Source organism: Diceros bicornis, chromosome 20 (genome assembly GCF_020826845.1).
Source record: "Diceros bicornis minor isolate mBicDic1 chromosome 20, mDicBic1.mat.cur, whole genome shotgun sequence".
NCBI classification, from domain to species: domain Eukaryota; kingdom Metazoa; phylum Chordata; class Mammalia; order Perissodactyla; family Rhinocerotidae; genus Diceros; species Diceros bicornis.
The window spans coordinates 24,607,566-24,751,744 of NC_080759.1; the positions used below are offsets into that span (position 1 = coordinate 24,607,566).

Genomic DNA, 144,179 nt, shown 5'->3' on the forward strand with positions numbered 1-144,179 from the left:
TACATATATCCACCCTTTTTTGCTCACTTATTTGTGATGCTCCCTTATCCTTGTCTAGACTCTCTGATCCTTCCTTCCTCACAGATCTTTAGACTCAGGGTCCATGCATTACGTGCATTTCCTGTCAATGCAGCCATGTTTATACCTCTATGTATTTTTAAAAAATTTTACACTGATATGTATTATTTTTATACTCTCTTTTAGATTACCTTTCTATATCTCAAGTTTTTGATCTAATATTCCTACCATGTCTATTCACTCGTGTTCGTGGTAGTTTATTTCTGTGATTTCCGTACATGGTGTTAGTTTTTAATTGTCAGTTTATTTTGCTGACGCTTGTGTCCTCCCTTTCTTCTGAGATAATCCTTGTGGCACGGCTTTAAGGAACACCTTTGCGTGAGTTTTGCCAGGTGGCTTAATGGTAATCACTGTTTTGGGAACAATATGATGCATATTGTTAAAATTAGCCATAGGGCTAGCATTTCACTTTATCTGGGCATAAATATTTTTTCACAGAGAACCGAGGCAGAGACAGACAAGCTTCCTTGCTATCTCCCTGGGAGATTGGGCAATTTAAAATTAAATCATCCACCAAATGTGTTGATATTTAAGGGTCCCAGCTCTGATCAGATCTCTCGGTTCCCATTCTCTACCACGCGTAGGCCCTAGGGCAAATCCCCTGCCTCACATGGGAAACACAACTTGAGTCACTAAGGTTCTGGGTGGAAAAGTGCAACACAGGACGGTCTCAAGTTCCACTCACATGCTTACCCTTTGGTTTTCAGTTTCCATTTTATTTCTGGTACCCACAAATTTAACCTCTCTTGTTGAAAACTTAGCTATGCATTCAAAATAAGTTTTGTTACATTCCACCTACCGTCACTAGGTATTTAGAGTGGTAGGATTTCTAGTTATCTTACTCAGCTTTGGGCTAGAAAAGGGAGTTGCATTTACATAATGTGATAGTCAGGAAAAATTACTTGAAAAGAGAATTTATCCTTTTAATGGGAATAACAATTGCTAGGAAGATCATTTCGTAGAATTAGATGCTGTTTTCTATACTGCTGAAGTACAATATTTTAAAACATGGGCACTACATAAAATTTGCCACTACAAATATATGTGGGGGATTTTAATTGGTAGAATTCTTCTTGAATTCAATAAAGAAACAAATAAAAAGCTTCCTCCAAATGTAAAAGATTACTAAGAATGTCACCTCAAGAAAATAGGGAAACAAAACATACTGGAATAATATAGCTTTGTGAAATATTTGGGAAAAATATGAAATGCATTTTCCTCAACATACGGGAGTTAATTCGTACCCTCGCTAAAAATTGAGCTGTAAAGGTAGTTGTATAAAGTATTGCCTGACTGCAACAATGCTGATATAATAATCACATTTCAATTTAGTTTCGCAAGCATTTGCAATGCCTCTAACCTGTGCCAGGCACTGCGCTCAGACCTGGGTTACGCAAACACCGTCATGATTCTCAAGTGTTTTACTGTCTAGTGTGAGAACAGCATGTAAAAAAAATTAAAACCCAGAGTGATGACAGTACTAACAGCATGTACAAGAGACAGAAGTAATACAGGGTAAGATGACTTCGCTGAGGAGACTGCACCCTAGGAAGAGTTTGAAAGATAAATAGGATTTGACTTGCAAACTAACAAGGAAGGATATTTCAGACACCTTCAGGCAGAGCTTAATGGAAATGTTGCTTCTTTGGGATCATCTCTATTGAAGAAGAGTGTATTAATATTGATTCACAGAGTTGGAGCCAGCAGACCTTGGAATATCTGAGTCCCCACACGTTAGTTTGATTCAGTTATTCATCAAGAAGAAACACATTTGAGAACTGAAACAGATTTCCCATATATGAGAAGAGCAGCAAATTAGAAAGTGGAATAAAAGCCCTCGAGTTTGCTAGCATATCCACAGTCAAGTGAGAAATGTCAGTTAACCTGAATGGGCGCTTGTTCGGCACCAATGCGGATGCATGCTGCGTGCCATCGATGGTTGTACAATCAGTACTGTTTTGTTTGTACAATCAGGCTCTCTTTTTGCCTACACATTTGGTATATGATGTGGTGGTTTTGCACAGGAGCAGGAGTCACACTACTTAGGTTCATGCCCCAGCTCTACCACTTGCAAGTACCATGACTTTGGAGAAATTACTTAACCTCTAAATTCCTCAGTTTACTCCTCTGCACAATGGGAATAATGCTAGTAACTACCTCGGGTCCTTGTAAGGCTTAAGTGTGTTAATGTGTGCACAAGTGTTTAGAAAAGTGACTGGAATTTAGTAGATATTAGCTATTTCTATTACTGCTATGTGGATAGTCTGCCCTGGTTTTGTCTGTCATTTCTGTTACAAAACATCCATTCAGAGTTCACTTGGCAAAAAAACCCCACATATCCACAAGTAAATATTATATGTACTGTCAATGGGGTCATGTTCAAAGGGACCTTAATCTTATCTACAATATTTAAAAACTTTTACACAGAAAATAAATGTATCTATTACTTACATGTGATACCAATTTAAAACCATCACTACTCTTTCCTTGTAGGTTTAGTTTAATGCTGGTTGAGATATAAATTTCATCTTACCAAAGATATTTAATTTATCTTTTGAGCTTTTTTCAGATCAACCACAAATATGACTAGTACTTCCCTCCTCCCACCACTGCTGCGTTTAACATTCATTCATTCATCATCCATTCAGTCATTCCTTCATTCTTCAGTTCCTGAGTTCTGACTGCATAGAGTCATTGCTTCTAATTATTTAGATAACAGTTATAGTTTGATCTTTACAATTAGCAGATGGGTGAAGGAAAACAAAAATATGGTGTATTACACTTGAAGCATCTCAGCAGGAAATCAGTATTTTAGGAAAAATTACAAGGCTTGTAAATAAGCCAAAATGATGATTATCATATGTGCATAAAGAATAGGTAAAATGCTGCTGATGGTACCACCTGGGTGATTTTAAATTTAGCTTGCAATGGAGGAGGGGATAATTTTCACATTTCAATATGTAATTTTTTTAAGGAAAACAAACTTAAATACAGCCAAACAAATATGAAGTCCAAATAGGATATTATTTTGGTAATATACAGAAAAAGATAAAAAAAAATTTTCTGCAGATCTGTAGGTGGAATAGATGATCCACAGGTGACTAATCTATGCATAATGCAATGAGAAAGAAGATAAAAGCTATATTAAAGTTTGTTCTTGCATTGTTTACTTTTTCTGTGACCAGGAAATGAAAACTATACTGAGGGTAAACTACATTTTCATAAAATATTGGACTTAACCTGACAAAATGTTCTTTCCTTCTTCCCTTCCTGTCTTCTTGTTTTCCTTCCTTCCCTCCTTTCTCTTTCTAAAAGAAATCTAAACTTCATACTTTTAGAAAGAATCTCCATTTCTCTATTCTGATGGAAAATATGTAAGCTTTCACATTTTGGCCAATTTCGTTTTGAAGTATCTGGATTTTACGGAAGTCTCATGATTTATTTCCACAATGTTAGTTTATTTTTTTGCCTCCCCTGAGTTTGAGAATCTCTATTAATCATACAGGGTGCTTGGCCCCACACTTCCCAATAATCTAGCTGTTTCTCACACTCAATCAACTTGTTTTATCCTTCTGTGTTGCCATTTCAGCTGTGTTCCTGCATTCAGGACAGCTCTGTATTAAGCCTTGTTAAGCACAGTCCCTCCTTCACCCCACCTGATATTGGTTATGACTACTCTGCATCACCTCAGGACTTGTACCATTAATTTAGATAATTTGTACTTACTTGTTCCTCGTATGTAGCGTGTTTGGCTAAAATAACCATAACTAAACTTTTTTTATACTTGCCTTATAAATATATTTTAAACTCTTAAAGAGTAAAAACTATGTCATGTTTATTTTGTGTTTTCTTTTCCATTCCCTGAATCTTTATGTAAGATAAAGGATGAGTATTTTATTTCTTCTCTAAATTCTTCTTCTTTTTTTTTTTTGGTGAGGAAGATTGGCTCTGAGCTAACATCTGTGCCTATCTTCCTCTAATTTGTACATGGGACACTGCCACACATGGCTTGATGAGCAGTGCATAGGTCCGTGACCAGGATTCAAACCTTCAAACCTGCAAACCTGCAAACCCCAGGCCGCTGGAATGGAGCATGTGAACTTAAACACTATGCCACAGGGCCAGCCTCTCTTCTCTAAATTCTAATAGATAGAGTAAGTGTGCAAACCCCAAACAAAATAGAGATTCGGTTAGTATAAGCTCTCCCTATAAAGGCCAATCTTTCTTTAACTCTTACCCTAAAGATGATGACAGATCTTTTAAATGACTGGATTTGCTGAGTCTGCAAGAACAAAGTTTACTTTATTTGCTTAGGTAACTTCTTTTCCTAAGAGAACATGTATTTGTTGTGTATCAAACTGGAAAGGAAACAGAGAAGGTAAAACGAGTTTAATTCATAGTTTGTTTTCAATGTGTACCTTAAAAATAGGCCAAAGTTTAAAGATTTATTTTGTTTTGATTTTTAAATTCTCAAAATAGCCTTCTCTTTCAGTTCTTTCTAACTAGGGTCCTATTTTCTGCTTTCCTTTGCATCCAGTAAAAAAAAAAATAAAAACCACTTTATATGTAAACATTGTCCAAAGGAGTTTGTGAGATACATTTAGCGGTACTATAAGGAAGGTCATTATTGTGAGGAGAGAGAGACATGAAAGAAAAAGTACTTTGAACATAGTAGTAGGTAAATTTCCTTTTTTTGAAATTGTTTAAATCTGTTGCGTGTTCCATGAGATGCTATAATCTATGAGAACAAACTTCTTGTGAGAGTTTTCCCCTTGAAATGTGGGGGGATATCACAAGGCAATGTAAGACAAAAATGAAATGGAACATTTTGGATAGCTTTAAAACTAAGCTGAATTTAAAGATAAAAATAGATAAAACATATCCTTCTAAATTTTTGAAGTCGGCATCTACCTCCTCTTATCTCCATGCCTGTACTGTGTATCTTACTACATACATTTTAATAGATCACACATTTAAAATTTGTCATTTCTTCCTTTAAACATGACTCCACCTATGTCAATTTTCCTTTATTCCTTTATTCCGTGATAACGCTTCATGCCTGGATCAGCACAGAGCATTACTGCTGCCTCCTGACTTCCTAGGTTTCACTCTTCAATGCATCTCATAAACCGTGTTCAAACCTTCTAAAACACGATTTTTATAGTAACAACACCCCTTGCTGAAGAAGCATAATGGTCCCCTACTGTCACTTCACTGGGAAAAGAGCACTGAAGTAGGAAGCAGATGATCACTCCAACATCTGTACAATAGTAAGCATTCTCCGCTATAAAAATGAATAATGAGGGGCCAGCCCAGTGGTGTAGTGGTTAAGTTTGCACTCTCCGCTTTGGTGGCCTGGAGTTCCTGGGTTTGGATCTTGGGTGCAGACCTACACACCGCTCATCAAGCCGTGCTGTGGTGGCGTCCCACATACAAAATAGAGGAAGACTGGCACAGATGTTAGCTCAGGGCTAATCTTCCTCACCAAAAAAAAAACAAAAAAACAATTAATAATGATAATATCTACCTCACAAAGGTGTTAAAATAATTAAAAAAGATAAATATCTCAAAGTAGTTTTAAAACTGTGAAGTGCTGTACAAATAGAATTGTATACTAGCTAAGTTGCAAGCATTCTCATAAACGGACTGCTACATACCTGTCCAACCTTATTTCCCATCACTGTTTTATAGGCATACTCTGCTCCAAGAAAACTAAGCTCTCTGTCCTAACATGCCATATCTATCCCTATCTTTATTCCTGCTTGTTCATTCTCTCTGCTCACTTCTCCCCCTTTAAATCCTACCTTCCTGCTCAGCAAAACTTTTCATCCCACCTTGACCTGCTATGACCTCCTACTGCGTGTATCCTCATGTCATACTGCATGGATTAGATTTACAGCCAGATTTCCAGACCTTAGAAGGCAGTCCCAGCGATCACACAGTAGGTGTGCAGTAACTATTTGTCAGTGGATTGGTCTTTGGTCAACTCTTTCTCTTTCTTCTGAATGCTACGGCATTATTTGTTAGCTTGAGAAACCACAGGAAACTAATTAAAATCATTTGTGGTGATTAATATTAGGTATCAACTTGACTGGGTTAAAGGGTGCCCAGGTATTTGGTGAAACATACTTTTAATGTTCCTCTGAGGGTGTTTTGGATGAGGTGAACATTTGAATCAGTAGATTGAGTAAAGCAGATTGCCCTCTTTAATGTGGAGGGCCTCATCCAATCAGTTGAAGGCTTAATAGAACAAAAAGGCTGAGTAAGAGGGAACTCCTCCTGCCTGACTGCCTTTCAACTGAGATATCAGCTGTTTCCTGCCCTCAGACTTGAACTGAAACACTGACTTTTCCTGGATCTCAAGCCTACTGGCCTATGGACTAGAACTATGCTGTCGGCTCTTCTGGCTCTAACTTGCTTACTCACCTTGCAGATCTTGGGACTTTCCAGTCTCCATAATTGAATGGGCCAATTCCTTGTAATGAATCCATATATAACCCATATAAATCGTATATATATGTAATATATGTTTATATATATAGCATGTATATATATCCTATTGGTTCTGTTTCTCTAGAGAATGATGACTAATACAGTCACTCTTACTACGGGGCCCCTTAGGATGGTTCTTGTCAGTGTCTTTCTTTTTCAGATACAATCTACTCTTATATCTCCATGTCAAAAAACCAAAACAAACAAAAAAACCCCAGCAAACCAAAATCAAACAAACAGAAAAAAAGAATGAAAAAGAAAATCTAATGGTTAAAAGCCCTACAATTAAGCTAAACTCCAGGGAGGACATATATGAGGACTTAAAAAAAAAACCAGAAAGTTAGATAAAAGCATAAATCACAATATTCTATCTCATTCAAATTTGAGAGAAAGAACTATTTTAGGATATTTGCTCACAAAGCCTAAGGAATAAACATTTAGCTATGATGAGTGTATTAAGGTTTGGGTGTATACTGTATATTATTCAACTTTCTCAGAAGATACTTTGGGAGTAGGAGCATAATATATACATTTAAATTAAATTAGAAAATGAAATATCACTCACTAGAAATCTTAAAATATTATAATTTCCATTCCTCTACCTTGTTCAGTTTAATATACATTCCCATCTTGATCTCAAGTGTTGTCTTTCTGGTGGCATTTTTGTACTTTGATGGTAATAAAATTTGAAGCAGTGGCTTGTTTTTTGAGGAGAACAATAGATCATAGTATTATTACTATTATTATTTTACTTCATCTCTCTATGGAACTGAGCCCTTGCTCTCCATAGCTTCCCACATCCTCTGCACTTTAATTCTGCAGTTTCATCTTAGGATGCTGGCCTGAACACAGGCTCCACAAAGTCAGGACACTTCTTGGTTTTGCTGGCCTGACAGCTTCACCACTTGAAATAGCGTCCAGCCTATAGTAAAGGACCAAAAAAAATATGGATGAATAAATTGCAAAATCGTGTGCAAAAAGAAGAACTCAGCAAGGTCAGTTCAGGCCGATTTGCATCAGAAGATAGGATTTGAGTGAAATCTTAATTTGTGAAATTTTGCTATACTACCTAAATGTTACAGGTAATATTAATAATAAGATAAAGAGTTTCTAAATATACCTAAAGCAATATATATACATATTATCAGAAGCAATTTAATGGAATCAGGTACCTCATTAAGTGAAACTATTTTTTATTTTTTTTGGTAACATAGAATGTTATTAAGAACAGAACTACTCCTGTTAGCTTTTAAATATAAAACATCACACTTAACACCAATAATTTAAGAGAATTTTCAACAATTACAATACCAATTATTTTCTAGAGAACTTATGCACATTTGTGGTAAAAACAAAAAAAAAAGTTTTGAAACTGTCTGGTTCCAGAGCAGAGAGGAAGAAACCACCAACTTTTAGAAGTTCCTCATCGCCCATCTTTTGTATAAATTTGCAGGTTTCATAGCATGCATTTTTTACCTGGGTGGAAAAAAGTAAAGATTTTTCCTACTTCAGAATTATCAAACAAGTAAAACATGTTAAAAATGTAAATGACTGAAAAATTCAATTGAAATACAAACAAGAAGTGCAATAATTTAAAAAATTTAAAGTAAAAACTGCCTGAGTGCGTCTGGTGGTTGGATTTTTGAGGTCTGGTATTTCCTACTGATGGTCTTGCTAAATCTTTTTTAACATAGCTCCTGAAGAATAGTGGAAAAATTCTAATTATCTACTTCTTACCTATTTACATATTTTAACCTCTTGATTATCCAACTTCTCAGAATCTTTACCCGCTTTCTTACGTCAGAGAGTACAATTCTCTTGTTTTTGTTTTTTGACTTTCTTCCTTTTTTCTACAGTCTCTCCCTCCTTTTCATTGTCTGTGTCTTGTACAGAGGAAACATAGTTGTAATAATTGTGTTTTTTTTTTTTGTAAGGAAGATCAGCCCTGAGCTAACATCCATGCTAATCCTCCTCTTTTTGCTGAGGACTACCGGCTCTGAGCTAATATCTATTGCCAATCCTCCTCCTTTTTTTTCCCCCAAAGCCCCAGTAGATAGTTGTATGTCATAGTTGCACATCCCTCTAGTTGCTGTATGTGGGACGCGGCCTCAGCATGGCCAGAGAAGCGGTGCGTCCGTGCGCGCCCAGGATCCGACCCCAGGCCACCAGCAGCAGAGCCCACGTACTTAACCGCTTCGCCATGGGGCCGGCCCCAATAATTGTGTATTTTGATTTATACTTTACCTCCTATCTTTGGTAAATTAACTGACTAAAGCCTTCTATGTAGTAATATCTTAGTGTGGTGTTTTTTTATTCAGTTAAAACGATCTCAGTTTCCTCATTTCTAAGGTAAAGGTCCATTTTTTAAATTTTTTTTAATTTTTCCCCCAAAGCCCCTGTAGATAGTTGCATGTCACAGCTGCACATCCTTCTAGTTGCTGTACGTGGGACACGGCCTCAGCATGGCCGGAGAAGCAGTGCGTCAGTGTGCGCCCAGTATCCAAACCCGGGCCGCCAGCAGCAGAGTGCGCACACTTAACCGCTAAGCCACGTGGCGGGCCCAAGGTCCATTTTTTTATGGATCTTTAATCATGGAATACCTCTGCCCTATTCTTCCAACACACCAGCTTTCCTTCTTGTGTTTCTTATTTTAGAGGCATGGCAGCATCACTCACTGAACTGCCTGGGCCCCAATGGAAATTTCAACTTTGGCTTCTTCCCTGCCCCTCCTTATGCTCTACAGTTAAGTAATCCCCCAGTCCTTTATATTTTGTCTCCTAAATAACTCTTGAATAAATCCATTTCTTTCCATCTCCTGTCTTGTTTGTTCCAATCCATTTTCCACACAAAAAATCTGTGCTAACCCTTATTTAAAACTCCTGTATATTTCCCCACCCTTGTATACAAAATATATAAATATAAATGCATATAAATATAAAATATAAACTCTTTAACATGCCCTAGAAGACTTTTTAGACTCTGGCCCACTTTCTTCATTCATCTTGGATTTCTCCAACACTCTCTTCCCCACACCTCAACTCTCCAGTTATTTTGTTTTTGTTTTTTTTTCCCCCCAAAGCCCCAGCAGATAGTTGTATGTCATAGTTGCACATCCTTCTAGTTGCTGTATGTGGGACGCGGCCTCAGCATGGCTGGAGAAGTGGTGCATCAGTGCGCGCCCGGGATCCGAACCTGGGCCTCCAGTAGCGGAGCGTGTGCACTTAACCACTAAGCCACGGGGCCGGCCCTCTCCAGTTATTTTGAATTATTTTTATTTCCTTGAACCTGCTCATTCGCTCGTGTTGTGGATTTCTTTCTTACTTCCTGGTATTTGCACATGATCTTCCCTCTATCTGGAACACTCTTTTTTCAACTCTTCCTGTAACTCCCACTTATCTTTCAAGAGCTAGCTTAGATGTTATTGCCACTGATAAATCTTGACTGACTACCCAAGACAAGTTCTCTGAAGAACCGTGTTCTTGACCCCTTCGTAGTACTCACACATCATTTTATTTTTAAGTAGATAGTCCACCACATTGCCATTTCTTACAAGGGGAAACTTTGTGTTCACTACTTTGTCTCCAATACCTAGCATAGTACCTTACTGTAATAAGCACTAATAGAATTTATTTGAATGGATGAGTTCAGATATTTTCTTTTAGTTTTATTATTTTGACTAGATTGGGCCACTTTCTTTCTTCCTTATTTTTTTCTGTTTCTTCCACTTCCTTCTGTCAAAAATAAACAACATCAGACACTAGTTAAAGTGGTAAGGACAGATTTTAATCAGTAATCTACTATTGCAATACAAAAATGAGTCGAGCGTGAACCGAACACAACTTTGATTTGTACAGAAGTGACTGAGCATTGTAAAAAGAGAATGAGTGAATAGGGAAGGAACTGAGCCAGGACTCAGCGGAGTCAGGGAAGTGAAAAATGACAAAAAGCTGGCAGAGGGGTTGGCACATGTGAAACCCATCTGGGTTTGCTAACTGGCACTTATCGCTTATCGAAGTTAAGTTTCTACCCTCCCACAGAGGCTGAGAGACGGGAGCCCTATCTCAGGTGTTGGCTGGAATAAACAGTAAATTCTCTTGGCAGCTTTGAATTTTCTCAGGCAAGCACTTTAAGGTGGGCCAGGGTCATTCTAGGGATGCGGCCTTGAGCTCTTAGAAACTATGCTACTGTTTCAGTCTTTATAGGCCAAAGTGGAGGCCTAGTCAAGAGAAGGGTTAAGAGGAGCCTGGCTGGGGCCGGCCCCGTGGCTTAGCGGTCGAGTGCGCGCGCTCCGCTGCTGGCGGCCCGGGTTCGGATCCCGGGCGTGCACTGACGCACCGCTTCTCCAGCCATGCTGAGGCCGCGTCCCACATACAGCAACTAGAAGGATGTGCAGCTATGACACACAACTATCTACTGGGGCTTTGGGGGGGAAAAAAAAGGAGGAGGATTGGCAATAGAAGTTAGCTCAGAGCCGGTCTTCCTCAGCAAAAAGAGGAGGATTGGCACGGATGTTAGCTCAGGGCTGATCTTCCTGGAAAAAAAAAAAAAGGAGGAGGCTGGTTAGAGTTTGGTCTAGGAGACAATCTTTGTCGTTTCTTTGAATACTGCTAAAATCTCCTTTGTTATTTTTATTTCGCCTTTGTTAACTCTTCCATCCAATAGAATTAAGATAAATTAAGTATATCAAATAAACCTCAATATATAGTATAAATTCAACACAACTATATCAGCTTACACTGATTGTGCATGTAGAATTTGGAATTGAGGGAGAGTTCGTAGGACTCGGTAAGAAGATATTGATTTCTAATACTGGTGCTGTTGCCCAATAATTGCTGCTTATATGTCAGGTTTACGTATATTCCTGAAAAGTTATTGTTGGACGTTCCTAGAGTGGCTTTCCTAAAGCGCAGAGTCAGGCTCTCCCTTTATTCTGCTCTTGTCTTTCTTACTCTGTGGTGATGATTACAGTCTTCCATCTTACATTTCTGCCATCAGAAGGACATGTCTTTGTTATTTCACTAACTTAGAAAGGGAAGGTAATAAAACTTTCTTTATGGTAAGCATTTTTCCACTCCAAGCTCAAAGAAGGAAGTTTTAGGGAGCATGAAATAAATGATATCAGTCAAACTGAACAGACTTGTTAAGCCAGGAGGTTCATTCCTTCTCTCATATTTATGGTCTTATCCCGATGAAGGACAAAGTAATATATGGATCAATTAAGTACTTCAAGATCATTTTTTGAATATTTGATCTACCCACTAAATCACGTAACTTATTACTCAGTATAGTTCTTCCTCGGTTCTCCTCTCTGACTCCATTTCCTGGTTTATAAATAAAAATCCAGGGTCTTTCAGATAACTAGATTAATTTCTTACAGTTTAATATAGCCCTCTTTATGATATATCTATTTGTTAAAGCAGTATGGTCCAAGATGATATTTTAAAACTCTATAAAAAGAGCTACATTGTAAAGGCACCAAAAATCTCATTTTAGGAAGGCCAGTTAGAGGGGAGGCTATGCATGTGTGGAGGTCAGGGGAGTATATAGGAAATCTCTGTACCTTCCTCTCAATCTTCTTGTGAACCTAAAACAGCCCTAAAAAAATAAAGTCTTTAAAAAAGAAAAAGAAAAATACCAGTTAGGTCTTCGCTGTTTATATTCTGATACTGGGGGAAAAGAGAAAATAGGGAGGTGGGTCATGCAGTTATTGTTTATACGAATTGACAATATCTCTCTCTTCACCATAAAACAACTAAGAATAATCTGTTTTAGAGAGTAGACGGTTGGTTGCCAGGGCTAGGGTGGGGGAAATGGGGAGATGTTGGTCAAAATGTACAAACTTCCAGTTATAAGATGAGTACGTTCTGGGGACCTGATGTACAGCGTGGTGACTATAGTTAACAATACTGTATTATATACTTGCAAGCCGCTAAGAGGGGCCAGCCCAGTGGCATAGTGGTTAAGTTTGTGTGCTTCACTTCCATAGCCTGGGGTTCCCCAGGTTTGGATCCCGGGCATGGACATACACAGCGCTGGTTAAGCTATGTTGTGCTAGTATCCCATATACGAAATAGAGGAAGATGGGCACAGGTGTTAGCTCAGGGCCAATCTACCTCAAGCAAAAAAGAGGAAGATTGGCAACAGATGTTAGCTCGGGGCCAATCTTCCTCACCGGAAAAAAAAAAAAAAGCCACTAAGAGAGTAGATCTTAAATGTTCTCACCACACACACAAAAATGGTAATTATGTGAGGTGTTGGAGATGTTAACCAACCCTATTGTGGTAATCATTTCACAATATATATGTGTATCAAATCACCACGTCTACACCTTAAACTTTCATGAAACTATATGTCAATTATACCTCAATGAAGCTGGAAAAAAAAGCGTAATCTGTTTTATTTCTAAATACAGAGTGAGTGTAAGCATATTGGGAAGGAGTTTGTATTAAAAGGAAGGGAAGAAGGTGACAGATTTGTCAAAGCAAGAAATAGCTTCAAGTAAGTATTTTTATCATTCTTTGATTAAAGTTTTCAATAGCTCATGGAAGCTAACATTCTATCTTTGGAACATCGTTATTTTTGGAGGTAAATGCTTACTTTTTAGGAAGCAAGGAGGCAATATCTTTAATGTAAAAATGTTTTGTTACTTTTAAAGGGCTTAAAATGGGGTGGGATCTCACAGGTAAGGTCAGGGAAAGGAAGAGTTCTTGTTTCTCGACAAAGGGATAGCTTTTGGACAGAGCTGTCTTAGACAAATGAATCCAAGCGGGCATTCAAGAAAAAATTCCTTTTGCAAAACAGTCCCCAAACTATTCCTTACCAAATCCATGAAAAATAGTTGCAAATTGCATGAAATCATACATATATAAGATTACACTTAAAATAATTTGGGCTTAATAGGATCAGGGAACAAAGTGGGTTTTTTATTCAACAACAAGAATTGCGTATAAAATCAAACAAAGTAGTCATATTTGATATTACCACTAGAGGGCAGAAAACAGACGGGAAGGATAAACAATAGTGGGTTTCTAAAATCAGAATTTTCAAGCTTCTGGAACCTTTGAAAACAACTGTAATAATAACAATAGTTAACACTTATGAGGTGGCTACTATGTGCTAGGCCCATTTCTAAGGATTTTATATGTATATTAGCTCATTTAATTTCACAACAACCCTACCACCTAGATACTATCAGTGTCTCCATTTTGTAGATGAGGAAACTGAGGTTAAATGATTAGTGCAAAATCATGTGGTAAGTAAAAGGCAGCACTGGATTCAAATCCAGGCAATTTGACTGCCAAGTCTGTACACGTAATCACTACCTCTGCCTGTGAAGGACAATCTCTTTTATTTGTGTGTACTTTATCACAAAGAAAAGTGTGTACAATCATCCTCTGAACTGTGAGAGAGAGCAAGAAGTTTCTTCTAGCATGATGAATTTCCTAGTTTGCTTCTGTTGCATTACCTGACAAACCAGGAATTTTGTGGGCGGCCTCATCTGTTCAACTTGGGAAACAAAAGTCTAAAAATGTGTTTTATTAATGCTGCAAACTGCCAATGCTAATAAGTTTTCTGGATAATCTGAACTCATCAGCAGGACTTGTGATGGCATCATTCTCAAAGGGAGGCTGACCCCAGAACGATAGAGCAGCTGCATTAACCAAACACAGAGGAGTAATGCCGGACAGTGCTGGCGCACTGCCGGTGGACACTGTGTCAAATTGACTAGAGTGGAGCCATTTTCAAATGGAGTCAGAGCTGCCTTTCCAGAGAAACTGCTTTGCTGCCTTGAATCTTGGACTGGGCCAAACCTTTGGACTGGGCCAAAGCAGCAATTGTTTTATAAGCAGTTGTTTGAGAAGTCAGCAGGAGAACGGACATCCTGATCACAAAGACTGAGGATTGTGGACTCTCTGAAGATAGAATCAAGAGTCAATCAATGTTTGGTCAAGACTAGCTCTCTGCCTCCAACTCCAATTAAAATTCTTTGTAATACCACCTCCCTTATTTACCTTTAAAAACCCCTGATTTTTACTCCCTAGCAGAACACGTTTTGGGTTTCTACCTGAATCTATGTCTCTGGAATTGCAATTCTTTGATGCAATAAGCCCCTCTCTGCCTCTCATTTTGGCTCTTTATTTTTAGGTTAACAACTGAGTGATACCGGGTATAGGAAGACCAGAGACCCCAGCTTGTCCTTCAGCCACATGGCTCTGTGAGGAGAAGAGTACAAATTACATAGAATGGTTGAGGCTTGATTGTTGTTGGGGCGCACGGCGGGCCCCCCCAACATATCCCACCAGACCATATTGATCATTTTGAATGAAAGTTACTGGAGAAGCAAAAAGGGCATTCTCCCGTGTCTGTTCCCCCCGAAAGCAGGAAATAAATCTCCCGGGTGAAAGTTGCTCCCCCTGCATCCTTATCACCAGAGCTAGGAATGCAGGGCCGAGAAGCCACATAAACAAATCTTGCTAGTTTACTACCTCGAGCCTACACCCTGCTTAAATTCCTCACTATTTACATACCCCAAACCTAAATTTCTTTGTCCTGTCAATTCCTCACAAATTTGTGTTTCTTTGTGTAACAGATATATAAAGTGCCTGCTTTGTTCACTCCCTGAGCATTACTTCTTTATGATCTCCAATATGTAGGTATTAAACTGGGTTTTTCTCCTGTTAATCTTGTCTGGTGTCAATTTTATTATTAGTCCAGTCATGAGAACACAAGGAGAGAAAGAGGATTTTCCCTGCCCTGACATTGTTAAGCCACAAGCTCTCTGCACCTTATCCCATTTCTGAACTTACCAGCTGAGCACAAGTTAAGGCCTGAATTTTAACCCCTGCCCCAGCACTTATTACTTGTCAAGGTAGCTGATGCTCTAATACCAGTGCACAGAAAAAATTAGGAGACTGTCATGTCAGTGCTTTAAGAAAGGCAATAAACCAAAACCTAAAATCAGCAGGATTAATGGACCAGATAGAATAAGGCTCTAAAATATGCATGGTCAATATTTTCAAGGAGATGCTGTTACCACACAAAGGGTACAATCTGCCATGAGACAAAAGCCAATCGTCAAGAGGCGAGATGGTGGAAAAGAAAGGGCAATTTGTTACAGCTTGCTAACAAGGGGGAAGATGGCCGACTAACATCTCAAAGAACCATCTTACAGCACAAAGACTACAGGCCAGTTATATAGAGGGCTGGTCTCTGAGTCGGGGAGGCATCTGGTCCCAGGGTGGGGGCATCCATTTGGTCTTAGTTCCTGGCAGTACTTTGTTTTACTTGATATGCATCAAAGACTGGAGCAATACCCTATACTCTGATCTTTCAGTTGTCATTGATGATGGCTATCAGCATAGACTCTCTGCCCCGGGGTCATCACATCACATCCCTAAGGAACTCAAAAGAACAAAGTGATCAACTTACAGCAGCTGGGAGGGGCCATAAAGTCCAGAGTTAGTCAGAGGTCATTCCAAGTCACAACATGGTTTCCCCTCTACAATATGGCTTCCGCTATGTCAACCCTGTATTGAGCCGGTATCAATGCTATCTTATTTTCAATCAAAATTCAATCAGGCATGTTTGGACGAACTTAGCAATTGTATTCAAAAATATATATGGAAGAATAAAGGTCCCTAAATACTCTAGTCATTTTTATTTAAAGAAAAGCAAAGAATGGGAACACATTCTGCTAGACATAAGTCATAGTTCAAAGCCATAATAATAATAATGAAACCAGGGTGATATTCATCACAGATAGAAAGACTACTGAACATAATGGAGAACTCAGGAATATAGATTTACACACACAATTATAAGCACATGTATAAAGTTGTTATATGATAAAGTTGAACTATAAGTGAATGTGAAAAAGATAGTTTGGTAGATGGCACTTAATATAAATCAAAAAAATTAAGTTAGAGCCATACCTTATACCATAAATAAGGTACCCCAGATGTATTAAACATGCTAACAAAAAGTAAAATCATAAAAAGAGAAGAAAAAATTCAGGAGAATATCTGTGTTACCTTGGGGTGGTGGAAAATCATATCGATTAAAACTCTAGAAGGACAAACCATAAAGGAAAGAGAGAGAGAGATTGAGAGAGAGAATATGGATTTGATTACATTAGAGAGCTATTTTATTTATTTATTTTTTTGTGTGTGAGGAAGACCAGCCCTGAGCTAACATCCATGCTAATCCTCCTCTTTTTTTGCTGAGGAAGACCGGCTCTGAGCTAACATCTATTGTCAATCCTCCTCCTTTTTTTCCCCAAAGCCCCAGTAGATAGTTGTATGTCATAGTTGCACATCCTTCTAGTTGCTGTACGTGGGACGTGCCCTCAGCATGGCCAGAGAAGCAGTGTGTAGGTGCGCGCCCAGGATCCAAACCCGGGCTGCCGGTAGTGGAGCATGCACACTTAACCACTAAGCCACGGGGCCAGCCCTAAAGAGCTATTTTAATAAAGAAAAAAATAGAGACAAAGTTAATAAATGGTTGATAAACTAGCACAAGATATTTGCAATGTGTAAAATAAACAAGGGATTGGCATCTAGAATATGCAAGGAATTCCTGAAAATCAAGAATGAAAATGATAGGAAATCCAGTAAAAGAAAAACGAGGGCAAAGGAGAATAACAGACAATTTCCATCCAGAGAAAACTGCAGGGCTAAGAATTCTGTGGAGAGTTGCTCAACTTCCCTTGTAAACAGACAGGCAAATTAAATCAACAGTGAGATATGATTTTACCCCCATTAGTTTGGCAAAACGTTGAGAGCTGGATATCACCAGGTATCGGTAACACAGTGGTAAAGAGAGGGTAAACTTGTGTAGCCATTGTGGAGAGCAAGCTGACCACACAGAGTAGAATTAAAACTGTGTACAATTTATGCACTAGCAATTCCCCTCCTGGGTGTTTCCCAGAGAACCTTCTACAAAGATCCAAAAGGCAACATGTATGAAGATGTGTCCATTACAGGACTAGTTTTATTTTATTTTATTTTATTTTATTTTAATAATTTTATTTATTTTTTCCCCCAAAGCCCCAGCAGATAGTTGTATGTCATAGCTGCACATCCTTCTAGTTGCTGTATGTGGGACACAGCCTCAGCATGGCCAGAGAAGCGATGCGTCAGTGCGCGCCCAGGATCCAAACCCGGGCTGCCAGAAGCGGAGCCTGCGCACTTAACCGCTAAGCCACGGGGCGGCCCTACAGCACTATTTTGAAAGCAAGAAATAAGTTACAACCTTGCTGTTCTTCCCAGTAGAATGAATAAAGAAGATGGTAAAAGTGTACTAGAAATACTAGGGTGGCAGATAGAAGCATTGAGCTAGAGGCATTTTGAAGAGCATGGACAGATTTTTAAAATAATGTTGGGGGCCGGCCCCATGGCTTAGCGGGGAAGTGCTCACGTTCTGCTACTGCAGGCCCGGGGGTTCTGATCCTGGGCGTGCACCGACACTCCACTTGTCCGGCCATGCTGAGGCAGCGTCCCACATACAGCAACTAGAAGGATGTGCAACTATGACAGACAACTATCTACTGGGGCTTTGGACAGAAAAAGGGAAAAAAAGGAGGAGGATTGGCAATAGATGTTAGCTCAGGGCCAGTCTTCCTCAGCAAAAAGAGTTGGATTGGCATGGATATTAGCTCAGGGCTGATCTTCCTCACACACACACACAAAAAAATTTAAATTTAAAATAATGTTGACTGAAAAAAGTGAAAAACAGCCAGACCAATAGAATACAATCCTTTAGTTAAACTCAAAACACCTACACTCCCAAAATACAATACAATGTGCAGAGTATGGGGGAGAAAAGCTGTTTTCCCTTTACCCATTTTAGGTTCATTGTCTGGGGCCCTATAAATTAGACTAACAGAAGGCAGATTAACAAGAGACAGGCCAACAGATGTTTATTACATGTGTATCCTCCATATGTATGGGACTACCCAGTGATGAGTCACTTGGAAGAGGTGTTTAGAACTTGGGTTTAAACAGCATCTTAACAAAAGAAGACTAAATTTTCAGAGAAGTGACAAGACAAAAGAGAAGGACTTGGAGCTTCTAGGGGCATGAATTGTGGAAAGGCAAATAAACGGGGAAACTAATGGTAGATAAGGCCTAGTTATAGCCAGGATTCTTACATAGATTCCTCTGGTGCTGTCTTCAGGCTGATAAGATTTTAGAGTTGTCTCCTGTGATTAACTTCTTTTTTTCCTGGTAAAGAGGGAAGAGAGACACCTTTATAAATTTCTGTCCTGGTTTTGGGCAAAGAGAGGGAAGGCAGAGAGCTCTTCCACCTGCTTCCTCTCAGTTACCTTCAGCTCAAGATAATCCTTATGCCCAAGTGGCGTATTCTGCTGTCCTTCGAGGGATTGTATGTATTTAAGAACAGATGTACAGCAACGTGCTTAGGCAATGAAGTGGGAAAGGTGATGGAGGCAGGTCTCAGAGGCAAAAGGGAAAAGTAAATATAAACCAAGCGAAAAGGTCTTGTATGTGCTGATAATACTTTTGAGGGAAAATTAACTCAATTTTCTGCAACCCAGTGAAACCTGGGGCCAACTTGCTTTAACTATACTCAGTTAGTTGTCTGTTTGCAAAAGTACTTCGATAATGCATTACTGAAACCCAACCTATAGATAACACCTCCGAAGCTTGAGTCACCATGGTAACTGGTGGGGTGTTTAAGTTTTTCAGGAACTGAGAGTTGACTCCTTGTCCAGTTCAGGCTGGTTAAGACCAATGACTCGTCAACTGGGCCTGTGAGGATGAGGATGACCGATAGGTGACCCTTTGACATCAAGGAGCTGAAAACTCCCTACTCAGATAATGATAATGCTGCCATTTTGTGAACAGGCATCCTACGAAGAGCCATGAAGCTTGACTATGCTTGCGCAGATCATCAATTACCTCACTTCTCCTTACCTCCAATCATCTATTCCCTCACTTCAGACCACCTGCCCCTTTATCCCACAAATATCCCTAATTCGCATTTCTCAGGGAGGCAGATTTGAGATTTGTTCTCCCATCTTTGCTTGGCTGCCTTGTGAACCCTTTGCTACAAACTTGTCATCTCAGTGATTGGCATAATTGTGCGGCAGGCAAAATGAACCTGATTTGGTAACTCAAGTTTTAGAAAAATGAGAAAAATAGAATTTGAAAAGAGGGATGTGGAAAGTTCTAGAAGGAGAATTTTGTTTTTCTATGTAATTTAAATTTACATTGCTATGTTGATAAATATATAGAATGTTACTAATTTATTTTGAAAATTACCGTTGAGGAAGTACTCTGAATAGGAAGTTTTCTTGTGTATTTTAATTAAAAAATTTATATTTGAGGTACTGGGCAAAAGGGGCTTGGGTTACGAGCCAAGAGCAAGATGGTTTGTATGATTATGGGAAGACAGAGAGCGTGGCAGACAATGTGGAGATATCCTTTTCTATAGTGCAATTTCTCGGGACCGGCCCCGTGGCTTAGTGGTTGAGTGCGCCTGCTCTGCTGCTGGCGCCCCGGGTTCGGATCCCGGGCGCGCACCGACGCACCGCTTCTCTGGCCATGCTGAGGCTGCGTCCCACATACAGCAACTAGAAGGATGTGCAGCTATGACATACAACTATCTAATGGGGCTTTGGGGGGAAAAAAAAACAAATTATAGTGCAATTTCTAATGACATCTTATCTACAAAAATTAACAAGAGGAAATCAAGGGTAGAAAGTAAGGGAAGGAACTACTTCACAATAAAGTGGAAAACGTTTCAAAATCCTTGCGTTTTAAGAGAATCAGCTGGTATTCTCAATGCATCCATAGGTCGTTGCAAGAGATGCAGGCTCCTTGTGATGCAAACATTGGCTATATACATTGCTCACAGGATGCCAGGTACCTATATGCAAAACCGTAAACATTCCTAAATGATCACCATTTTGTATCCTCAGTTATTTTTATCTGTGAAGTAGAATCAGTCACAATCAAATGATTGGTGACTTCTAAGCCACTGAAAGCAAATGAGAAATGAAATCATATTTTGGTCTATTATCTCATGTGAAATTAATAGACATCACTGCCAGAGAAAATGGAAACCTTTATTTACTCTCCGCCTAGTTTTATAATTCAATAGACACATTCAAGCTGCCCAAGGAAGTACAAAATATTTTCAGTCACGGTGCTGTTTTTATGATTTTATTAAACTATAATTTCTCAAAGATCTGAGATTTTATGAATCTTTTATGGAGGTTGCTTACGTTTTTAAACTTTCCTGTTATCTGATTTTCACAACCTTGAAAGAACACATGCTTATGAAGAGATGGTGTGCTTACTATGCTGTGATACAATGGAATTATGAAATATATACGTAGTCCATTTCACAATTAGCTAGCTCAATTTTCTTTGTTAGAAAATTGTCCCAGCTGTCCGTTAATTCACTGCTTATTCCAACAAACATTTTTTATCACTTTACACATATGTGGATATGTACTGAGCATTGGAAATTAAAAGCACACAGGGACACACGTGCGCACACAATATTTCTTGCTTTTGTAGAGCTTGTAGTCTAGAGAGGTTTTTAGACTTTAAAGAGAACCAAAAATGTACCTTCCTGTGACATTTTAACTGCTGATCCTCTGCAGCAAACCAAACAAACTTATTATCTATTCCACATGAGAGCTCTTCAAAAATCTTAAGAATCACCAGAGCCTTCCTTGTACAGTTATTATGAGTAAATCCTCAGATTACATTCCATTTTCTCCAAGACTCTCTTAAAATGCAACACCCAGAATTGAAGGTAGATATCATCTACCAAATACAGTAAAATTATTAAGTATGAGAAAACAGGTGGTATGCATTCTTTTAAAGTAGCCTGGCATGTTAACAGTGTGTCATTATTGTTTAGGCTTTGTAATGCGTCCATTTGGCTGTGCTGAACTACATTTTCCATAATTCCCTTTCTTGCGTGTTAGTGTGGGTGACAGGGAGATACTTGGGAGATTTGGAGGGCAGAGGGGAAACAACATCTCTTTTGTAGCTCACGCATGTGGCTTCTAATCTGCTGACTCACCTCCTTGGGGTGCAGCAGCAGCTGGGTCTGCAACTGCTCTAGATTGCCTGGGATCTAGGTTCAGCTTCTTTTACACTTTTACTGGGTAAACTGTGGATGTTATTGATACCGGCCCTGATATCAGTTCCCCTACATTAAGCCCAGAATATATGGGGTTAAAACCAAAATCACTCATCCTCTTTCCCTGCTTCTCTAAAGCTGCTAATTACCAGTTCTTGAGGTTTGTTACAGGGAAACTGATATCCAGAGAAGATCAACAAGCTAAAGCTTCTCAGATGTCAACTCCTTGGCTTCCTGGCACCAGAATCCACCATCCACCACGGAGACAGAAAACCAAGGACACCTGCAGATTCTCTTATCTCGCCATTCCGCTCCCTGCCGGCAGCCTCACAAGGCCAAACCCAGGCTGGTGGGAAAGCGCCAACCAGCAAGGCCACAGGCTCCCCCTCCCTACAGGCAGCTACATTCTTCACAACCTTTAAAATCCCTTTGCCTCCCATCTTTAAGGGAGATGGGACGAATTTGAGAGTTCTCATCTCCCAGCTGATGTCACCTGAAATAAAAACTTTTTCCTTGCCATAAGCCTGGTGTTCCAGTTTTATTTGGCCCTTCTTGTGTGGCCGGTAAAGAACCTGGGTATGTATCTGGTAACAATTTGGCGAGCCAGCCAGGAGGCTCTTTGCCCACAGCTCCACAGCCCCAGCTGTCTGGATGTCCTGGGAAGCAGTCCAGCAGCTGCCCAGGTGATTTGCTCTAGGGACTGCCCCCAGTGCTTTCCATCTGCCCTGGCACCACTGACGCTAGGCACATTTTCTTATGGCAAGGAAACAGGCTCTAGAATTGTTTGTTTTTGCTTCTGGTAAGTTGATGGACTCAATCTGGAGTAGGGTAAGTTGCCTCAGGTGCACACCGAGAACTTCCTTCCCCTCCATCTGGGGTCCTGTCTCTTTGAGAGGCAGGGCCATCTGGTTAATAAGGTGCCTTACTGGAGTGGGAATAGTTGTAGGACTTTTACCCAGAACCTGTTGGGTGCACCTGTCTGTTCTGTTTGGGATCCTGCCTGGCTGTCTGTTCTGTATGTTTGTAATTCTGAAATGGGGGGAACTCCATCTGTCCCCAAGAAAAGCCCTCTGGGCCACCTCTTGGCTAAATGGGCTGTATTCGGCTATGAGCCCATGTCTAAGAAGAAGATGGTTTTCTTTTGTAACACCACATGGCCACAATATTATTCAGACTCCAGAGGAAAAAAATGGCCAAACAGTGGATCCTTAAGTTGGAAAAGTTTTAGAGAGCTCTCATCATAAACAACTGTTTTTGTGGTATCTATGAAAAGACCAAATTAAAAGAAAAATGCAATGACTAGTCTTAAGAACTTAGTCAAACTTGGGGTTTCAGCTTCCTTTCATGGCTTTATGGAAGCTAATGAAGGCATTGAGTTAACAGAGGAGTGAAAGGAAGCTGGGAGAAAAAGAAGGGACTCCTCTCAACAAGGTGGAAATTTTTAGAGGAGTTAAAACAGAATAATAAGGTAAATAAGACAGTGGATTAAATCAGACAAATATTAAAGGGGGAAAAACAAAGAAAAGTCAGAAAGGGAGGAGTCGCAGGATTCATCTCAACAGGATGGAAATCTTTAACTAGTTATTAAAGAGGAAAATGGGATGAATAGAACAGACATAAATGAAGTCAAAACAAAGGATTTTAATAAAACACTGCCTAAGGTTGGGTGGGCTAAAAAGACCCCCTACTGGCCCGCAACATTAAAGGACCTCAAACAAATCTGTTCCATTCACCCCAGTTTGAAAACATTTAAAAAATCAGAAGGAAAAAAATCACAATGAGAAACTTGACCAACAAGTGTTTGGGGCAACAGTTAGGCTGCTCAGGTTAATAAGATTACAAAGATTAAAGTGTTTAAGTTAATGTCTTATGAAGAGGTTATGTCAATTTTGCCTGGACTTTTTTTGGAAATGAATGTTATATCTGGCTGGAAATGCTTCTCCTACACAGAATTGTAATTCTGAAACTTGTTAATGGTACCCTAATAAAAGTTGTAATTCAAGGTATAAGAGTTAATAAAATTAAGATAAATTTTTGTAAAACTTGGTATATTTAAATGGGCTTTATGTACAATGATTACATCTCTTCTACCTGATTGTATTATAGATTAGGTTGTGGGGAGAGACATTGTGTCTCACTGGGGAAAGGGAACATTTCCCCTGCCTGATATTGTAAAAGCATATAAATCCACCCTTCGGGCAATGTTAAACACGCCAAAGGAGATCTCACTTTAAAATGGACAAAATGGGGTAATTTCAGCTTACCCAAACTGGTGTTATTACATGTGCAATTGGAAAAAGCCAGCTACAGAGTTAAACAACCAAGGGGAACCGTATTTTAATTTTTTGAGGCTTCTAAATGAAATCAGGAATACTATACTGCCTCTTTAAAAGAAAATAATTAAATAATTAAACATGCCAGCAGCTGAATCGGAATCTACTGCTTCTCTCTCCTCTCCTGCTGAGCCTCCCTACTTCACCTCCTCTGAAATAATTCTCACCCAAAATTAAGGAAGTGAAAACAAGTAAATTTTTGAAATAATTTGGAATTGTAATGGCCATTCTGGAGAACCTGTGTTTCAGATGAGTTCACCTTAGGGGTCACCCTTAAAAGAGAGGATTCAGAACCTCTCATGATGGGATGCAATCTTGAATTAATATACAGAAACTTCTAAAAGACAAAGTTATTTCAAAAACACTTGTAAAAAGGCCCTACAGCAAAAGGAAAGAATCTTTAGTAAATATTTTTGGACACCTGAGTAGATCCACCTGCTAGAAAAATAATTTGAATCTAACTGTTCTTTTGAGTTTTGTACCTGAGACCTGGCTAAAATTTTGAAAATCTCTGTTTGTGTTTATCTGTCTCTATGTGTATTTGTTTGCCTCCGGATGGTACAGTTTCTAAAGGAGTTCTATATAATTGGCTTGGAGTAAACACTTTTATAAGTTATTTCTGAATGTAACAGAGCTAGCCCAGATGTCTTGCAAGTTAACATGATATAAAATGATCTTTGGTAAAGGAAAACTTGTTTAAGTTTGTTGGTTTAATTAAGATAAATATGTTTTCAGAGTTATCAACATTAGATATGATGCAGACATGTTACCTCTGCTACAAAATTTTTCAGCAAAAGTAATAACTTAAAATAATAACATTTTGTTCGATGTCTCATGGGGTTTTTGTAGACGATCTGAATATAATCGTTGAGGATAGGTAAACTAAATAAACGTAAAAAAAATTCTTGGAGGAACTTTTTAACAATCATTATGTTCTATGGTACATATGCTTAAAAAATAACTTTCAAAAACTTTTTGGTAACTTAAAAACTTTGGAGTTTTGCTAAATTAAGTTAAATGATAAAAATTTATTGAATTTCTGGGCCATTTCCATACAAGATAAAACATTAAAAATTGATTGCTACACATAGATTTGTCTGCCTTCGGTTTCTTATCTGAAAGAGACTGAAAGATGCTTGGGTTTATTGATAAACGTGTTTTGTGCATGCTGAGAAATTCTCTATGAAAAAAACAAATACTTCTAAAAAGTCTGTATACAAAAAGTATAAGATGTTTTCAGTAAAGAAGATATGAAAAGAAAATATTTTTGTTTGTTTTTTAAAATAATTTCCTATGTTCAAAAAGACTGAGGTCTCGGGGCCGGCCGGTGGCACAGGCAGTTAAGTGCGCGCGCTCCGCTGCGGCGGCCCGGGTTTGCGGGTTAGGACCCCGGGCGCACACTGACACACCACTTGTCAAGCCGTGCTCTGGCGGCGTCCCATATAAAGTGGAGGAAGATGGGCATGGATGTTAGCCCAGGGCCAGTCTTTCTCAGCAAAAAGAGGAGGATTGGTAGATGTTAGCTCAGGGCCGATCTTCCTCACACACAAAAAAAAAGAAAGAAAAAAGACTGAGGTCTCTATTAAGTTTTTTTAACTACTTCGTTCTCTTTGTTTGCCTCCAAAATCTTTGGTTGTCACCTTGTTTAAATGGATAACTAAACATTGCTTCATGGGAAACTTTGATATTGTGCTGGAAAATGTTATTAATATAGGTGTTTTAAAATTGTATAACATTACTAAAAGTCTGATCTGTCCTGGTTATCTGTCATAATTCTGGTTATTATTTTAAAGTGTTGTATATCACAAAATTAACCAAATTTCTTTGTCAATTGCCATTGTTTACAGACAGCTATTTTACTCTGATGCTTTTGCAAAATATGTTTCATCTTCAGAGAAATTCATGGAAAGGACTCTGATACTCTAGAATACAGTTGTATGATAAACTTTCAGATCATGAAACTGAACTGGGTCACAAATTACAGAATTCTAACTGAGAAATTGATGACTTTGTGCAACTGCTAACAGAGGATTAAGATCAAGAATCAATTGCACAGGACTGAGTGAACTAATGGGGATAATTATAATTTACATAACCTTTTGTTTGAAATGTTGCTGATTTTTTAATGTTTTGTTTTTTCAGGTTTAAAGAAAACTTTTCCTCTTAAGGAACTAAGACTTATAATAATTTGTACACAGGTTGAAACGTTTATCTTTTCCGTCTATCTGATCTCTCCAGAATTTGAAAACTTTTGATGAGTGAGTATCGTTATAGTCATGGCACTATAGTTGTTTGCATAAATTCAATAAGAATCTGTTCTCCCTACAACAGGACACAATTGGAAACATTGGTTATATTACCAAAGCTTTGACTGGAATGTCATATTTGAAAAAAACATATGCAGACTCAGATATGACCAGACAGCTTTTGAGGAATGAAGATTGGAGTTTATGGAATAAAGCCACTTGGAAATATTGGCCTGGTGCCTTGTTTACAGCATTCCCAAATGGCAACCTTACGGATAAGTAAGAAAGGTCACTTATCTGACAGATGCCTAGAATCTCAATATTTTGGGGAACCTCAAAAGAAGAGAGGAATTCACCCAAACCTGTAGGTATTACAGGCAAGTCTGATGACAAAGTCCTTGGCTTGGCTTTCCTGGCCTCAAGAGGCCTTTGAAGTTTAATCTCAAATTCCTTATAAAAAGTTCCAGCAAAGCAAATTTAAAAGAGTCTGTATGATCAACGGCTATTCTTGTTGTACTTATGTAAGTAATTGGGCCAAGTTTATTAAAACTAAACTTATTTTACAAACTGGTTAGTCTTAATTTGACTATCTTTAGTAAAAATGAGGGTAATTTTAGAGAGAAAAATTATGTTTCAATAGAAACTATAATACACATTTGTGGATGTTGGATTTTCGTTCTGTTAATCGTCTTTAAGTTTTCTGTTTTATATCTGTTGACTGGACTGGATCATGAATTCGTCTAGTCTACTGAAATATCTGACTACAAATCTCCAAACTAAGGTTTTCAATTTTTTTCCATCATTTTCATTTGGAATCATTGAAAACTGCAACTGCCCTTTTTCCTGAAGGCCTACGAACTGAAGCTGGACATCTTGATATAAACTTAAGAAATATTCATGTCTGTTACTATGTAAGCCACTCAGAAAGGTACCTAAGTACCCAATGACATCATCAGAGACATTTCAAACTGCAAAAGATGCTTTGACTCTGACATCTAGAAATCTTTTCGACTGGCTGTGCTCTGTCCTCAAAAACTTGTTTATAATTTGCTCCAACCATTAACCTTGTTTTTTCTTTTTGTTTATATAGAAATACCTCTTATTAAACACCTGGTTACTTACTTACACAATATAGGCCTAACTTTGGGAGCCCACCTACATCATCACCTTACTAAGAGACTGGTTCAATGAGATGGAACAACCTACGCCGCTTATCAGCAGGTATCCCCGGAGATGACAAAGGCAAAACTGACTTTCAGGACGGTTTTCTTGGATTCCCCAAGGGATTAAATCTATTTTTCAGGAACTGTTAAAATTTGGGCTGTCTATTCTTCTCGTCCTTCTGGTCAGATACTTAAGGAGCCTTTAGATGTTGTTCCAAAACTGTTAAACAAGGTACAAAAGTTCTAATAATATAAAATGTCAACCTAAATCTAGGAAAAAGAAAATATTTCCAAATGAGTGCTAAACAGTCTCACTCCTCTAACCCAGATCTATGCCCCAATTCAGCGGGAAGTAGCTAGATCGGTCATCACCCTGAATCCCTCAAGATTGAGGAATGAACATAAAATAGGGGGAAATTGATACCGGCCCTGATATCAGTTCCCCTACATTAAGCCCAGAATATATGGGGTTAAAACCAAAAGCACTCATCCTCTTTCCCTGCTTCTCTAAAGCTGCTAATTACCAGTTCTTGAGGTTTGTTACAGGGAAACTGATATCCAGAGAAGATCAACAAGCTAAAGCTTCTCAGATGTCAACTCCTCGGCTTCCTGGCACCAGAATCCACCATCCACCATGGAGACAGACAACCAAAGACACCTGCAGATTCCCTTATCTCGCCATCCCCCTCCCTGCCAGAAACCTCACAAGGCCAAACCCAGGCTGGTGGGAAAGCGCCAACCAGCAAGGCCACAGGCTCCCCCTCCCTACAAGCAGCTACATTCTTCACAACCTTTAAAATCCCTTTGCCTCCCACCTTTCCAGGAGACGGGACAAATTTGAGAGCTGTCATCTCCTGGCTGATGTCACCCAAAATAAAAACTGTTTCCTTGCCGTAAGCCTGGCATTCCAGTTTTATTTGGCCCCACTTGTGTGGTGGGTAAAAAACCGGGGGGTGTATCTGGTAATATCATCACTGTGACAAAAGACCCCAAAAATTCTGAAGGATACCCTTGTCACCAATGTCTGAGGCAAGAAAAATTGACACAGATTTCTGTCCATCTTCTTGGGTTTCTAGCTCATGATTATGGGTTCCAACCTTCCCTTGATCTCCTCCACTTTACATCCATCTTCCCTTCCTGACTGCCTGCCTAGTGGACTTCATGCTCCAGCATTAGAAGCAGAGACAACCACCTTACCAAGACTACTTAACCAGCTCTTACAGTTGCCCAATGTCCTGTAGCAAATTACATATATTTGTCTCCTAGTGGTTCTGCTTCTCTAGTTGAATGGATACAATTACTGTCTATTTAAGTTTTTATTATTTTCAAATTTAATTTTGAAGTAATTCACACAAAGACATGCACTGATATATGTCATTTATGAAGCGAAACATTACTGACCCACTTGATGCTGATGCCCATCACTACTCAACTTGCATTGCTCTACATGCCCCCTCTCTCTGAGGTAACCACTGTTCTAAATTTTATGCTTATCATTCCTTTGCTTTTCTTAAGGTTTTAATGTATATATTATTTAATTTTGCACATATTTTGAACTTTAAATAAATGGCATAATTTTAGACAGCCATATGACAGAGATGACTCGTAAAAATTATTTACTTAAATCTGTATATCTTTTGCTAAAAAGTATTTTCTAGATAAATGTCTTCCATCCCATCCTATATTTTTCCCTTGTTAAATTTGATTACACTGATTTTGGACCATCAGCCTAGACTGTTGACATTAGTTTGGATGTTGGTTCAACTCCCTAGCATATTAGATTTCTCAAGTATGGCTTTACATTCCTCAAGTCTTGCTAAGAATATTTTCTATGTTTTCATTAATGTTAAGAGGAGATCTTCAAAGACAGGCTACAGACACTTGCTACTATTAGCTTCACCTTAGCATGGCCTTCTAGTTCAATTTATGTGTTGCTTTGCTGTGTTACCAAAGTGTTCTCAGCATCATTCGTATCACACTTTGCTGTTACTGTTTATTTACTTATCACTCTCAACAGCTCAACAGTAATATCCTTGGTGAAGGGACAAAGCCTAATTCAATTTTGTATTTTCTGTGCAATCACAATTCTTGGCACTAAATAGGCACTCCATAATTATTTACTGAATGTACAAGCTTCATTTAGAAGGATAAATAGGAATTCAAGAGATGAATAAGGTGGAAGCAATGAAGAGGCAGGGTAAATTGGGCAAAATTAGGGACAAGCTCGGTATTGCTAAATTTCCTTGAAGGAATTTATGCTATAGAAACACAAGTAGGCAAATAGGCCCACCATCAGATTTGGCCTTCAGCTGAAGCATCTCTAGAAGTTTCAATAAAATACTACAGGAAAATAATAGTGGAGACCACTGACTCTTGAAAGAAACATTCTTATTTTAAAAGGCATAAAATGGGGGCCATCTTTTCTGGTCTTACATCTGTTTTTGAAGAGTTTGGCACAGCTTTTAAATGAGCTGGAGAAACAAAGATATCTTTCATTTGAAAAGGAAACTCAGAGCTAAGATATTGCAATATTTGCTCTTGTTTTCTTAAGCAAGAATTTTTTATACTGATTTCTTCTTCTTCCTCTTCATTGTTTCTTTGTTTCTCTCTTCCATCTTGCACCAATGGTTTTTGCCTTTGTAATATGCCTGAAGGGAGAGAGAGGGAGGGAGGGGGACAGGAAAGGTGGGAAAGAGGCAGATGGAGGGAAGAAGGGGGAGAGAAAAGGAGGGAGGAAAAAGGTTTATAAGTTTTCCACCCAAAGATTCTGATTCAGTAGATATGAATTGGACAGTACTATAAAACTGCATTATTAGACATTTCCAGAACTGATGGCCATGTGCAACTAGGTGTGAGAACCATCAACTAAGAGATATGATGATGAGTTCATAAACAAATGAACACACAACCACAAAAAATCATCTATAATATGAGTCTAGTGTAAGCTACTGATCTACTACTAGAATGTTAGTGACACAGTTGGGATGACATCAGCAAATATCTCTCCTAGTTCTGGATCACATTTTACTGCTGTCTCCCTGGATCACCTGTAAATCAAACACCAGTGAATTTTCTGAGTTGATCCGTGTGCCACAAACTGACCATTCCCTAGAAAAGATGTTGGTACCTTAATGTCAGAGTTTCTGCATAGTTTCATTTGTAATTAGAACAATTCTGAGGCATCAAGAGTTTTTCAATTATATACTATTGATCTATTTCTTTCCTGTGTTAATTAGATTGTAGTCTTATAAATTCAATGGCATACATGAGAGAAATATATCAACAAGGGTTGCCTGTAAGAAAAAGCAAACTGTGGAGACTAGATATGGATGATAATGGTAGAAAGGATCTCTCCAAAGGGCTTGAAACTGAAAATTGGAAGCTCATCTTCATTAAGCTCATTCTCACATCAAGAATCACCTGGAATTGTTCCAAATTATTCCATAACAAAACATTTGAGATAGGAAAGCCTAAGAAAAACAACTACACAAAATCTGAAGCCATAAAAAATTTCAAAGTCAATGCTTACTGAATACAATATAGAAGTATTAAAGGAGAACATTGTAAACTCAGAGTCCTGATTTTTAAACCACATTAGCTACAATTGATTGCAATGTTAAAACTGTACTTTGCTGCAATGGTTCTATTTTGAGATATCTTTTTTTTTTTTTTTGTGAGGAAGATCAGCCCTGAGCTAACATCCGTGCTAATCCTCCTCTTTTTGCTGAGGAAGACCGGCTCTGAGCTAACATCTATTGCCAATCCTCCTCCTTTTTGTTTTTCCCCAAAGCCCCAGTAGATAGTTGTGCATCATAGTTGCACATTCTTCTAGTTGCTGTATATGGGACTCGGCCTCAGCATGGCCGGAGAAGCGGTGCGTCGGTGTGCGCCCGGGATCCGAACCCGGGCCGCCAGTAGCGGAGCGCGTGCACTCAACCGCTAAGCCACAGGGCCGGCCCTGAGATATCTTTATTTTCAGTAGTTTGAAATTATTTTCTAGTAAAATATCTTTAAAAGTCAACCAGTGTCAGTGCTTCACTAACGTGTAGTTTTCAAACTACAGTGCATTTTTGTTTTGTCTTTTTTTAGTACACAGTTTGATTTGAGAAAGATAGGGGTTCAAATAAGCCCAGGTTTTGATCTCAGACTGAGAAAGTTAGAGTTTAGATGGAGCAGCCACTGCTATTTGACAGGATTATGTTGCTATTTTAATACCACTAATCATTTGATATACAAAATGCTCTGGTAATTTATAAGTTGTATACATAGCATCATATTTTGAAGGATAATATACATTAAATTTTGCTTTTTCATGGAGGATTTTGACTTTTAGTAGAATATTTCTGACTTGTATAATCACATTTTGTGGAAGATACAGATTTATTAAACTGAAAACGTTGTCATATATATGAATTTGAAAAAATATAATGAACACGTGTATATATATATAGAGAGAGAGATGTAGATATATAGATGTGTATGTGTGTGATTTGAACTGAATTTATGTTTTTTAAGGTCATCTCATATGCTTTGATTCCTTGAGGGCTCTACTGTTTTGTTATTTGAGAGTTTCTGAATATTTTTTTCTACAGACAAAATTGAATTGAGGAAAATACTCTACACAAAATATTTAAAAAGTGTTCATTATAATTCAATGTTAAAAGTGTTAATATATTAGATATTGTAATATATAATTCAAATGATTAATTATAATTCAGACCAATAAAAGTTATTAAATAGACAACTAGAAATAATACTAAAAGCTGATGTCCAATGGTATGAAATTATTATAATATAGTATAATGTTGATGAAATTTCCCATTATATGAGAATATAGAGGAAAATACCATTTTATATCCCAAGTCCATTTACATACATTGCAGAATGTAGCAGAATATATATTGATGAATATATATTGAAAGTTAAATATTACAATTTTGATAAAATGGTTTGCATTTACTCTCCTTAAAATTGGTAGTAGGTATATAAGAAACAGATCATACTTAAGAGAGAATGACCGGTAATTGTATATATTACACACACACTCACAACTATATATATCCAGGATCATCAGACAATATTCGGAATTTTGGGAAATTCAAATTTTAGAGAAAAATTCAGCTATTGCTGTCAAATAAACAATAGCTCCGAGTGCAGAAATGCTTAACCCAGTCAAGCACTGACTCTAATGGAAATGTATATAAAGTTAGCGGAAAAGCTAATGTTGTGGAAGAAAGCAAATTCAACCAAGGAATTTCTTTAGCAACAGATTGGCAGGAGTCCATCTTCTCTTCTGCCTTTCTCTTTCTTATGCATAGAAGATGTTACCCATCTTCCCATCTATAAACTTGAGTTGATTAGAGAAGTGAAACTGAAAGGCAGATCTAGAATTTCCGTTCTTTGAGGCACAATGATATCTGATCTCGAACTACTCCACTGCAGGGATAAATGGCTTTGATGAAATAAGAAACATAGGTAGTGTAAGGCCACTGATGGGTACCATCAGTTATTTGCAAATAATCCAGAAATTGCAAAATACCGTAGCTTTTAAAATCAGATAGGGGCTAATTAAAAAAAATCTTTGCCATATATTTACAGAACAATTTCTGGTAATATTTTAGAATAAAAATGCTTACTTAACTTTAAATATAAATCATTTCCTTTATAGTTTCTAAAGTTTATTATATTATGTACTCTTTATTTTGTAAAGAAGTGATAGTATTTTATAGATAATACATATAATAATCACAAGCAGAACATATATTTTAGTCCTGCCAACCTATGAGGAATTTAAACTAATCTTTCAAAATGCATTCATTTTCAGTTTTGGAGAAAAAGTTAAGTACATGCGTGTGTGTGTGTGTGTGTGTGTCCAATGCATATCCAAAATGTTTGTATTTTTTTAGTACTCACTCCCATATATATGACATGAATCATTATCAGCATATTTACCTCTACCCATGAGCAACTTTTGAGGGTACCTAAATGTTTCTTTAAGATCTTTTGACTCACATCTATTCAGGAAAATAATTAAATATTGGAATATAATATATGTTTATTGTATGTACATTATAATCTTTTAAAGATTAATCTACCAAATAATCTTCATTAATAAATGCTGGATGAAAGAATGCATCACCTCTGAAATCAATACATGTAAACTATCAGTCTTCATCTGTCACTTACGCTGAAAATGGCATAGAAGGGAAGAGAGGGCAACCCTTAGTTTTTTTCCTTTCAGTCCTTCCTTATGCATCAGTGAGCTGAAAGAGTGTTGGTAGAATGTGTATGTATTAAGAAGCAAAAGAAAAACAATTAAGTTAGTTTTGTGCAGCATTTCCACTTAATGGTAAGAATAAAATACATATGTATGTGTAAGCTATGAAATGTGAATTGTGTAATTTCAGTGATTCCACATGAATCAAACACTTTTATATTTGAATCTAATCTGGTATTGCACATTATAAAGATGAATAGTAAAATTCTTTCTAATAATTTAAAAAATTTGGGGGCCCAGCCTAGTGGAGCAGTGGTTAAGTGCATGTGCTGCACTTCAGCGGCCCGGGATTCGAAGTTTCGGATCCCGGGCGTGCACTGACACATTGCTTGTTAAGCCATGCTGTGGCGGCGTCCCACATAAAGTAGAGGAGGATGGGCACAGATGTTAGCTCAGGGCCAGTCTTCCTCAGCAAAAAAAAAAAAAAAAAAAAGAGGAGGATTGGCATCGGGTGTTAGCTCAGGGCTAGTCCTCACAAAATAAAAAAAAAAATTTTCTTTACTTAGAACAACATTACACAGCAAGTAAAAAAGACATGATTAGTCGAGAGAAAGACCACAGAAAAAAGGTAAAAGCTTCATAGTTTAGTACTTGCAATGGAATTTCTTTCTGGTTTTTGAACAAGGGGCCCCACATTTGCATTCTGCACCACGTCCTGCAAATCATGGAGCTCTCTCTGCCCAGTTTATTGAGGCCCTGGTGAGGATACCACAGTGGCATAGAGGTCAGTGACACTGCCTTCCAGGTGCTCACAGTAGATGCTTTGACTGTCTTTCCCGACTCCACCATAGTGGCAAACCTCGCTGATTCTCTTTGCGAGCTGGTTGGGGCCAACTCGGTCAGACTCGCACCACTGCCCTGGCCTGCGCTGTTTACTTGCTTCGCCAACAAAGGGGCCAGCATTTCTAAAAGGTTTTTTCAAAGCATTGCCAAGACAAGAGAGCTCTTTTCTCTTGTCTGATGAGCCCTGCCAAGCCACAAACAGATGGAGAATGTAATTCATCTCCTCCAAGATCTGGAAGACAGTAAGATCCTGTAGCACTTGCTCTGCACCTGGCTCCTCCATGGACCCCATGATCTGCATGAACTTGCTGGTTACTTTTCAGGCTGTCTCTGTGCCAATGACTTTGCTGATGGTTCTATCTGTCCTTTTTATTTCTGGTCCATGTGGAACCTCGTTATAGAAGCCATGAACTGCAATCTGTGGTGTTTGGAACCTATCAAAGGAAGTTGAGAAACTGCAATAGATTTGACTTTATTATTCAGGTTTTTAAGACTAATCCATCTATATATTGCCTCAAATCCACCCTGTCCCACATTCTTTTTCAAGTGGGCTCTTTATCTTTTGTACTGATTCATTGGTGCTCTTTTAATATTAAGGTTATTAACTCTTTGTAGATGGTACACTGCACATATTTTCTCCCAATCTGTATTTTGCCTTTATTTTGTGGTGTCTTTCATCATATATATAAATTTTCTTTTAAATTTTCTGTAGTCCAAAATTTCAGTCTTTTTTGGTATTCTTAAATTTTACACGTACAAAGTCCTTTTCTATCCCCAAAATAATTTTCAAATTCTGTTCCTTTTGAACAATTTTATAGTTTTACCTTTAGAACTCAAATCAATTTGAATTTATTGTTTAGGGCCGGCCCCGTGGCTTAGTGGTTAAGTGCGCATGCTCCGCTGCTGGCAGCCTGGGTTCGGATCCCCGGCGTGCACCGACGCACCGCTTCTCCGGCCATGCTGAGGCCGCGTCCCACATACAGCAACTAGAAGGATGTGCAGCTATGACATACAACTATCTACTGGGGCTTTGGGGGGAAACAATAAACAAATAAAATCTTTGAATTTATTGTTTAATATGATGTGTAAGATAGGAGTCTAAATTTATCTGTCAAAATGGATAACACATTGGCCTCAAATTTGTTTATCTCCTTCACTATTTTGAAATATCATAATTACTGTATATCAAATTCTCATGTTTATGTATCTTCTTTTGTCTCTCTCTATTTTCCTTCATTAGACTGTCTTTTCCTGTTCTAATATCACACTAAGTTATTATAGCTTCATACTATATTGTGCTTTGTAAGGATAAATTCTCCTTCAAAATTTCCTTCATTGTTGTTTGATTTACATTTCACAGATACTTTTGAATCAACTTCTCATGATCTGTTACTTTTAAAAGTAGAATTTAAATAGGGGCCAGCCCAGTGGCGCAAGCGGTTAAGTGCGCGCACTCCCCTGCGGTGGCCCGGGGTTCACCGGCTCGGATCCCGGGCGCGCACCGACGCACTGCTTGGCAAGGCATGCTGTGGCGGCGTCCCATATAAAGTGGAGGAAGATGGGCACAGATGTTAGCCGAGGGCCAGACCTCCTCAGCAAAAAAAAATAAAAACAAGAGGAGGATTGGCAGATGTTAGCACAGGGCTGATCGCTTCACACACACACACACTAAAGGCTGTAAAGTACAATTTAAATAGATATTGTATTAAATTTATAAATTTATTTGAGGAGGTTTGGCATCTTTGCAATGTTGAGTCCACTCTATTTTCTTCTTTCTCCACTTTATTGAGTCTTAGAAAATTTTGACTTTTCCTTCCTATAGGTTTACAAAATGTTAGTTACATATATTCATGAGTATATTACTGTTTTGTTTTTATTTTGTCTTTGCTAAGGGTATTTTAAAGTAAATGTTTGTATTTTGCTATTTTCCTATATTAAAAAAGTATTAACTTACATATATTATCTTATAACTGGCCACTTTACTAAATTCTTCTATTCACTCTAACAATTTTTTTATTGATTTTCCAGGATTTGCTATATAGAAAATCACACAAATTGCAACTAATGGTGATTTTTGCTTCTGCCTTTCCAATATTTATTTCTCTTATTTAATTTCTTATTTTACGACATTTGTTAGGATTTCCATGTAATGATCACAGTACCTAATTTCAAATAACAGAATAAAGCAGACTCTGTTTAATTTGGGCAGGCAAAAAAAAAAAAAACTAGCTCAAGGGAAGACTAGAGAACCATATTTGGAAAACAAATAGGCTAAGCAGCCAGAATCAAATGCAAAATAAATCCATCTAGTGGACACATTAGTGCTGTTGCTCTTGAATAGTGGAACCACAACTTGCCCCACCAGCACCAGGACAGCACTGAACACTGGGTACTTCCACTGGTGCTATTGCCTTCTTGTTCTCTGGGAAGCCAGAGTGGCTTCTCTGTTCTTGCTTCATGCGTTAACTTCTGATTCAAGGTTTTGTTTGAGTGTATTTGATCGGCTAGGCCAATGTCATATGCACATGCCATAGTGGCAAGCAAAATTGGGAAATGTATGTTTCTTAACAGTTCAGAGTTCCTCAGTTAGTGGGAAATTTCAAAATCATAGGATTGGGATTTAGATGGTGGGCAGAAAAAAAAAATGACAAAAAGTACTCATCAAAACATACTGAATAGGGCCGGCCCTGTGGCTTAGTGCTTAAGTGCGCGTGCTCCGCTACTGGCGGCCCGGGTTCGGATCCCAGGTGCACACTGACGCACCGCTTGTCCGGCCATGCTGAGGCTGAGTCCCACATACAGCAACTAGAAGATGTGCAACTATGACATACAACTATCTACTGGGGCTTTGGGGCAAAAAAAAAAAGGAGGCGGATTGGCAATAGATGTTAGCTCAGAGCTGGTCTTCCTCAGCAAAAAGAGGAGGATTAGCACAGATGTTAGCTCAGGGCTAATCTCCCTCACACACACAAAAATAATAATAATTTAAAAAAAAAACTGAATAATAGCATTGACATTGATTTATTTTGTTTCTTACTTTAATTGGAATTCCTACAATCTTCTGCTGCTAAATATGTTTTGTTGCTGATAGATACACATAATTATACAAAGGAAGATTCCTTCTATTCCTAGCTTCTAAAAGTTTTTGTTGTTGTTGTTTTAATAAAAAATGGATGTTGAATTTTTATCAAATAATTTGAGCATATATAGAGATAATTGTATATCTTCTTCATTAATATAAAACAGTAAATTACATGACTAGATTCCCTAATTGTTGAATTATTCTTGTATTTCAAAATATACCTCATTTGATCTTGTGGTTTTATTGCTACATCAATATTCAATTATTCCATAATCAGGGTTATATAAGTATATTTCATAGCTGAGAATTTTAGTGTATCATGAATATTTTTGTTTTCCCTCCCCTTTCTGTTTTTCTCGTGTGTGTGTTTGTGTTTGTGCGTGTGTGTATCCATTGCTATTGCCCCTCCACCACTTCTCAGTAGCCTCTAAGTACAATTTTCAACAAGGTCAATCACATCAGGTAAACTTAGACTTTCAATTTTCCTAGAAACAGCCTCCTGGAGACCCTCCTTTTCCTCTCTGGGCTGTTTACATTCCGTGCTTGAAGCACAATGGTCATTCTAAGACTTCCCTTTTCCTTCATACTTTGAATTCCCTTTGCCTCTCTTCTGACTTGGCTCTATTGCTTATGGTCCCCATCTCCCTCTTACTTGATTTATTGCAGATGTACGGGGATGAGAGCACTCAACAAGTCACACTTCTCCAATCTGAGCTGATTGTACTCTATGCTGGTGCCTGTTTGTCATCCTAGGATCTCCCTTCAACATCATCCTGATGATTCCTCTTCCCCTTTAATTTGATTGACTCTCTTGATTTTGAGGAGGACTAGCTTGCTGAGAAAAGGTAGGCAAGGGAGGTAAATTTTTGAGACAGTTCATACTTTAACATGGTTTTAGTCCATCCTCATATTTAATTGACATTTTAACAGGACCTAGAATTCTAGGTTGGAAATATTTTCCTTCAGAATTTTGGAGGCGTTTCTCTTCTGTTAAGAACATCAAAGCCATTCTATTTTCTGACCAATTCCATATCCCTTCCCCCTTCTATGGAACCTACATGATTTTGTTACTGTCCACAGTGTTCTGAAATTTCACAATGATGTGCCTTGGTGTGGGTCTATTTTCAGTCATTTGACTGGGACCTTAGTGGAACACTCCAGCTTGCATTTCCTTCAGTTTTAGCTAATTTTTGAGTTATTTCATTGTTGTTTTCCTTCCTCTGTCTTCTCTGTTCTGTCTTTCTGTTACTTGGATGTTGGGCCTCCTGGACGAACCATTTAATGTTATCTTTTTTTTCTTCTTACAGCCATCTCTTTGTCCTTCTGCTCTACTTCTGTGAGATTTTTCTCAAGTGTATTTTCTTCTTTCATATAAATAAAACTTCTTTCATATAAATTTCTTTCTTCTTTTAAATAAAACTCCTTTCATTTCTTCTATCATGTTTTAAAATCCTTTATCTTACCTAAATGTTCCTTTTCATAATAGCTTGTTCTTTTTGTCATAGATGCAATACCTTCTCTTAATCTGAGGATTTTTATAATAATTTTCTATTGAAATTTTTTCTCTCTGTATATTTTTTACTTATAAATCATGTTTCTTCTGTTTTGGTTTCTCTTTCCATGTTAAACCTTTTCCTTGGGTGTTTGGCGATCTTTGTTTATTCTTGTTTAAGATTGTGGGGATTAAAAGTTTATTTTAATCACTCTGAGCACGTGTATGGGACTTTTTTGACCTTGAGCTTCACTTGAAGATTACCTTAAATAACATGTTTTTGGGGACCCTTGGCCTGGTCATATACACCTGAGAATATTCTTTCAATCTCCTATCTGGAGAATAAAGGTAACGGCCCTTTATTACATAGGTAAAGGCAAAGGATCCTCAGCATTCGGCATTCAGTATGTGTATGGACACTGATCTTCCTATTGTTGGTAAAGTACCCATGTGGCCAGCTATATGTAGGCAGAACCAACTTGTACAGTCACACTGAGCCCTGAGAAAGGCCCCACACATGGTTTAATTCTCTACCATGAAATTAGTAATTTTTGAACAACTGGCTTGCATTTTAATTTTGCTCTGGGCCTGACAAATTATGTATCCAGTCCAGAGTACCCACATCCTTAAGTCTGCAGATCCAAGACCCTCTACAGTTTTCTCTGAGAGTAGGAGGGGGGCATGGCCCAACAACATATAATTCAGGCGGAGATGGAGGGATCTGTTTCTAAACTGTCCTTCACACAATTCTCTTTGTTCTAGCACCCTCCTTCCCTGTCCGTCAAAAAGCAGCTGTGCCTAAATCTAGCTTTCCATGGGCACCAACCTCACAGAATGCTGGCAGCTGATTTTTTCTACCACTTCTGTATGTTACTGGCCACTCAAATCCAGATGGCCTGTTGGTAAGCAATCTTTTATTCCTCCACCAAAAAGGTTGCTATTTATCAACAGTGGGGTCGGGTCGTTCCCCTGAATGTTAAACCTACATTGTGTGTCCAGTAGAGTACCCTGACCCTAGCATGCCTCTTTCTATGATAAGGTGAGGTATTGGGGGCCTGTGCCTTTCTTTCTGGTGACCACATACCTTATAAATTTTGGCAGTAAAATCTGTTCCTTAATCCATTAGAGTGACTTAATAGTATTCCTTCTGACCTACAGTGCACAAGGCACAACTCCAAATGCATGCAGTTTGCACAAAACTGCCTCAAGAAAAAAAAAAAAACTTTTGTGTAATCTATAACAATAATAAATAATTATAACAACAAAAATCGCTACCACAAACATCCACATATTTTGTTTTATAGTTTGCAATATTGCCAAAACTTTAATTTTCATCTTTGCAACATTGGCAGATATATATCATTTCCCTATTTTATAGGAAAGGGAACTGGAGCTTGGAGTGGTTAAGTGACTTTTCCGAGGTTCACAAAAAGATTAAATAGTAGTGCTGAGTCTCAAAACTGCTGCCGCCAAATATCCTCTTAACCAGTGTGAATATGCAAGGCTGTCTCATCCACAGACGGAGGTTTGTCTTTCTCCCATGACATCTCCATTTTTGCTGATTTTTTTCATTGAGGGAAGCTAATACTTCTGCCTTTCCCTCTTGGTCAAGAGATCTTTAACAAATAATACCTAAGTTTATTAACTAAAGACTTTCCTTAGCAACCATTAATCTTCCAGAATGAACACAAAGCTGCTTTGTATTAGAATCCAAACCAGAGTTACTATTTACTTATTTATTTATATCACATCTTCATTAAGACATTTATAGAGCACCTAAAAGGTTGTTAAAACAAAGATAGAGTATGTTTTGTCTGCAACAGTTTAATGAAATAAAAACTAGGACGTCACTACAAATGGCCAAATATCTAGGTGTAGAGATGAATTAGCTTTATCTACTTTTTAAATCTTCTTTTTTAGAATTTTAATAAAATAATTAAAATGTCATGGGAAATAATATATTGGCTCTGTTTTGAGATAAAACTCTCTGCATAAAGTCAAGTATTTGCATAAAAATTGAGACTTTTAAATCATTTATAGTGGAAAATGTCCTCCCTCGCCAGCCCTCTCCCTCGTCAATGTAAAAGCCGAGATAAAATTGTATGGATCAGATCTTTGATATCCTTGATTTTGCCTTCTGTAAATTGCTTCATTTTTATTTTATTTTATTATTTATTTATTTAATTTTTTTATAATTTTTATTTATTTTTTTCCCCCAAAGCCCCAGTAGATAGTTGTATGTCATAGCTGCACATCCTTCTAGTTGCTGTAAGTGGGACGCGGCCTCAGCATGGCTGGAGAAGCGGTGTGTTGTTGCGCGTCCGGGATCCGAACTCGGGCCACCAGCAGCGGAACGCAGGCACTTAACCGCTAAGCCATGGGGCCGGCCCCTATAAATTGCTTCATTTTTAAAATGTGAACATAAGCTGGATCTCTTGAGATTCAGTTCAGCTATGAAATCTTTACTTCCATCAGGCATATATTCAGATCACTGAGCATATCCAGATTATTTCATTTTCCTTTCTCATGCGTTCGTTTGATTAGCCACTCCTCCCCATAGCTTTAATTATACATTGTCACTTCCTTGAGGTAGCTTGAAATATTAGAAACAGTCTGGAATATCAAACAAATCATAAATCAATAATTCATTTTAATGACTGGATTACTTTATTGCCAAAAATGCAGAAGCAATATGAAATTCTAAAATAAAAGATGGGGTTGAATATGGCAGGAAGATGAGTCACAATTATTAACATAAATTTACAAATGCATCCAAAATGCAAACATAAAAAGAGAAAGCAAAAAACGCTATAAGAAAACATAGGATACCTTTATTTTATTTTATTTTTTTGTGAGGAAGATTGGCCCTGAGCTAACATCTGCCAATCCTCCTCTTTTTTAGCTGAGGAAGATTGGCCCTGGGCAAACATCCATGCCCATCTTCCTCCACTCTATATGGGACGCCACCACAGCATGGCTTGCCAAGCAGTGCGTCCGTGCGGGGCCAGGATCGGAACCGGCGAACCCCAGGCTGCCACAGCGGAGCGCCCGCACTTAACTGCTTGCGCCACCAGGCCGGCCCCACCTTTATTTTTTCTTAAAATAATGAAGCCTTTTCTAGGTATGACAAAAACAGAAGCCATTTTTTTTTTTTTTAATTTTATTTATTTTATTTTCTTCCCCCAAAGCCCCAGTAGATAGTTGTATGTCATAGCTGCACATCCTTCTAGGTGCTGTATGTGGGACACGGCCTCAGCATGGCCGGAGAAGCAGTGTGTCGCTGCGCGCCCAGGATCCAAACCCGGGCTGCCAGCAGCAGAGTGCGCGCACTTAACCACTAAGCCATGGGGCTGGCCCAGAAGCCATTTTTTTTTAAAGACTGGTTAATCTGACTACATAATTTTTAGCGATAATGTCACAAGACAAAAGGCATACTGGGAAAAGTTATTACCAAAAACTAAATAGACAGTGACAAATGACTTAAGCAGGTTTGGTTTCTCCCGAGGACTCTCTCCTTGGCCTGCAGATGGCCGCCTTTTCTCTGTGTCCTCACGTGGCCTTTTCTCTGTGTGCTCGCATCCTTGATGTCTCTTCCTCTTCTTATAAGGATACTGTATTGGGTTAGGTCCAAGCTTAGTCATATTAGATGCTGGGCCCACCCATACATATGACCTCATTTAACCTTAATCACCTCTTTAAAAGCCCAAATCCAAATACAGTCACATTCTAAGGTAGTAGGGGTTAGAGCTTCAACATACGAACTTTGGGGGAAGACAATTCAGTCCAATAACAGCTTTGATCTGCTAAGGGCATCCGTTTCCCTGTCTATCAACTTACTTCTGGTGCCAAGTGACAATACGATATCAGGGTCTGGTCTTTGACTCTTCACCTTTATGTCAGGATGCCCAGGGAGTCGACTCAGTCACAGTGCAGGGTAAGTTACAGAGAGGAAGATATGTACACTTTTAAGCTATTTCTAAACTGGGTGGCTAGCCATAACTTGTCTCTATACTGAAGGGACTGCAAAACATGAAACTATATTATGATATCCTTAACTCAACTTCCTCTTAGCAAGATCCCAAAAACATTCACAGCATGCCATCTGACGTGGGTAAGTGTGATGCAAAAGAAGCTGGAGTAGAAATAAATGGTCATATTAAGTAATTCCAGTTAAAATGATTATTTTAGCAAATTTTACAAAAACATATGGAAAATAAACATGTCACTAGCTCCTGTCCCAGGGCCTTAGAATGCATCTGTACAAGTCAGGGACCCAACTTCCCCTTCTAATGTCCGTTTCTGGGGTTAGATGGGTTGCCTGCATTTGAAATGGGTAGAAGGTGTATTAAGGTGGGGGAGCATCTGCCTTTGTTTCAAAGAATAAATATGAAGAAAGGTTGCCTGTCGGTGGTGGGGAATTTGACATACTCAGGGCTTTTCATCATATTTTGAAAATGCTTCTATATTTGGGGAAACTTTCCCATTATGAATCCTGCCTTCCCTCATAGAGCTCAGAACTCAAATACTCAGCCTCTCTTGCAGCTAGCTCTCAGGTGTGTGCCCTAGACTTTGACACACGCAGATGAGTGAGACTGATTTACACGTGAGCAGAGCCGCGCTCGCATTTATGCAGAGCCTCACTCCCATTTGGCTGGTGTAGGTGGCAGCAGGAATTGCAAGGGCAGGTTCCTGATGCACAGGCAGTATCAGTGATGGAGGCTAGTGGATGTGGGGCATTGAGTCCCTGGCATTTCATGTTTGATGGAGGAGGCGTCAGTGGTATCCATATCAGTCGGGTTTCCTGCGTGACTTCTGGTGTTCCTGAAAGTTTATCCTTGCGTCTGCTTCTTTAACAATCCCAAGTAATACCTAATAAACTTTAAGAGATTATTTTTCTGGTTGAACTAGTCAGAATGGATTTCGTTGTTTGTAACAACATTTGTACATCATATTTTAACATAAAAAAATGCTCATCCTGACTTATAATAAAAGAAATACAAATTAAACTGTAAAGGCATGCTGTTTTCCAACTGTCAGAATGACAAAGATCAAAAATTTGATTTGTTAGCGTTGATATAGGGAAACAGGCCCTCTCGTTTTGGGGGAGAATGTAAACTAATATAATTTTGAAGGAAAACAATGTGGCAATATCTATCAAAGTTTAAAACACAAATATTTTTTGATGAAGAAATATTATTTCCATGATTATATTCTACATATATACTCTTGTATGAACCACTAAAGAAATGTACAATGATATTAATTCTTGAATTGTTTGTAAATGGAAAGGATCACAACAATATAAATGCAGTCAATGAGACCTGGTAAATACAGAGTGGAACATCCACAGAATAGACTAAAAGTTAGCTGTTTAAAGAGAAAAGCTTTGTATGGAGGAAGTAGACATATTGTTCAAGTAGAAAACCATGGTGTGGGACATTGAGCACAGAATGCCACCATCTGCATGAAAAGGCATACGCATATGCCCTTTGCACAGATTTGGATTATCCCTGATAGAAGGCAGCAACTGATAACCATCATCTCTGGGGAGGGAGTGTGGGTGGAGGACACTCCAGGAGATGGTTACTTTTCAAACAATATCTGTTTGTAGCTTTGAGTTTTATTCTTTCATTAATCTCTGCAACAACTGTGTGCTGGGTATTGGGGCACACAGGACATGAAGGTAAAGCAGACACTGTTTCAGCATTTAGGGAGCTCAACGATAGAAATAAAACATTGATTACAGCGTAAGGCATTAGATCTGGGGTAGGGTGTACACAAGATGCTGTGGGAGCCAGAGAAGAAGCTCTTGAAGGGAGACAATCTAAGAGAATTTTCTGCAGAAAAGGGCACACAGAAATTGAAGTGAGAATTAGGCAGCAGAGCACATAGGCCAAGCTATTCCAAATATTAAAAAAAGAAAGAAAAAGAAAATAATCAGAGGTAAAGTCAATGAGGCACACAAGACAGCAAACTTTGGGGGAACCCAAGTATTTTAGGATGAGTTGGATTTGGGTGGGGGAAGATGTTGAAAGGTAAGTTAAAGTTATTTAAGGACCAGATCGTGTAAGGCCTTAGATATTGGATATTATCCTCACAGCAAAGGTGAGTCATTAAAACTAGAAGGTACAAAGAGAATCCTGTGTGGAGACAGAATGGGAATTCCAAAGCACAGTGTAAGGCTTTTTATTTAAACCAAGTCAAGTCCCAGGAAGTCCTAGAACAGTTAGGAATGCTTTCAGCTGCCATTAACCAAAAATCCAAACATGCTGTAACTAATAGTTATTATTATTTTATACAGGTCTGGACGTAGGCACCTCAGGGCGGGTGCGGCAGCTCAGTGATCAACAAGGAGCCAGGTTTCTTTTGTCTTTCTTCTCTGCTACACTTGGAAAAGTTGGCTGGTCACCACATGATGGCAAAGCTGCCACCATTGATCCTGGCATCATGGCTATAGTAGGGGCAGGAAGAAGGAGTCAAAGGAAGGGGGCAAAAAGCCTTCTCTATTTAAGACTTTTTCTCTCTTCGATGAGGGAAGGCCTCCATAGCAGATTCATTCTTTTTTCTCATTAGCTATGCTCCCCCTTAGGCACACCATTGCTAAGGGGAATGAGACCATACTCATTGGTTTGGACCAATTATGATTTATCCGCTGGGGTGTGATAGAGGACTTCCATCCCTGAGATCAAAGGATCTCCATACATTGCTTAAGTAATTTAGTGTTATATATATATGTTTACATGTAATACATATGTATTATATGTAATATGTGTATACATACACATGTGTGTGTGTATTTTTCTTCCTTCCAGAGAAGGAGAGCAAATGACTATCAGTTGGTCATAGGTCCCAATTTAGACCAAGTAGCTCTGGAACTTTTTCCCCATTATTCTTAATATCCAGGGATGACTAAAGTACTTCCTTCTTTTTTCTTCCATATCCACTCCTGACTTTGTTCAAGTATAGAATCATTTTCTTACAATGTAACTAGATTCACATCTGATGGGCTCCCCTGTATTAGTTTTCTCCTGTTGCATAACAAATTACCACAAACTTAGTGTTTTAACACAAATTTACCATCTCCCAGTTTCCACGGGTCAGAAGTTCAGGCACGGTTAACTTGGTCCTCTGCTCAGGGTCTCACCAGGCTGTAATCAAGGTGTTGGGTGGGACTATGATCTCATTGGAGGCTTGGGGGTTTCTTTCAAGCTCACAAGTTGTTGGCAGAATTCAGTTCCCTGGGGTTTTAGGACTGAGGTGCTCAGCTCTTGAAGGTTGCCCCCCTCCATGGGCAGTTACTTCACAATGTGGCTGTTTGCTTCTTCTAGACAAGCGTGAGGGCATCTCTCTCACTAGGAACGGCTCCCTCTAGCCTGCTAAAATGGTGTCTTATCAAATGTAACCTAATCAAAGCAGTGACTACTCCATCATATTCACATTCAAGGGGAGCCAGGGCCCATGACCAGGGGAGCAGGAATCTTGGAGGCCAGCACAGAATTTTGCCTACCATATTCCATGACTTGTATTTGTATTTGTGGTTTTTTGTTTGTTTATTTTCTAAGGGTCAGTAGCAAATTTTCACCTTTCTTTTTATTAATTTATATATTACTGTCTGATATAACATTTTTCTCCAATAAAATTCTTTTAATTAGATATTATTTTCAGTAAAAGGTAATCCACATCCACATCCACGTTCCCATTCTCATTTTCACCCCTTCCCAGGACCCTGTCACACACTTTTCACTCAATGACAGTTTATATCCTAAAATAAAAAAAGAATAAAGATTTTATAGTATTATTTTACAAGCACATGTTTCAGAAAAAAAATGTTTTCCCTATACTGATTCTCTAATAAGTAAAAAACAGAGCACACTAAAAGTACTATTTTTGTTATCAAGGCCCACGCAGGTCCCAACCTGTCCGTGGTTTGGGGTTGTTATCTGCCTCATAAAGCAAAGTAGAGGATTTGTCTTCTGTGAAGACAAAGTCATCTTCTCTGAAAAATCCTCCCACATATTTGGCTTTGGCGTCCACCAGGAATAGGAGGGCAGGGATTGACGCCTCATAGGTCTGGGTTTTCAGTTGAGGTAGAGAAAGGACAGTGGTTATAGCCAGAAAGTCCAGAGTGGGGTGTAAGTTACCTCCAGAACTCGTCACTGTTAACCCAGCCTGGGCTTCATGACAGTCACAGAAGTGGATTCCTTAATAATAAAATAATACAGTTTCCAAAAATAAAAAAAATAAAAAATAAAAGTACTATTTTTTAAAAGATACTGCAGGAAATAGAAAGACTTATAGAACTATTTCCGGGTACTGAAAAGACTTGTAATGTATTTGGGGAAAAAAGATATAATTACATAACAAGTTGAATACCAATAAAATATTTAAATGGAAATTGTAGCCAACAATGAGGGTCAAGCGACAAGGCTGTAAATTATTAATTGTCAAATTAATCCTACAGACAGTATGAGTTCAGAAGAGAGTGTTTGGATAATTTATTGTGGTGACACAAGCTACCCGAAAATTTAGTGGCTTAAAACAACAACAGCTTTGCCTCACAGTTGTGCTGGCCAGGACTTCAGGCAGTGCTGAGCTGGCAATTCTGCTCCAAGGAGCATCAACTGGAATCATCGAGTGGTACTCAGCTGGGGGCTGGTCTTGTCTGAAGGCTCCAAGAAAGGTCCCTCACAAATCTAGCACCTTACTGCTCCTCAGCTCCTCTCTTTCCACGTGGCATCTCATTGTTCCGTGCCTTCCACGTGGTTTGGGCTTCTTATAGCAAGGTGATCTCAAGGTAGTGATAGTTCTTTCTGGGCAGCTGTCTCATAAGAACAAGGAGGAAGGAAGTGGATGCTCTTATGGTTTGGATCCGGAAACTCACACAGCGTTACTTCATCAATAGTTACTATGTCAGAGGAGTCACAGAGACCACCCAGCTGGAGGAGAGGAAACACAGGACCCTTTTTCTCCCTCAACATACCTCATGAGGAGGACAGTGTCAAAGCATTTGTGGCCATATTTAATTCACCATAGAGGGAAAGTTCAATTTGGAGCAGAAAGGTCAGAAAAAGCTATACAGGGAAGGGAGCATGTGAGCTGGTTTTAAACGATATGGAGCATTTGAAAAAATAAAGTGGAATAGGATAAGGCCAAAAAATATTAAATATCTAAAGATAAAATAGTAACAATGGGGAAAAGACTTTCAAAATGCTTAGCAGCACAAGAATTGTATTTCTTTCTCAATTTATTTTGCTCTAATGACAAAAGCAACAGTGAGAATTAGTCTCAACTTGGGCAAGTCCCTTTTTCCTGTTCATAAACATGTTGATTCAACTGAGAAGATACTTTTTCTTTAAATTTAGAGGTCAGCTCATTTGAAGAGAGGTGAATTTGAGCTCAAGGACTTTATAGGGCGAATTGGGGAAGGTCAGTCAGAGTTCAGCTCGTTTTGAGAAGTGCTTACTGTTAAAACTCTCCAAGGTATGGGAAAATATTTGTAGTTAGTCCTGAGACAGGATGCAGGGCAGTGAGACAGGGGGTGTAATTTAGCAACCATTGATGAGGCAATTTGAGTTTAGCAAGTCGGGTCAAGGTCCTAAGAAGGTGATGATGTATAATGTTTAGTCATAAGGCTTTGTTCAGAAGGGCTTAATCATTATAACCATAATTTTCTGACTGAGAGGAGGCTTTCCTTAGATTTGTAGTTCATAGATAAATGGGTTTCTAGATTAAATAATGTGTGTGTGTGTGTCCGTGTGTGTGTGCGCGCGCGCTCACGCTCCTTGCAGTACATGCAGCCTATTTTGAACGCAGTGCCTGGCACTTGGTAGCTATTTAATATTGCTTAATGAATTGTATTACTCATATTCTCTCAACACCAATTTAAACAATCTACATTCTTTTTTAAAGTTTTGCCTATATAATATTAAACTGGAAACAAAGGAATATTCTAGTAATACATACCCATTAAAAATTAACCATTCCTGGGGCCCGCCTGGTGTCGCAAGCGGTTGAGTGCGCGCACTCTGCTGCAGCGGCGGGGGGGGGGGGTGGGGTGGGGGGGGTGGGGGGGTGGGGTTTGCTGGTTTGGACCCTGGGCACACATGGAGGCACCGCTTGTCAAGCCATGCTGTGGCGGCCTCCCATATAAAGTAGAGGAAGATGGGCATGGGTGTTAGCCCAGGGCCAGTCTTCCCCAGCAAAAAAAAGAGGATTGGCAGATATTAGCTCAGGGCCGATCTTCCTCACACACACACAAAAATTAACCATTTCTGCCTGAAGTGAGCATAGCTCTTGTGTAGCACTTCAATTTTCAAAATTTATATCTAACTTTTTCTTTCAACCATCTTTTTTTGACACTGATATATTTTGAATTTGTGAATATCAAACCTGATATTCAAAAAAAGGGAGCGGGAACAAAGCTCATGAGAAACACTTACTTTAAAAAAATATCCTTTAATGTGTTATAACATCCTGCAGAATCATCAGATCTTACACCTCTTTTACATTATAATGTAGATTTCTCCTCCCCTCTCCAATAAAGCAATAGCTTTTACTTGTTACATTGTATTCGGTCGGGAGCACTAAAAATTCCAAGCTACAGCCTTACTGGGGAAGGGACAGCATTATCTTAATGGTAGAGTCTGATGAATGTCAGCAGGCTTGTGCAGCGCACACAGTATCTACTTTCAGTAGCTCTTATTTCTTGAGCTCTAGGTGGCTCTTCAGAAACTGTCGGGCTAAACAAACAAAAGGAAAAGAAAAACAGACACACTGTGGGGCCTTGGGATTCTGAAACTTTAATCTAGAGAGAACCAGTTAAGCCTTCAGAGACTGGAGGGGAGGATGTGCGCGATTGGTACGCAGAGCAAAGAAAGATTAGTCCAAGATGCAGGACAGCTGGATAGCGCCTTCCACCAGTGCAAACATGTCTCCTTAACAACCCAGGGATGACGGGGGTGGGGGTGGGGGTAGAAAGTATTCCGTCTAACCATCCTCTCATCTGTCCCATCAAAGTAAAAGTGACCCCTGCTTCAGATGAACTGCAAAGGATAGTCTGCAGGCTTCTTTATACTATATATATATATACACACACACAGGAGTTCCAACCTCTCTGCCAGGAGACGGGCTTGACATCACCTGCCCAGCGTCTTCAGCAAGCTCTCTGCCAGAGCCTGGAGGACGGAGGCGGGAGAGGATGCGGCGCGGAGGTGGCCACCGCACATCCGGGCGCGCCTGCAGCCGGCAGCGCGCTGCATAATTGATTGGGGGCCGGGCGCAGTTCTGGGTCGGCCTCGGGCGCGGCGAGAGCGTCTCGGGGGAGGAGGGCAGGGCGGCCGCGCCCCTCCCACTCGCCTTTTCTCGCGCATCCTGCCCTCTGGCCTGGCAGCGGGGGTCGGGACACCGGCGGGTGTGCGCGGGGACTCCCAGCACCGACGGCCGTGCGCGTAGGCAGCTGGTTCTGCGAGGACCGCGGCGGGGCCGCCGGCGCCATGCGCACCCTCTCCGGCCTGCGGGGGCCCCGGGCGCCGCCGCCCGCGCCGCTCCTCCTCCTGTGCCTGCTCGCCGCGGCGCGCCGGAGCTTGGCGGACGGCCATCCCTCAGGTGTGCTGGGTGCAGGGCCGGGGAGGGCCCAGAGGGCGCGCGGGAAGGGGCGCGCGGGGCTCGGTCCCTGCGGGCGGAGGGCCTGGGGGCGCGCCGGGCAAGGGAGGTGGGGAGAGGCGCAGGGATGCTGGCGACGGCGGGTGGGGAGCGGCGGCCGCCTCCTCCCTTTGGCTATCTAAGCTGCACGAGGGCACTGGGGCGGCTCGGGCTCCTCGGCGTGAATCTGGAACGAAGCTCCCGTGAGTCGGGGGCTTGGTCAGAGGGCAGTGACTGGGCTGTTCTAGGAAGACGGCGGTCGGGTGTGAGGGTGCGGGCGGGAGCAAGGCAACGACTTGGCCTCGGCTGAAGTGGCAGGCTTTCTGAAAGCCGCGATCGCTACGGCCAACTCCCTTCACGTGAATCGATAGTAAGGCTTAACTATCACCTCCTCTCTTCCGGGCAGGTGGATTGGCTTTGAGGGTGTTTTTAGAGCTGAGCTGAAAACATACCAACCAACCAACCAACCAACCAAAGCCCCACAACTCATAGGATACTGTGTGTGTCGTCTTTTACACGGTGGTCTTTGAAAACGAAGTTTTTTGTGATTGTTGTTTTATTGTTTGTTTAAGACACTTTGAAAGAGGAATTTAGGTGCAAAACGTTAGTAAAACCAACACCAAAGTTGCCATTTTAGCTTCACCTGTTTATAATTACTTTTTATGTTGAACGTATTCTGTCTAATCTACTTTCTAATGCAAGTTCCCGTGTTATACATTTCAGTGTTAGCAGCTCATTAGGATAATAGACCACCTCTCCAATTGGCAGTTATTGTCTATCAGTAACTAAAATCGGGATATTATTTTACACGAGGTTTTCAACCTTTCCTAGGAATTCATTTTTATGAGCTTACAGCGTGTAGGTTTTTTGTAACATGCTTTAAAGATGGAAAGATAAAGGGTAAGATTATTCATTTTTTATAAATTGTCCTTTATAAGGCCTAGTTCTTAACAACTTGAACAAAACATTTTGGGATGCTTCAGTTTCTAAATTTCCTTGCCCCACTTCCTGGCCACATATCTTCTTCATTCATACCACCTACAAAGAGCGGGCAAGGACATTTCCCCCCTGGAGCCATCCCTGATTCTCCCATCATTCACCTGAGAATACTGCAGTTCTGAGGACCAGTGCATTCTGGGTTTGTCCTAGAACTTTGGTCTTCTGCCTGGCTGTATGGTATGTTGAGATTCCCAGGGAGCTTTAAAAATACTGATACCCGGCCAGCCCCCCGTGGCTTAGCGGTTAAGTGCTCGCGCTCCGCTACTGGCAGCCCCGTGCCCGCACTGGCGCAGCGCTTCTCGGGCCATGCTGAGGCGGCGTCCCACATACACCAACTAGAAGGATGTGCAACTATGACGTGCAACTATCTGCTGGGGCTTTGGGGGGAAAAAAAAAAGGAGGAGGATTGGCAATAGATGTTAGCTCAGAGCCGGTCTTCCTCAGCAAAAAGAGGAGGATTAGCATGGATGTTAGCTCAGGACTGATCTTCCTCACAAAAAAAAAAAAAATAAATACTGATACCTGGATCCTGCCCTCAAAAATTTTGATTCAGTTGGCCTGGGATTCAGCCTGGACCTCAGGAATTTTAAAGCTCCCGTGTGATTTTAATTATGTGATTCTGAGCGGTTGATAACCACTGCTTTAAAATGATAATGGCCTAGAGAGTGCACTCACTGTTGGGGAGATAGTTATTCTGTTGGCATCAGGGAGTAAGGTTTAAATTGACGTTCAGAGCAGACTTCTACAGAGAAAAAAAGTAGGAAACAAATAAATGACAGTGGAGTAAATTAACAAAGTTGTAAATAAATGGGATGATGTACGTATGTATGGCAAATGTCTGTGTGTATATAGTGTAAGGCCTGTCCTTTTAGCTCCACTTAAGCTAAAATTGTGGAATAATGTGCCATATAAAAGGCATGAAGTAGCATCTCATTTTAAGGCAGAACGAAAAATTGTCAGGCAACCTCATCTCATTTTATAGATTCTGTATTGATCTTCATGAGATTCATTTTCCTCGTTGTTAAAGGATATTGTGAATTTTACTGGCTGTTTTTTCTTCTAGGTGCTTTGAACTACTTGGAAATAGGTGTTCTATAAACCTAAGACTTCGGGCCAAAGTTTAATAATAAAAATGGTTAAAATTTTTTATATTTACTATATAACAACTATGTGCCAGGCATTGCTTTATGCAGCTTGTAGCCCTATGGGTTAGCTTTTATTATCTCTGACTTTCAGATGAGAAAATTGGAATTTAGAGAGGTTAAATATTTGCCCACTTACACATAGTTAAGCAGTAGAGCAGGAGATTTAGCATGGTCGGATCTGACTCCCAAGCCTGTTTTCTTAAACACAATACTCAATTGTCTTTCTGAGATAACTCGGTATGTCTATGGAAGTTTAGAACTACCGACAGAGAGCACAACGTGTGAACTTAAATGCTTGATTTGAGCTGAAGAGCATGCTGACACATTTCCCCCCCTCCTTTTCTCCCCAAAGCCCCACTAGATAGTTGTATGTCATAGTTGCACATCCTTCTAGTTGCTGTATGTGGGACGCCGCCTCAGCATGGCCTGACAAGCAGTGCATTGGTGGGCACCCGGGACCTGAACCCGGGCGCTAGTAGCGGAGCGCGCGCACTTAACCTCTAAGCCACAGGGCCCGCTGCTCACGCATTTTGAGCCCTGGAATAAAGTTAAGCACAGGGACTCACCTTAACTCTTTTAGGCTGTTTCAATTAAATAAGAAATGTAGGGCTGGCCCCGTGGCTTAGCGGTTAAGGTTAAGTGCGCGTGCTCCGCTACTGGCGGCCCCAGTTCGGATCCCGGGGGCGCACTGACGCACCGCTTCTCCGGCCATGCTGAGGCCGCGTCCCACATACAGCAACTAGCAGGATGTGCAACTACGACATACAACCATCTACTGGGACTTTGGGGGACAAAGAGGAGGAGGGTTGGCAATAGATGTTAGCTCAGAGCCGGTCTTCCTCAGCACAAAGAGGAGGATTAGCACGGATGTTAGCTCAGGGCTGATCTTCCTCACACACAAAAAATAATAAGAAGAAATGTAAAATATCTTTGTAAAAGAGAAATATTATGTAGATGGGAATATTCAGACATCACTGTTATTCCTATTTTACGTGGAACAAATTGAGAGAATGGGTCTTGTTTATCTTTTAAAAAATATTTGCAGGAGAGTCATTTGAAATGATCATTTTTAGCTTTTAGAGTTACATGGCTTATGTTTCCTTGATCAACCGCCTCCCTTTCTAGATACCCCGCTCTGCACCCAGGGCAACTCCCTGGTAATAGTTATTTGTTGGAATGAATATTATTCAAGCACCTACATGTGCCTGACATTGTGTTACTCTATATCTAAGTAGAAAACTTGAGCAGTTTTTCCTTTTAAGGCATTTAAACTGTTTAAAGGAATAGGTCAAGTATGAGCCTATCTTTAATAGGGTTGAATCTGATGTATCAAAATTTTGACCATAAATTTATCATCACATTTAAAATTACATTATATAAACTTTTAAGAATTAGTTCAACTGGCTCTTCCTCTTCCTGGTCTTCTGTCTCTGCCTCCCATCCCCTTTTCCTTCCCTTCCTTCCCAGAATGGGTCCTATAGCCATGAGGTGGGGAAATGCAGGGAGGGAGCCTAAGGGCCCAGATCAGGGAATTACATGCTGAGCCAGGTAAGGATGTCATCCAGGTAGGAGAGTGGCCCTGTGTGGAGTCTTAGAGCCTGAGCACAGTGAGGTGGGCCCTTCTGCAGAGGGGCGGCCTGGCCACTGGCCTCAGGGCTGAGCAGAGTGACAAGGGCTTCTATGTAGAGGCAGCCCACTGTGCGGTGCCTGGCCCTAATCAGGGGATGGAGGTAAAGTCTGCAGGAGAGCAGACAGTGCAGGATGTTGGAGCCTGCGTGGGTGAGGAAGACATCTCTTTGGGGCCAGGTGTGGCAGCAGCAATGGGAGATTACTTATATACAGGGGAATTGATCAAATAAGTAAAACTAGTAAGGATAATAGTATCCAGATTTTTCACTAGAAAAGAAGGAAATAAAGGGGGAAAACTAGAATGAACTTCGTGGTATTGGATTGCAATTGGTAGCATTAGTATGAATTTATGACTTGAAATATATTTATCTCTCTTTCTATATATACATAGTTATAAATGTGTGTATGTGGAAATATATGTGTAATGCGTGTATCATATATTTATATATGTACATTATACCCATTATATGTGTTGTGTGTGTGTGTGTATAAATATGCATGTGTATATTCTGAGCTCTGTCCATTGAGATGGAGTGGTGATTTCCCAATAGCGATGAGCATACTTAGCACCCAAATCTTGATTCTAAATACCATTCTTTACTGATAGTACTAGGACTTATAGAAATGGCTGATTTCAGGAATGGGGTGGGGAAAGTATAAGATAATCCTGGAACATCTTGTGCCAGAAAGCAGTGAAGTGCTCAAAGAATGGTGGTCATGACAAAATGATATAGGAGCTAGAGTGAAGGGGCTCCCACTGGACAAATTGAGCATCAAAATAAATAATACTACTAATGGATTAGTATCCACTGAATAATGTCTTGAATAAGATAGCTATTAGCGAGTACATACCGATATAAATTAAATGATTCAATTGAAAGTTTGATGAGGCACAAAATATCACATAGTTTCAAAGTAACTTCCAACAAAATTCTTATTAATGAAAAGGGAAAAATAATAACTTTACAGCGGAGAAGCCGGCAGACACTGCTTTAATCAAATGATTGAAGTGAAAATCATCAGTAAAGAGAGATAGAAATTGTGTGCCATCTGATGGGATGCAATGAGACGAACACAACATCCCCTCTGTGCTATTCCTGCCCAAGATGTCTGCTCTGAATCTAATCATTCTACAATATAACTATCCTGGAACTTTCGTAAGCATCAAGGGGAGAGACTAAAGCTGTTCAGAGTGAAGGGGAATAGAGGGACATGGCAGCTAATGGCAACATGTGTTTCTGAGCTGGACCTTTTTGCTAAAAAGTACATTGTAAGGACTTTTGTTGAAATTTAGCTGAGGTGTGGGATGAGACGATAATGTATAAATGCTAACTTCATTAATGGCAAAATTGGGATGATGTGGGTGTATCTCCTTTGTAGGAAATGTATAGTAATGTTTTAGAGGGGAGCGGGTCATCAGATCAGCAACTTATTCTCAAATGGTTTAGGGGAATATTTTTTATTCTGTACTTGATACTTTTCTGTTGGTTCTAGATTGTTTGAAAAGAAATGAAAAGAATTTCAACTATTTCTAAGAAAGCTTGAGGTACAGTAGACATTAAACCATAAGGATAGTTGAGAAATGGTCATTGCTTTATGTAATTAGGTGCCGTTTTCCAAAGGAATGTTTGTCCTCAAACAGAAACAGATTATAAGTGTCAAGGCTGCTTGCCCTAGATTGTAATCTTTTGATTACTTTTGTATACCTGGCCTCATATATTTCACAATATAAAGTGAACCTTAGAAATAAATAACTTAGGACACATACATTGACATAGAAGAAAAAACCTCACTATGTTTTATTAAAAATAAACTCTCCTAATAAAGCATAGTCATTATTCACCATAACAAAATATCTCAAATAATATATTGTTAGTGTAGAAATAATAGATTTTTCATCTATTAATAATAATAAATAAATCTATTTAATAATTTATCTTTAAAATTGGTGTTATTCTTTTAATTGAAAGTAACATTTTCCTGGCCTTTTTAAAGTTATTGTGGTTATATCATTATAACCACAAGATAGTCCCAAGATAGAATCTTTTTTTAATAGCCTTATAATTATGCAGTTCTGAGATCCTGAAAGGAAATTTAGGTGTCTCATTTGATTGATGTGGAAGCCCAAAGTGCTTTTCTTTTTTTTTTTTTTGTGAGGAAGATCAGCCCTGAGCTAACATCCGTGGCTATCTTCCTCCACTTTATGTGGGACGCCGCCACAGCATGGCCTGACAAGTGGTGGGTCCGTGCACTCCCAGGATCCGAACCGGGCCGCCAGCAGCGGAGCACAGGAGCACAGGTACTTAACCGCTGAGCCACAGGGCCGGCCCCCCCAAAGTGGTTTTCTGATATAGCCAAGAGCCTGGAGCTATTATAGTAGCTAGAACTGGTTTCCTGTTTTGCATTTCAAAACTCCATCCGGCCCTTGGTGCCTGTTTGTAAAAGGTCCTCAGAATAGGCCCCTGGCAGGAGGGTGTGGTTAACAAAGAGGGGTTGCAAGAAATGTTCATGCTTTAAAATATCTGCACTTAAATTATGTAGAATAGGACCTCAGGGCCATTTGAAGGTTATTAAAAATCATCGCACTGAAGAATCAAGAGTTGAAGGTGTACCTCTTTTGAAATTAGGGTTTCTCAACCTTGGCATTATTGATATTTTGGGCTGGATAATTCTCTGTTGTGTGGGGCTGTCTTTGTAGAATGCTTAGCAGCATCCCTGGCCTCTACCTATGTCGTGGGTGAGTTGTGTCCTCCGAAAAGATGATGTTCAAGTCCTTACCCATGGTATCTGTGAAAGGGACTATTTGAGAGTAGGGTCTTTGCAGATGTAATCAAGTTAAAATAAGGTCATACTACCTTAGGATAGACCATTAACCCAATGACTGTGGTCTTTATGAAAGAAAGGAGAGGGAGATTTGAGTACAGAGACACAGACACACACAGAGGGAAGATGGCCACGTAAATACGGAGCCAGAGATTGGAGTGATGTGGCTACAAGCCAAGGAGTTCTGGCAACCACCAGAAGCTGGGAAGAGGCAAGGAGGATTCTTCTCTAGAGCCTTCAGAGGGAGCAAGGCCCTACACCTTGATTTCAGGCTTCTAGCCTCCAGAACTATGACAGAATAAACTTCTGTTTTTTTAAGCTGCCATGTTTGTGGTCATTTGTTATGGCAGCCCTAGGAAACTAATATAACCTACTAGATAGAAGTAGTAATCTCCTATAAGTTTTGACAACCAAAATGTCTCCAGACATTGCTAAATGTCCCCTGGGGGGCAAAAATCACACCCAGTTGAGAACCACTGAACAAAATCTTTAAGTCTTATCAAAGAATAACCCAGTGGGTGAAACATTTGAAAAACCTACAGTCTTGAGAAAGAGCAGATCTTAGTCCAACTTTTGGGTTTTTAATTTTTTAAGAGTTTATTTGGCATGTTTCTTTTATTTATTTATTTATTCATTCATTCATTCATTCATTTATTTATTTTGTGAGGAAGATCAGCCCTGAGCTAACATCCATGCTAATCCTCCTCATTTTGCTGAGGAAGACCAGCTCTGAGCTAACATCTGTTGCTAATCCTCCTCCTTTTTTTTTTCCCCCAAAGCCCCAGTAGATAGTTGTATGTCATAGCTGCACATCCTTCTAGTTGCTGTATGTGGGACGCGGCCTCAGCATGGCTGGAGAAGTGGTGCGTTGGTGCGCGCCCGGGATCCGAACCCTGGGCGGCCAGTAGTGGAGCGCGCGCACTCAACCGCTAAGCCACGGGGCTGGCCCTGGCATAAGTTTCACTGTTAAAATATCCTCATGACCCAGTGTAGAGGTAGTTTGAAATATGAGTTTCCACAGTGCCCTCCAAAATATATTTTATTGCAATAATCATATTTTAAAGAAAAGATCAATTTATTTATAGTCCTATATTACCAAGTTTTAAAAATAATTTTACAAGGCTGTGTAAAAGTGCACATTGCTCTTGTCATTAGGCTTTTTAATTGTTCTTTAATTTTTTTTTTACTTGTCTAAAAATGGCCTTCTTGTGCAATAGTTCTCATGCTATGTAAAAAATACGGGCTCTCTGTCTGGACTGTTATCTGTCCCTGGCTTAGAAAGCTGACTTATAAATGTCCCCATCATTTTCTTGCCAAAGCTTCTCTTTTCTTCTTTCCTTGACAGACTCTCTGGAGCATAGTGTCTGGGAATCAGCGTAGTCTCATTCCCCCTTCTCTTCTTTCTACTACTGCAGTTATGGACAGGGGATAAGAGTACTATATTCCTAGACCTGGAAGGAGAATGCTAAATGCATTGTTTATAAGCAATATTGGTAATTAGATATTTTAATGCTGTAGTTCAGCCCTATCATGGCTTAACTGGCTTTTACAATTTGGCGTGGGATCTCATGATTATAAGGCATACCTCGGAGATAGTGGAGGTTTAGTTCCATATCACCACAACAAAGCGAATATCGCAATGAAGTCAGTCACACAAACTTTTTGGTTTCCCGGTGCATACAAAAGTTCTGTTTACACTATACTGTTGTCTCTTAAGTTTGCAATAGCATTATGTCTAAAAAAGCAATATACATACCTTAATTTAAAAATACTTAATTGCTAAAAATGCTAACCACCATCTGAGCCTTCAGCGAGTCATAATCTTTTTGCTGGTGGAGGGTCTTGCCTCGATGTTGATGGCTGCTGACTGATCAGGGTGGTGGTTGCTGAAGACTGGGGTGGCTGTGGCAATTTCTTAAAATAAGACAACAGTGAACTTGGCTGCATGGATTGACTCTTCCTTTTATGAATGAATGCTCTGTAGCACACGATGCCGTGTGATAGCAGTTTACACACAGCAGAACTTCTTTCAGAACTGGAGTCAGTGCTCTCCAACTCTGCTCCTGCTTTATCAACTAAGTTTATGTAATATTCTAAATACTTTGTTGTCATTTCAACAATCTTCACAGCATCTTCACCAGGAGTAGATTCCATCTCAAGGAACCACTTTCTTTGTTCATCCTTAAGAAGCAACTTCTCCGTTAAAGTTTTATCATAAGATTGCAGCAATTTAGTCACATCTTCAGGCTTCACTTCTAATTCTGTTCTCTTGCTGTTTCTACTACATCTGCACTTTCTTCCTCCACTAAAGTCTTGAACCCCTCAAAGTCATCCATGAGGGTTGGAATCAATTTCTTCCAAACTCCTGTTAATGTGGATATTTTGACCTCTTCCTATGAATCACAAGTGTTCTTAATGGCATGTAGAATGGTGAATCCTTTCAATTTACTTTGCCCAGATCCATCAGAGAAATCACTATGTATGGCAGCTGTAGCCTTACAAATGTATTTCTTACATACTAAGACCTGAAAGTCAGAATTACTCCTTGATCCATGGGCTGTAGAATGGATGTGGAAGACATGAAAACAACATTCATCTCGTTCTACACCTCCATCAGAGCTCTTGGGTGACCAAGACTGGGTGACCAGCATTGTCAACCAGCAGTAATGTTTTGCAAGGAATCTTTTTTTGTGAGCAGTAAGTCGCAATAGAGGCCTTAAAATATTCAGTAAACCACATTGTAAACAGATGTGCTTACAGGCTTTGTTGTTCCATTTACAGAGCACAGGCAGAGCAGATTTAGCGTAATTTTGAAGGGCCCTAGGATTTTTAGAATGCTAAGTGAACATCGGCTTCAACTTAAAAGTCACCAGCTGCATTAGCCCCTAATAAGAGAGACAGTCTGTACTTTGAAGCTTTGCAGGCAGGCATTGACTTCTCATCTCTAGCTATGAAAAGTCCTAGATGGCATCTTCATCCAATATAAGGCTGCTTTGTCTACATTGGAAATCTGTTGTTAGTGTAGCCGCCTGCATTAATTATCTTAGCTAGATCTTCTGGATAACCTGCTGCAGCTTCTGCATCAGCATTGCTGCTTCACCTTGCAATTTTATGTTATGGAGATGGCTTCTTTCCTTAAACCTCATGAACCAGCCTCTGCTAGCTTCAGACTTTGCTTCTGCAGCTTCGTCACCTCTCAGCCTTCAGAGAATTGAAGAGAGTTAGGGCCTTGCTCTGGATTAGGCTTTGGTTTAAGGGAATGTTGTGGCTGCTTTAATCTTCTATCCACCACTCAAACTTTCTCTATATCAGCAATAAGGCTGTTTCGCTCTCTTATCATTTGTGAATTCACTGGAATAGCACTTTTAATTTCCTTTAAGAACTTTTTCTTTGCACTCACAACTTGGCTAATTGTTTGGCACGAGAGGCCTAGCTTTCTGCTTGTTGGCTTTCAACATGCCTTCCTCACTAAGGTTAAACATTTCTACCTTTGATTTAAAGTGAGAGATATGTGGCTCTTCCTCTCACTTGAACACTTAGAGGTCATTGTAGGGTTACTAATTGGCCTAATTTCAATATTGTTGTGTCTCAGGGAATAGGGAGGCCGAGGAGAGGGAGAGACATGGGAGAACAGCTGGTCAGTGGAGCAGTCAGAATACACACAACATTTATCGATTAAGTTCACTGTCTTATATGGGCGCGGTTTGTGGTGCCTCAAAACAATCACAATAGTGACATCAAAGATCACTGATTACAGAGTCAGCCCTGATGGCCTATTGATTAAAGTTTGGTGCTGTCACTGCTTCAGTGGCCTGGGTTTGTTTCCTGGTCGCAGAACCCCACCACCTGTCTGTCAGTTGCCATGCTATGGCAGTGGCTCATGTAGAAGAACTAGAACGACTTACAACTAGGATATACAACTGTGCACTGGGGCTTTGGGGAGCAAAAAAGTCACTGATTATAGATCGCCATAACACATATAATAATAAGGAAAAAGTTTGAAATTTTGTGAGAATTACCAAAATATGATACAGAGACGTGAAGTGAGCAAATGCTGTTGGAAAAATGGCACCAATAGGCTTGCGCAGTGCAGGGTTGCCACAAACCTTCAATTTGTAAAAAATGCAATATCTGTGAAGTGTAATAAAGCAAAGCTCAATAAAACGAGGTATGCCTGAATATAGTGTCGCTTCCATGAGGAAATATATTTTGAGTTTCAAACCTCTGTTTTATAAATAGTTTATTTTATCCATTCCTAGGTTATAGTGGTTCTGTTATTGGGTTTACACATTTATAATGCTATATATCAGAGTGCTAAAATTAAAACTTATTAAAATAATTTAATTATGCATATTGATAGCAATCAATACATTATGTGGATGAGAGAGAGAGAGAATGATATTTATCCTAATAGTAGCTTTTTCTTACATCTTTCTCTAAAGGAAGTCCAGATCCTTCCAAGATTTTAAAGTATAATAAAGAGATTTTTGGAGGATTTAGAGAAAATGCTTATTCTTAAATAGAGGTATAGTTGAACTTATTTTCTGTTTTAAATAAAAGCAAATCTTAAAACCCAATGCAGTTTTCTAGTGTTACTTATCCTCTTTCTTTCCTTCCCAATTTACTACAATTAAATGGGGCCCCAAAATTAAATATGTGAAAATGTTACTTTAATATTTTAAGTAGAAATTTTAAGGTGAAATTATAGCATGTTTCTTTCTCTTAAAAATGTTAATAGCATAAATTGTAAACTCTTCGTAGCAATGTCTATTTTAAAATGTAATCTGTGAAAGATGTTTAAGTAGAGACCATTTTGCTATTTCACATGAAATAAATAGAGGTGAAAATTAGAATGTTATTCAAGTCTTTGAGGCAACACCCTTATGCCCTATCTCCCCTGCAGAGGGAGAAAAACAATCTTTCAATCTCTGGAATAGATGTTACTCTTTTACGTGGCAGTTTTGCCGCTACCTGTAAAAGAATGCTGCCTGGAAAATTTCTGGCAACGGTTAAGAAAGGGTGAGTGTGCGAACTTGAGGAATGCATGTTATGAGCTTGGCACCATCATTAATATTATACAACATTCTGATCCTCCCTTCTTTCTCCATGACATGAAACCCCAAGTAACAAGTCAGTGGCCGTACTTGGATTAGGATACAAAATTCCTGCCTTTCCATTTGTATTTCTTTTTGTGACTCCGCCTAATCCTTTCGGGGAAGTATTCAGACCACATCTGCCTGAATCGCCTGCCGATTTCCTAATTTAAATGCCAACGTCAGCTGAATCAGCCTCCTGCCAGTTGTCTGCCTACTGCAAGCAATAAGGTTTACATTCTCACTCTTGTGATTAAAAAAATATCTTGAGTAAACAAAGAACTTCTCACTTTTACTAATCAAACACCTTCTGTAGACTGCCCTGCTTTTCCACTCAAGGTGTTTGTGTCTGTTGTCTCTTAAAGGGATTTTTCCCAAGAGAAAAATCACGGCAGTTATACGTGTTGTTTTGCACTTGGGGCTTGTCCAGGGGAATCTGGAACCTGATCAAGATGAATGCTTTAGGGGTCGTATGAAGTTAGGATACAGGTGGTGGCTGGTTTGTGCATATCTGATTGTATTTTTAATATATGAACTGGCAATAGGAAGCTAGTATGTTCTGAAACTACCCAAACCTCCCTACTCTTGAAGCTTGGTTTTTCCTTTTCCTCCTACTCCTTTAACTTCTATAAGCTTAGATTTTGCCCAAGCCAAGCCTGGACCCCTTTTTCCCTTGTTCTATTGCAGGTCCTAGGTGGGCTCTCCATTCAGGTTCTGATGATGAGTAATGGGAAAATAACTCCCGCCTCAGAGCTCATCTCCTTGGCATTATCTCCACCCCTGTTCCACCTCCGGAGTCCCTCAAAGACATAGATCAGGCTTCATACTCTGTAGCTCACATGCCAACTTATAAAATACACAGACTAGTTATAGTCAGTTCTATGAATGGGTGCTACTCTGAAATTGTAATGACTTTCAATCACAAATTGTGGGTAGTAGCTTTTTCTTACATCTTTACTGTGATATTATACATGATCGATGTAGCCTCTAGGGACTGAGTTTACTCAGCTTCATACTCCCCATCAGCATCAACAAGTATGCGGTCCTCTATATATTCACTTATTTCAGTGAAATAAGAATGACAGCATTTTTTTCAGCTTATGTCACTCTCGTTGCTGATAGCACGAATAATACTAATACTAATAAGTGATGTCAGACTACCTCAAAAGGTTTATGGGCTTGTTTCAGGGATAAAAAGTGTGGAGAGAACCCTTGGTTGTATTCTGCTCTGCAGTAGGCTAGGCCAAGAAAGGAGAACTCCTTAGCAAGGAAGCAAAGACATCAAAGCTTATGTTTTACAAGCTTCACAGAATAGATGATGTAGTAGAACAGCTTGTTCCTTCCCATCCGCACCCTCCTGGCTTATTAATAAGTGAATAGCATCTGCCTTGATCTTCCTGAGATAGTTCCTCTTAGTACAACCTCTAAGTGAGCCATGCCCAAGAATGGAAAAAAATTTTTTTCTCATTGGGAAAAGAATGTTGATTGGAGCACTTTTGGCTGTGTGTGTGTGTGTGTGTTTGAGAGAGAGAGAGAGAGAGAGAGAGAGACTATGAATGAATGAATATTAGGTTTGGGTAGAGGAAATGTTTTGTGTTCCTGATAGTCCAGTGAGAAACTCAGAGCATGTTTTCCTATATAATCACTATCAGAGGGTAGTATGATTTAGGTATTTAATTTATTAAAGGATTATTTTATGGAAAAGTGCATTCCTTCTTCCAAAAGCTGCATTAGAAGCGATCAGTCTTTTGGAACACAGCTTATTGGAAAGCTGGATTCCGCTAGGTAGATTTTTTGATTAGGCGATATTATAAAAGCTGTGTGTAAGCAGAAGCAACAGAAGTGCTCACTAACTTTGATAACATTTTTCGTACACATGAGAAAAGGAAAGAACTGGAAGTCTAATCTTGTACTAGGAATAACTTTCTGAGCAGAGTATTAAAAAAAAGTGAAATAAAAAAGGCCCAGGTTTAATTTACATTGAATGAAAAGTTTAAAGACTGCAGCCAAGTTTACAATAATAAACCTTTTTTCCTTCTCTGACTTGTTTGATAGAGTTGGGGTAGTTTTCTTGGGAGGTAAGGTCTGGTGCCTTAAAGTCAAAGAGAAAAGAAGCTTTGAGGAGAGTGGGAGAGGTGGAAATGCAAACATTGTTTCTTTCATAAAAGTTTTCAAAAGAAGAGATAAGTGACAGAGGAAAACTGAAAGTCAGCTTGGGAGAGAGGGGCATACCAGGCTGTAACCACTGCTGGAAAACAAACAGCACAAACTTGCCTTGTGCGGCCATTTTGTCTTCTCTGGCCCCTGGGCCTCTGGTGCCCAGTGCTCTCTATTTTGTTCCTTTTTCAGGCCCTTTGTTATGGTCTCTCTGTCCCTCCGTGTTCTCTCATTCTCTCTCTGCCTCTTCGTGACTTTCCTTTTTTCTGACACTCTCATCTAATTCCTCAATGTCTTCAGTTCATTTATGTCTTACAAAGAAACTACAAGTTGTAGGATAAGAAAATGAAAGTTTTTTTTTAAGCCACTTGATGTAAATCAATAGGAGTTTTTCAGTGAAAAAAAAATAACATAGAAAATACTGGAAATTTGCTCACATTTACTGGCTCAATGTATTTCCAAACATCTATAGAGCTTGTAAGACCTAGTTAATCAGAGCTTCCTGTACATATTATTTTTCATTAATAGTATACAATAGCATTTTAGCTGTTGCAAACTAGCTTTTAGATAGTCATAAATGATAATCATTATGTAATCACATGTTCTTCCTCTTACAGCTTCACCCTTTACAAGTCTACCTGTCCGAGAAGAAATGATAGCAAAATACTCGAACCTTCCCTTGGAGAGTCATAACATATCACTAACAGGTAAAGGTATTGAGTTTCAAATAAGAAAATGCCCAAATATGTTTTTATTTTTAATTAAGCCCCTACTTTTTGCCTTGTGAAGTACTAACCCCTGCTCACAGTCTGGTGGGAGAAACACACCAGTACCTTATACAATTAAAATGCAGTATATGGGAGTCTAATGTGATGAGGATGGTGTGCTGTGTGTGCAGGGAGGAGGCGCCTACTCCCTGCATGGGAGGGCTAGGAAAGGTTCTTTAGAAGAAGGACACTTGGGAAGAGGGGAGGGTTCATTCTGATTTGCAGAGACTGTTAATGATTTCATCAGTTCTTGCTGGTACGTCTGTCCAAATCACTTGGCATTGAGGGGAGAATTCATGTATCTGTTGGAAGACTTTTAGGCAGAGAAATTAAAGATGCCATCAATGAGTCAATGACAGTGCTAGGAAAAAACAAGTCAAGGATTGTGAAAGGAAATTCAGCTCTGCTTTGTCTTTTCACAGTCTTGGATTCCAGTGCTTCAAAAGTAATCTCAGAGTTCCTGAAATGAGGAAGAGTAGTTATCTGTGTTAGTAACAATATTAAAAGTATAATTAGAATTAAAAAAATTTTAAACCTGTTTATTAAGTCACTAACACGTTTTATCCAATTATATGTCCAGTCTTTAACTGTCCTCTAGTCTTAAGAACTGTTTCTCTATTTCTGTTTCATATGAGCAAAAGGTGTGCTTGCCCTACCCACCACTGCCATCTGACACCAGTGGAGTGTTTGCACTGAGCTTTTTGGTAGAACATTTTGATGACTTTGGGCCACTCCTGTTTGTTCCCAACTGTCCCCATTCCAATAATTGGAGTTTATTCTTACTTGTAAAAAAGTAATTAGGACACTCCTGTATTGTTTCTTGTTCTCTTACTTTTTGCGTGTCTAATTGTTGGTTTCCTCTGTTAGAAATGTTTCTTTAAGAGAGATTCATGTGAAAAGATGTAAGTTTGCAAATCCTTTGACCAGCCTGGTAATGTTGGCAGCAACAAATCCCTCACTTACTGAGTGTAGCTGGAGCCTGGGGAAGAAGGGGTCAAATGCCTAAGGAAAGAGCAAGAAATGGACTTTTTAGTTGATGTCAGGCTGGTTATTTACTTACTTAACCTATTGGGAGGGTTAAACTCTTTTTTTCTTTTGGTGAGGAAGATTGTCCCTCAGCTAACATCTGTTGCCAGTCTTCCTCTTTTTGCTTGAGGAAGATTGTCCCTGCACCAACATCTGTGCCAGCCTTCCTCTGTTTTGTATATGCAGTGCTGCCACAGCATGGCTTGATAAGCTGTGTGTAGGTCCGAACCTACGAACCCCAGGCCGCTGAAGCAGAGCACTCGAACTTAACCACTACACCACCCAGCTGGCCCCTGGAGGGTTTAACTCTTAACCACTTTTTTATTCTGATACCGGTATTAAAACCAGTACGGTCATGCGCCACATAAGGACATTGTGGTCAAGGATAGACCGCATATTGACAGTGGTCCCATAAGATTAGTACCAAATAGTCTAGGGGTGTAGTAGGCTATACCATCTAGGTTTGTGTAAGTACATTTTGTGATGTTTGCACGACGACAAAATCGCCTAACAACGCATTTCTCAGAACGTTTCCCCGTCATTAATCGGTGCATGACTGTATTCCTACTGTTGTGAAGAGACTGTTCACAATTCATAGTTGTCCATTTCTTGCCTTCTGCCTTGGCTTGATCAGATATTAGTCAGGCTTCTCTTCCTCCCAGGCCCCTGAACTTCGGCTTGCTCTAAGTCTAAGCAAGCATTAAATGCATGACCGCAGCCCAATCGTGCTGTCTGCTTCCACCCACTGGTTTGCCCCATTTCCTTTCAAAAGTTCCTGCTAGCCTGCTTACCCCTCCCTATAAAAGAAAAGCCTTTTTCTGTTTGATTTTGAGATGCTTGCAGATCCAAAGTTTAGAGCATTTTCCCTATTGCAATAGACTTTTTGAATAAAGTCTCCTTATTTAAGTCTGAATTTGTTTTTATTTGACAAAAGAAAAGATTTGACATTAATTTTGAAGCATTGGATTTCTGAGCTGTGACCCAGATGGTTGTATTTTCATGTGGGTTGTTGTTCTGGGTGCCTTCCCATCAAAAAGTTTGGCCTTAGGAACTACCTTTACTGAAATATGGAATTTAAATCTGAAGGTGTATTTATGATTATTCAGAACCATAGGTTTTCTTCTTGCTGCTATCACTAGGATTTTTAATCTACTTTGTGAATGGAATGGTTTCATTTTGTCACATCATTGTTGATTTGAATTACGCTTAAAACATTTCTATGTTGTTCTTATTGTTTTCTCTTTCCCTCTGGCCATTTTAGAAGTTGATCTCTCTGTTGGGATAAAATATTTCCTGTGGAGAGATTCAAATGTAATATATTAGTTGCACATTTTGGACCAGCATGACAACGTTGGCCCAGCTCTTAGCAGTCTTACTTACCCAAAGATGCTTGAGACTGGGAAACAGGGTCCTGTGCCTGGGAGAATGAAAAATATGACCTTTGATTCCTGAAAGCCTGATTGTTTACTTATTTTATGTTTTTAAAATGTTACTCATTATTTACTTAACAGACAAATATATACATGGTGTTGACTGTGTACCATGTGTGTATTTCTAAATATAACTTAATTTAATCCTCACAACAACCCTATGCAGTGGGTACTATTACTTTTTGCAATTTGCAGATGAGAAAGAGGAGGCACAAAGACCTTAAGTAAACTGACCAAGGAGCTCAGTGTTAAACCCAGGCAGTCTGGTGCCGGGGGCCATGCTTTTAATCATTATACTATGCAGCCTTCCTTAATGGCCAATTACCCATTTCGTTCAACAGTGTTATTAAAACAATCATACCCATTGTAAGGAAATGTATGTTAGTTTAGAAACTATGTAAAAAGTTTCAAAAACAATGAAAACAAAGCTATTCTAATTGCCTTATTCTTAAATAGTTTCATCATAGAAATTGCGTTTGCTGAGAGAATGAATATATTTGTGGAAGTATAATTGACTTGACTAAGTTTTTTTCCTATCTGATATGACTGGGTTTTTAAAACTGATCTTTTGATAATGGTCTTTTTTTACATCACTGTGCTAAGTTTCCCTTTGTCGGTATTTGAAATTCATTGTTTGTGTTAGAGCAATTAGAATGTTTCGTTATTGTTACTTTTATTGTTCTCTTTCCCTCTGCTTATTACAGTGTTTGGTATCTCAGTCAGTGTGTTGATAGTTTAACCGGAGGTCAGCAGTTTTCTTGATCACCCTGGTAATGTTGGCATAGGCTCTCCTCAATGGCACATTTTATTTACCGTGGTGCGATGTGAGCAGCTGGCCTGGCAAGGTCCTGGTGAGGCAGGGAGGTGGACAAAACAGTCATGGAGGAACAGGTATGCAGATGAAGGTACGGAGGAAAATTTCAAGACTAGTCAAGGTCAGGAAAGGTAGTCACGTTGCCTAGAGCCAGCCAGGCAAGAGGTCTGGGTTAGGATCACTCAGATTCCAATGGCAGGTGCCTGGTCAACGAGATTGAGGAAAAGATGTGCGAGTCCCTTATATTTGGCTGATCACACATTTTGTTGCAGAGAAGATCCTAGAATGACTCCAACGAGATGCAAATGTTTATGATGTTTCTCTACCAGTGATCACATATTATGTAAAGACTGTTGACATACAGAGAAAAATGTATTTAATTGTCAGATTATTACTCAATGCTGTATTCTCAAATGAAATATTACATTGTTGGAAACAAGAAATATGCCTTTCTGAAATTCAAATGGAACCATGTGCCTTTTAAATTTTTCCTTGAAGTGATCTTAAATCAGTTTAGAAAGTAGGGAAATAACCATCTTACCTGGTAATTGAAGTGGAGGAAAACAGTGACCAGCAGGAACTTTGTTGAATAAAATTCAGCCGGTATCTTTTCTTGGCTAATTTTAGCACGTTTTCTAGAAAATCGCTGAATCTTTGATGAATTATGTTTGGTAAACCTGTCTTCATTTATGTAGAAGCCATCCACATTTTCTAATACTTCCCTTTCTTTTGAGGATGCCTACATAGCATTTCCAAAAGTTTGAGAATAAACTGTGCTTATATAACACCAGCCACATAGTTCCTAGGTCTTGAGGGCTACCAAAGGGAGCACTTGGAGATTTTATATATATGTATATATAAAATACACAAACACACACACTTTTATACTCAGGTTGGGCTTATATCCTTTTAGGTTTCTCTCTACACATTGGTGATTTTATATTTTAAGCTTATGGAATTTAGACTGTATCACATCAGTATTACACTGATCAGGTGGCATATAAATAACTTATTGACAGATTCAGTGGAAAAAAAATGATGATCATGATACTTTATTTCAATATGAGCTTTATTTTGGGAGAGGGGTAAAAATTACAAGAATGAAGGAGCAGTATTTTTGTGTTATTTTACAAATTTTGAATATGAAGTTTAAGAGAATGTATTTATTCTTATTCATAGGAGTTAAGCATCACATCAATGGAGCAACAGCATGTTACAAATAGGATAGATTGCTTCACTTTTATGTAGGGGTGTTGGCCTCATGTTAGAGTGGCCTTCTGTGTCTGTAAGGACTCTGGATGTTCCATCCAGATTTTAGGATGTAACATGAGACCTCATTGACTTCTGCGGTAAAATGAAGGAGAGCTGCGTAGCAGAGCTGTCCCATTCTACCAGGTTTCTCTGTTGTAGTGCACTTAATTCTTTTTAATGAGAGGTTCTACTTTTAAAGCATGTTTGAAACACTGTCCTATGCAAGAAATTTTAATTGGCTTTTTCTGTTTTTTTTTTTTGCTTTTTGTTTTTTGTGAGGAAGATCAGCCCTGAGCTAACATCTGCCAATCCTCCTCTTTTTGCTGAGGAAGACTGGCCCTGGGCTAATATCTACGCCCATCTTCCTCCACTTTATATGGGACGCTGCCACAGCATTGCTCTACAAGCGGTGTGTCGGTGCGCGCCCGGGATGCGAACCGGCGAACCCCAGGCCGCCGCAGCGGAGCACGGGCACTTAACCACTTGCGCCACCGGGCCGGCCCCTGTTTTTTTAAATACAAGAACAAAATAGACTTTTTTTATTTATTTCAAGTGATATGACTCCTGTCATTTCTCTGAAGATTCCAAATTGCTTAAAGATTTGTATACTTTAAAAATTTTAATTATGAAAATACGAGTTTTTAGACAGATGTAAATTATTGTATGATTTTAAGAACAGTCTTTTAAAAATATAGTTCAGAAGCGGAGCAAATGGGTATAGTCTTTGAAATGTAGATGTCATGGATGTTTTCGCAATGCTTTAAAACAGCAGAAATGCATTGCAGTTGTGGAGTATTGAGGAAGTTGAAACATTGTCCATTGAGTTCAGTGGACATGTTAGTTTCTTGGCTAACCACAGAATATTTTAAAGTTTGAGGTAAAACTTTGTACATGTTTTCGATGCTTGTGATTTCCTGACAGGAAAGCAGGCAATCTGCTGAAACATCGGCAAAGTGTGCTAAGAAACAATGAGACAACAGTTAGGGCTTGGAGAATGGCCTGCCACAAAGAAAGGCTACATTCCAGTTTTAATAGAAGCATTTAGTTAAAAGTGTGACTGTTCAAAATATGTTAATCACACCATTTGTCTGTTATCACATTGCTATATTGCTATGTCATAAATTTTTCTCATCTTCTATTAATATTTCCTTTCATTTAAAATCTTGGTTTAATAATTGGAAAATGATGAATAAAATTCCATTGTCATGAGGATTTCATATCTTTGAGAGTTGGTATATACTGTTGGGTATGAGAATCTGGACTCAGCTACACCTAAATTTGAGATTCACCTCTGCCATTATCTTGATATATGATCTGGGGCAAGATAGTCAACCTCTCTGCCTCAGCTTGCTCCTCTATGAAGTAGGAATGATAATAATGGTGCTTATCTCACAGAATTGCTGTGAAGATTGAATGAGATAATCGATATATAACTTTTAGCAACATGCGTGATAGCTTTTGTTATATTCCCCAGTGAGATACATGGTGAGAAGAAGTAAGTGGGCGGTTATTCAGCAATTAATTTTAGTAAACTTTCCTTACAATAGCTCACTTAATCCTTTCTGCAGTCTCGTGAAATATGTATTGACCCATTTTACAAATGAGGAGACTGAGGTGTCCAACATACAGATACTTTGTTTTGCCCTGTGAGTTATCTTAAGCAAGAAACCCCAGACACTGGGCTGCTCTCTTGTGAAATGGGGGTGATAGTTCATAGTCTAACTTCCTGCTGTGTTAGGAGGCTCCACTAAGCTACATCACTGAAAAGAGAATGGTGCCCTGACATCACCTTCTGGAATATAAATATCTCAGTAATGCCTCCTGCTATGAGTGATAATCCTGCTGTGCCTCTTTGTCAGTCCTCCTCCAAGAAAGATGATTGTCATCAGCCCCGCAAGGTGCCAGAGAAATAAACGCAAGAGTCAAATAGCCTTTTCTTGGTGCTCCGGCCTCCAGAGCCTCCTGAAACTCCATGGCCTACAGCGAGGCCTGGGTGTCCTCATTCCAAGCTGGGTGGCCCTGCCAGAGTAGACTGGGGCTGCTAATGAGCGACGTTCAGCTCAGACCTGAGGAAAAGACTCACAGAAGTCCCCAGAGACTTTGCACCTGAAGCAGTGTCTGAGAAGAGTTCTATAGAATGTGAAAGAGTTTCCTGGAGACTTTGGTGGATGGTCTGTCTACCACATGTCCAAGACATTTTGACCTCCTGAGGCCCCTTCCTTCTCTGTAAGTTAAGATTTCCTTTCACACACCAGCAAGGGGATACACCAAACCAGTTCAGCCTTCTCGGGATCCATGCGATACCAACAAAGACTAAGTGCTATGAGCAAAGACTGCAGAAGTGCAGACCCCTCCATGTGGGGGAATCGTGCAGTGTTTGTCGTTCAGCGGCTGCTTATTTCACTTGTAGTGTTGTCCTCGGGGTTCATCCATGTTGCATCCCTGCCAGATTTCCTTATTTTTTTAAGGCTGAGTGATGTTCCAGTGTGTCTATACCACATTTTGGGGCTGTTCACCATCATTGGACATTTGGATTGTTTCTACGTCTTGGCTGTTGTGATAAGAGGTATCTAAAATAGTCAGACTCATAGAAGCAAAGAATAGAATGGTGTTGCCAGGGGCTGGGGTAGGGGGATATGGAGAGGTATTAGTCAAAGGTACTAAATTTCAGTTATGCGAGATGAATAAGTTCTAGAGATCGACTGTACAGCATTGTGCTTGTTAATAATACTGTATTGTACACTTAAAAATCTGTTAGGATGGTAGAGCTCATGTTAAGTGTTCTTACCACAATTAAAAAAAACCAAAGATACTTTTTTTTTGCAAATGAAAGATATCTAGTCAGGGCAATTAAATAATCTGAGTTTTGCTTTAGAAGGACAACTTTGCTGTAGTTATAGAAAATACATGGAGGAAGAGAAACTGTAGCCAAGATAAGTTAGGAAGTCATTTGTCTGGTCCTGGTGAAAGATAATGAAGGTATAGGGGAGGAAAAAGTTTTCCTTGACCCTCTTAGGGTCCCTGACTGGGTCTGAAAATTACACTGACAAAGACAGATGAAAGGAAAAATGCATACAAATTGATTGAAGTTTTATGTGACACAGGATCCTCTGTAAAGAAATGAAGACACGAGCAAACCGTTAAACCTGAGTATATTATGCTAGGCTTGATGAAGAGTCGATGGTCATGGAGCATCTGATAAATCAGAGAGTATGAGATAAGTGCAATTAACTGGGGGAAGCTTAGCAAGGCCTGTTTGTTAGGATTCTTCTCTTTGTCCCTTTGTCTTTAGAGATAAGGATCCTCCTTTCCTCCAGGTATAGGGAAGGCACCTCTCACCTGAGGGTTTTATGACCTGTTTCAGGGGAGAATGGCAGGGGGAAGGTCAGAGTGACCTTCCTGCTTCTGCTGTTTTCTCAAACTCCTTCAGCTTCAAATATTCAAAATGCCAAGGTGCTATATTTTGGAGGTTAGCACATCCTGAAGTTTTGCAAATAAAGGATATTAGAATAGTTGAATCCAACATGGGAGTGTCAAATTGAAAAGTAAAGAGGCCGGAGAGGAAAGTCCCAAGGGACACCAACATTTATGGGTAGTTGGAAGAGTTGGTGTGGCTAGTGTGGGAGATCAAAATTGGCCACCCTGAAATATGTCTCTTTACCTTGATTGTTTTCTCTGATGGACATTTGACCTCTCTCACTAACTGCCTAAAGAATTTAACATAGAAGACCTGTTCCAGGAAGGAGTTACTATCTGAGGCCCATAATATAATGTAAAATAGATGTTACAATAGGAAAGGCACCAATGGGCCCCTCTTATCAGAAATTCTGTCTCTTCCCTGCCACATTCTCTAGGTGGCCCTGCTAGGAGTTGCCAGACAAATATTTACATTTATAAGGGAAATCTCCATTTGTAAGGGTGTCTCCTCCCTCTCTGTACTGGGAAGAGGGGGGGATGACCTCATCTCTAAAAACTTATTAGTGTGAAAGGTGAGGCCTTAAATCTGCATAATAACCTTACTCTTGTTTACTGTGCTTTTCTGGTAATCTCCCGTAACTGACTCCCCCCAACATCCTCCTTTGTCTTTAGCTGAAGATAGTATTTAAGACGAGAATCTCTGCTATTGTGTTGAGAAACTCAGTTTCCCTGGTTTCTCCCATGTATACATGTTATTAAACTCGGTATTATTTTCTCTTGCTAACCTGTCTTTTAATTATTTGGCCAGCCATAAGAACCTTAAGGGAAAGGGCGGGGCGGGGGGGATTCTCCCTCTCCCGGACACTAGCAAAATGTTAGGTTTGTGAAATAGAAGCAAAGTAAAAGGACTTTCAAGGAGTAGGTAGTCTTGGGCAACGTCTGATATTTTGGAGACATCAGGTAAAACATGAGCTCTGAAAAGAGGTCATCAGGTTAAACAATTAGGCCATTTTTAACCACAGAAAGCACTTTCTGTAATGTGGCAAGTAAGATACCAGAATATGCTGTGTTCGAATGAGAATGTGGGTGAAGACAGAGACTGTCATGAGAACTCTTTCAAGAAGTTGACTAATGAAGTACATTTCTTTGACAGAGAGACAGGACTGAGTTTTAAGGTTACCCCAGATCTAAAGGTGAAGTGAGGAAAATTGACAGAAAACAAAAGCTCAGGACCACAGATAGTAAATCTTGAAACATTTCTTCCTGTTACTAGTACCTAGTATAATTTCTCCATGTAGTAGATCAGCAAATATGTTGAAATGTGCAAATCCCTTCAGTTTTACTGACTCCATTTTTCCCCTATGTAATTGAATCTTAAGGTCTTTCCATAACTAGAGGTTTTTTTTTTTTTCCCTTTCTTTTTGAGCATAAATTTCAATTCAGCAGTTTTGGAATTAAACAAGCAGTTATTTCAAGCATATGCTCACAAAGCGCTTCACACTAGCTGTACTGCACTGTTTGCAAACTTTGTACATTGTCATTGCTTAGGGAAGCATTTCTGTAAAGTTTTAAATGTAACTGAAGTGGGGCGCTGAGTCTCGAGTCAAAAAAGAATTTTCAGACATGAGCTGCTCGTTTGTTTGCGCACCTTTATTTTGCGTTCAGCGTGGGGACGGGACCCATGGGCAGTAAAGAGCTGCTGCGTGGAAGTTTCTGTGTGGGGCCATTATATACGATTTTAGCTATTTTACTATTCTATAGAAATGTCAAAGGAAAGGGTATTAGGTGATTTGGTTAGTCTTAAAGTTTAGGGCCTGGGGGCAGATGATTGAGATGTGTTCTTGCATTCCAAGGTACGGTATGCCTCGAGGAACACGTAGGCAGGGGATTAAAGTCATTGATCACCTCCTGAGGTAAATTCCTTTGCTCCCAGCCGGAGGGGATTGAGTAAGTAGGGGCATGTGAGACTGAGTGGAGTTCTCATGGAAATTGTAAAATGAGTCATAAACAAGGTTTCAACTATGCCATAACTAAAAGTGATGTTATGCTCTTTTATTTAAGTTTTATTTTTTTTCTTTCTGTATTTTGGCTCAGCATTCTACTTTTAATGATATGATACTATTGAGCACGAAATTGAGAAATATATAATGCAGTGCCCTCTCCCATGTACCACCCTTTCCTTCCCCTTAAGAGTAACCACCACTATTCTGGTTTTTATATAGTCACTTCCTTGCTTTTTTAACATTGCTTTATTACCCAGGTGTGCATCCTTAAATATTATAGTTTAGTTTTACTTTTTTTAGTTATATTTTCTAAGTTTCTTATCATTTTTAGGTTTATCTCTCTTTTCTAATTTATCTGTTGAAAAAATCAGATCATTCATCTTGTAGAGTTTTCTCACGATCTGGATTTTGTTGATTGCTTTCATGGGGCATAGTTGAACATGCTTTCCCCTCCTCTATATTTCCTGTAAAGTAGTAATTGGATCTAGAGACTTAGCTTCAGGATCCCTTCCCCTTTTACTGTTTTTCCGACAACACTACTTCCTAGGAGGTGGGGTGTGGGGTGTTCCTTCTCAGGAGACAGGCACTTCTGTTTTTGAGATGGTTGTGGCAGTCGACGCAAAACGCCTAGATCCATGAATCACTAGGAGTTGCAACGTCTTTATTTTCTATTTCTATGATTTCTTCATTTATTAGCTGGAATTCTGTGAAGAGAAAGTTTTCCTCCTCTGTTACTTGGTTACCAGTGGCACATTTAGTATAGGAAGAGCAGTGTACTTGCTGGATATTTTTCCTTTATTTACCACTGTTCAACACTAAAAAGTTGGCTTTATGTATCCTCCATAAATGGGGGATATCTGTATCTATATATTTATATATAGATATGTCACCTCATGGCTTTGTGCTGATATTTCAAATTCAGTGAAAATTCAGGACTATAGAATGTTTATTTAAATTCTCCTGTCTTATATTTCTATGTTTATCCAATCTCTGTGAGTTCTTAAGGAATAAGAAGACTGGGAATTTTAGAATTAGTGTATCATGCAAACCCATATTATACGAAAAAACATTCTTGTAATAACTACCAATAACATGATTACTGAAAGGAGTTGAAACAGTCAGTCTGTTCTCTCCCCACTAATTTTGTTTGTTTTAGTTGTATTGTTCTGTGCTGTCAGAGCATATGGCTCTCCTTGACTCCTACATCCTTGTCGGCTAGAGATTTTAAAGAGATTAAGATCACAGCCTTAGACTTTTGTCATTCTGTTAATGTTGTAACAAAACTTTTCTTCAGTTGTGTGTGAAAGAGAATAATAAAGGGAACCAAATTTACTCTGACAGAGGAATAATTCTTCAAAGGAATGTTACGTTAAGAAACTGTCGATAGAGCACTATTGTTGATGATTTAAACTGTTTTATATATTGGCTTTCTCCTAACTGTAGCTTTCATATCTTTTTTTGTTTTCTTTTGTGGCTAACAGAACATTCCAATGTGCCAGTGGAAAAAAATATCACTTTAAAAAGACCTTCTAATATACAGCTCATATGCCAATTCACAACATCTAGGGATTTGAATTCAGTGAATGTAACTTGGAAAAAAGGTGATGAACTACTTAAGAGTGATGTCATCAATGCAACAGGAAACATCCTGTATACCCAATACACGTGAGTATAAAAAATTTTAACCTGCATAGCTAGATGAAATTAGTTAAATTCTAAATGTTTTTGCCGAATGGGCATTCTTTCTTTTGCTGTCACTTTTATGTTATACTAATATACTAATTTGCATAATTACAGAATTATTTCTGGTTTTAAATTTTGATTAATGGCTAAGTCTTTTGATTTTCATTAAGAAGTGTTTTGGGAACTAAGCCTATATTAATAACTTAAATTATCTTTAGGTTCACCATCATTAATAGTAAACAAATGGGAAGTTATTCTTGTTTCTTTGAAGAGGAGAAGGAACAAAGGGGCACGTTTCATTTCAAAGGTCAGTACTAATAATTTATAGAGTCATGACTTCAGCATTGTATTCTTAGAATTCTAAATCCTGAAATTTTAATTATTAGAATACTAAACATAATGCAGCTGAAAGAAAATCATATGCTTTCCATTGAATCATAAGTGGTCACCTTGAAAATGGAGCTTCCCGGAGTCTTCTCAGTGGTAGAATTTGCATTTCCCAATTCACTCCTACCCCTGCCTCCCTCCCCCAGATTAAAGCACAGGTTTTAGTTCCAAAGGCCAGGCTGCCCGGTTATTTGTAAGTCATTGCAGTCTCTTGAATTTGTTTATTTAGCCCTCTAAACTCAGAGCTTTCATAGTATCCCTCTAGGTGTCTGAGTTACTGTTCTCCTAGACTATGAGAATATGCTTTGGTGTTCTTTATCAGTGGCTCTAGGACTTGGGATTTTAAGGATCCATAAAATTAAAAAATGATATGGAGGTGCACAAAGGGTTGTCTGCTTTTGATCTTATCAATTTAAGGACAAACCCCAGAATATAATCCACAACTCTCCCCGTGGGAACAAATAAATCAAAGTATTTTATGTTTACCATCATTAAACCAAAACTTTAGGTTTCAATGTCATGATAAATAATAGTCATTTGAGTTGGATAATTATCTTCACAAAAAAACCCATATTCTGTGATACGTTAGTGAACCCCAGTGTCCATGCTGGTATTTGGAAAATGCGATCTATTGCCATATTAACTATTCTGGGCTTTGCTTCACATTAATTTCCCAGTGTACATGAGAAATTGTTCTTTACTTTTCCTAAAAATTGTGAAGTCTGGCTAGCTGCCCTGACAAAATATGATACTGTCCCCAAGGCCCCATCAATAGCCGAATGGTCTGCTTCATCACCACCATGATTTAAGATGGTTCGCTTCTGTGTTCCCTCTGCACTCACAGACCCATTTCCTTCGTGTGGTTTTGTAAATGTTCATACTTGGTAAATATAATAAATATTTGTATTTATTCACTTTGGTCTTTCCAAAGGCAGAAACTAGTATCATCCTTTGATAATTTTGATCATGTACATTCTCTTTTAACCTTCTTTCCTCCTTTTGCCTATTTTAACTTAGTGAAGGATAGATACACATACACTTCCTTCCCTTATTCCTTCCCTTTTCCTTTTCTTTTCCCAGTCTTTTTCTCTCCCTTCCTCCTTCCTCCCATCCTTTTCCTCCCTCCCTTTCTTCTGTCCTAATGAGCTTAAAGGATATTAAACACATGCGCGCGCACACACACACATAAAATCCCAGTAAACATTCTATTGAGTCTCCTTTAAATATGTAAAGGAGGCCTATAGGTCTTGAGGAGATACTCATCCAGTATTGAGACTTAAAGAGCTTCCAGGAGATTCAACTTTAAAAATTGCTCTTTTTCCTTCTAAATAGCACTGTTTTCTAGAAATATGTACTAGTCATCCCTGTTCAGAGTTTAAATATTGCAAAGATTACATTTTTTCTTATTAGCTCTCTTATAATAAATTACTTAGAGTATTATTTGGATGTGATCATTCTTGCCTCTAATGTGAAGATTAACAGAAGCATTTTAGTTTTGAATATACGAATTCATTTAATGCCAAGTAGTCTTAGAAAAAGGCTCTTGATTTGTCTGTGTTTTGAGATAACTAGGCTGATGCTGGCTGGTGTCAGAAGTACCACAACAGGGCCTAGGTTTGAAATCCAGTGCTTGAGGAATGCCAAGAGCCACTGAATATTTACTTTTTTTCTTTTTATAGGTTTCCTGAAGCAGTTTAGTTCATTTTATTAGTTTTTAATGCCTACTTAACATTAATGTAACTTTTAAGTATGCACTGTGTCTTGAAGATATTTCTAAAATTAGTAAGTTGGGCCCTCTCAGATCTTATTTGGTAAAATAATAATTCTCTGTAACTTGTCTAAATTGAATATTGCTTGGAGAAATCATTTCATTTGAGTACAATTTAAAGGCATCAGCAGAACTATTCATAGTATAGTTATTATTAAATTAGATCTATAAAGCTTATAGAATGATGTATATTTTTATAAATATTCTATTATACTCTCTCTCCACATAGGTTGTTTCTGTTTGTTCCTAAGAAGAAGGAATATCTTTCCTTAGCAGCACTACAATTAAGTGTGGATGAAAAGCCTGTTTTATCCTCTGTTTTAAGTTGAACCAAAAAAAAAAAAAAAAAAAGTAAATTCTGCTATTGACTATATGAGTCAACTGTAGTGCATGAGCCTGAGTCCTCAGAACAATTCATCAGCGAAGTCCCTACTTCTGCCTTTATGGGAGCTGGTTGATTTGTTACTACAAGATTGTAAAAAAGCCTCAACGTCACTGATTAGCATGATGCAAAAGAACCTGCTGACTTTGTTGAGCTGTTGATGTCAGTACAGGGGAGACAGCAAAAGTGCACAGTGGAAGCTTGCAACTGCTAATATGTCAGTGGTCACTTTTCCCCCAAGAAAGATGAGTGATGGTCCATGATGTTTCTTAGTATTGGGTCACATTTTCTGAGGTAGTTGCTGAAAACTTCCATAATATTCACCAGTGTTAAAATCTCTTAGTGGAAGGATGCAGAAATTTAGTTGGTAAAGGACAAGTAATAGGCCATGGGACTTTTGGAAGTCATGGTGAATTTTGAATAGTACCAAGTGCTCTGAAACCGTCTTGGCCCAGCCACCCGTCTTGACTGGGAAGTATCCAAGGAGTCAAAGTATGGAAGATTAGCATAATAGAATCGGTTGGAACTTCAGCTTCAAACACCAGTGTCCAGTTAGCTGTCTTTGTCACATGGAAGAATCTTTTTGCTGATTTGGTAATACCTAAATATCCTTGAACCAAAAATGACACTTAGGCCAATTTGTTCTAGTCCATGAATATGCAGATGTGAATCTCCAACCTTACAGCTCCATAGGGCTTTCTCTTTCACTGGGTAAATCCTTGACCCCATCTTCCTAGACACTAGTCTGAATCAATAATTTCACCATCTTCAAACCTAGATTCTTCCAACCCCAATATTTTCATGTGTCCTACTTTATCCACAATTCCAAAAGGTCAGCAAGGCACATTAGAATACTGTATCACTGTCCTTATATTCATAAATATTTCTAAACATAAGCAGTGGCCCAGAATACAACACACTGTGACTTTGAAGGAGATCAAACAAATTAATGTTCCCTGAGCATGGTGCATTTTATAATTCAGACCCACACCGCTGTTAGCAGGCATAGATAGCAGAGCAAAGCAGTGGTTAACGTTATCTTGGCCATTAATCTAGTGGATAGTCAAGAAAACAAGATATGAGAAGAAAATACAATTTGGGTTTCAATTTCTTTGTGGCATCACTCACTCAGTCATTGTCAGTTATCTAGAGTCTACAACCTGATCTTAACATTTAATTGGGATGGTTTAATAGTGTAGCCATGTGTTCCTCACCCAAACCTCATAGAATACCCAAGATTTTCTTGAAAAGCCCCTTTCAGCCACCAGTTCTGCTTCCCAAGCCTGTGCCTCTTACAGGCTTACTGAAAAACCAAGTCGTCTGCCATGTTTTCCTCCCAAATGTTACCTTTCTTACACTTTTGATTCTTAGCCTGTGGGTATATTTCAATATTTTGATCATTTCAACACATATTTTCCTGTTAAAGCATGACCTAATTTCCAGAAAGAAGCAGGCTGAGATTGAGAAATAGGATATGTGGGAGATAAACAGACTGGGAAAGCAGAAACTGTGCCTCTCACCAGTGCCTAACACAACCAGTTTCAAAGTCTGCCCTCAAAGTAGCCTGGCTCTAGAAGTGAGCCTAGCCTGGCTGTAGAAGTAACTTCATCAGAGCTGTACTGTTAAAAAGCAGTGCCCAGATGAACGTGTTGTACCTCTGCACGCTGAATTCGAGAATTGTAGCTCTGTTCCATCTGAGATTTGGAAGCAACCTTGTGGCTTCTGAAAAGAATCCCTGTTTCAGCCCAGCTCAAATCCATGTTTAATCTGCAGGTCTTTAGTTGAAACCTCTCTGAAAGTAGGGCTGATCTTTCCAAGTGGGGACTTTATCCTCCAAATGCCTCTGTGTCCTCATACTTCATTTAAGACTAAAACCACACCAAGTGTTGGATATATTGGAATGAAGTATGATTAGAAAGTGGTATTGAGCTGATAGATTGATAGTGCTTTGTTAGGAGACCCAAGAATAACTTTGTTCTCACTTGGTCCAATCATTCCTCCTCAACAAAATCTCAAATATGGAAATATACACGAAAAAGAGATATCAAAGCAAAGTAACATTTTATTATTGGCCAGCCTTTGCCACAAATCTTGCTGAAATTGTTGGAAGCCTTGACCACATGGACGGCTTCTTTTTCCTCATTTAGGTCTTACTAACGTTAAACCAAAGCAGAGTCATCTCTTCTTTCACAGTCCAAGCTCAATTTACTACTTAGTATTCTAGAGAGGAGGATACACCCTCCTGAACGAGAAAAAACGTGGTGAGCATGGGGCAGAGTTCTTTATACCTCCAAATCCCCAGCCCTAGAGAACAGGGCCCAATCAGTGCCCTGGAACATGACCAATCCAGGACAATCCTCTCTAGGACTGGAAAACCCTCCAGGAGGGTTCAGTGAAAGGAGAGAATTTATATCGAGGTCACCAGGGACTCAGTCCACAGACCACAGACCACAGACCACTGCCCAGCCTTCAGTGGTTACCACCTTCACTGTCTAGTGAGGAAACTTGTTCTACCATAAGAAAAACAAAACAGAATAAAATGTTCTGTGGTTCAGCCTAATTTAAGCCTTTTACATTTTGACATTTAAACTTATTGTCTTGTTTCTCAAGAACTTAAAATATAGTTATGTTAATATCAGGACAGATGGTCAGCCTATTCTCTTGGATCCTACAGTTTCCAATTTTCTTTTAGTGGTTATTTTCCTCCTTTAGAGTACTATCTGGGTCCACAAATGAGCCCTGAAGGGGTAGCCACAGACTGAGGAAATCGAACCAAACATTAACAAAAGTAGCTTGACCTAACAGGGCAGAGCACTTATGTGAGAGACGCCCTCTTTTATATTCAAAAAGGCACGTGGATAGCAATTATTGTCTTATTTTAAAATTTAACTTGTGGTTGTATCAAAGTATTAGTTGCTTTATTCTGCCTTTTCTTGTTAAAACTAGTGTGTGGTGAATGAGCCATTTCCTTTTGATTCTTAGGTTTTATAATAACGTGTAGTATTATTCTATGTATTGTTTCTGCTCCATATACTACATAGGTCTGGAACAAGATTTTCTTTTTAACTTTTTAACCAGTTTCATTTCTTGTTACGGTAAGGAGCAGTAATTAGACACCTTGATTTAAATTGTTCTAATTTATATTTAAATCATAATCCTTAAACAAAATCTTATTCAGCTGCTTTAGCCAAGCACTTGAATGTGTTTCAAGCTGTAGAATTTGTTTTATAGCATCACTGGAAAATTGTTTAATATATGTTATTAAAGCATGGATTGGTGCCACCACCAGCATCTCAAAGCTCTTGTTCCTTCATTCTTCTAGGCCTTGTCTCCTGTGAATTTATCTCCTATTTTTCATCATTTTACTGTTTTACTCTCCTTTCTCAGATGGGCTGGGTGGTGTGTAAAGGACTCAGTTTGGAGCGTTTTCCTTGTTTTGGGGTGTTTTACACATTCCTGTGATTCTGAGATGTATTCAGATGAGTTTCCAGTTGTCCTTTTTATTCTAGGTCTTATTTCTTCTCTGTTCCACAGGGCCAGCTGGCCTAGAAGTCATTCTTGCACGTGATGATAATCCATTCTGTTAAGCTGGCTAATGACCACTATGTAGAAAGGCCGGGGGCATTATAAATTGTAAAAAAGCTCAGTTAAAAAAAGAAGTACCAGTACATGATCACAGCTAAAGGCTGAACTTTGTGGTGTTTACTCTGCAGCAAAAGCACTTGATGTCTTGTGTTCTCGTACTTAATGCTTTGCAGCAGCAGCAGCAGCACTGCAGGCTGGGTTTGACCTACCTGTGTCCTCAACACTAGTCACAATGAAGCTGTAGTTCACCATCATTGTCACATTGTGCTGACTCCTTCAAACACTCATGACCTCACCTTTGAAATGGACACATATTAACCACTTGTCCCTTAATGTCCCTTAGCCTAATGGTGACCAATAGGGAGTGTGGGACACTAGTGGCCTCTCAAAAAGAATGCTCAGAGTATCTTGTGGCAAGGTCAGCTCACCAGTTTCTTCTGGCTGGGATGATTCCAATCAAGCTAGTCACATGTACTCACCCCTCTCCTCCCTCAGGAGCTCCCTAGTGGTACCTTACTAGGTTTTCATTAACTATTAGTGGGGTGAATATAAATTCTGATTGGCAGTTCATATCTTTGTTTAATGTAAAATTGTAGACCATTCAAATTTCATCAAAATGTGTTTCCTTGGTTATGAAAAGTGTGAGAAGCACTGATTTATAGACTGCTCTGTCATCTTTCTTATGACTACTTGAAGCATTTATGTCTTCATGGGTGACATACCTTCCTGTTATTTGCATCTCTTTATTAGTAGCAGTGCCTCAGTCAACACTCGGCTGGTTAGCAGTCCTGATGGAGGAGAGGGTGATATGTGCACTTGTATTTAGGCCCGCTTCAGACAATAAGGAGAAAAGACTTCCTGTGCTCCTCATTGTAACTTTAATCACCTAAGGACAGAACTCATAAAAAAACCCTATTCTCCAGCCCTGTTTTTACCCCTTCTCTGGTAGTTATACAAATCAGAATTTCTCTTCTAGATATTATCAATTCTTTTCCCTTTGCTCATCTTTACGATTCCTACATCTAGCAAATGCCTGATTATCTTTGGGTAGCAAACTCGAGAGTCCTTGGAGAACTGTTAATCTAAAAAGCCAGTTTTAGTAATTAAAATTGATCTTTCCAATCCCCACCCTGAACCTCCCCAAAATAAAATCTAAAAATAGAATAACAAGTGAATATCAAACAGTATCTGTAAAACTTGACAACATAGTATTAAAAATTTAGACATAAATTCATATATTCTCTCTCGGCAAACCAAACAAACAACAAAAAAAGGAAAAACAAAACAAAACCAAAAGCCTGCTAAAATTAGTAAAAGAAAAAAAAAAAACATCAAAAGTAATCTTTGTTGATCAGTCATCTCCGATATAAGTGTATATTCTATAATACATTCTTTGAGGTCAATCAGGAGAAACTGATTTCATCACGGGGGCTATTGGTTGGCTTTTTATTGCTTTGCTTGTGTTCTTTTTTTTTTTTTTTAAGTTTTAAATTTTGATGAAGTCCAATTTATCTGTTTTTCTTGTTTTTTAAATTTATTTTATTTATTTATTTTTCCCCCCAAAGCCCCAGTAGATAGTTATATGTCATAGTTGCACATCCCTCTAGTTGCTGTATGTGGGACGCGGCCTCAGCATTGCCGGAGAAGCGGTGCGTCGGTGTGCGCCCAGGATCCGAACCCGGGCCACCAGCAGCGGAGCGCCTGCACTTAACCGCTAAGCCACGGGGCCGGCCCTTTGCTTGTGTTCTTCTGTTTTAATTTTCTTTACCAAGTTATTCACGTCCTTAAAATCTAATTTTTCTAAATTCAGTACTCATTTTTATCCCAATACTAATGGCATCTGCTTCCAACTTTAAGAAATTTATCATAATGAATATTGGTATATATATTTTTACAAAACCACATGAAAGTGTTTTTTTATCTCATTTTCTTTCCTGCTCTGTTCTCTTAATTTTCCTAAGTTCCTTTCTCATGTTCCCACCTTTTCTAGCTCTTTGATGGCTTTTCATAAATCTGTATCAACTTAAGGTTTTATATCCTGAAAATTTTGTCTCCTCACTCAAATGCCATCTAAGGGTAAAACTTCGAAAAAAAAAATTTGTCTAAAGTAACCTAGTAGGTGAGAAGAAAGAATAGACTTGAAAACATGAAGCTTCTTTCTTATCCAAAGCATGTAACAGTTTATTACAATACTTGTAATTGTTATTAGGCTCAATAATAGAAGACCTTTCTTCTATTTCTACCTTACAGATCGTTATATTGAGCTACCTACCTACTGCTATTATTATTGCTACTCTACATCCTAGCTACTATAAATTAGTTTCATTTTATGTAGAACTAAAACTACATAAAGAAAATCATATGTTAATGGGAAAATGAAAGGAGAAATTGTCTTCAACTTGAATACATTCTCCCTATTCAAACTCTTTCAGTAACATACATTTCTCTAAATTTTTCTTAGTCCCTGAACTTCATGGAAAAAACAAACCATTGATCACTTACGTGGGAGATTCGACTGTCTTAATGTGTAAATGTCAAGACTGTTTTCCTTTAAATTGGACCTGGTACAGTAGTAATGGGAGCGTACAGGTAAGATCATATTTCTTCGATTTGAAGAAAACAAAAACTTTTTATTTCATAAATAATATAACAGACTCAGAATTCCTAGCACTCTTTATACTTCTGTTATCTTGTTCTTTAATGTGTATTTATAAAGAGACAACAGTAATAAATGGAGTTGTTATTTGATGTTTTTAGCATATTACATTATGTATCTGAAGATAATCTTAATGTTTCATTAGCTGATACTTTGTTTTTTAGATTTAGCAATTTATTTAAATTCTTTGAAAGGAAATTAAAATTCATTTTTAGTTGATGAGTTTACAAATAACCCCAACAAATAAGATTATTTTTTTCTTATCATTCCATGAAAGTAACTAGAAAAAAAGGCCGTCTTCTTTTCCTGCTTCTGTCTCTGGAAACATTTGTGAGGGAATGCAATACAATGGCCCCATTTGAGAAAAGAATGAAAATTTGGTAACTTACACTTCGGTCTTGGGTTCTTTCAGTAAATGTCACTGGCCTCTTTTGGCCTTCCAGAGACCTAAGGGAAGCCAAATACTTTAAATTCCTGTTAAAGAATTAATGGCTATTCAAAAAGCTGATATTAAGAAAAACATGAGTATTCAAGAAATCATTTCTGGCTCTGTTTTTTCCTCTCAGATAGCCTCTAATGGCAGGGAAATTTAGGACATTGTCTTTAGGGGATGTTCTTCTATTGCCCGCGTGCTTATGAGCATTGAAATTATAGTCCTGTAAAAGCAAACTGTAATTCTAGAAGGAACAGTATGAAACAGTGTAGATCTTACAATGAGATATTAAATTCCTTCTTAGACAAAGTTGATGCTATTGTAGACTGTTGAAGGATGACAGAGGAAGGACTTAAAAGGGAGAGTGACTGATTCTCTGATAACATGGGTTTGACTTTTCAAAGAAGTAGCTCCAAATCGCTTAGGAGTAGACTTAAAACATTAATATTTCTGCTTATCTTCTTACTGATGATTAGGAAAGGTAATCATTTTGTGTATACAAATTTTTGAAAACGTATATTTGTAAAAACAAATATCCTGATATTTGAAATAATAGCCTAATTTATTTATGCATATGTAAGACTAGACAAAAAATAGCCTAGATCTAATTATATTAAACTTTTATAATGTAGTCTGTGCTTCTCTTCATTTGCTGTACTAATTTTCTCTCAGTTTGGCCCTAAGCATGGGCCCTAAGCATTAGGATATGAGAAAAGTGCAAGGAAGAGGGTGCAGGTCAAAAGTTTAGGTTAGGTGTTTTTATCAAAATGTCGACCAGCCATCTGCATCAGAATTACCTGGGGTCCCTGTTAGACATGCAGTACTCTGATTTATCAGCTCTGAGTTAGAGAGTGTACATTGCAACAGGCATCAGGGGCAATGCTGTGCACAGGAGCCAGGTTGCTATAATTTTGGGGGCAAATAATAAACTCACAGTTCTCATCAGATAACCTCCAAGAATATTTGTATGGAGATTAGCATTTATTGAACAGTGGGGTTGAGTGATAGAGCAGTGAAAGCATCACATGGCCTGAGAATAAAATTTAATTTAAATGGATTAAATAAATCAGCTCCAAAATAGCTTAGTATGGCTCTTAAGAGGCTGGGGAAAACTCAGTGAATCTCAGGAGCCAGCTTACCTGAGAGCGAGAAATTTAGATATGAAAATACAGAAGGTGTAGAGACCACGGGTACCAGGCGCACAGGGGATTTCTGTCTTCCTTCTACGTCAGTTCAAAGGCCTGACGATTTCATCTTTGATTCTGATCTGAGGAACTCCCAATGTCGGGAGCCAATGATCTTTCTTTGTAGGAATGATCAGATTTAATAGCTTCATTAATTTATTAGTTGATTTAATGTATGCCTGTGCTTGTGAAGGAGGAAGTACTTTGAACAGCTAGTCAGGGATTAGAATGTGAAACCCAGATGGCTGGAGTTTTTCTGAATGTTGAATTCTCATATAATATTTACTCATGATGACCTACACATTGTAGTTTGATTCAGTGCTAAGTACTTAAAGCAAAGTATACTTGTCCTTTGTTTGCTACCTCTGGGAGATCAAACTCTGAAAAGACTTAAGCTCTGTTATGTATAACTTCTCGCAGATTTTAATCTGCCCTTTTCTGTTAAGCAGTTTTCTTGGCACTGTCTTACAGCTTTCGTTCAAAGTTAGATCACTTAGGATATGTATCTTTTAAGCAATATGATAGAAATGGATTTTAATGTCTCCTTATACTAGGTTCCTCTGGATGTTCAAATGAATGATAAGTATGTGATCAATGGAACAAATGCTAATGAAACAAGGCTCAAGATAATGCACCTTTCAGAGGAAGATCAGGGATCTTACTGGTGCCATGCGGTATTCCAATTAGGCGAGAGTGAAGACCACATTCAACTTGTTGTGCTGAGTTATCTGGTGCCCCTCAAACCATTTCTCGCAATAACTGCTGAGGTGGTTCTTTTAGTGGCTATTATTATGCTTTTTGAAATTTACACCCAAAAGAAAAAGAAGCAGCAAGGTAGGATTTCTTTTTTAGATAATGTTCTCATGTTATGACTTTATACACCACAGTGGCTTTAGAGTATTTGGGAAAAATCTCACTTTGGTATCTGGAGTGGTATTTATGTTACTATTAATGGTGACAGTGGGCTATGAACTTGTATTGATGGTCTTCCTGTTTCAACTTCCTACAAAATTGTAGTATTAAAATAGATCTTTATTTTTTTCCATTTCTTTGGTATTACTGGTACCTACGCACCCATTAGGTGATATGTGCTTTGGTACTAGAATATTAGAACATTCTGTGGTAGCTTAATATAAAAGATCTCAAAGATAAACAATTACTCTTTCACTTAGATAACTCATTTTTAAAAATATTTTATCAGACATTCTGGAGTTCTCATAAAAGAGATATTGACCTGTCAGTTTTCTGTTTTTGTAGCCTGTGCCTGATGGATTGCAGTTGAGAAACCAGTGGTCCCCTAAGAACATTTATCTTACATTCTGTATTCTTTCCTGGTTTTGTACTAAATTTTTAATAACTTAAATAACTACAAATCAATCAGTCCTGTTTTTGAAAATCCCAAGCAATAGGCTATGCTTGATCAAAATTGCAGGTAAGGTCTGGAGAGCAGGGAAAGAGGAGGACATCACGGAGGTACAGTGTGTAATTTTAGTGCATCTCTCTTTCATTCCAAAGAGGGGAAACAGCACAGTGCACTCTCACCTCAGGGAGAAGTTGAATTGAACATCTATGCTTCATAAGAATAATAAAGCAATCTTAATAGTTAAATTCTTCTTTTGTTACACAGATGAGGGGAAAGAATTCGAACAAATTGAACAGCTGTAAGTATTATTTTTTACAGATTAATTTTCACTTGAGTAAAATACAGATAAATATGAAGTCGAATAAAATGTTTGCAGTTAGGGAAAAAAGCACAAGAGTATGTGTGTGTGTGTTATTTTCTGTACACGTCTATCTGTGTGAAGAGTGGCATCTGGAATTTGCCTGCCTGCATGAGAATCCCCCTCCACCACTTACTTTCATCTCTCCGTGACTCACTTTTCTCCTCAACAAATGGGTTTAAAGATAGTACTTGTCACATGAGGCTTTTGGATTATTGATATTCTCTATGTAAAAATGCTTAGCATAGGCTTTGATGCACAGAAGGTATTCAGTAACCATAAGGAAGTATTATTTGTATAAAGCAATGAGTCTCAACCCTGGCTATATTTTTGATCGCTTAGGATGCCCCTTAAAAATACAGTGGCCCAAACCTTACTGGATCTCCTGGATCAGAACCTCTAGGATTGGTGCCTGGGCATTTGTATTCTTTTAAAATGTCTGTCGCTGATTCTGATTCTCTGTCATATTGAAAATCACTGGCCTAGAGTTCTATTAGTTGCTATTTTTGAAAGAACACAAATTGTGCCACTACTTCTCTTACAGCCCCTCGTTTAGAGTTGAGTATGAGGAGAGCTGGGAAGAAAATTACCAGGGATGTGATTTGGTTTGGTGAAGCTGGGAGTTGCTAGCTTCTCTAAGCCAAAAACCGAGTGTGGAGTCCAGTGATGGAGGTGCCCAAGACTGGGATTAAAGTCTGAGTGACAGAGCCAAGGGCTGGCCCAGGAAAATGAGACCAGAATAAAGCCGCTGAAAGAAACCTAGGAGATGGGAGGCCTGAGCAACTGTTACCAACACAAAATGGCACTTGAGGTTTACCTTTCTCAGCCACCAGTTCTGAGGAGTGGTTTACAGCCACCGTTAAAGAGCAGGAGTGGGGCAGACTGTTGTCACTTAGATACTCATAGGCATTATTCCAATAGTTATTTTTACGCAATTCACATATGGCAGGTAAAATAAATTAACATGGTGTGAGCTTCTAAATTAAGGTCATAAAATAGTTATATCAGGAGTTCCATAACCCCAGATAGGAAAAAAACAGTGTTGTCTTAGAATCATAGACTCTCGTAGTTGGAAGGAAATTGTACCTCTTTCTGTAGAACTCGGACGTCTTGTTTATATTGATCTGAACTTTTTATCTTTCTGGTTCCCATGTATTGATTCCCTTTCTTATGCTTGGAGTCATATAAAAACCACAACAGTCATTGGGATATTTTATACAGTTAAGCCTTGCCTGGATTCTTCTGTCCTCCCAGCTCAGCCTCCTCAGTGTTTCCAGCCATTCCCTTGTAGTCGCGTTTGGAAGCTGCTCTGGTCTCGTGGTTTGGGGGCTGCTCTGGTCTCGTGGTTTGGGGGCTGCTCTGGTCTCGTGGTTTGGGGGCTGCTCTGGTCTCGTGGTTTGGGGGCTGCTCTGGTCTCGTGGTTTGGGGGCTGCTCTGGTCTCGTGGTTTGGGGGCTGCTCTGGTCTCGTGGTTTGGGGGCTGCTCTGGTCTCGTGGTTTGGGGGCTGCTCTGGTCTCGTGGTTTGGGGGCTGCTCTGGTCTCGTGGTTTGGGGGCTGCTCTGGTCTCGTGGTTTGGGGGCTGCTCTGGTCTCGTGGTTTGGGGGCTGCTCTGGTCTCGTGGTTTGGGGGCTGCTCTGGTCTCGTGGTTTGGGGGCTGCTCTGGTCTCGTGGTTTGGGGGCTGCTCTGGTCTCGTGGTTTGGGGGCTGCTCTGGTCTCGTGGTTTGGGGGCTGCTCTGGTCTCGTGGTTTGGGGGTTGCTCTGGTCTCGTGGTTTGGGGGTTGCTCTGGTCTCGTGGTTTGGAAGCTGCTCTGGTCTCGTGGTTTGGGGGTTGCTCTGGTTGCTCTGAGGTGTGCCAGAACAGGATGGAGTAGACTATCAATTCTTCAAAATTTAATTTTCATTTATGTAGTCTACCCTATTTTAAAAGTATTTTTAAAATATTTTTTTCTAGAATATCTTCACAATGTCAAACTGATTCAATCTACAGTATAGTGAATTAACTTGCTTTTATTGGAAATTGGGATATTGTACATCATTTTCTCCCTCCTGTACTGTTCCACAGAGATCACTGACACTGTTTGAATTTTCTCTTCTTTCGGTTATTTCAGTATCTTTAGATTTAATACAAGTATTGAGGGTGCTTGAACTCATTTAGAGCAACCTTTTACCATGCTCTTTTAGAATTTTTAGTTAGGAGATAAATTTTTCTTGACACAGAATAAATATTATTTATCAATACATTGTATATATACTGTATATATATTGTATATATATATTTGTGTTTAGCTACTAGCAATTCATATAGTTTCTTGGTGAAAATCATTTTGAAAAACACTACTAAATGTCTAACATCAAAAAAAGCTAGTCACTTCAAATAATACAGTGAGGAGCTCACTCATTTATCTGATCCACTCAGATGTTTAATCCACAGAATCTCACCTACCTGCCCCCTCCCCCAAATTTTGACATAAGGTGGTTGAATTTATTATCTGGTAGTCATAGCTTAATGAGGTAAGCCTGCCCATAAGACGTAGAAGGGTGTTCATCATGCACCACTGTGACCTAGTTTAGTCATTCTTGTCTTAAGAATCTGAAGCCCACGTTTGTAGTCTTGCACTCATGCACATTGGGTAAGGATAAAGAACCAAGTTTAACCTCTAATTCAATGTAATAAACATGTCCACTTACAGCACCTGTATATCACATGTTGGCTGAGCTCCTGATTGGCAGTTATCTTGCTTATGTCAAAACAATGCATAAGTTATGGCCACATACTAAGCCCCCATTCATGCTTGGGGAGAAGCAGTTCTCCCTCTGTATAAAATAAACAGGCATTTTCACTGTCATCTGTGGCAGCAGTTCCCCTCCAAGCAATGGCATAAAAACAAAATGAGTAAAACATTTTTAGGATGAATTCTGTCTGTATAGACCTTTTACATTTTACCCTGATGTCCATGATGTCAGTGGTGTACTGACTTAATTATATGCAATGTAAACATCTAGTGATCTTTTTTGTTTTCCATACAGGAAATCAGATGATAGCAATGGTATAGAAAATAATGCCCCCAGGCACAGAAAAAATGTAAGTTGGCTTCCAAATGATATTCCAAGTAAAAAGTAAAATTCAATATATATAGGCTATCTATTAATCCAGCGACTTTTCTTTTAGTTTCATGAAAGACCTAGTCATTCACTGTGCTTGAATATGCTTGTTTACAATGTTATAAGAGAAAATATATAGTTATACAAAAATAAATGGTGTCTTTTTTCCCACCAGAGAACAGGTAGCAATCAATCTAAAATCTGTTGCACTGCCTATATATTGTTTTCTTTTGTCACCACAGGCTACATGTTTTAGCCTTTACATGTTTTCATGTAGTCTTATTTTTGTTCTCAGTTTTTCTGGATTTTCTTATCTTATTCTCATATATTCCCATATATCTGGTGCTATGAACGAATCCTTATGAGCTTCGAGGAATCAAAATTTTCATAATTCATCCACATTTTTTGCTGGAGTATTTAGAATAGGAACTGTCATTTTGGCAGTAGTTTGGATCACCCTGCCCAGCACTTTTTGCTTTGCTGAAGTGATAACAAGTTATGGAAGAATAACCAGGACATGCTAATTATATTTCATTATGCTTTATTTAACTCAGGAATCTGTGAGCCAGTGAATGAGAAACATCATGTCAAGAGTCATGGGAAGATGTACAGAGAGTTTGTATCTCAACTTTGTTTACGCTTCCTGTTAAGAACATCTGAGTTTCTATGTTTAAAAGGATGGAAAATTTATGCAACATGCTCAGCAGTAGCTTTGTAAATTATGTATGCTATGAGACCTAAAGATTTATTTTCATTCTGTAATTATTTTACATTAAAGCAAGATAAATTGTATTAAATATGTTCTATGCGCTATAACCCAGGATAATTAATTTCCTCCTGGTCTTGAAGGGACACACAGAAAAGACACCAGCAAAACCAGTTAATGGTACATAGAGCTAATGTCACTCAAGACTTGTTTATAACCAAAGAATTCATTAAAGAGAAAAGCTTTGCCGTTTGTCTTTAATTTTTTTTTCCTCAATCATGCTTACTATATATAGAAGTATATGTAATAATTTTCATGTAAAGTTCATCCTTCTGTCATATTGAAAAAAAGTGTCTTCACTAGGAAATGAATACTTTCTGCCTTTGCTAATGAAGGTTACTCTACAATCTCCACAAGGTAAACGTACTTTTCCTCTAAAAATATTGGTTTAAGGCAAGGAAATAAAACCATATACTTACCCCAAATATCTATCATCAGAAAAGCAAATTTCCCAATCTTTATTCCACTCATTTCCACTGCTTTTCCACACCAGGCTAAAGGGATTCTTAGTCTTTATGCAGAGAATTGTTTTTAAAACCATAGGTTTTAGATTTCTTAAGTTACACCTGGTGTTGATATTGTAGGGTGCAGGTCCATATAGACATAAGATAGCATTGCCACAGGGATGCTTCTGTGGTTCATGGTTTCCTGGTATCTCTGCCTTGATACCTGGCTTCCTAGTATCCATGCCTGGCTAAATATCTAAAAATGCATTATTAGAGCTTTACAATACTAATTCCTTTGTCTGAAATTCAGAAGTACTAAAGTACTTCTTCTATGTTGTTGCAAATGCCTTAGACTTTTCTTCCCAGAGAGAATAGTTTCTATTGCATATATAACTGAAATATTTTATAAAATCACTGTAACCAAATCAAATGAAATCTGGATAGACATGAAAAATTGTCAGTGGCTTTGACTGGAATATTAAAATCATACTGTAGGATACTAGATTGGGTTGAAGATGATGATGTGAAACCCGCTGGGTGTCCTTGGTGCTGGTGAGTCCAGTGTCCCACAGCTTACAGTGCAACAGGGTTCAGAACAGTCAGAAGCAAAGAAGGAAGAGTTTGGGATGGTAGCAGGGAACCCACAATTCTTGTGACTAGGGTATTAAAGCTTGGAGAAGAGGAGTTCAATGATTTGAAAAAAATATATAGAAATTTACATGAGGTACTGGCTGAGAAAATCATAATAAAATTCTAGTAGTGAAAATTATAATTTATAAGGCATCTTAACTAATGTTAAAAAACATTACTAGTATGAATAGTACACATAAAGTAGTGACTTCGAAGCTGCTCATTATTTTGTTGCAACAGTATTTTGTGTAAAGCATGTGAACTATACATACAAGTTTCTTTGAACTAGAATACATCCCTTAAGTAATGGCAGATTTCATTTTATTCTTGGTCTCAGAACCATAAGCCATGCATTTGGTTTGGTTTAATTCATTATTAATTTGATAAAATTACTTTGGGTGATATCTATATGATGGCGACAACCAATCAGTTCACTTAATTAATCTAAACAATTTGAATTAAATGAAAAATTAGACCTTCTATTTGACTAAGTCCAATTCAAAGCAGTATATTTGTGACTGGGTATATACAAAACCAATAACAATTTGTAGCTCATATGCAGTATGCGTGCTTCCATTTTGCCACCACTATTTAGGCTAAATTATTTTTTTAAGCAAGAAAAATTGCTGCCCCAACGTCAAATAATCTGAAATGTTTATATAGTAAATTGAATTTTTAAGTGGTAATAATTGCTGTTTTTCCTCGCAAAGACAATTCATTTCAGTAACTTTAAACAGAAAAAGTACTCAGAAAATTAAAGTTGAATTTTGGCTTTTCAGAGTCTCTCTTGGAGTACTTCCAAAAACCTACTTCACCACTGTTAGATTAAAAATGGAATTAATCTTCCATTAACTAACCTCATGGAGATGGCCAATCGTAAATTGACTGAAAATACTAGGCAAGCAGAAAAGCTGAAGTAGGAAAACTACTCCATGTTTATGTATTAGACACCTTGGGAAATTCTATTAATCTTTCCAGCTAACAGAGTTTTGCAGCATAAGTAGAGTTCATGATGTCTTAAAATTCCCAGATACTTTCATATTCAGTTTATGTGCTAATGTAAATCTTCTCCCTTTGTAGTCTTTCTCTTTTTCCTCAGCATCTAGTTACTCAGGCCAAAACCTAGAACTCATTGTGATATTTTCTTATCCTCTATTAACTAATACTTATTAGTCATGAATAATAAGTATTATTATTTGGTCTTTTCCTTTGGTCTTCTTAATAGCCCATTCATCCACCCAGTGCCTCCCCCACCCCACCCTTGCCAGCTGCAACAGCTAAGGTCTTGATTTTCCTACCTCAGTCTTCTCTTCTATTAATCCATGCTTTGCATTGTTTCCTGAGTCATCTTTCTAAAACACAAATCCCATTATGTAACTTAACGTGGCAGCTTCCATGCTAAACCTCTGCAGGCTCACCTTTGCCATTTCTTAATATTGCACTTTTCCAAATGGCTAATCTCTCTCCAGTGTCTTGACTTAGCCTTGACATATAGAGATTCGATGCAGAATGCTGTCCCCTGTGCTCCTTCCCATTGACTAATTCAGGTTTAGCTTTCAAGACTTTAATCTGGTGTTATTAGTTCCTGGCAGATCCCTTATACCCAGTGTGGTGTGTACTATCTTGTGTGCTCAAATCACTCCACATTTCTTTGTGTTTATTACTCTGTATTATTAATATGCATTTATTTGTCTCCTTCCTGGATTTGGCTTTTTATTTCTGTGTCCTATACCTACCACAGAGAGGGTACATTAGATATGTCATGAAATGTGTGTGTTGAATGGATAAATGTATAAATAAAAATCAAATTTCATAAATGTGTACTTATTTTTAGAACAATCTAAATTGTGACATCAGAACTGAAACAAAATATTTTAACAGAGATAAGCAAGCTTTTATAACTTGAATGTTTGCTTCTATTACTTTGAAAAACACATACTAAAAGAATAAAAAGGCCTGTCAGGTTTTTTTTTTTTTTTTATGAGGAAGATCAGCCCTGAGCTAACATCCGATGCCAATCCTCCTCTTTTTTTGCTGAGGAAGATTGGCCCTGAGCTAACATCCGTGCCCATCTTCCTCTACTTTATATGGGACGCCACCACAGCATGGCTTGACAAGCTGTGCTTCTCTGCACACCCGGGATCCAAACCTGTGAACCCTGGGCCGCAGAAGCGGAGCACGCGCACTTAACCACTGTGTCGCTGGGCCGGCCCCTCCTGTCAGGTTTTAATAATGTGTTAATATCTAGTGAGCAAAGGGTGTTTTGATGCCTAAACTATTATACAGGGTTATGTTGCTTTCAACTTATTTAAATTCCTGTTGTCCTCTGTTTTTCATGGACAGTACAAAGGTTAACCTATTTTTTTATTTTAATAAGATAATGTATTGACTTTAAGAATTTTAGCAACTGTAGTTCTTTGCACGGTCCTGTAGCAGGTGTTGATATTTGTGCCCCCTCCACTAAATTTCTCATTCTTCCTCCCCACCAGTACCTTATGGTACCTTAGAATATCTGAGAATCCAATTCAAAATTTTATCTAGAAGGAAACAAAAAAATTTTTCAGAGAGCTTTCGTTGTTATAGTTTTGATCACTGCAAGTTTGTCTTTAATCAAATTCATGAAAAGAAAAAGAGGTCAGTTCTGCTCGATTCCCTGGGTCGTTGTCTTTGAGGCATTTAAATCGATGTATGCAAGATGATTTACTGAGTATCCACTCTGCTGCTTTATAGAAAATGAATCTTTTCTAATTGAACAAGGCTATGCAATGAATCAGGGACTTACTCCCTATTAGCATTGTTAATCTTTAGGTGGGAGTAAGGTCAAGTATGTGTTCCAGTATTAATTAAAAGGCACAGTGACCTACTTATGGCATGCTCTGAATTAAGATTTATTGAATGAGTGAAAAATAGATGAATGACAATTATTTTGGAGTCTTAAATTATACATATTTATGTAATGTCTACTGTGATTTTGATTAATTGTAAATTTATCCTACTCTGTTATAGATAAAAAGAAAACTGGAATTGTCTCTATGCATTATTTTTCATATGATATTTAGGAATGTGTTTGCACTGAATCGAGAAGGTCAGTTACATGCCCAGTTTATCAACTGAGCTCTTTATTGAGGAAATATCATATTACTCAGTAATAATAACTGACATTTGTTGAGCTCTTAGCATGTGACAGGTACTGTGCTAAATGCTTTGAAATGTGTTATCTCATTTAATCCCACATCATCTTATGCTGTGGGAACTATTATCGTAGACTTTTTTATAGATGAGGAAACTGAAGCTTAGAGAGATCAAGTGTTTGGAGCTGGGATTGAAATCCAAGGAGTCCTCCTCAGTTTAGGTTTAACAACCATGTTGAACAGCTTTGGCCTGCTACTTACATGCTTCTGTCACCTATCAACATTTTTAAAAAAATTTCACTCCTTTAGATGGTCAGTTAAATAATCAATTCCATAATCTTATTCTTAAAGCTTATAGGACCTATGCAATGGCCTACTTGTGTCCCTGCAGTGGTGCTGGGGAATCAACACACTTTTGTTTTGGGAGTCTTTCTCTTTTTTCCCCCCTCTAATTTTACTTCTCAATAGCTAGTGTGACCATAAAATTTATCATCCAAACACTGAGAATGAAAGAAGGTGCTATTTATAATTTCACCAGGACAATAGGCAGGAATGGACTGTGTGGTCACACTTTTAGTCTCCAGGGGAGAGCTGAGTACTTTCTGGATGTTCTAGCCTACACATAGCAGTAACATCTGCAGCAAGTTTAAATGATAAACAGAAATTCACTTTCAGGAAGAGAATTTTTTTAGCAAATGCCAGGTGAGTTTCACTAGAGAAGTGCCTATAATGAGACAATTTAGTAAGCTTAAAGATTTATTACTTTCCAAAAGTACTATGACTAAGATTTATTATTCAAAAGTATGATTTACAAATTGTAAGAGAAGCTGGGAAAGAAAGTCATGTTTTGACGGCCTGTGAAATGAACTGGGAAGTTCTTTTGACTTGCTTATCTTCTTGATTAATGTGTCATAATAATAATATCTGTGTGATTCTCAATGAATCAGGAATGCCCAATTATGCTTTTGCAGTAAAATTTACTTTATGAAAGCAGTGAAGATCACTCATGAATAACATTGCCAAATTACTTTTAATCACATGATTAACCTTTAACATCTATATTTCTTACTCTTTCATTTCCCAAATGAGAAAATGCTAGGGAACTTGTTTAGGGTATTGGTTAAAATCCATATATTATTTTGGTGTGTTATCTATTATGTTTAAGAACTTTTGTTCATAAAAATTGACTTTGCTATTTAGTTTGTAATTTATACAAATTCAGAAAATAATTTAGCACAAATTTTTATTTTTTAAGTTTATTTGTTAAATGAAAATATTAGATTTACATATGTAATTGACTATAATGCTATTTAATGTTACAATATCATAAAAATATGATTATATTGTTTTTGAATCTTTTAAGATAGAAATTTGCCCATAAGCTTTACTTTTTTAAAAATCAAGGACCATGAATTTATTATGACATATTTCCAAATAAATTTGTTTTTTGCATATGTGTCTAAATTCTCATTAATGCCTTTCTGTATTATGTAAATAGCACAGAAGATGTCTGTATTGGAATGTTTTAAAAAACTTTTTTGTTGCATATAACTCAAAGGATATATCTAATACACAATTCAATAAAATGTACTCTGAATTAAAGATTTAAGTGAGTATTGGAAAATATATTTTCAATTTTCCATTTTTAATGATTTAAATGTGAATTTAAAGGCACTAGATAATAGAAAGTAATGATTTTTTCCTTTGTTATAAGAAATTCAAGTTTTGTAAAACAATTCATCTTTGTCAAGCCCAACAGAAAAAGTGTGCCTAAAGCTGGGAATCTATATTTTCACACATCAAATAGCAAGTTAGAAAGGAATTTTCAAGACATACCAAATATATTTGGAAAATTTAAAAGACAACTGTGGCCTTTACATAAATGGACATTTAAAATGAAATTAATGCATAGAACATATTTGCTTACTGTCCTGGGTAAAATTTTTCTTCAGCTTTGCAGTGTCGTTTTAAATTGATTCAGCAAAAATAGTTAAAAAATGTTTAAAATTTGTATTCTGTGAAAATGTCTATGCTATACAAGAGAATCAGTATTCTAAATAGAGCATTTTAATGAGTCTAACCATCAAGGAAAAAAGAAAAACATTAGGGAGCATAATAGAATATTTCACTATGTATTATATTTGACTCTTAATAGAAATAATTAAATATATATGTTAAAAGGATTACTGCCCAATAAAGAAGTGTTTGTGTTCTAAAGCATGTGAGGCCAATTTAAAGCAGTGAATAATTGCATTTGGGCAGTGACCAGATTAACAATGGTTGGAGAAATCCACTAAATCCACTCTGGCAAGATGAAGACGACATATTTTCCCCTATTCCTTTCCCTAAGTACAGCTAACAACCTTGGGCATTATTAAACAAACAGTAAAAGATCCTGAAAGGTGAAGAGAAGAATCCAGACCACCTAGGGACTTTGGGAAACGAGGTATAAGACAGACCAATGAGATTACTAATTTCTTTTTTGCTTCATATATCCCAGGCTAGGTTCTAGAGAAGCCAGCAGCCTGGAAATACTAATGGGTACAGATATAGAAAGCTTCCCCAAAAGCCTGAGGTCTTTAGCTGAAAAACCAAAAGGAGAAATCTAGCAAGACAGAAAACATTTAGATAATAACTATTCTACTCTGGCCAAACACTACCACTGTGGACCTACCTGCATAACCAGCAGCAAAGGCTGAGTGGGGAGCTGAGACTTCGACCCCGCCTGGTGGTGGTGAGGTACACCCTTCCCACTGCTATTGTGAAGCCTGAACTCCCACTCCTGCCCTGGAGAATCAAGGTACCACTCATTCCCTGGAGCACCAATGGAGGCAAAGTAAAGAACCTGTGTTGCCAACTCCACATGACAGTAATGAGGTCAAGTACCTCTTTTCCCACTGAAGTGTCTCATAATACCTAAAACATCCAGGTTCTAATAAAAACTCACTTGTCATATCAAGAATCATAAAAATTCTCAACTCGAATGAGAAAAGAACAACAGATGAAAACACCAAAAGGAAACAGAATTATCTGGTGGTGATTTTAAAACAGTGAACATCAAAATGCTTCAATGAGCAATTATGAACAAATGAAAAAATAGAAAGTATCAGGGGCTGGCCCAGTGGCATAGTGGTTAAGTTCATGCACTATGCTTTGGCAGCCCGAGGTTTGCGAGTTTGGATCATGGGCACGGACCTACGTACCACTTATCAAGCCATGCTGTGGCAGGTGTCCCACATATAAAATTGAGGAAGATAGGCACAGATGTTAGGTCAGGGCCAACCTTCCTCAGCAAAAAGAGGAGGATTGGCAACAGACATTTGCTCAGGGCTAATCTTCATTAAAAAAAAAAAAAATAGAAAGTATCAGAAAATAAATAGAAGATATAAGAACCAAATAGAAATTTTAGGACTGAAAAATACAATAACAAATAAAACCTCAATGGATAAGCTCAACAGCAAAATGGAGATGGTAGAAGAACAAACCAGTGAAATTGAAGACAACAATAGAAATTGCCCAATCTCTACAACAGAGATAATAATAGACCAAAGAACATGGGCAGAGCCTCAGGGTCCTGTGGGACTAGAACAAAAGGTACAACATTTGTGTCAATGAAGAAGAGAAAGGGTAGGGCTCAAAAAGTATTCCAAGAAATAATGGCTGAAACTTTTCCCAAATTTGGCAAATGACATAAACCTACAAATTCAAGAAGCTGTGCAAACTCCAAATAATAAACCCAAAGAAATCCACGCCAAGGCACATCATAATCAAAATTGTGAACACTAAACATAAACAAATAATCTTGAGAATAGTGATAGAGAAACACTATCTATTGGGAAAAAATTGAATGACAGTGGATTTCTTATCAGAAACCATGAAGGACAGAAAGAAGTGTCACAACATTTTTCAAATGTTCAAAGTACTGTAAACCCAGAATTCTATATCTGGTGAAATGATCCTTCAATAATGAAATGGAAATCAAGACATGCTCAATGAAGGACAACTAAGGAACTTTGTCACCAGCAGACCTACCCTAAAAGAATGGCTAAAGAAAGTTATCTAAAGAGAAAGGGAATGATAAGAGAAGGAATTTTGGAGCATCCTGGAGAAAGAAATAACGATGGAAAGAGTAAAAATACCAATAAATACAATAGAATCTTGCTCTTGATTTTTCTCTATTATGTTTGTTAAAGCAAAAATTACATTGATCTGGTTGTCAATATAATGTAAATTAAATGAAATATTTAATATAATTATGTAATGGAGATGGTAAAGGGACATAAAAGGAGGTAAGATTTGTACACTCAAACTGGTAAAATGTTGACACCAATAAATTGTAATAAATTATGTATTATGATGTGATACCTAGAGCAACCACTAAAAGATATACAAAGATGTGCAGTCAAGTCATTATGGATAAGTCAAAATGGAATTCCAAAAAATGTTCTGGTGACCCACAGGAATGCAGAAAAGAGAAAACAGAGAAAGGGAAAATGAGAAAAAATAGTGAGGATGGAAATATATGCCATGTAAACTTTAATCAAAAGAAAGCAGGAGTGAGACTATTAATATCAGATGAAGGGGTTGTCAGAGAAAAGAAAATTACCAGAAACAGAAAGGGACATTACATAATGATAAAAGAATCAACCCACAAAGAAAATATAGATTAAACAACAGAGTTGCAAAATATGTGAAGCAAAAACTGATAAAACTGAAAGAAGAAATTGACAAACCCACAACTATATTTAGAGACTTCAACATCCTTCTCTCAAAAACTGATAGATCAACCAGACAGAAAAACAGCAAGTATATAAAATAACTCAACAGCACCATCAACAAATAGTATCTAATTTACATGAATAGAACACTAACCCAAAACAGCAGAATACACATGTCCATGGAACATACACCAAGATAGGTCATATCCTAGATCATAAAACAAACATCAATGAATTTAAAAGAATTGAAATCAGAGTATATTTTTTCACCAAAATGGAATCAAACTAGAAATCAGTAACAGAAAGCCAACAGGGAAATCTCCATACTTAGAAGGTAAACAACACACTTATAAATAACCGATGAGTCAAAAAGGAAGTATCAGGGGAAATTTAAAAGATGCATTGAACAGAAAGAGAATGAAAATACAACATACAAAAATTCATGGGACACAGCTACAGCAGTGCTGAGAGGGATGTTTATAACAATCAGTTCTTATGTTAGAAAAGAGGAAAAGTCTCAAATCAATCTAAGCTCTCACCTCGAGAAACTAGAAAATGAAGAACAAAATATATCCAAAGCAACACAAGGAAGAGAATAATAAATATAAAAACAGAAATCAATTAAATAGAAAAGAAAAATGATAGAGAAAATCAATGAAACAAAAATCTGGTCCTTTGAAAAGGTCAATAAAATTGACAAACCCCCAGCAAGACTGACAAAGCAAAAAGAGAGAAGACACAAGTTACTGATATCAGGAATGACACAAGGCTATGTCCATTACAGACCCTGCAGACATTAAATAAAGAAATAGTATGAACAACTCTATACACATAAATTTGATAATTTAGATGAAAAGAACCACACAACTACCACACAAACTACCATGAATCACCATTGTACAAAAGATAATCGAATAGCTCTAAAACTATTAAGGAAATTAAATTCATAATTTAAAAACTATCAAAAAAAAATCTCCAGGCCCAGGTGATTTCACTGGAGAATACTACCAAACTTTTAAAGAGAAAGTAACACGAATTCTACACAATTTCTTTCAGAACATAAAAGAGGAAGGAATATTTCCCAAATCATTTTTATGAAATCGGTATTACAGTATTCTGATACCAGAACCAAAGACAATACAAGAAAAGAAAACTACTGACCAATATCCCTCATGAATATAAAGCAAAAATCCTTAACAAACTATTAGCAAATGGAATTCAGCAATATATAAAAAATGAGTTACACACCATGACCAAGTGGAGTTTATTCCAGGGATATAAAACTGGTTCAATATTTGAAAATCAATTATTATCATTCACCATATTATCAGTGTAAAGAAGATAAATCACAATATCAATTGATGCAAAATAAACATTTGACAAAATTCAATACCTAATCATGATAAAAACTCAGAAAACTAGGAACAGAGGGGAACACCCTCAACTTGAAGAACATCTACAAAAATCCTATAGCTAACATCATACATAATGGTGAAAGCAGAATGCTTTCTTGTTACGTAATTGGGAACAATGCGGTGGTGTCTTCTATCCCTACTGCTATTCAACATATTACAGAAAGTTCTAGGAAGCTCAACAGGGTACGAAAAGGAAGTAAAAGAAATACAGATTGGAAAGGAAGATATAAATGTGTACCTATTTGCAGATGACATGACGGTCTACATAAAAAATCCTAAGGAATATAACCGAAACTCCTAGAACTGCTAAATGAGTTAGTAATGTCTCAAGGTCCAAGTAAAACATACAAAAATTAGTTGCATTTCTATATAAAGGCAATGATCATGTGGAAACTGAAATTAAGGATTTAAGAATGATACCATGTATAATCTCTCAAAATAAAAAATGAAGGGCTTAGGGGCCGGCCCGTGGCTTAGCGGTTAAGTGCGCTGCACTCCGCTACTGGTGGCCCCGGTTCGGATCTTGGGCGTGCACCATCATGCCGCTTGTCGGGCCATGCTGAGGTGGCGTCCCATGTACAGCAACTAGCAGCATGTGCAACTATGACATACAACTATCTACTGGGGTTTTGAGGGAAAAAGAAAAAAGGAGGAGGATCAGCAATAGCTGTTAGCTCTGGGCCAGTCTTCCTCAGCAAAAAGAGGAGGATTGCCATGGATGTTAGCTCAGGGCTGATCTCCCTCCCAAAACAAAACAAAACGAAGCACTCAGGTATAAATCTGACAAGACGTGCACAGGACTCCTATGCTGAAAACTACAAATAACTGATGAAATAAACTAAAGGAGATCGAAATAAATAGACATCCTGTGTTCACGGGTTGGAAGACTCAACAAAGATATTAATTCTCCCCAAAGTGATACACAGATTCAATGCAATTATTATAAAAATCCTGGCAAGATTTTTTTCTAAAGATAAAAGCAAAATTATTCTAAAATTTATTTTCAAAAAGGAAAAAGAAATACAATAGCTGAAACAATTTTGAAAAATCAGAATAGAGTTGGAGGAATCACTTCATGTGCTTTCAAGATTTATTATGCAGCTACCTGTATAATCAAGACTGGATGGTGCTGGCAGAAGGATAGATATACCGGACAATGCAATAGAGTGAAGAACTCAGAAACAGCTCCACACAAGTACTGCCAAAGAGTATTTTCAACAAATGTTGCTGGAAGAATTGGATATCCAAAAAGATGAACCTCATCTTCAACCTCACAATTTTTTCAAAAATTATCTCAAAATGGATCACAGATTTAATTACAAAGCTTAAAACTCTAAATCTTTCACACCCATGTTCATAGCAGCACTCTTCACAATAGCCAAGAGGTGGAAGCAACCCAAGTGTCCATTAACAGATGAATAAATATTCATACAGTGGAATACTATTCAGCTTTAAAAAAGAAGGCAATCCTGTCACATGCTACAACATGGATGAACCTCGAGGACATTATGCTAAGTGAAATAAGCCAGTCACAAAAAGACACTGTATGATTTCACTTCTATGAGGTATCTCAAGTAGTTAAATCCATAAAACCAAAGTAGTCAAATCCATAAAAACAAAGTACCAGGGGCTGGGGAGGAGGGGGAAAAAGGGAGTTGTTGTTTAGTGGGTAAAGAGTTTCTTTCAGTTCTGCAAGATGAAAAAGTTCTGGAGATCTGTTTTGCAACAATGTGAATATACTTAATACTACTGAACTGTACACTTAAAAATGGTTAAGATGGTAAACTTTATGTACCTTTTTTTACCACAATAAAAAAAGAGTGATAGGATAAAAAAATAACCCATAATCCTTTAGCAAAAAAATAGAAAATCTTTGGAACCTAGGGCCTGGTAAAGAGTGCATAGGCAGGACATCAAAAGAACAATCCATAAAACAAAAAATTGATAAATTATCAATTTTAATCAAAATTTGAAACTTTTACTCTGCAAAACACCCTCTTAAAAGGATGAAAAGACACACTATACCCTGAGAAAATATTTGCAAGCCACATATGTGACAAAGGACTCCTATTTAGAATATATAAAGAACTCTCAAAGCTCAAAACTCAACAGTAATAACAAAACAAACAACCCGACTAGAAAATGGGCAAAAGACATGAAGAGACATTTCACCAAAGAGTATGTATAGATGACAAATAAGTATATACAAAGAAAGATGTTCAACATCACTAGCCATTAAGGAAATGCAAATTAGGATCACAATAAGCTATCACTACCTACATATGTGAATAGCTAAAATATAGAATATTGACGATACCAAATGCCGGCAAGGAAGCACAGAAATGAGATCTCATACACTGCTTGTGGAAATGTACAGACACTCTGAGAGGTGGTATGGCAGTTTCTTAAAATAATAAACATACATTTCCCATATGACCCAGCAATTACCTTCCTAGGCATTTATCTCAGAGAAATGAAAACTTATGCCCACAAAAAAAACTGTACATAATTGTACATGGCAGCTTTAATTATAATAGCCCAAAATTGGAAGCAACCCAAATGTGTTACGATAGTGACTATTTAAACAAACTGTGCTACACCCATACCATGGAAAATAACTCAGCAACCAAAAGGAACAAACTATTGATACATGCAACAATTTAGATGGATTTCAAGGACATCATGCTGAGTGAAAAAAGCCCATCTCAAAAGGTATGATTTCATTTAGATGAGATTCTCAAAATGACAAGATTATAGAGAAGGAGAACCAATTAGTGTTTGCTAGGGGTTAGGAATGCTGCGAGGCAAGAGGGGGTGGATGTGACTATAAAGAGCACTGAGGAGATCTTTGTGATGACAGGTTAGTTTTGCATCTTAGTGGTTACATGAACCTACATATGTAATAAACATAGAACTATACATACACATTATACCAATGTCAATTTCCTTCTTTTCATATTGTACTATAATTCCTTAAGATGTAACCATTGGGGGAAATGGGACTAAAGGTAAATGGGACCTCTTTGTACCATCTTTGCAATTTCCCATGAATCTAATTTTTTTCAAAATAAAGTGTTTAAAAAAGTTTGAATCAATTGAGTAGTCTAAGCATTAAATGGTTAGAATTAAAAAAGAATGTGGTAGAGATTTTTCTACTTTTTTGTATAGGTTCAGGTAGAAAATCAACCTAAAAGTTCATCTAAAACCATGCGTAAAGGCAAATAGGCATATTACAAGCTCATGTGCTCTGGTTATAATGTCTTATCAGATCGTCCTCCCTAGAAAAAAGAAAAATCTGTTTCTTATTCTTATTTAAATGACAACATGTGTTTATAAGTTCCACCCCATCATTGAATGATTGACAATATGTACAAACTTGAGAAAGCTCATCTGAGCATAAGGATCTTTATTTTGTGCTACTGTAGTTATGTAAGAGATGGAAATTATTTATGTTGAATCTCTCATTGTCCCTAACCATAGCTAAAAGAGCCACTTAGCTTTATCTGACAAAAAATGGTTGTTTTATTTCAGAAATAAATCCATAATCAAAGTTGAATCAAAACCTTACACATTTACGAAAATATATGTGCACATACAAAATACCACAGTAGATATTCACATTCATGTCTCCTCCCTATCATAACTATATTTACTCACATATTTGTTTCTTTGAATAGGAGTTCTGGAGCCATTATAGTCGCTACCATGTGGAGCAGGAGATAAGGGTGATCAATGGGGCCCACAATGATTTGCAGTGGCAGGTGACAGTTTGTGGCTAGTGATAGCATTCAGCAGCTGGTGTTTACAAGGGAGACAGACATCTGCTTCTCTGATGACACCATGAACCAGCCTGTTTGCTCTTCTACCGGGGGTATCTCAGAAAGCTTTAAAATTCTATGCTTTAAGATATATTCTATGCTTTTAAAGCTTCTCCTGAAATTCTGAAAATCATGATAAAATTATCCTCTGATTCTACTCTTAGTGATGCCCTGAAGGTTCCTGAGTTGGGGCAAACAAAAATTTTTAAATACAAAATAAGGTAGTTTAAAGCACTATAAAAAATAGGTATATTTTATCTAAAGAAAAATCAAAGTTTTATGTTTTTTACATGTTATGAAAGCCCATCAAGAGATGACAAAAATGATACAAATCTATTTATAGAGGGGAAATCACAGTTAAGAAAATTAATCCTCAGCCGTGAAACTTAGATTTCTGTTCCTGTACCTATTAAGTAGTACCTTGCTATTTTCTATGGTATTATTTTGAGCTTAACAACTCACAGTGAACAACTGTGAACAACTCACAGTTTGAGTTTATGATCCCAAAACTCGTCCATTAAAGTCAGTTGTAGAAAGAAATGATGATGTTCTCTTGTGAAAGGGCAATAGACATCATCTTATTCTGGGCTCTTAATCTGACTTTAAGCCATGTGAAATTTATCTGTCATTCTTACTTTTCTGTTTTAATCATAGGAATTTGCCAAAGTACTAATTCCTTTGTGTCTGTGTCCCTACCATCGTGCACACAGACTAAATGGGCTCCAATTACTGTAATAATATGTTTCCGAAAAGTAATCAGTACCTATAGGATTGAGCTTAGGCTGGAAGCTTCTCAGCCCAAATGAGAGTTATTAAAAGACAGGAGCTGAAAGGCCTTGCATTGGGCTGACTTGAGAAAGAACATTGCCAAACGAATGAACTATGACATAGTTGAAAATTTGCAAAATCCTGGGAGCCATGGCAAAATGTTTTACTTTCATGAGCTTCGAACCACTGAGAACATAAATAAGACCTTACATGTTCATTTTCTATCAATTTTCCTTTTACACCACACATAGAATGTGGTGGAGTTTACTAAATTACATATGGCAAAATTATTGCTAACTAGTATCTAGTAAGGGAGAAAGGTGAGCATTGGCCAGCACTTTCCTTTGCTTCAGCATCAGAAATCCCAAGAACTTTGTAGGGCAAGAGGGAGAATCCCCCTCTGCCCTTTCCCTTAAGGTTCTTATGGCTGGCCAAATAATTAAGAAGACAGGTTAGCAGGAGAAAATAATACCAAGTTTAATAATATGTATACATGGGAGAAACCAGGGAAGTGGAGGGAAACTCACTCCCCTGTATACATGTTATTAAACTTGGTATTATTTTCTCCTGCTAACCTGTCTTCTTAATTATTTGGCCAGCCATAAGAACCTTAAGGGAAAGGGCAGAGGGGGATTCTCCCTCTTCCCCTACAACTTCCATTTGGGAAAAGACGTTAAGGCATTTAGGGAGATCACAGTTTGAACATATGTTGTTTTCTTGGAATTAGGTCACAGCTGAGCTGAGAGGAAAAGACCCTTTTGTTCCCATGTCTCTTCCCTGGCTCTGCTCCACCCCAAATCCTAGTTTTGTGTGTCTTGAAAGACAGAATACTAATTGCAAAAATGTGGGAATGAACTTCTTGAATTTAAATTGTACGGAGCATTCTTTCACTTAATTTCGTCTCCTCTTCTATGACAATACCCCAGCATTTTGCAATAAGAGTATACTGAAATTTTCCTTGCTCACATTTTTAGCGTTCAATTAATGTTATTATGACAGATATTTCATATATGTCATTTCATTCCAATCATAGGAATGACTATAAATGCTATTAGAAAGGCCTGTTTATGCCTTCCCCAGGCAATTATTGAGGGCTGACTTTGCTCAGCTTTGTGCTAGTGATGTGGGGCCACTGAGTTATGAGTCGAAAAAGAATTTTCAGACACAAGCCTCTCGTTCGTTCGGGCACCTTTATTTTGTGTTCAGCATGGGGACAGGACCCATGGGCACTAAAGAGCTGCAGTGCAGGTGTCTGTGCAGGGCCATTATATACGATTTTAGCTATTTTACTATTCTATAGAAATGTCAAAGGAAAAAGTATTAGGTGATCTGGTTAGTCTCAAAAGTTAGGGCATGGGGGCTGATGAATGAGATGTGTCCTTGCATTCCAGAGAAGGTATGCCTCAAGGAACATGAGGCAGGAGATGAAAGTCATTGATAACCTCCTGAGGCAAATTCCTTTGCTCCCAGCCAGAGGCAGATTGAGTAAGTAGGGGTATGTGAGACTGAGTGGAGTTCTCATGGAAATTGTAACACAAGTCATAAACAAGGTTTTGACCACATTATATTTCCCCCTGAATCCTCGATCCCAAAAATCTTTGGTAATGAGCAAAGGTCCATTCTGTATCTACTTCCTGCTGAGTAGGGGCATAGAGCTGTCCCTAAACGGGGATCATGTGACTGGAACTGGTGGCCAGATGACCAAAATGTGGCCACTGCAGAATCAAGTGCAGACAAGGTAGTGACCATTTCAAAATGAGAGAGAATCATCTGTTGAGAAGGCAAAGTTAAGGAAGTGAGTCCTTGTTGGCAACTGACAAACAACGGAAAAGACATCATATCACAATTAACAGAATCAAGAGGACTGCTAATCCAATAAGGAGAGCTTTGATAGTCGTCCAGAACCCAGGACCCGACCATGAATTTAGTCAATCATTAAGAGAGAGGGTGGGGCTGGCCCCGTGGCTTAGCGGTTAAGTGCACAGTTAAGTGCACGCACTCCACTACTGGCAGCCTGGGTTCGGATCCTGGGCGCACACCGACGCACCGCTTCTCCCGCCATGCTGAGGCCGTGTCCCACATACAGCAACTAGAAGGATGCGCAACTATGACATACAACTATCTACTGGGGCTTTGGGGAAAAAAAGGAGGAGGATTGGCAATAGATGTTAGCTCAGAGCCAGTCTTCCTCAGCAAAAAGAGGAGGATTAGAATGGATGTTAGCTCAGGGCGGATCTTCCTCACCAAAAAAACAAAAGAGAGGGTGGGGTCTGACATGGACGTGAGTTGTTTTCCCATGTCTTGAAGTACAGTAGTGACATTATTATGGTAATTAGGAATATATACACAGCACTCAGTTTTAATGATGGCACAAGTGCCACCCTGAGCAGCAGTTAAAACGTCTAGAGCCATCCTGTTTTGTAAGACTGCTTCTATCATTTGGGTTACTTCTAAATCCAGAAGAGAGAGACTGTGCTGAGAGTTGTTTAATGTCCGCATTGTAAACTGATTTAGGGCTTCAATGTGCCAAATTACGCTCTCTATACCAAGTTGTGGAACAAAGAGAGAAGCTAAGTGATCATACCAATAAAGACGGAGCGTGTCCACCTTTGTTGAAGGTTAGGCAGGTTGGCTGCAGTGGAGATTGAAGGGGTCGTCCTACCTTGCATCCAGGCAAATCCTAACGTGCATCTACCAATCCACCCGGGGGCCACCACCGCCAGAGATTGTCTCCGCATAACCACTCGGTCCCATTTGGAGACAGCCAACGGGTGCCTGGCCTCCGGGTCCAATCTGTCTCTAAGCAATTGATGTCTCTAAGGGTTATGATGTGGGAGCAAAGATAAGCAGAGAGAATGCCCAGCGGTTGAGTGCTATTAAATGGCCAATTGTCACAGGTGTGGTTAGTCTTTTCTACTTTGCCAGAAGACTGGGGATGCCAGGTAGTACGTAAATAACACTTAATCTGTAACGCTGCAGAAACCTGCTGGGTGGTTTGAGCCGTGAAGGAAGGGCCATTATGGCTCTGCAGAGAGCGCAGTAATCCAAACCTAGGAATTATTTCTCGCAGTAAGGCTTTGGTAACCTCAATGGCTCGCTCACTGCGGCAGGGGAAGACGTCTATCCATCCTGTAAAGCCATCTACAAAGACCAAAAGATATTTATATCCACGGCAAGGAGGCATTGGAGTAAAATCAAGTTGCCAATCCTCTCCAGGGTAGGTGCCACGCCGAGAAAGGCAAGGCGGCTTTAACCTTCCCTCGGGGTTTATTTGTGCACAGGCAAGACAAACCTGTTTTATAGTAGAAATTAGTCCCAATCCATCAAAAGCTTTGCCTATTAATTGTGTCAGGGAATGTTTGCCCAAATGAGTAGCCTGATGAATCCCATTAACTAGCTTCCATTGTAATTCCTTAGGCACAAAGAGCTTTCCTAGTTGGTTTTTAAACCCAGACACTGGCTCTGAAGTGTCCTGTGAAAATCCTTTTTCCTGTGTTAAATTTATTTCTTCTTCGGTATATCTAGGAACAATATTACCTAGACTAAGGGGAGTAGGGAGAAGGGCGAGAAGGTAGTCTCGCTTGGCCTTGGCATCAGCAAAATTATTTCCCTGGTTTTCAGCTGAAGGGTTCTTTTGATGGCATCTGCAATGAATAACAGCCACCTCTTCTAGGAAATGTATAGACTCTGACAGTTGTGGTATTTCGTGTCCATGTTTGACGGGAGAGTTTCGGGAAGTCAGAAGACCTCGTTCTCCCCAGATAGCTCCATGAGCATGGAGAACAAGAAAGGTGTATCTGGAGTCAGTGCAAATGTTAATAACCAGATTTTTGGCCAATTGTAATGCTCTGGTTAGGGCTATTAATTCTGCCTTTTGGATGGAAGTACTGGGTGCTAGCGCCTTTGAATCAGTGACTTGAGTCAGGCTGACAATGGCATAGCCCACTTTCCGTACACCTTGGTCCATAAAACTACTGTCATCTACAAACCAGGTATTGTCTGCATTTGGTATCAGGAAATCAGTTAAATCAGGCCTGCTAGAATACGCATGTTCTATGATTTCAGTGCAATTATGAGATGGTAAATTATCATTGACGGGATAATCCGGCCCTGGCAAGAGGGTTGCAGGATTAAGATCTTGGCACGTTTCTAAGATCAATTCTGGGATATCCAGGAAGATAGCTTGATATTTAGTGAGGTGTCCCCCTGTCATCCAGTGGTGTCCTTTTGTCTGTAAAACTGTTTGAACTCGGTGAGGAGTCATCACATTTAGGGACTGACTGAGAGTCAATTTAGGGGCTTCTTCTACCAATAAAGCAGTGGCTGCCACAATTCTCAGACAGGCTGGCCACCCCAAGGCCACAGAGTCTAGGGTTTTGGGAAAATAACCAACCACTTGGGTCTCTGAGCCCTGTTTTTGAGTGAGTGTTCCAAGAGCCTGTCCTTGCTTCTCAGCAACATAGAGAGTGAAAGGCTTATTGATGTTTGGTAGGGCCAGAGCTGGCGCCTCAGACAGGCGCTGTTGTAACAGTAGAAAGGCTGAATATTCCCTTTTTGTCCATTCTAGGGGTTCAGTGTCTGGGCCGTGTGTCGTCCCATATTAAGGCTTTGCTATGGTTCTGAACTGGGGAATCCATAACCGGCAAAAACCTGCCACGCCTAAAAAGGTTCTTAACTGTTTCTTTGTCCTAGGGGGCTCCAGATCTACAATGACCTTTTTTCTGGCCAGAGATAGAGCCTTATGGCCAGGGGTGATCTCATACCCCAAATATTGAACCTGTTGTACAGAGATTTGGGCCTTAGTGGGCCCAAACGATAGCCACGTTGGGCCAGGAAACTGAGTGTTAAAATCGTGTTAGCATCAGAAGTTTCTCTGGTAGGACCACAAATTAAGATGTCATCTACATATTGTATTAACCCACTGTCTTTAAGATTTAAGTCTCGTAAATCTCATCCCAATGCCGAGCCAAATAAGCGAGGGCTATCTCAAAACCCCTGAGGTAAAACAGTCCAGGTCAGTTGGACAGGCAGGGCTTCCTTAGGAAAATGCCATTCAAAAGCAAAAAGCAGTTGAGAGTCCTCTGCCACGGGAATGCAGAAGAAAGCATCTTTTAAATCCAAAACAGTAAACCATTGTGCACTGTCAAGTGTTTGAGAAAGAACAGTGTAGGGATTAGGTACTATAGGATGAATGGGAACAACAGCCTCCTTAAATATTCACAAGCCTTGAACCAAACGGTAGTAGCCGTTGGGCTTTTTAACAGGCAAGAGAGGAGTGTTACAAGGTGACTGACATCACCAGAGAATCCCATGTTCCAGAAATTTAGAAATCAGGGGCTGAAGTCCTGGTATAGCTTCAGGCCTCAGGGGGTACTGTTTAGCATGAGGAACAGAGGTTGGGTCTTTAAGAGTAATAGAGACAGGAGTGGCAGCAATGGCTCGTCCGGGAAGGGCACAATCCCATACTTTGGGATCCACCTCCTTTAGTCTATGGGCAGGAATATTCAGAGGCATTTGTTGACCTGTGGATCCAATAAGGAGTGCCATGAACAAGTTATTTTCTCCCTGTGTCAATATGAACTGACTTCCCAGCTGGGTCATTAAATCTCGACCCAACAACGGGGTGGGGCAAGTAGGCAAAACAAGAAAAGAGTGTGACAACACCTGATCTTGATATTTACAAGTCAGGGGATAAGTCTGAATGCAACATTTTGAGTCTCCGTCTATCCCCACAGTCTTATGGGATGCATTACGTGTCGGACCAGCATGGCAAATAAGGACGGAGTAAGTGGCTCCTGTATCAATAAGAAAATTGATTTGCTCACCTTCCATGTCCAGAGTAACCCAGGGCTGAGCCTGCTGGATGTCAATGGGAGCCGGCCTGGTCGCTGGGCCCCTTCAGGATGAATCCTCTGGATCATTTCCTTGGGGAGGAAATGGGTTCTTGGTCCCCTCTCACTCTGGAGATGAGGACAATCCCTCTTCCAATGTCCCTCCTTTCTGCAAAGAGGACATGGCCCTGGAGGCAGATCTTTCTTGGGGCATTGCTTACTCCAGTGTCCCAGCTGTTGACATTTAAAACAGGGGAACTTCCGTGGACCCCCATCATTAAATTTGGCTTTTTTGGACCCCAAATTAGTCTGTCTCTGTGGCCAATCCGCAATTGCGGCAGCTAAGACATGAGCCTGTATCTTATCCAGGACCTTAGCCCTGTGGTCCTTATCTTGTTTGATAGCCAGCTCTCTGTTATTGAAAACCTGGGTGGCCACCTCCATTAGCCGCTGGGTGGGGGTTTGTGGCCCTAGGGCCAACTTGGTTAATTTACACTGAATGTCCGGAGCTGACTGACTGATAAAATGCATGTTATCAGATGGTTTCTTTTTCCCCATTCCTGCTCAGCCCGATAATCCCAGCCAGGGTCTGTGTCCGGCACTGCTGTGCCCCCTACAGGTTATTGATGTCGATCCCTAGCGTGGAGCTCATCAGTGAACACTTGAGCCCCAGCCCAAATAAGTCCTTTCTCGTCTGTAGTACAGCATCGAGTCAGGACAATATATATATTCTGCCAGGTTAACTCAAACATCATGGCGAGCTGCTGAAAGCCATCAATGAATTTAGAGGGATTTTCGAAATATCGTCCTGAGCCTTTATTTGAGCCATGTCTGACATAAAGGGACATGGACTCAAATGGTGCCTATTTCTCCATTAGCTATTTCCCAAAGAGGGAACTGACCAGAACTATAGGGTGCCCCACTGCAGGTGTGTCCTGCTGGATTTGAGGAGTCTTGTTGTTCGAACCCTCAGAGTAAGGAGGAGGAGTGGATGTTCTTTCTATGTCAGGAGGGGCTTCCTGGGTTGTAGGTGGAGGCCTTGCTCCTGTCTGACCAGGTGGTCGTCGTCTAAGACGTCTGCAGTCTTGTCGGTCTTTTGGGGAGTAGCCAAACACATTCGACAAATAGGCCGAAGGTCAGGGTCCTGGCTTAAAGCCATAAATGCCTGGACATATGGAATCGCAGACCATTTCCCCAAATGTCGGCAAAAGAGGTCCAGTTGAAAAATGGTGTTAGAGGGCCGGCCCTGTGGCTTAGCGGTTAAGTGCTCGCGCTCCGCGGCTGGTGGCCTGGGTTCGGATCCTGGGTGCGCACCGACACACTGCTTCTCCGGCCATGCTGAGGCTGCGTCCCACATACAGCAATTAGAAGGATGTGCAACTATGACATACAACTATCTACTGGGGCTTTTGGGGGAAAATAAATAAATAAATAAAATCTTAAAAAAAAAAAAAGAAAAATGGTGTTAGAATTTAGAGTTCCATTTTCAGGCCACTTTTCATTGTCATTTATGACATATTGGGGCCAGGTGGTGTTGCAATAAAAGATTAGCCTCTTTTTCTTTAGGTCTTGAAGCTCAAATTTGGCCCAGTTGTTTAAGAGACAACCCAAAGGGGAGTCCTTGGGTAGAGAGCCAGAGGCTCCCATGCCCTATGGAAACAGAAAAGAAACAAGACAAAAAGAGGCACATTACCAAGAAATCCCCCTGAATCTATGGGCAGCGTCCTGCTGTAAGGTTATATAGGGTTCCTTTAGCAATCTCCCTGAACCTATGGGCAACATCCTGCCACAATGTTATATAGCGTTCCTTTAGCATGGGTCAATGGGGCATGCCCAACATTTGTCCCCCAGTGAATCTTTACCATCATGCCTGGCAGATTGGTGCCCAGTGTTTGGCCTCAAGAGGGAGAAACATAGAGGTCACAGTAGAAACTCGGAAAGCTCAGAGGGATGTTCCGCCCATCCTTTATAACTGTTTCCCTATGAGGAATTTCTGGAGCTCTTGGCAAGCTTGGTACTTATCTCACAGCCAAGGATAAGGTCATAGGCAGGAGGGAGGGATCCAACTCCAAGTTCCGAAAGTGAAACCTGTCACGGGAGTCTTAAGAATGGCGACTGTCCTAATGACTTTTAAGCGGTTGACACGTGCCCATTAATTCGTTGAGAATAAGGACAGTTTTTTTTCAGGCAAAAAGCAGAGAAAGGTAAGGAAGAGGAAAAAGGCACACTTACCGAAGCAGTTGATTCAGTTGTTCCCCGTATGGGCCACCAAAAATGATGTGGGGTCTCTGAGCCGCGAGTCGAAAAAGAATTTTCAGACACCAGCTGCTCATTCGTTCGTGCACCTTTGTGTTCAGCATGGGGACAGGACCCATGGGCCGTAAAGAGCTGCAGAGCTAGTGTCTGTGCAGGGCCATTACTACGATTTTAGCTATTTTACTACTCTAAAGAAATGTCAAAGGAAAAAGTATTAGGTGATCTGGTTAGTCTCAAAGATTAGGGCATGGGGCAGATGAATGTGTCCTTGCATTCCAAGGTACGGTATGCCTCGAGGAACATGTAGGCAGGGGATTAAAGTCATTGATCACCTCCTGAGGTAAATTCCTTCGCTCCCAGCCAGAGGCGATTGAGTAAGTGGGAGCATGTGAGACTTAGTGGAGTTATGGAAATTGCAAAACGAGTCATAAACAAGGTTTCAACCACATCACTAGCCACTGGGAATACATGGATGAAAGAAGTAGACCCTAAAGAATTTACAGGCTAGTGCTGGGTAGAAAAATAAGCATTAATTTTCAATACAATGTGAAAAATGCTTTTGTCTTTGCTAAATAAGTTCTGGAATAAAAATAGAAAAGTGCATATAAAAGAGATCTTACCCAGGTAACCTTTGTTAAAATGAGAAGACCTCTCCACAGGCTTTAGTGTAGAAAGGAACACCTTTTCAAATTCTCAATTTTAACAATTTCAATTCTCAGTTTAACAGTTTTTCAGAGTCCTGGATCTTCCATGTCAGGTCCCTCTGGTTTGTCCCTCCAACCTCCTTACGCTATGATGCTGCCGCCTCAGCTGTACGCCTGGGTTAATTGCCACTATTTTGGGCACAGCCCTATCCAGGGTGAGATTGGTACCCTGAATTTTGGAATGCCTCTGCTTTCTCTGTGAATTCTTCATCCTAAGATGCGCAATAGTTCCTTTCCCTTAATTCCTCATGACATAGAGGACATTTATCATGGTATTGAAACCGGAAAACAGTTAGCCATTGATGATTAAGCAGCTAGTAACTATGGGGGATTAGAATTGGCCCCCACCCCCACTAACTAACCAAAGGAGTTTGGGATGGCAGGCCTGCCCCCAGAACAGGCCACTACCATAGACATCTCTGGTATCTGCATGGGTCCATGCTAAGCCCATTCTTAGTTCTGGTTGCCCTTTATAAAATACACTTACATTTGTAAAGAAAATCTCCATTTGTAAAGGTATCTTCTTTCCTGTATCAGGAAGAAGTAAGGGGGATGGCCTTACCTAGAAACTTATCAGAACAGAAGATGAAGACTCAAATCTGCATGATAAACTTACCCATTGTTAACTGTGCTGTTTAGGTAATATGCTGTCTGACTCCCACTAGGTTCTTATAGGTAACATCCCCCTGGAGCCAGGTCACCATGGTAGTGGCTATTTGAGCTATTTTTCAGGAACTGAACCCCTTGTCCACTTCAGGCCAGATCGAGACCACCAACCCATCAACTGGGCCCGCACGACAAGTGTCCAATAAGCGACCTTTTGACTGAAAGAGGTTGGGGGCCGGCCCGGTGGCGCAAGCGGTTAAGTGCGTGTGCTCCACTGTGGCGGCCTGGGTCGCCAGTTCGGATCCTGGGCGCACGCTGACGCACTGCTTGGCAAGCCATCCTCAGGCGGCGTCCCATATAAAGTGGAGGAAGATGGGCACGGATGTTAGCCCAGGGCCAGTCTTCCTCCGCAAAAAAGGAGGAGGATTGGCAGATGTTAGCACAGGGCTGATCTCCTTACAAAAAAAAAAAAACAAAAATAAAAAACAAGAATGAGGTTGGAACTCCACCCTCAGGGCATGCTAATGCCGCCAATCTGTGAACATGTGTCCTGCAAAGAGGCATGAAGGCTGACTACACTTGCGCAGATCATCAATTACCTCATCTCTCCTCACCTCCAATTGTTTCAGACCACCTTGCCCCTACCCCATAAATATCCCCAAGTCCCTATTTTTAGGGAAGTGGATTTGAGATTCATTCTCCCATTTCCACACTTGGCTGCCTTGTGATTAAACCCTTTCTCTCTGCAATCTCGTCGTCTCGGTGTTTGGCTTTTTGGGCGGCAGGCAAAAACGGACCTGGTGCGGTAACAGTATTACTTAAGGCCTGGCCATACCAGATACAGCACACAGCATAGAAAATAATTTACAGTTATTACACAGTTGCAGCCTTGTACTACAGAGTTGTTATCAGGCTCCCTTCCTGTTTAAATCCAGGCTGCCTCCACCAATGGGAGAACTCCTAGTGTCTCACTCTCTCAGAGTCCAGGCCACATGTCCAAAACTCTTAGAGAAAATGACGGCTTTTCACACTTCTCAGCCTGTGGTGCATCTGTAGAGGCTTGTCTTCTTCCTTAGGATTGACATCTTTCTGGGGTGATTGACTGTGGTAATATCCATTAAGGGAAAATTCCACTCCTGTCCATAAAACAATTACACAGCCAAATAATCCCACAGTAGTGTGAGATTAGTATATTCCCTGAAATCTGAATTGTATGATGTTAGATAATACTTTATTGAGTCAAAAAATAGTCCAGTTCAGGATGGGGTACACCAAATTCATTATATTTCCTTTTCAGCCTCTTCTCATCAAATTAAAAAAAAAAAAAAACTAAACTAAACTTAGGGTCTAATCTCACCAAGATTATTCCTGTTTCCTGTGTGTAAAAATTAAACACACCATAATAATTCACGAAGTGGAAGTTTGAAGGAGACCTTTAACAAACTCACCATCTAAAAAAGGCCAGTGTACATCAGTTTATCACCCTAACTGTCCTGGGTATAACAGATAGGATATATACTTCATGACCAGATAAGAATAGTAGATGGATAAGTACATGTATAAGCAATTACCCATGCATTCATACATTCAGGAAACATATTGTGCAACTGTGCCTAGAATGGTTCTTGGTTTGGAGATGGAGTGGCAAACCAAATGAAGTGCCTACCTCCTGGAACTTACCTTCTAGTGGAGAAGATAGATAAGCAGGCAAATAAAATATATAATATATTACCTAGGATTAATAAATGCTATAAAGAAAAATACAACAGACAAGGAAAGATTAAGTTGTGCTTTTAAGAGACAGTGGTTAGACGGATTTTCTGGAGGAGGTCTAAGCAGAGACCAAACTAAAGTTATGTATATATTTGGGGAAAGACCATGACAGGCTGAGGGACAGAAAGTACGTGGACCCTAAGATAATAATGTGCTTGATATGTCTAAGGAACAGCAAGAAGTCAAGTACAGCTAGAACAGAGTGAATGAGGATGAAGGGTAGGAAGTAAGGGATAAAATTAGCCAAGGGCTGAATCATGTAGGAACATGTAAGCCATGGAAAGGATTTTAATTTTATTCTCAATCATGTGGAGAGTTAGAATGAGGGATAGCTGCAAGTGAGGAAAAATTTATATTTCGATTTGCTTAAGAAAGAAGATTAATTCTCTTTCATATAAAGAAATCAAGATATAGGCATCCTGTTCAGCTTCAAAAAAACTTCAGGGACATGGCTATTCAATCATGCTCTGAACCTGGCTTTAGCCTCAGGGACTGAGATGGCTGAATGAGCTCCAGCCCTCAACTCTGTATTTCAGTCATAAGAAAGTACAAAGGAGTAAAGAAAATGCTTCTATTTATAAAGGTATATCCCAGAAGGTGTTCAAGACATTTATACTTACATTCCATTGACTAGAACTTGGTTTTATGGCCACATCTGGTTCTGAGAGAACATAGAAAATGTACTTTCCATTCTGGGCATTTGTGAATATATCAGGGGCTAAATTCTCAAAGAAAAATGGTAAATAGGTATTGGTGGAAAATGAGTAGGCTCTGACGTAAGAAGCCATTGGATGGTGTTGAGCAGAAGCATGACATGATCTGATACATTATTAAAGGATCACTTTGACTGCTGTGTGGAAAATGGAGGATGCAAGGAGTCGAAGCAGTGAGACTAGCTAAAAGTCCACAATAGTAATCTAAATTCTATTAAGGTCACTTTAGTAATGGTTTAATAGATTTGTAGTTGTAGGGTTTAGTTTGGAACAAGTCAAATACCAGTTGTTGGTGTTACCTCTACAAGTTTATCTTTCCTTGATTATTTACTTAATATTTGCTTCAAAAAAATACAAAGTCAATTGACAATATAGAAGCCTTTTTCTGTACTCCTATTCCAATGAGGTACACATCAAATCTCACTGACAGGAAATTCTATCTGTATATTATATATGTAAATTGTACAAAAATTTATGACAAAACAAATTAACATATGTCTAGTGATATTAGCAGCCTTTAGAGAAATCATTGAAATCAATGTGATTCAGTGCAGAGCATAATCTCAGGACAAAACTTGTTGCCATCATTCCCTTGCCAGTCCAGGTGGATTAGACTTTGAAATATAATTTCAATTTTGTACAAATCTCTTTCCAGTGAGAAGCCAGACTATAGTTCAAAGAAAGAAAGGAAGGAAAGAAGGAGGGATGAAGGGAGGGAGGGAGGGAGGAAGGAGAGAAAGAAAGGGGAGGAGGAAGAGAGGGAGGGAGAGAGAGAGAAAAAAAAAGAGAGAGAAAGAAAGAAAAAGAAAGAAAGAAAGAAAGAAAGAAGGAAAGAAAAAAGAGAAAGAAAAAGTGGCAGTCATCCTTATGGAAGGCCATGGTTGAAGGCAGCAAGAAAATAATCTGGTAAAGTTATTACAGTTTTGACTGATTTCCTGTGATTTTTCATATTAACTATCCCTACCAAATGTTTTTAATAAAGCATGAATTTTTTTCACCAAGAAAAGAAAAATTATGCTTTGTTTCTGAACAGACATATCTTCCAACTTGGCTATGAAAAGGCCGTTTGTGTTGTGTATGCTTGAGGCCAAGGTAGAGGGAGAGAAAAACACAAGAATAGAAGGAAGCCAGGAGACAGGTCATGATTTTTTTATCAGCTAAAGAGCATTAAATTTGATTTCCAAAATGATTTGATCTGTTTGGTATCTTGATATCAAGGCCAGCTGTCTGTGCAGTGCTCTGATTTGAGGACTATTAGGAAACTTCCACCAATTATAAATATTTCTTCCACTCCTTCAGTGAAATCATCCATTTTGGGAAAGCACCACTTAGAAAGTCAGGGACACATAAAGAGGAGGACACCAAAAGTCAGTTTCCTAAGGGGCAGTAGGGGGTGGATGGTGCAGTGCCTGCCTATACACAGACTAGGAAGAATAATATCTCAACATTTTTATACCTCCTCTTAGTATGCTTTAGAATTTAACAGAATTATTTCAGGAAGTTCTTTAATAAACAAAATGTGTGAAGTCAGCAACAAACCTGTACTACCAAGTTGGATCTATAAGGGCCCTCTATATTTAGTTTAACTAGACTAGACCAATCCCCACAGTCTAAGTATGGTTAGGAACTGAAATGCGGTAGTTGCTTCCGTTCTTAACAGAGTCTTCATGGATTGTTGGTGAATTAGATTTGCCCAAGTTTTATTTCCTTTTTATGCTGCTGTAGATGCTTGGATAGAACCCAAAGAACACCCTAGTTTATGAGTATAAATGATGGTGGAGGTCAACCCCCACAGTTAGGAATTAGAAAATATCAAAGTGTCTTCTCTTTACAAAAGCATGGCTTATTTTTAAAATTTAGAATTGGCAGGGCCGGCCCCATGGCTTAGCGGTTAAGTGTGCGCACTCCACTGCTGGTGGCCCGGGTTCGGATCCTGGGCGCGCAACGATGCACCGCTTCTCCCGCCATGCTGAGGCCGCATCCCACATACAGCAACTAGAAGGATGTGCAACTATGACATACAACTATCTGCTAGGGCTTTGGGGGAAAAAAAAAGGAGGAGGATTGGCAATAGATGTTAGCTCAGAGCCGGTCTTCCTCAGCAAAAAGAGGAGGATTAGCATGGATGGTAGCTCAGGGCTGATCTTCCTCACAAAAAATAAATAAATAAATAAAATAAATCTGTTTAAAAAAAAAATTTAGAATTGGCATCCAAGCACCTAATTATGTCTCATGGAGTAGTTAATCAAGAATAGAAAATATTCATGCTATGAAAAAAAAAATTCAGCCCTTTATTAATTTAAAACTTCCTATATCTTTAAAATATATTTTTGGAAGAATATGAAATATTGCAGGAATTAAAGCTTGATAATCATGTTTATCAAGGAAAAGGTCACCATACATTATCAAAATGCTAAGTGGGGAGCTCAATTTTAATGAATCATAGATGATTGATTTAGTTGAATTTATTCCTTCCATAGTAATCATCTTCTGAAAGAGAGAAAAATATTATTTTGCTTGTGTGTTGCTTCTGGTCATCTCGCTAAGTGTCACCAATCTCAAGAGTGGGAAAAGACTCCTGATTTGATTTCATTCCACATAATCATAGAATAAGTGTTTAATCACAACTAAAGGGAAAGGTAGAAACAATGGAAAAATAGTATTTTCAACTATTGAATAAGTAATGGAAGGAATTTTTCAGAGAGTAGAAGTAAAGGTGTTGAGATGAGAAATACAAGGCAAAATCAAGGAATGCTAAAACCTGTGGCATCAATTATTAAAATGGAGGCTGGAAGTGAGAGGCTGAAAGTTAAGTGTTGGTTGATGAATCTGTCAAAGTCGATGGGAGCTATATTGTGAAAAATCTTGAGTAAAATCTTGAGGAGTTTATATTTTCCTCTATACATAATAAAGAGTTTATAGATGAAACACAACTATCATTTCTTAAATTACATACATTGACTCCGGATAGCCAAAGTAATGGTGGCCACCTAAATTAAAATCTCCCAACACATCCTTCAAAACTATACAATTTAACAAGAACAACAAAGAAAAATCACACAAATCCCAAGCCTTCAGTATAAGTACAAAACAGACAACACTACAATTTCAACTTATCTGTAAATAGAAAAATAAACATCACTTTTTAGTGAAGCTATTTCTTGAGTTCTCACCAAACCTTTGCAGAGAGTACGGGGTAGACATCTTGAAGAACTGTCTGGAAGACAGGAGAAGGAAATGGAGGGCCTAAGATTGAACTAAAATCACTACCAGAAAAAAGAAAGTCTATATTAAGTGCTGAAACATTGAAAGAGAGCCCTTGTATATCAGAGCACTGGTTACAGATAAGGGACTTAAAAGTATGCAGTCTTAGAAAGTGATTGCTGCTGGGGAAAACAGGGTAAAAAGAAAGAAAGAGTGGACTCTGGAAATTGTACAGTGAAGAAAAACAGGAGCAAGTAGAGAGAAAGCGAGAAATTTTGAGAGCCAAAAGAAAAAAAATAGAACACAAACACAAAAACTGTCCCCCAAGAACCATCAATTTAAAAAACTGCATTTTCCTACACTGACAAAGAGGAAAAGGAGTCACTGTTCAACTAAGAATGTTCTAAACCACCCTAAACCAGTAGCCTTGCTCATGAAATGGAAGGCAAAAGAAGTTTTGATCTCCACAAACCTACTATGTGAAGAAAACCAAAAATGAGAATAAAACAATTTTAGCTAATCAAAGCTCCAACACACACACACACACACACACACACACACACACACACACACACACACAATACACTCACAGCAGAAGGAAACTAATCAATATTATGAAATAAAATAAATATTCTCAAACATTTGGTGATATAAAAAAATGCTAATAACCTTGAATTAGAAATTTAAAAAAAGGACAGAAATGTACTGAAACCATAAAAAAGTAAAAGGGTAGTTGATTGACCTCAGGAAAGAAATAGAAGAAAAAAGAGAAAATCATATAATAAACCAACACTAAACGACAAGACGCCTGAGAAATAAAAGCAAGAAAACATCAAAGAGAATGAAAATTGAGATAAAGAAAAGAGTAAAATTGGTCAGAGAGGCAATGGTTGAAATAGACAAGCAAAGAAGATCCACATAAATATAATTGAAGTTACTGAAGAAGAAAAGACACTGGAATAACACTAATATTTATATTTATTGGACAAGAACACTTTCCAGAAATAAAATAGACATAGATCTACAGGGCTTCCCAGTTACCTGTGAAAAATGACCCAGAATAATCAAGCCATAGACATATTTTAGTAAAATTATTAAACTTTAAATATAAAGAAAAAAGTTATCAGTGTCTTCAGACCTAAAAAACCGAGCAAATAAGTTTCATGAAAATTAGACTGCCATCAGTCTTCTCAAAAGCAATTATAAAGGAAGAAAACAATGAGCAACATTTTCAGGATACTCAAGGGAGGAATGTATGAACAAAGGCTTTCTTACCTAGGCAAACTGTCTTTCAAGTGTTAAGGCTGTAGATGAAAAATTTAAAACACTCAAGATATTAGGGATTACTTCCTGAGCAATCTAAGAAAGCATGAGCTTTATTCAACCAAGAAGTGACTAAGGAAACTTCAGCAAAAGAACTGATGGTGAACATTTAATATTTTTAATTGATGATCTACAACTAAAATAAACATGAGGAGGCAGGTTAAAGAATAATATACAAATATATTTTTTGAAGGTAGAAATAATAGGTATAGCTAAAAATGGGTAAAGGGAGTGGGAAAGAGGAAAGTAGAATAAACTCATTAATTGCTGTATAGACAATAGGTATAGTCAAAGGATACCACTATAAACTGACTGACTAGATAGTGAAATACTAAATAAGAAAACCAGAACACAGGGGCACTTGAAAAAGTAGAAAGATAACCATTAGGACAAAATACAAAGCTATTTATTTTTTAAAGTAAACAAGTAAAAAAAGCACATCACATAGAGAAAACAAATATAACAGACATAGTCATTGTAACATGAATACTTGGACAGAATAGGGACCAAACATATTGGTCTTTTCAATAAACATGCATGGGCTTAACTCATGCGTTGAAAGAAAAAGATTTTCAGTGTAACTAACAAAGCAAGACTCAACTGTGTGATATATATAAGAGCACACCCAAACAAATGGATTCAGAAAGGTTAAAAACAAAGGGATGGACAAAGGTATACCAGGCAAATGAAAACAATAAGAAAGCAAAGGTTGCAATTCTGATATCAGACAAGTAGAATTTAAGTCAACATATATTAAGCAAGGCGAAAAAAGGCAAATTTTATCTCAAAGCCACAATTCAAAATGAGAATATAATAGTTATGAATATCTGTGCACCAAAGAACTAACTTTATAAAGCAGACACTACAAGCAATGTAAGAAGACACTGATCAAAACATGCTTTTAAAAATAAGAGATTTTTATAAACCTCTTTAAGATTAAAAGTATTACTGCACAAAGGGCACGATTTGCTTGCTGCAAGACAAAAGCCAATCATCAAGAGGGAAGATGGTGGCAGACAAAGGGCATTTTATTGCCCTTTGCTAGCAAGGGGGAAGATGGGTGACTAATGTTCGAAAGAACCACCTTAAGGGGGGCACAGAATCTTGAAGCAGTTATACAGGCCAGTGGGTTATGGGGGAGGGGGTTAGGAATTTTGACCATCTGGTGTTACAGACTGGGAGTGGCCACACCAGATAGATTCTCTCTCTGGCGGTCATCACATTCCTAAGGAACTCAAAAGAAGAAAGTTATTGTCGTATCGCAGCTGGGAGGTACCTGAACAAGCAAGGGTCATAAAACCTACAGAGCAGTTAGATCTCCTGGAGGGTGCATATCCACCTGGGTTGGTTAGTCAGAGGTCATTCGAAGTTACAATATGGTTTCTTTTCTACAATATAGCTTCCCTTATGTCAACCTTCTGTTGAGACGGTATCAAAAGGACAAATAATAAGTAAGTATATAGAAGATCTATACAACAAAATCAATAAGCTTCCTTATTCCTACAATTAGATCTTGATCTCTACACCCTGATAAAAGAGAATACACTGATAGCATTTTATAACAATGCAATAAAACTAGATTTAGTTACAAGATATAAAAACCAAAAGGGTCTTTCTACCAGGAATAAAAACTTTCCATTAAACAACTCTTTGATTATTTTAAAATAAAGGTTTTATTGTTATTTATGAATGGCAAGGCCAACAGATCAGGAGACAACTGCCATTGGAAAGATAATCTGTTTGCAGATTATCTGTTACAGATAACCTGTTACAGATAACAGAAAGTATATCTGTTATACTCACAGATCCCAAGAGGAAGGGTCTTGCCTCACTATGGGGGCTACACAGGGAAGCACACTGGTTTGCTTATACTGCTTTCTTAGAAACACTTGGTAGAGTCACTGCAGTTTCTACTTTTAATGGAATGTATTCAGCCACTGTTGCTTAGTACTCAGTCTTCATCTTTCTGCTGTCTGCTGTTCTAGTTCTAATTGTAGTGATCAGTCTTTGTCAAGTGCACCAGCTGGAATGAAGGAAGCTATGTACTTTTTATATAAGAAGAATCTAGTGAAGACACTTTAGACAGATGATTAATTGTGATTTAAAAAAAAACAAAACTGAATATACATATCAAATACTCTGACTTCTGCAGAATATAAACTATTCCATAACCCCCCCAAAAAAAACAAAGAAAAAAAAAAAAACGCGCTCTGGTGCTTCCCTGTGTAGGAGGAAGCATACAAGGCAAATAGTGGCCCAGAGTGTGAGAACGTGATAAAGGAGATAGTTGGGAGTATGGGCTCTGGATTGCTTGGTTTGAAGATGAAAGGCATGCTGTAGGTGGGTTGTTTCCTTTCTCTAGGAATTAGCTAGCTGTGGGAGCGGCAGTCTCTCCATAGTCAGCAGAACCCCAACATGTCAGAGCATCAAAAATACAGAGTAAGAGGATGTTTATATCTTTGTGAAAGGGGAACTACAAACTGAAATGAAAAAAAAATTAAATAATGATAAAAAACACAACAGCCAATGCAATAAGGTAAGAGAAATAATATAAATGCTTACAGGTAGAAAGGAAGAAATAAAATTGTCCCTATTTGCAGATGATATTGTTTAAATAAAATATTGCAAGAATCTACAAAAAAATTCCTAGAAAAAGTAAACTCAGGTTACAGGATACAAGGTTAACAGATAAAAATTAATTCACATACTAAGAATGAAAGTGAAATAGGAAACACAATTGCTCAAAAGAAAATGAAATTCTCATATATAAATCTAAAATAAAATGAACAATATATGTGTGGTTAAAATTACAAAATACGGACGAAAGAAATCAAAAAGACCTAAATAAATGAAGAGGCATACTGTGTTCACTGATTGGAGACTTGATATAGTAAAAGTCAATTCTCCTCAAATTGATCTATAGGTGTAATGCAATTACTATTAAAAGAAAAAAATCCCTGCAAAGTTTTTTGTAGACATAGATAAGCATATTCTAAAATTTATACGGAAAGGCACTGGACCTAGAATAGCCAAAACAATTTTGAGAGAAAAAAAAAGAATAAAGTAGGAGGAATGATTCTACCTGATATGAAGACTTTCTAAATAGCTAAAGTAATGAAAACTGTGTGGTATTGGTAGAGGAATAGACAAATATTTTTGAAAATTTATTTTTGACAAAGATGTAAAAGCAATTCAATGGAGAAAGGACAGACTTTTCAACAAATGGTGCTGGAGCAATTGAGCAACCATAGGTAAAAAATAAAACTCCATCTAAGTCGCACATCTTATATGAAAATTAAACGAAGTAGATCACGAACTTGAATGTAAAATGTAACTCTATACAATTTTAGAAAAAACATAGGAAAAAATCTTCAGATCTACGGCTAGGTGAAAAGTTTTTTGACTTGATATCAAAAGCATGATCCATAGAAGTAAAAATTGATAAAATGCACCTCATCAAAGTTATAAATCTTTACTCTATAAAAAAAAGTTTGGCTTTACAAAACCTTGGCTCTATCCTGTGAAAAGGATAAAATGACAGGCTACAGATTGGGAGAAAATATTTGCAAACCACATATCTGAAAAAAGGACTTGTATTTAGAATATATAAAATAAAACTCTCAAATCCAGCTCTAAAACAATAAAAAAATCCTATTAGAAAATTGACAAAAGACACAAACTGAAATTTCACTGAAGAGGATGTACAGAAGGCCAATAAGCATATGAAAAGATGTTCAACATCATTTGCCATTATGGAAATGCAAATTAAAACCATGCTGAGATAGCCCTATACATGTATCAGATTGGCTAAAATAAAAAATAGTCATAACACCAAATGCTGACAAGGATCTAGAGAAACTAGACCACTCATATATTGCTGGTGGGAATGTTAAAATAGTATAATCACTGTGGACAAGAGTATGGCAGGTTTTTCTAAAACTAAACTTGTGACTGTTTGTTGTTGTTAGTGCCATCAGTCGATTCTGACTCCCAGTGACTCTGTGTACAGCAGAGCAGAACCCTGCCCAGTCTTTCTGCATCATCTTCTCAGCTTCTGCCACTAAATCAGACAATGCTCCACTGTTATTCATAGGGTTTTCATGGCCAATTTTTTGGAAGTGGGTGGCCAGGTCCTTCTTCCTAGTCTCCCTTAGTCTCTCTTAGTCTGGAAGCTCCGCTGAAACCTGTCCACCATGGGTGACCCTGCTGGTATTTGAAATACTGGTGGTATAGCTTTCAGCATCACAGCAACATGCAGCCACCACAGTATGACAACTGACAGACTGGTGGTGTGGTTCCTTGACCGGGAAACGAACCCCAGGCTGCAGTGATGAGAGCACCGAATCTTAACCACTAGACCACCAAGATGGCCTGTAATGACTGTACAATCCAGCAATTGAAGTCATGGACATTTATATAAGGGAAATGAAAACTTAAGACCATACAAAATCCTATACATGAATGTTCGTAAGGAGCTTTATTCATAATAGCTAAAAGCTGGAAACAATCCACATGTCCTTCAACAGGCAAATGGTTAAACAATGTGGTATCTCCAAGCCATGGAATACTACTTTGCAATAAAAAGGAATGAGCTATTGATATACACAAAAACTTGGATGGATCTCAAGGTATGAGGCTGAGTAAAAAAGCCAATCTCAAAAGACTACATACTGTATGATTCCATTTATATAGCATTCTTGAAATGATAAAATTATAGAGATGGGGAACAGATTTATTTGTTGCCAGGGGTTAGAGAGGGGGAAGAGAACTAATTTGTTGTGGCTATAAAAGGGCAGCACGAGGGATCTTTGTAATGGAACTGTTCTGACTTGACTGTTGTGGTAGTCACACAAATCTATATATGTGATAAAATTGCATAGAATTAAATACACACACAAAAATAAAAACATGAAAAACTGGTGAAATCTGAATAAGGTTGATAGATATGCAAATTGTTACCATTGGGGGAAGCTGAATGAAGCATATACTGGATCTCTGTATTATTTCTTAAAAGTGCATGTGAGTCTATAATTATCTCAAAATAAAATTTTAAAAAATCACGCTGTCTCAAAATCTATGAAATGCATTTAAAGCAAAGAACAGTGGAAAATGTATAACCTTGAACACCTGTGTTAATTAAAATGAAAGAATGAAAATTAATATAATCCCCAACTCAAAAACCTAGAAAAAGAACACCAAATAAAACAACACACACACGGGAATAATAAACATAAAAATGAAAATTGAAAACATTATATCTAATTAATAATTCAAAACCAAGTCTTTTTGAAAAAAATTAAAATAAACCACTAACAGACTTAATTAGAAAAATGGAAGAAAACACCAATACTCATGTAATACATGACAAGGGATGAAATAAACATTGAAAGAGAATAAATTAAAAATATATGAGGTTGGTGTCAAGATGGCGGTGTAGCCAGATTCTGAACTCAGCTCCTCCCATGGACACAACAGATCTACAACTACCTTAGAACAATTACCCCTGAGAGAGAACTCAAAACTGGATAAGAGGAACCCCTGCAACAAGTCCTGACTGAGGTGGAAGAGGCAGAAATTCCCTTCTGGAGAGAAAAAAAGCTATCTTCACAACCCACAGTGCTTCACAGCACCTGGGAGCAATCCAAAAGTACGCTGCCTTCCCTGGAGGAGTGGGAGACCTGAGCCTCGGAGTGTTGCCGCTATAAGCATTTTTTGGATAAAGCACAACCGAGAGGATTGTCATAATATCTGGCCTTGGCGGCTACTAACAACAACAGGGAATATCCCCAGAAAAGCTATCGGACATAAGGGAAAAAAAATCCCCAGCTCTTAAAGGGCCCATGCACAAATTCACCCATTTTGGAAAGCAACCTGAAATCACCAGAAAGAAAGGCACACAGCCCTTTGGTGAAAAGAGACTTACCTGATAGGCTCTGGATGCATCTCAGTGGGAGGTGAGACCTCTCCAGGGACTGAGAAGTTGGCAGCAGCCATTGTTGTGACCTGGTGCAGGCATGCTGACACAGACGCTGGCAGATGCTATTGGAGTTCTTCCCCTAGCCTCTCAGCCCAGGGTCTGCCCCACCCTCTAGAGCACTATTTTAATCCAGCTCAGCCAGGGCAGACAGCCCACCCTAGATACTGACCCCACCCAACAGCAAGCCCTCAGGCAACTTGTGGGCCTGCATAGGCTAGGTGACTGGATTCTCTGCAGCCTGGCAAGTGAGTCCACCTTTGTGAGGCGGGCATGCACAAGGAGTGGGTGGAATGTGTGGGGCGTTGGTGGAGTATGTGGGGCCTCTACAGTGGGGTAACTGGATTGGCTTCAGGGGGTTGGGGCACACTCATGGGGCAGGACTGTGTTGATGGTGTGTGTGGCCCTGGGGACAGTGGTGCTTGTCAGCTGCAGAAGACTTGTGGTTCTCAAACAGCCACATAACAGATTGGCCCCACCTTCCAAAGCCTGAAATAATTGGGTGCTCCCTCGCCCGGTGCCAGCCCCACCCAGCTGCAATCCTGAGAGAGGCGAGAAAAGCCTGGTAGGCTGGGGACCTACAGCAATTGTAAGCCCCTGAGCTTAAGAACCAGCCATGCTGAGGGCTTACTCACTTAACAGAAAAACTGCAACAGGAATGTGTTATTAGACCTTGCAGCCAACTATGCTGGGGCTCCTCACACCCAATAAAGAGACTGAAGGGTCCATAGCAGCCACACGGGGCTGAGCATTACAACCAGCTGGCCAGAGGGACAGCCCAGCCTCCCTGGGCACCTACAGCAAGAGTAACCCTGCCACAACAGAAGGACACACATAGCCCACACAGGCGTCACTGCTGGAACATTTGGAACTGGTGATGAGAGGGAAGCACACAGCTGGGCCTCATAAGGCATCTCTTACACAAGGCCACCTCTCCAAGATCAGGAGATATAGCTGACCCACCTAATACATAGATACAAGCACAGAGAATGAGGCAAAATGAGGAGGCAAAGGAATACATTTCAAGTAAGGGAAACAGGACAAAACCCCAGAAAAAGAACTAAATGAAATAGAAATGAGCAATCTATCTGACAAAGAGTTCACACAAAGAGTCATAAGGATGCTCACTGACCTTGGGAGAAGAATGGATGAACTCAGTGAGAATGTCAACAAAAAGTGGAAAATATAAAAAAGAACCAATCAGACATGAAGAATACAATACTGGAAATGAAAAATTCACTAGAGGGACTCAAAACTAGAGCAGATGATACAGAAGAACAGATCAGCGAGCTGGACAAAAGACTAGAGGAAATCACCCAAGCTGAACAGATAAAAGAACAATGAATTAAAAAGAATGAGGACAGCTAAGGGACTTCTGGGACAACATCAAGTGTACTAACACCCATGTCATAGGAGTCCCAGAAGGAGAAGACAGAGACAAAGGGGCAGAGAATCCATTTGAAGAAACAATAGCTGAAAACTTTCCTAACCTAAGGAAGGAAACAGACATCCAAGTACAGGAAGCACAGAGAGCACAAAAAAGATAACTCAAAAGAAATCTACACCAAGACACATCATAATTAAGATGTCCAGAACTAAAGATAAAGAGAAAATCCTAAAAGCCGCAAAAGAAAGGCAACAAGTTACATACAAAGGAAACCCCATAAGGCTATCGACTGACTTCTCAGCAGAAACCTTACAGGTTAGAAGGGAGTAGCATGATATATTTAAAGTGCTAAAAGGAAAAAGCCTCCAGCCAAGAATACTCTTCCCAGCAAGGTTATCATTCAGAATGGAAAGAAAGATAAAGATTTTCCCGGACAAGCAAAAATTAAAGGAGTTTATCACCAAGAAACCAGTCCTACAAGCAATGTTAAAGGGACTTATTTAAGGCAGACAGAGAAGACCACAAATAGGAAAAAATTATCTATTTCCATGATAAGAGGCTAATGGATACAAATGCACAAAAAAGAGGTTAGATATGATATCAAAAACATAAAGTGTGGGAGGAGGGGGGTAAAAGAGTAGAACTTTTAGAAAGAGGTCAAACTAAAGAGACCATCAACTTAATATGGATTGCCATATACATAGGTTATTATGTATGAACTTCATGGTAATCACAAACCAGAAACCTATAATAAATACACAAAAAACTAAGAGAAAGGAACCCAAACATAATACTAAAGAAAGCCATCAAACCACAAGGGAAGAGAGCAAAAGAAGAAGAAAGGAAGAGAGAAGAACTACTAAAACACCCGAAAAAAAAGTTAAAAAATGGCAATAAGTACATACTTAACAATAGCTACTTTAAATGTCAGTGGACTAAATGCTCCATTCAAAAGGCATAAGGTGGGTGATTGGATAAAGAAACAAGACCCATATATATGCTGCATACAAGAGACACACTTCAGACTTAAGGGCACTCACAAACTGAAAGTGAAGGGATGGAAAAAGATACTCCATGCAAATGGCAATGAAAAGAAAGATGAGGTAGCAACACTTATATCAGACAAAATAGACTTTAAAACAAAAATTGTAACAAGAGACAAAGAAGGGCACTACATAATGGTCAAGAGAACAATCCAACAAGAGGATATAACACTTGTAAATATCTATGCACCCAACATAGGAGCACCTAAATATATAAAGCAGTTACTAACAGACATAAAGGGAGAAATAGACAGTAATACAATAATAGTAGGGGACTTTAACACTCCACTTACACCAATGGATAGATCATCCAAACAGAAGATCAATAAGGAAACATTGGCCTTAAATGATACACTAGACTAGATTGAATTAGTTGCTATACACAGAACATTCCATCCAAAAGCCCAAGAATACACATTCTTTTCAAATGCACATGGAACATTCTCCAGGATTAATCACATATTAGGCCACAAAACAAGTCTCCATAAATTTAAGAAGATTGAAATAATACCAAGCATCTTTTCTGACTACAATGGTATGACACTAGAAATCAACTACAGGAAGCAAATCAGAAAAGCCACAAATATGTGGGGATTAAACAAAATGCTACCGAACAATGACTGGGTCAATGAAGAAATAAAAAAATACCTGGAGACAAATGAAAATGAAAATACAACATGCCAGAATTTATGAGATACAGCAAAAGCAGTTCTAAGAGGCAAGTTTACAGTAATACAGGCCTACCTCAACAAACAAGAAACAACTCAAATAAACAATCTAATAGTGCACCTAAAGGAACTGGAAAAAGAAGAACAAACAAAGCCCAAAGTCAGTAGAAGGAGTTAAATAATAAAAATTAGAGCAGAAATAAATGAAATAGAGACTAAAATAAAATAGAAAAAATCAGTGAAACCAAGAGCTGGTTCTTTGAAAAGATAAAAAAATTGATAAACCTTTAGCTATACTCACCAAGAAAAAAGAGGGAAGACTCAAATAAATAAAATCAGAAACAAAAGAGGAGAAATTATAATGCACACCTCAGAAATACAAAAGATTATAAGAGAATACTATGAAAAGCTATATGCCAACAAATTGGATAATCTGGAAGAAATGGATAAATTCTTAGAATCATACAACCTTCCAAAACTGAATCAAGAAGAAATAGAGAATTTGAATAGACTAATCACCAGTAAGGAGATTGAAACAGTAATCAAAAACCTCCCCCAAAATAAAAGTTCAAGACCAGATGGCTTCCCTGGTGAATTCTACCAAGCATTCAAAGAAGACTTAATGCTTATCCTTCTCAAACTCTTCCAAAAAATTGAAGAGGAGGGGAAGCTTCCTAACTCGTTCTATGAAGCCAGCAATACCCTGATACCAAAAAGGACATCACAAAAAAAGAAAATTACAGGCCAATATCGCTGATGAACATCAATGCAAAAATCCTCAACAAAATACTAGCAAATTGAACACAACAATATATTAAAAAGATCATACACCATGATCAGGTGGGATTTATTCCAGGGATGCAGGAATGGTTCAACGTCTGCAAATCAATCAACGTAATACACCACATTAACAAAATGAAGAATAAAAATCACATGATCATCTCAATAGATGCAGAGGAAGCATTTGACAAGATACAGCACCCATTTATGATAAAAACTCTGAATAAAATGGGGATAGAAGGAAAGTACCTCAACATAATAAAGGCCATATATGACAAACCCACAGCTAATATCATCCTCAATGGTGAAAAACTGAAAGCTATCCCTCTAAGAACAGAAACCAGACAAGGATGCCCACTTTCACCACTCCTATTTAACATAGTATTGGAAGCCCTAGCCAGAGCAATCAGTCAAGAAAAAGAAATAAAAAGGATCCAAATTGGAAAGGAAAAAGTGAAACTGTCACTATTTGCAGATGACATGATTTTATATACAGAAAACCTTAAAGAATCCACCAAAAAACTTTCAGAAATAATAAATGAATATGGCAAAGTTGCAGGATACAAAATCAACATACAAAAATCAGTTGTGTTTCTATACACTAACAACGAAGTAGCAGAAAGAGAAATTAAGAATACAATCCCATTTACAATTGCAACAAAAAGAACAAAACACCTAGGAATAAACTTAACCAAAGAGGTGAAATATCTGTACAAAGAAAACTATAAAACATTGATGAAAGAAATTGAAGAAGACACAAAGAAATGGAAAGATATTCCATGCTCTTGGACTGGAAGAATTAACGTAGTTAAAATGTCCATACTTCCTAAAACAATCTATAGATTCAATGCAATCTCTATCAAAGTCCCAACAATATTTTTCACAGAAATAGAACAAAGAATCCTAAAATTTATATGGAAAAAGAAAAGACCCTGAATAGCTAAAGGAATCCTGAGAAAAAGAAACAAAGCTGGAGGTATTCCACTCCCCGATTTCAAAATGTACGACAAAGCTATAGAAACCAAAATAGCATGGTACTGGCACAAAAACAAGCACACAGATCAAAGTAACAGAATCGAGAGCCCAGAAATAAACCCACACATCTGTGGACAGCTAATTTTCGGCAAGGGAGCCAAGAACATACAATGGAGAAAGGAAAGTCTCTTCAATAAATGGTGTTGGGAAAACCAGACAGCCACATGCAAAAGAATGAAATTAGACCATTATCTTACACCATACACAAAAGTTAACTCAAAACGGATTAAAGACTTGAATGTAAGACCTGAAACCATGAAACTTCTAGAAGAAAACACAGTCAATATGCTCTTTGACATTGGTCTTAGCAACATATTTTCAAGTACCATGTCTGACTGGACAAGGGAAACAATAGAAAAAATAAACAAATGGGACTACATCAAACTAAAAAGCTTCTGCACAGGGAAGGAAACCATCAACAAAATGAAAAGATAACTTAACAGCTGGGAGAGGATATTTGCAAACCATATATCTGCTAGCGGGTTAATCTCCCAAATATGTAAAGAACTTCTACAACTCAACAACAAAAAAACTAACAACCCAATAAAATAATGGACAAAAGATCTCAATAGACTTTTCTCCAAAGAAGATATACAGATGGCAAATAGGCACATGAAAAGATGTTCAACATCATTAACTATCAGGGAAATGCAAATCAAAACTACAATGAGTTATCACCTCACACTGGTCAGAATGGCTATAATTAACAAGACAGGAAACAACAAGTGTTGGAGAGGATGTGGAGAGAAGGGAACTCTCATACACTGCTGGTGGGGGTGCAAACTGGTGGAGCCACTATGGAAAACAGTATGGAGATTCCTCAAAAAATTAAGAATAAAACTACCATATGACCCAGCTATTCCAGTGCTGGGTATTTATCCAAAGAACATGAAAACACGAATGTGTAAAGATACATGCACCCCTGTGTTCATTGCAGCATTATTCACAATAGCCAAGACTTGGAAGCAACCCAAGTGCCCATCAAGAGAAGAATGGAAGAAGATGATGTGGTATGTATATACAATGGAATACTACTCAGCCATAAGAAACAATGAAATCCAGCCATTTGTGACAACATGGATGGACCTTGAGGGTATTATGCTAAGTGAAATAAGTCAGAGAGAGAAAGTCAAATACCATATGATCTCACTCATAAGTAGAAAAACAACAACAAACAATCACATAGAGACAGAGATTGGATTGGTGGTTACCAGAGGGGAAGGGGGAAGGAAGAGGGCAAAAGGGATGATTAGGCACAAGTGTGTGGTGATGGACTGCAATGAGTCTTCAGGTGGTGAACACGGTGTAATCTATGCAGAAATTGAAATACAATGATGTACACCTGAAATTTATATAATGTTATAAACCAATGTTACAGTAATAAAAAAATAAATAAAAACATATGAAACTGCTGATATTTCCTACAAATAAATATGAAAACCTAGATTAAATGGATATTGTTTCTAGAAGACATAGCAAGTTCTATAGAAGAAACAGAGAAAATTATCTAGGAAATACTCTCAAAAGAAAGCACTAATGTCAGACATTTTCACAAGAAAATTCTATAAAACCTTCAGAAACAAGGTGGTCCCAATGCTACACGAATTGTTCCAGAGTATAGAAAATAAAGGGAAATTCCTTAATCCTTTTTTTGGATGGAAGTATAACAATGTTACCTAAATCTGACAAGACCAGTACAATAAAAGAAAATTACACACCAATGTCACTTATGAATATTACTGCAAAAATACTAAGTAAAATATTAGTGAATAGAATCTAATACCACATTAACAACAATAATACGTTATACACAAATGGAATTTATTCCAGGAAGGTAAGGTGGGTTCAATTTTTTAAAAAATCTATTAATATAAAACACCTAGTGATCCTACTTCTAGGAATTAACTCTGAAGATACAGTTCCAAAAATACAAAAACTTACATGCTTAAATTTATGAATTGCAACACTTTTTATAATTGCAAAACATCATGAACAATCTAAAGTATGCTAACATAGGTGATTAGTTGAATAAACTATGGGATATCCACACACTGGAGAACCACTCAGCTGTATAAAAGAATGAGCAAGCTTTTCTGTGAACTGATATGGAGGAATTTCCACGATATATGCCTAAGTTAAAAAAGCAGAGAGAAAAAGATTAACCATAGCATGCTACCTGTGTTTAAGAAAAAAGGAGAAATAAGAAAACATACACGTATGTGTTTAACATTACAAAAAAGAAAGACAGAAAAAAATGCCAGAAACTAGTGAGATTGGTTACTTACAGGGAATGGGTGGGATCAGGATGGGAGAATCGAGGGTGTGCTAGTGGGGGAAAGGGATGCGGAGAAGCGCGATAGTTCTCTGAGTATGTATTTTCTATAGGTTTGACTTTTGGCACCGTGTTAATGTTTCCCATTCTAAAATGAATGAATGAATGAATGAAGTCACGAATAAAATCAACAGAGATTGAATAAAAAGCCTTAAAATGAAATACAAACAGACACAAGTCAATCTAAGTGTATTTTTAATGAATACCATAAGCACACTGAAAGGGAGACAAAAAGAACTAACACCAGTAACTTTGAACACCGTATTTTAACTACATACCTTAAGAGAAAAAGACAGCTAAACCAATATTGAACTCTGGTTTCCAGTTTTTCTTCCCCCAGCCCCCAGTGGGAGGGGTTGGCAGTTTTGAAACTAGTTTTGGGGTATTCTAGCATTAAGTAAATAAATAAATATACTGACAGTAAGCAGATTCAGATACCTGTGTTGTAGAGAGGACCATAGTGAATACTGTGTTATGTCCCCAAATCCCCTCTTAGAACTGAAGGAATTTTTCTTCTGGCTGCTGGGAATGCTGCAGGCTCACAGCCCTCAGCTGTCAGCAATCCATGGGAATCACCCTTGGCTAAATAGAGTTGCCTAGCCTATTACAGAGCGTACGATCCCAAAATACAGCGTACCACACACTTTACAGAACTATTTGATTCTTAGTTCAAATAATGTGCATGAAAAAATAATGTTAACCAGGGATCTGCAATCTATAACCCAAGGGCCAAATCCAGACGGCTGTCTGTTGTAGATCAACTGTTATTGGGCCACAGGCCTGTCCAGTTGCTTATACACTATCCATGGCTGCTTCTCTGCAGATCTGCAGGGCTGTGTAGTTGCAACAGAGACCATATGGCTCACAAAGCCTAAAATATTTACCGTTTGGCTCTTTACAAAAAAAGCTGACTCCTGCCCTAAACTATAAAATTATAAATTTAGTTGTCATGAAATAACATCAAGGTAAAGACTCATAGGTCTTCAGTCAACTGTATTTAATCGTCTTCTCCATAATTAACAACAGGGAACCCATTCAATGGATATTTTATTGGTTGGTGAAGTCAGAGTTTTCTAACATTTCTTGCATGGAATATTGGTTTCTGGATATTTTTTTCAAAAATGTTCTACAGTTAAATAATTTTGAATCATGCTGCATAGCATCTTCCTCTTGTGGAAAGTCCCCATACTCACTGCTGCAATAAAAGCCCTAAGCAACCAGAGTTCCCATTTTCTTTGTGTGTGGAAAATAAAACGTGTGCCTATGACTTGTGATTTTTTTTTTAAGCACACGATAGTCAAAAAAGGGAAAAAATTATAGCCTCTAATCTCACTGTACAGATAATACTAATGGGATTGAAAACAATAATAAAAACTATACACATGCATGGATAGAATACTAAGACTATAAAAAGTTACAGGATTACAAAAATAAATATCTTCTTCCTCCATTTTCCCTCATTCCACTTCTCAAAGATAATTGTTAAAATTTTTTTTCTGAATTCTTTTAGTTTTTTTAAAAAGAAAAAAAAGAAAACAGAGGTGTATCTACTTGCATATTTTTGTTGTTGTTTTATAGAAAAGGGAGATCGTATGATACAATGTTTTGCACCTTGCATTTTACATTGGAATATATACTTGGAAGAGTTTCAACTATCAGTGTTCACTTTTATTTTCTATGGTAGCTTTTTTTTTTGGTAGGTATCCCAAAACTTATTTAACCAGTTCTCTGTAGATGAAACAATTGTTTTTTTGTATTTGTTGTTGCTGTTTATTTTTGCAATGACGAAAATGCTGAAAAGAAATCCTTGTACGTATATTTTGATACAATCTGTGTATCTATCTATAGAGTAAAATCCTGACAGTGAGATTTCTAGGTAAAAATTGTGAATATAATTAGATTGTCTTCTGTAAAAGTTGCACTGTTATATACTCAACAATGAATGGAGTGTTCCTTCTCCATACTCCTACTAGCAATACAAATCCTTTTATTTGAGAATTACCTTTAAATGTCTCATATTTAAAGGTAAATATCGAGGAAATATTGTGCTGTTATAATTGCTCCTCCTTTTATGAAATAAGGCACATGAATAATGACATGGATAAACAAATATATAGAATGTGAAGTAAGAAATAAGCACATGATGTTTATTATTATTATTTTATTATTATATTATTATTTATTATTTATAAGGATACTATTTGTTCCTTATATGATATTTATAAGGTCAAAATTTATAATAATATATCATTGAGTTCAAGAAACTTGTTAATTGAGTAGCATTAAAGAAAGAAAGATTTCAGCTGATTATTGGGCAAAGTTAACGTTATGTGATTATTAAACTCATCAGTAATAACTCCTAAGAATTCTCTTCCTAAAATTAGATGGCTCAAATACCAGAGAAAGTATACTGGTGTTCTTTAGATGTTGTTATGTTTATAACTGCTTACATTTGTTTGCTCGAGTCAAATGGCCAGGGAGTTGAAACATATCTAAATGACCTGCACCTGTTTTCCTGTTTGTCCTTATTGTTAGGTAATAATCCTGCTGGGTATTTTAGATGTCTCTCAGGAATATCACGTTTACATGAACCAGGCTAACATGTGAGGTTACAGCAATGGAAAGAATCAGGTGCAGGGTTAGGACTAGAGCTATTTTCACAAAGAACTCCTCTCTGGCAGCCCTACGTCTGAGAGGCAATTGTTAGTCTCTTCCAAAATTAAGGCTTTTGGGGATTTGGGGCCAACTAAATGCATTTATATGTGTATGATGCTGAATGTAGTATCACAATAAGAATTTACATCTAAAGGAAGTTGTAAAAGCTTGTCATAGCCATTGGAAAGTTGGCTTCTTGTCTGATTTAGAAAGTTGAGATATTCTCTTAACTAAAGGAACCAGATACTTTCTTACTATTCCTTCCTCTTCCATGATTCTGTGATTTTTGTGATACAATCGGTTTGACTGGTAATGGCTACTTTTATTTTTCTAAACTAACTCCTGATATTTCATAGAGCCAGTCAGGAATTCACTGAAAATGTTGGAAAATTCCATATTTCCGAATGTCAAAAGAATGACAGTAAACGACTTGTTTCAATCTCATTCAAAAAGGATGAGTGTTGGTTAGGCTGGTTTTCTTGTGGTTCAGGGAAAATGCTGTGTTCTTTCCTGAACTTCTGGCCCTCCTCCCTTCCTCTGGCTGGAATGTTTTTTTTTCCTCTAGCTCCTTATTCTAAGGGTATTCACATTTACAAGCTCAGCTCCTGGAAGTGTTCCCTAAAAACTTCAGAATTCCTTGCCAAATTCTCCTCTGAATTTCTTTATGAATATTCTCTACTTTTGCAAACACTTCATTTCAACTGATTCCACAACTGAATATGAGATAGGCAAACATATAGAAATCTGCCTATTTTACAGATGGTAATAATGAGGCTCATAGGTAAATTAACTTGTTTAAAATTGGCCAGGGCCGGCCCTGTGGCTTAGCGATTAAGTGCACGCGCTCCGCTACTGGTGGCCTGGGTTCGGATCCCTGGTGCGCACCGACGCACCGCTTCTCCAGCCGTGCTGAGGCCACGTCCCACATACAGCAACTAGAAGGATGTGTACCTATGACATACAACTATCTACTGGGGATAGTCCAAAAAAATGGAGGAGGATTGCCAATAGATGTTAGCTCAGAGCCTGTCTTCCTCAGCAAAAAGAGGAGGATTAGCACGGATGTTAGCTCAGGGCTGATCTTCCTCGCACACACACAAAAAAATTGGCCAACTGGTAAAAGATAGAACCAGAACTAAAGCTCAAGTCTATGTCCCACTTCAGTGCTCTTTTGCCTCAACATGCTACCTGTTTAATTATAATAGGATTTCTTCTGCAATTTTTTATTGAGTACAGACTGTGTGCTTAAGAATCTATTTGTTATTGAAGGAGGATATAAAAGATGTAAAACATATCCTGAGTTTCTCATGTACATATAAGCTAGTTGGATAGAAAGAATTATATAAAATAACTGAGGAATAATGTAAACTAAAGGAATACAGAAAGGGGGAAAATAATGTGAATCAGAAAGGTCAAAGGTCAACTGTAAAGTAAGATCCAAAAGATGGGTAGGGTATGAATTATTGGAGTGAAAGGCAAGAAGAAGGTATTTGAGATGAGAAGCGCTTTTTGAAGAATATCTTACCTGAAGTTGTGGGCAATCTTAGGAAATGAGGTAAAATCAGAGATAGAGAACTGGAACTGAATGCAGTGGACATTTGTCTGCTTCTTCACTGACACTCATTCCTCCTTCCTATTGCCCAAAGTACTCTGTTGTTTTCAGCTTTGAGGTTTGGGTGGGATTAACTTCACCCAAATTGCATAAGCCAATAAATTTGTACCACCTCCTATCCTCAATGATTAGCACAGGTTTGGGCAAATTAAAGTCAGTGAGATGTGAAGAGATGTTTAGTAAGGCTATGGGGAACGGGAAATATCTCTTTCTTTTATGAGATTTGATAACCATTTTCCTATTGTAAGGGAAGAGTACAGATATTCGAGAGAAAACTAGGTCAAGTCTGAGGAACAAGGTAGCTCCTCAGATGGCAGGAGGAACACAAAGGAAGAAATTTGTTATTGGTGATATAGTTTGAGCTAGATCAAGCCTTGCCTGAAGATGTCCTTGCTCCTTTTATACAAAACAGTAAATCTTACATTTTGTTTAAATAACTCTGGGTTCCCTCTCTCTCCCTCCCTCTCTCTCTCTCTCTCTCTATATATATATATACTTAGACATATAAGTCTGAAAATCAAATGTGTGGCAGGTTTAATTAAAGTCGTAAACAGGATCTGTTTATGAAGGATCCCACAACTGAGCTTCATAGAATGTCTACTCTTAGGAGGCAAGAGCTATAAGAAGAGCCATTAAAGGAGTTAGGGTGGTAGAAGAAAACATAGTTCAATATAATAAAAGTGAAGAAGGGACAAAAATCTCTATAAGAGTTAGATGTCAATGCCAAGTCTGCAGTTTTTGAGCTCTTCATCAGCCAGGATGAGAAGCTTCTGGAGCCTATAGATTTGAGATCTCTTGTCACCCCAGTTAAATGAGCTGAGTCCTCTGGCCATTGATCCCAGTGCTCACTGTCTTCTAAGACCTTCCTCTGCATGCTGTGGCTTGTGGACCAGCACAGCCATCTCAGACATGTAGAACCTTGGTTCCTACTCTAGACCTACTGATTTAGAAATCGTATCTTAATGAGTTGCCCAGGTGAATAAATGTGGAGCCTAAATTTGCTCTGTTTCTTACCCTATATCCAATGGTGATAGTATCCCTCCAAACAATTATCTTTTACTACCTGATTGTTCCTATAATATTCTCTTCTCTTCCTGAATCGGCTACCTCCTCAATATTAATTTCCACATTTTGAAAAGCAGACCTCCCTCTATCTCTTTATCCTAATGAAAATCCTACTCTTTCCTCCTGATGAATCATTTATCCCTATATACTATGTTGTATTTATACGGAAAGGTAAATATTTATTTATTTATCTATTCATTCATTCATGCTCCAGGCCCTCTGGATTTGATGAAGAATCAAAATAGGACACAGCTTGATAACGGGGGTGGGGGGTGGGGAGGTGGGTAAGAATGTCCATAGCAGCCACGTGTCCTTCTACAACCCGCATGATAACTACATTCTGAGGTCACCATCCTCTTTCCATTTCTCCATCTCTCCTCTTCCATGTTCCTATGGAATGGAACGAATGAATTCTTTTCCATATGGAAAGAATATGGAGACAAAGGGGGGCAATGAAGCCTCAGTGAGGAAAAAAGAAAAGGAAATAATCATTGTCCACTTAGGCTGTATGTTTACAGAATTTCTGTTGTTGTAGTCAACCAAATCAGATCTCTGGAGGATAAGCTTACAGAAGGCCAGACCACTCCCTACATTTTTTTTCCACACACATTCCTTCCCTACACATCCTGAGTTCTTAGATGGCTACTTTGAGTTCTGTCATTTTGATGATTTTCCCCCTCGATCTGTGGAAAACTCAACTGTCACCCACACATGATGAGCTTGAGATGATTCACACATCCTTGGGTTGTTTGGTTGGAAGACTCACGGAGTGTCATAGAGCACAGACTCCCAGACAAGTGTGAGCCTACTGTGACTACGTGATCACTTAGTCATTTCTCGAGAAAAATAAAGTCAATATAATGAGCTGTTTAGAAAACTACATCTATTAAATATAAAGGAGTATCCTTTATTCTGATATTATGTTTTTCCTATAGATATTGCTCTTACAATATCTTCTATATTATGAAAAGATGATTAGAAAAGGAAGTTGTTTTAGATAAATTGTCCTTGGCAAGATAAAAAGTTGGCAACCCTAAGTCTGAATGTATATATTTATATATATATAAATAAATTGGAAATTTGTTATGGGGGATGTGGGGAGTCCTTTCTATTGGTACCTGTTTGGAGAACTGTTTTCTTTCTGTCCAGGCCCTGTGTAGCCTAAGAACCTTTCCCACAGCAAGAATGTAAATCAAGCAGCAAACATTTGGAGACAATGGGAGGGCAGAGCCCAGCCGAGGAGGAAGGCGTTCTTGAAGTGATGGGCAGTAAGTATTTCAGATGACAGGAAAATCTCCCAAATTATATATTTTGTAGATCTAAGTAGTAATTATAAGACTTATGGATAGCTAGAGTTATAGAAATAC

At 38.5% G+C, this 144,179-nt stretch overlaps 1 protein-coding gene across 1 annotated transcript; it reads left to right on the top strand.

The window, feature by feature from the left end:
• The first annotated feature begins 50,335 nt into the window (after positions 1 to 50,335).
• On the top strand, positions 50,336 to 93,117 carry EMB (embigin). The gene is made up of 9 exons (XM_058564111.1): positions 50,336 to 50,667; positions 65,167 to 65,256; positions 76,739 to 76,922; positions 77,159 to 77,247; positions 85,524 to 85,651; positions 87,890 to 88,169; positions 88,963 to 88,996; positions 92,085 to 92,139; positions 92,714 to 93,117. Exons 1-9 carry the CDS (start codon positions 50,556 to 50,558, stop codon positions 92,729 to 92,731), a joined length of 990 nt encoding a protein of 329 aa, XP_058420094.1. The 5' UTR covers positions 50,336 to 50,555; the 3' UTR covers positions 92,732 to 93,117.
• The last annotated feature ends 51,062 nt before the right edge of the window (positions 93,118 to 144,179 follow it).

Bases quoted from the DNA above. Each gene is read 5' to 3' on its own strand.
- EMB (XM_058564111.1), top strand. From the start codon at position 50,556: ATGCGCACCCTCTCCGGCCTGCGGGGGCCCCGGGCGCCGCCGCCCGCG. The intron at 76,923-77,158 runs GTGAGTATAAAA...AATTATCTTTAG, and splicing joins ATCCTGTATACCCAATACAC to GTTCACCATCATTAATAGTA. The intron at 88,170-88,962 runs GTAGGATTTCTT...TTTGTTACACAG, and splicing joins AAAGAAAAAGAAGCAGCAAG to ATGAGGGGAAAGAATTCGAA.